The sequence below is a fragment of the Pleurodeles waltl genome, chromosome 11, assembly GCF_031143425.1.
Source record: "Pleurodeles waltl isolate 20211129_DDA chromosome 11, aPleWal1.hap1.20221129, whole genome shotgun sequence".
Taxonomy (NCBI): Eukaryota; Metazoa; Chordata; class Amphibia; order Caudata; family Salamandridae; genus Pleurodeles; species Pleurodeles waltl.
The window spans coordinates 686,824,243-686,968,421 of NC_090450.1; the positions used below are offsets into that span (position 1 = coordinate 686,824,243).

Sequence of the window (144,179 nt, forward strand, 5' to 3'; positions counted from 1 at the left end):
ACAGTTTCCTCACATTTTGGTGACAGAAAGTTCTGGAATCAGAGAGGAGCCACAAATTTCCTTCCACCCAGCGTTTCCCCAAGTCTCATGATAAAAATGATACATCACTTGTGTGGGTAGGCCTAGCGCCCGCGACAGGAAATGCCCCAAAACGCTATGTGGATACATCACATTTTTTTAAAGAAAACAGAGGTGTTTTTTGCAAAGTGCCTACCTGTAGATTTTGTCTAGTTCAGCCGGCACCTAGGGAAACCTACCAATCCTGTGCATTTTTGAAAACTAGAGACCTAGGGGTATCCAATATGGGGTTACTTGTGGGGCTCTGACCAGGTTCTGTTACCCAGAATCCTTTGCAAACCTCAAAATGTGGCTAAAAAAACACGTTTTCCACTCATTTCGGTGACAGAAAGTTGTGGAATTTGAGAGGAGCCACAAATTTCCTTCTACCCAGCATTCCCCCAAGTCTCCCGATAAAAATGGTACCTCACTTGTGTGAGTAGGCCTAGCGCCCACGAAAGGAAATGGCCCAAAACATAACGTGGACACATCACATTTTTTCACAGAAAACAGAGGTGTTTTTTGCAAAGTGCCTACCTGTGGATTTTGGCCTCTAGCTCAGCCGGCCCCAGGGGGGGGCAGAAATGGCCTAAAATAAATTTGCCCCCCCCCAACCCTTCCCCTGGAGCGACCCTTGCCTACGGGATCGCTCCCCCGCGTGACATTGGCGCCAAAAAAAAAATCCCCGGTGCCTAGTGGTTTCTGCCCCCTTGGGGGCAGATTGACCTAAAATCTGCCAATCTGCCAATCTGCCCCCAAGGGGGACAGAAATGGTCTAAATGCAATTTGCCCCCCAGGGGAGCGACCCTTGCCTAATGGGTCGCTCCCCATCTCTAAAACAACAAACAAACAAAAAAAAACACAAAAAAAGAAAATTGCCCTGGCGCCTAGAGGTTTCTGCCCCCCCCGGGGGCAGATCGGCCTAATAACAATAGGCCGATCTGCCAAAATGGCCTAAAATAAATTTGCCCCCCTAACCCCCCAAACCCCCCCCCCCCCGGTGCGACCCTTGCCTACGGGGTCGCTCCCCCTGCGTGACATTGGTGCCATAAAAAAAAAACTCCCTGGTGTCTACTGGTTTCTGACCCCCTTGGGGGCAGATTGGCCTCATCAAAATAGGCCAATCTGCCCCCAAGGGGGGCAGAAATGGCCTAAATATAATTTGCCCGCTAGGGCAGCGACCCTTGCCTAAGGGGTCGCTCCCCACCTAAAAAAAAAAAAAAAAAAAAAAAAAAAGAAACTAAAAAAGTGATCACTGGTGCCTAGAGGTCCTTCACAGCAAAGCAGTCCATTGGTCATCCAGGCAGTTCCTCTTGATAGGTTGCAGGTTCAGGTCCAGAAGTGTCTGATTTGATGGGGTCAGAAACCCAGTTTATATACCCAAAAATGCCTCGAAAGTGGAGGAGACTTCAAAGAGTGGTTTTGAAGTGCACAAGGTCCCCTTTCAGTACAGGTCTGTCTGTCAGGGTCCCAGTAGGAGGTTTGGCCATCCATTGTGTGAGGGCAGGCCACTAACCTTTGAAATGTAAGTGTCAGACCTTACACTCTTCCAGCCCAGGAAGACCCATTCAGTATGCAGATGAGTGCAGGTGTGACTGAGTGTCCTGTGTTTGTGGTAGTCAGGGTGAAATGCACAAGGAAGCTGTCAACCAGCCCAGCCCATATGTTGATTGGAGACAGGCTGTAGGGGCACAGATGGATTTGAGTGTAGAGAACTGCTCACTTTCTAAAAGTGGCATTTCTAAAATAGTAATATAAAATCCAACCTCACCAGAAGCAGGATCTTCTATTACTATTCTGGCCATACTAAATATGACCTGATTACCCCTTTCTGATCAGGACCTACCACTAAAAGTATATGAGGGTAGCCCTAGTGCTATCCTATGAAAGAAGCAGGCTTCACATTAGTGGAAAAGGAATTTAGGAGTTTTCCACTACCAGGACATGTAAAACACACATGTGCATGTCCTGCCCTTTACCTATATAGCACCCTGCCCTATGGGTTACCTAGGAGCTAACTTAGGGGTGACATATATGTAGAAGAAGGGGAGTTTAGGTCTTGGCAAGTACTTTTAAATGCCAAGTCACAGTGGCAGTGAAACTGCCCGCACAGGACTTGCACTGGGAGGCCTGAGACAGGGTTAAGGGGCTACTTATATGGGTGGCACAATCAGTGTTTCAGGCCCACTAGTAGCATTTAATTTACACACCCTGGGTACATGTAGTGCACTTTACTGGGGACTTACAAGTAAATTAAAATGCCAATTGGGTATGAGCCCATATGGTCATGTTTTTAGGGAGAGAGCACTGCACGTTGGCACTGGTTAGCAGTGGTAAAGTGTCCAGAGTCCTAAAGCCAGCAAAAATTAGGTCAGAAAAAAAGGAGGAGGAAGGAAAAAGGTTTGAGGGTGACCCTGCTGAGAGGCCATGTCCAACAGTGTACATTAAACTACATACTGACAAGTGCTCCTTCAAAATCCAGCAGTGGAACACAAAACATCTTGCCTCCTCCGGTGCTTAGTCATCCATCTCTGTAAAACTGAGGTGCTAACTTTACTGCAATCTGCTGGGACAGATGGTAAAAATCTGGAACTGCCCCAGAAAATAAGCGAGGCCTGATGATCCTCATCATGGGACAAGGCAACCAACCCTGCATCTCTCTCAGACCTAAATGCTTTTCACTGTAATCACCATAATCAAAACTGTAAGATGAAAACAACACACATTTCATCCCCATGTTACTGAGACAGATACAGTGTTTGCTCCCTAATGAGCCTATTCAGATGCCTATGTTAGGTGTACAAGAGATGACTTGCTATTCCTCTTCACGTGTTTAATAGGTTTGGGGGGCAGATATCTTCATCTGTTTGGCCACCCTTCTTCCTCTTTCTTCAACTAGAGGCCAATTTCCTTAAGTTTTGGCAAGGCCTGAACAACAGCCAGAATATTTCTAAAATACCAGTGACTACTTTGACCCTAGCCCTCAAGCCCCATTATTACTCTCACCGACTGCAAGTGCTTCTCCTGCTGGTAAGACATGCAGCATTGTCCGTCAGATTATACTTGTAATAGGGCAACCATCTGAATATTGTGGTTTTCTCAAACTAAGGCACCCATCAAGCCATCAAACACAAGAATGATGGCTCATTGAAGTGGAAGACAACATACAACACCTGCCAGGCCTAATACTGGATCACTACTGACAACAGACAACACTGGCCAGGCCTAACACTCTATATTTATTGCCAGCAAACTATACCTGCCAGTCTTAACACTGGATCTCTACTGCCAACAGACTTCACCTGCCAGGCCTCACGCTCAATGTCTATTGAAAACAAACAACACCTGATAGGCTTCACACTGGATGTCAGTTTCTTACAGATTACACTGGCCAGGCATAACACTGGATCTGTGTTGCCGAGAGAGCACACCTGCCCTGCCTAATACTGAATCTCTCTTGAAAACACACACCTGTCAGGATTAACACTGGATCTCTTTTACGAACATATTGCAGCGGACAGGCCTAACACTGGATCTCTGTTGCTGTAGACCAGACCTCCCAGGTGTAAACACTGAATCTCTATTGAAAACAGACAACTGCCAGGCCTTACACTGAATCTCTCTTGCTGAGAGATTACACTGGGCATGACTAACACTAAGGGCCCGATTCACAAAGAGGCATATGTGTATTAAAGATACAAATATGGACTGTCCACACTTGTGGTGACGTCTATGCACTCGTGTTGGAACCTCCACACCTGGGGCAGAATTTCCGCACGGCACACTTCAGAGAGTGTGCTGTGTGGATGTCCCGCCCCAAGTGCGGAGATTCCGCCATTAGTGCATAGACTCCACCACGGGAACGAAGACTCCACACTCGTAACTTTAGCATGCGTAAGTCTCTTTGTGAATCGGGCCCTAGATCTCCATTGAAAATAGACAGCACCTGTCTGACATAACACTGGATCTCTTGCCAGCACAACACACCTACTCAATTTACTGCTGCTAAAACTGGATCTTTTCTTAAACAGGACCAAGCAGTTCTGTGTACCATAACCCTGGCCTATACCTCCAACACAAAAATGTTTTGAGAGAGTGTGAGGGTTATATATAGCACTTTAAAATAATCCATAATAAACATATTTTCCATTACTTCACTTGGCCTTTATATAGAGTTATGTTTGTCACCTCTTTTGCCCCATAACCAACAATATTTTAGTTTAATGGAATTCAATGTTTTTGCCTTTCCTTTCACAGAGATCTCCATCTGAGTACTTGAAAGTAGGAGGTAATGACTTCCCGCAAAGGTGTGGGCCAGTCTGAGGGTAATACAAAATTACATAACCTATTTGGAAGGTAATAAATATATTGATAATACATAGTACAGATAGCAGCACCTTTGCTTGCTGCAGCACAATAGAGTATACCTAATCTACAACTCTATCTTTGCTTTCTCGTAAAGTCACTCATGTGTGTCTGTCTCTTCTGAACTGTAATATTTTTGGCCTAGAGTCAGCACCCACATCAGGCACTTCAACAAGCTGCTGCTTCCTCACAGCAGACTGTAAAGAATATCACATCCCTCCAGTGTTCATCCCCTTGCAAAAGTCAAAGTCAACTTCATCTACTCAATGTGATCCCAAGAAATTCAGAAGATCATAAGCATCCAGACACCCGACATGGTCGTTTGTAGGTCAACAACGCTACCATATTCCCCCAGATCAATGTCTGTGTCTCAGTGACAGACACAGCTCCAGTAAGTAACTCAATTTCATTTTAGACAAGCCAAATGACTTTGATTGGTGCAAACTGAAGAAGTAGCTAGCACTCTTGATTTGGTATGCGGTATGTCTGGCATTGCCCTTTCAAACTCTGGTGTTGGGGTAATAAATTGTAACAAAACGTAGACAGAACAGTAAGAGCCATGTTTGCTTCTGTAGTTTCTGCTCCTTCTACACCTGCCACCCGGGGTCATTTTATGGGTTTCTGGTACCCAGGCCACACGTAATTTGGGGCCGCCTGTTTGGAACAGCCTTGAATTTATGATCCGGTTTCAGCTCTTTCATGCCCTCTTTGGCCAGGTCACTGAGAGTGACACACACGCCCAAATTCTAAATGTGTTTAAATCTAATTTTAGGGGATAGTGATGGGTGTTTTCAATGTTGTAGCACAGCTGCAGTGAACTAATCTGTGCTTAATTTGTAAATAAAAATGTGCCGGTGCTCAAAGCTCTCCTCTGAAACATGCAGCTGCCTCAATTAAATGTATGAGTACTGAGGCAGCATAATCCTAAAGCCATCTTGGGCCGCCTTAATACATTTACAGCCACTCCCTGCCCCTTCAGCTCACTCTTGCAGCTTTCTCCTCTCCCCCTTTGTGAATTTGCCATCTTTCTCTTCCTCCGTCTTTTCCATTTATGTCTTTTGCTCATAGGAAATGATGTAGAAAAATAAATGCCCCCAAAAATAAGTGCCTGTGCTCCCCACCGGCAACCACCAGCTCAAATTAAGATCTGTAACTAATATTACTCTAAATAATCTCTGTGACACCCTACCATTTCTCTTATGTGAGGTCCCGTTTTGATCCAAAAGAAACTTATTTTTCTAGATGTTGCATGAAATAAGCATAACCTTTCTCTTCAAAAGGCTGAAATAGACTTTCACACATCACCCACATTGTTAAAAGTAGATTAAAGGAAAACAGTATTTAAAACAATCTGGTTAAGAATTATTCAGGTTCACCAGGGCAACGCTCTGCAGAACAGAGCTGGCTCTTTCAAGGGACCCCTACAAAAGGCTGGGGCCTGGGGTGGAGCCCATTTTGCACATGCCTTAAAACGTCTCTGCTGCCACGCTCCTCATACCGGACCCGGGGTTGCGTTTGTGAATTGGGACCTGCAAACACGAGCCTGAAATTCTCACCTCTTGACCGATGGCATGAGTGAAACTTAAAAACCAAAACAGGACACTAGAAATGCGCCAGACCGCAGGAAGATCCAACATGGCACCGCTGCCAAAATATTGCCCTCTTTAGAACTGGACACCCACAGAGTCAGAAAACAGAAACTATGGCCTCGATGTTTGTGGACATTTAGGCGATACCTGCCTGACGTGTGGCTGGTTGCTTGTGTTTTTCTTGTGAGATATTGTGGTCCCACGTCTGGGAGTGTACCTCCATCACGCCACTAGGCTGATGGGGACGTTTCTCGCCTTTCGAGACATTTGGGAATCCCAGGATTACTTAATCCGCTTTGTGGGTTCGTCCAGGCCTTTAGGCTCGCACCTGCCAGCGAGTAGTTTCTGCGCTCGGGTTTTGGGTCTGAGCAGGAAGTTTATTCTCTGGATCCCAGGAATGTCTCCCTGGCTACTTTGCATGTGGTGATGTGACTGGACATGCCCGGCCAACGCTTAAAATTCCTGACTCGTCTCCCGCATTCTCGGAAACCCGTCAGCCCATCCCTGGGCCCGGCTCTCCCGAGAGGTGGCATGCAGGCCAGAGAAACCTGACATCTCCCACGCGGGGGTTCTTTTATTTCCGCCTCATAGCTTCTGGCCCAATGCTGTGAGTGGCAGAGGCGAGTCCCTTCACACGGTTCCCCCGCTGCATTGCACTGTACCACTTCTCACATCTGAAGAGTTTTACATAGTCTGCGTAAACGAGGGCTAGCCACCTTCAGTTCCCTCTTCAAACACGTAAAATAGCTTAGTGGGTTGAGTGTCTACTGCAGAGCAGAGAGTATTCCTAAGATCATTGGTTCGACTTCCTCCAGCCAGAGATGGTCTTTGCTCAGTTTGGCGCCCATCTCCCACTCGTCATCTCTCACTGTCATTGTGTTGGGAAAACGGGGTGGGGTATGTGGAAAGTGAGGGGAAAAAGAGACAGGAGAAAAACAGACTTCATAACAATGGTTAATACACTTTTCTTTAGAGCCAGGTGAGAGGGAGACTACTCACAGGCTACTTCGACGCGCAGGGGTGGCCCCTCTGCTATGGCGGAGGAGCGTCGCCTCGTTGCTGAAAGCAGAAAAATAAAGGGATATTGTATTATCCCTTTATTTTTCTGCTTTCGTAGGGTACTCTTTGCAAGAGATCTTTTATCTAAAATGCCATATGTGAAGTAAGGGTGTGGGGCTAATGGTGTAGATTGGAGATACAAAGTTGTGAGTGTTAAGGAATGTGCAAGATACAATAGACTAAGTGGTCTTCAGAGGAATTTTTATAGCCGCGTCCAACTGTCTAATAAAAAGAATGTTCTTTATAGAGGAAATGATCTTCCATAGCTCAGTGGATAAACATTTTTCTTGCCATTCAGTAAATACAGATCTTATGGCAATTCTTCAATACCAATTGTTGTAATCTACACATTGGTTGGCATCTAAACTTATGTTTCCAATATTTAACAATCACAAATCAACACAACTTGATGGAAGGTTATTATCTTGTTATTATTACGGAACAGGCCGATGATGGAGAGACCAAACACCATCAATATAACAGTTTGCATGTATCACAGTTCAGAGTCAAGAAAAAAACAAGGAGAGTAAAAATCCCATTGTTGTTGCACTCACATATAACCATAAGTGTACATGCATCAAACAAAATGAAACCTTAAACGTATAGTAGCACCCACGTCAAAAAGCACACATGACATTACAATGGGAAATCATATTGCACAGATTGCACACACTGTATTGAGAAGGGTATACTCACCCCATTTGGTACCAATGGTGTCCCCTCAAGTGAAGGTAATGCAAACACTACTCAGGCTGCTATGAAAGACAAGTAAATAGCCATTAGTGATAGAAATGGGGGCTTTTTACAGCCAGAGTGCCCAAGGCGGCTCTTACCAGTTCTGAAAACAGTAATACTCACAGGAATGCAGAGTGGTGTCCAGTGGTCAACCTACCAACGCTCTGCTTCCTCTGAAACGAAGAAACAGGCTGGGAGGCTGCCATTCAGGTGTAGAGCTGAGGGCGGCCAATTGACCGCAACTGCGGCAGCCACCGTGTGTCAGGCTGGCGCGTGTCTGAGATCAGAAGCTCAAAAAATCACGGATGGCATGTTGGAAGTACAAAGTGGCCCGAAACAAGGGTGGGGGGGACAGAGTGGGCCACTCAACGTATTGCTGGGGAGAGTCCCACAAGTAAAATGGGCAAGGAAGCTTGAACACTTCCAAAAAAGGAGGAGAAGAGGGAATAAAATGGGGAATGGCTGCCATTTTGGAACTGAAAATCTGTTCACATACAATAGATAAAAGGTGCTAAGTGTAAGAATACCGGTTCACACACCGGAAAGGTTAATGTGATAGACATTCACCAAGTGTCATGTGATGGAAGCCATGATGGATCAGAATACGATTCTTTGTTATGGTAATGTCATAAATTCAGAGAAGATACGAAATACAAAATGAATACATCCCCCTGTCAGTGCCATCACATAGTTAAATCAAAAATGTAGGGAGCCCTAGACCTGCTGTGGGAATTGTTAAGGGTCCAATTCACTCCAGGGAATGTCATCATTCAGGCCATCCATCTGTGTGGACAGACAGAAAACCAATTTTTGTTCCCTTCTGAATAAATTGTTCTTACTGAGATGTTGGTGAGCCTCTAGTATTGTGCAGCATAAATCATCATTTCAATGACCTTCAGTAAGATAGTGTGTGCACATTCTCGTGCTGGCTTTTTTACAATATATGCTACTGTGGTGTTAACATATTCATACTTTGACTGGGCTAGTAGTCATACCTATGTATGTTTTATAGCATAGCCATATGATCACGTGGATGCAATTTTTGGCATTGCATCGCACTAGAGGCACACAGAAGGGAACAAATATGGACTTTTCGGCTATACACACACAGATGGCCTAAATGATGACATTTCCTTCAGTGAACTGGACAATTCCCACAGCAGCTCAAGGGCCTCCTACATTGCCGACTTAACTATGTGATGGCCCAGACCGAGGGATGTATTCTTATGTATTTTGTGTCTTCTCTGAATGTTTGATTTACCATGACATATGATTATAAATGACCAGAGCTTCCATTACTTGACATTCAGTGAATGTCTTTCGCATTAACCTTTCTAGTGTGTGAATGTAGGAGGCAGGCCTGGCTTGTAGTGGGTACCAGAGGTACTTACACCTTGTGCCAGGTCCAGTTATCCCTTATTAGTGTAGAAGAGGTGTTTCTAGCAGCTTAGGCTGATAGAAGGTAGCTATGGCAAAGCAGCTTAGGGTGAACTAGGAGACATGTAAAGCTCCTACTATACCACTGGTGTCATATGCACAATATCATAAGAAAACACAATACATAGAAGTACTAAAAATAAAGGTACTTTATTTTTATGACAATATGCCAAAAGTATCTCAGTGAGTACCCTCAGTATGAGGATAAGATATATACACAAGATATATGGACACAAACCAAAATTATGCAGATAATAGCAAAAGGAAGTAATGCAAGCAATGTAAAGTTACAGTAGATTGCAATAGGAGCACATAGGTATAGGTGCAACACAAACCATATACTACAAAAGTGGAATGCAAACCACGAATGGACCCCAAACCTATGTGAGCTTGTAGAGGGTTGCTGGGACTGCAAGAAAACAGTGAGGGTTAGAAAAATAGCCCACTCCAAGACCCTGAAAGGTAGGTGTAAAGTGCACCTACTACCTCCAGAGAGCACAGAAGTCGTGATAGGGGGATTCTGCAGGAAGAACAAACACCAGCAATGCAACAACAGTGGATTTACGGACCTGAGTACCGGTAAGACAAGGGGACCAAGTCCAATAGTCACGACAGTGTCGAGAGTGGGCAGGAGCCCAGAAAATGCCAGCTGAGGGTGCAAGGAAGCTACCACCTGTTGGAAGAAGCTTGGAGTTCTGCAAGGACGAAGAGGACTAGGAACTTCCCCTTTGGAGGATGGATGTCCCATGTTGTGCAGAAGCTTGCAGAGGTGTTCCCACGCAGAAAGACCGCAAACAAGCCTTGCTAGCTGCAAGGGTCACAGTTAGGGTTTTTGGGTGCTGCTGTGGCCCAGGAGGGACCAGGATGTCGCCACTTGGATGAGGAGACAGAGGGGGCACCCAGCACAGTAGGGAGGCTAGAAGAGGCTACTTTCTCAAAGTGAACTGGTTATTCTTACACTTAGCTCCTTTTATCTAGTGTTTGTAAGCGTGTTTGCAGTTTCAAGATGGTGACCATTACCTGTTTTATTCTCTCTTCTCCTCCTTCTTTGGAAGGGTTCGAGCTTCCTTGCCTGGTTTACTTGTGGGGCTCTCCCCAACAAGTCATTACCTATGATAAATTTTGCCAGCAATATGCTGTGTGGCTCACTGTATACCCCCGTCTTAGATCTTTTTTCAGGCTGCCTTGTGCTTCCAACATTGTTAGAAATGGGGTCTTTGGTTGACAGTCAGGTTACCCCCTGTTGAAGCAAGGACCCTCACTCTTGTCAGGGTAAAATAGAATCACCCTCAGATAACCCCTGTTTACCCCCTTGGTAGCTTGGCAGAGCAGTAGGCTTAACTTCAGAGTGCTAGGTGTAAAGTATTTGTACCAACACACACAGTAAATGAAAACACTACAAAATGACACAACACCAGTTTAAAATAATAGGAAAAATGTATCTAAACAAAACAAGACCAAAATGACAAAAGTCCAACATACACAAGTCAAGTTATGAGTTTCTAAAGATTAAACTCAAAAAAGAGCTTAGAAACAAAAAATGCTTCAATGAGGTGTTAACACGGCATCGTAACGGAGTCGTTCCCAACAATCTGACACCAGCGGCGCTGGACACGGAGTCGCGGGGACCCTCAGGTACAGTACCTTGGTAAAGAAAACGAGCTGATGCGTGAAGTTGGGGATCGTGGCGTCTGTGCAAAATGTCGAATCCACGCACTTCGAGCGGCGTCGGTTACGACGTGGTGCAGTGACTTCTACGGAGTCGCGGACTTCAGCGGGGCTGCAGCGATGTCGGGCCTGCGAAGGTCGTCGTGTTCCAGCAAAGATCACGGAGTTGGATGCAGGTGGTGTCACCGGATTCAGCAGCGGCATCGGTCCGAAGTTGTCCGAAGTCGATTTCCTTGAATTTCCACCAGCTTTCCTCTCAAGGGCCCAGGGACTGGATAGGGCACCACTTGTCAGAGTAGGAGTCTCTCCAGAGACTCCAGGTGCTGGCAGAGAGAAGTCTTTGCTGTCCCTGAGATTCTAAACAACAGGAGGCAAGCCCTAAATCAAGCCCTTGGAGATTTATTCCAAGATGGAAGGCACAGAAAGTCCAGTCTTTGCCCTCTTACTCTGGCAGAAGCAGCAACTGCAGGATAGCTCCACAAAGCACAGTCACAGGCAGGGGCAGCACTTCTCCTCAGCTCTTCAGCTCATCTCCTTGGCAGAGGTTCCTCTTGAATCCTTGAAGAAATCTAAAAATGTTGGGTTTTGGGTCCACTACTTATAATCCTTTCTGCCTCTGAAGTTGGCAAACTTCAAAGGAAAGTCTCTGTTTTTCACAAGATCCTGCCTTTCCCAGGCCAGGCTCCACGCTCACACCAGGGGGTTGGAGACTGCATTTTGTGAGGGCAGGCACAGTTCATTCAGGTGTAAGTGCCTACTCCTCCCTCCACTCTTGGTCATTTGGCTCATCAGGATATGCAGGCTACTCCCCAGCTCCCTTTGTCTAACTGTCTAGAGGGAATTCACACCAGCCCCACTGCCATCTGACCTAGACAGGGAATCCACAAACAGGCAGAGTCACAGAATGGTTTACGCATGAATAGGCCCACTTTCTAAAGGTGGTATTTTCACACTGACAATTTAAAAAACAACATTACAAATAGATGTATTTTTAAATTGGGAGTTCATAGACTCTAAACTCCATATTTTTAACTACTCCCAAAGGGAATCAGCACTTGAATATTATTTAAAGGCAGCCCCTATGTTAGCCTATGAGAGAGATACGCCTTGCAACAGTGAAAGCTGAGTTTAGCAGTATTTCACTGTTACGACATGTAAAACACACCAGTACATGTCCTACCTTAAACATACACTGCACCCTGCCCATGGTGCTACCAAGGGCCTACTTTAGAGGTGCCTTACATGTAGAAAAAGGGAAGGTTTAGGCCTGGCAAGTGGGTACACAGGCCAGGTCAAATTGGCAGGTTAAAACTGCACACACAAACACTGCAGTGGCAGGTCTGAGCTATGCTTACAGGGCTACTCGTGTGTGGCACAACCAGTGCTTCAGGCCTTCTAGTAGCATTTGATTTACAGGCCCTGGGCACCTCTTGTGCACTTTATTAGGGACTGACCAGTAACTCAAGCATGCCAATCAGGGACAAGCTAATTACACAGATAATTTACACAGGAACACTTGCACTTTAGCACTGTTCAGCAGTGATTAGGTGCTCAGAGTACAAAAAACAGCAAAAGCAGAGTCCAGCACACAGTCAAAACATGGGAAGCAGAGGCAAAAAACACAGGGGAGACCATACCAATGATGCAAGGTCTAACATATGGGGATTCACTTTCACTAAACATTAGCCCCAAAGTAATGCAAAGTGGGTCTAAGCACTACCTTTGCTACTTTGCATCAAGGAGGCATACCATGGATGATATCTGGGTGATACAATGCATTCACCCAGGAGTCTTAATGCAAATCTCTATCTACTAATATTGGTAGACAGGGAATAGCACAATAAATGTATGGTTCCTTGAGACTGGTGTAACCTAAGTTAAACGTTTATTTTCTCAATTTTGCAGGTGTCCTGCACTGTACAACACACATACAAAGTTATAAGTGTTAAACTATATTAAAGCATAGCATCTTGTACAGAAGTACAAAACCTATGTTTGACATCACACAACGACCCTTGCATTATGGTGCAAGAGTGTGTGTGTTGGCACAAGGTAGCCTAAAGTGTTCTAGGTCAAGGAGAGAGACTAAAACATCACCATAACTTAATAGATATGATGTTGTTCTGCTCTTCCCTTTAACACAACTGTGTCACGGTTTACACGCTTATTACCGCTGCAGTCTGCCAGTCTCGGGGCACCACCTGGTTTCCTGCTTGTCCTGGACTGACCAAGGTAAGGGCAACCCTTTCCAGTAGCCACGGTGCTGCTGACAATACAATGCCTAGCAGGCCGTAACCTCCAGAAGGAGTCCCAGAGGAAAAACCCAAAATTGGGGAAAAAAACTCAGATTACAGGAACTTTTGAAAAGAGGCAAAACAAAAAGCTGACAAGAATAAAGAATCAGGAACAATAAAACTGCAGGCAAAAAATAGGATAGGTCCAAAAACACAGGAAGCAGGAGCGAGGAGCACCACCAGGACGGAAGTGTTTGCAACGCAAGGAAAAGAAGACCTTCTGAGCTTAAATACCGACAAACAGAAAGTGACATGCAGGAAGAACTCAAGGTACCATCTTGGATTGGGAAAGCCATATACAGGTGAATGGAAAAAATGCCATTGTAGAAAAGGTAGTGCAATGCATGCAGGGAAGGAAACACAGACACCTGGGAAGAAGAAAATATGGCCACAAGTAGAAAAAGAAAAAAGAAGACGAGAAAAAAGGAGTCCAGCAAGCAGGTAAGAAAAATGATAGGGACCGCATGCGAATGCGGCATGACCCAGAGCCCAAGAGAGGACTCCCAAGCCACACCGCGGTTGGGAAAACAAGTTGTGGCCCAAAAAGTGGCCCGCAGCAGGACCAGCCACACGAAACGCGGACCGCCGATCCGACCGTGGCCCACGAGGAGGATGCCGCGGGTACCCACGGAGTCACAAACTGTGGTGACTGTGCTGCACTTTCTGGGTTCTTTGTAAACTGTCCCCTTGTTTTTTCTTCTCTTTCATGGCAATTTGGAAGCATGTGGGATTTGTAAAACAGGGGTTTGTATGAGACAAATAAAATATGCCAGTAGAGCTTTAATATTACAGTTATACTTGTCAATTCATTTTGGAGCAGAGTTTATAGTAACAATACATATGTTATATTGGCTGCCATTGACTGCACCACTTCTGACACTGCCATGCCTGATTCCGCCACCTTGATGCCCTGCGCTGCCCCCGACCTTCACTTTTAATCCTGCCAGCACAGTCTCCCTGTCAGGGCTGGCTTATTGGAGGTGCTACAGGTGCAGTCCCACCTGGCGCTGACTCCAGGGAGTGGGGAGAACTGTGTTTAGAAATAACTTATAAGTTGAAAAGCACCAGCTACAGACTTGTTGTGTGTCCACAGTTTTCAGGCAACAATAAACATCAAGATAAACTGAGATTGGAGTTTTCTCTAGTGACAGCTTTGAGTCGTCAAAGTAGTGCAAAGTGTTAATGTGCTTGCTACAAAGAACAAGTATCATGCAGATCAAAGAACTGTTTTTTATGTGGATAGCTCAGTGGGTTACTGCGTCTGTCACAGAGATCCTTTTGTTACTTGCAGTTCATAAATTGCAATCTGAATATATCACATTGACCTATGAACTGTCATCAAATAACTGCATTCAAACTGCGTTGTATAAGTTAGAACATTATGTTTTTTACTCCAGTCTTTCATTATCCTAATGCTTCTAAAAAGTGTTTGGGGTAGAAATACATTTTTATTAGTAAAGCCAAGCCCAACCAATGTGATGTGCTTTAAATACTAAGTTTGTGCTTCTCTGGAGCAGACACAACCTAAAATATGCTGCCCACTAGTATGGATGATACATAGGGCCAGATGTAGAAAAAGTCTGGATGGCGACTCACAAATTGCGAGTCGCAATCCAGAATGTAGGATGGTGTCCCTGACACCATCTGTGACTCACAAGGGGGTTGCAAAGGCCCACCTCATTAATATTAATGAGGTGGGTCGCAATTTGCGACCCCCTTACGAATGGCGGCACTCACAGGGATGGTGGCCTGCTGGAGACATCAGACCACCATGTCTGTGACTGCTTTTAAATAAAGCAGTTTTTTTTTTTTGTAATGCAGACCATTCTCCATAAAGGAAAAGGAGATGCATTACAAAACAAAAAAAATGAAACGTTTTCGTTTAATTTTTTCAGAGCAGGCAATGGTCCTTAGGACCACTGCCTGCTCTGAAAAAATGTTTTTCATGCCATTCACAAAGGGAAAGGGGTCCCATTGGGACCCCTTCCCTTTTGCGAAATGGTTACCACCAGTGTGACACTGGTGGTAACTGCGATTGCTTTGCGACCATGTTCGCAGTCACAAAACAACACAGCATCACGCTGTAACTCGCAATTAGGAAGGGGAACACCCCTTCCTAATTGCGGCTCACAGTCCCGTTTTGCGAGTCGGTAACCAGGTTACTGACTCGCAAAACGGGGATTGGGAATCGCAATGTGCTTTTTGCACATCGCAAACAGCAAAATTAGCTGTTTGCGACGTGCAAAAAGGTTTGTACATCTGGCCCATAATTCCTACACTTTGTAATCTTTATTGTTTTATGTAACATTTCCTACAGACTGATTTACGCATGTATGATTTTTTCGTCTCTGTATAATGCGTGTGTGATTTAAAGTGCTTTGACACGCTACATTGGACGGAGTAGCTAGCGCTATGAAGCAAATGAAATGCATGTGAGAGGGCTATGGAGTGATAAGGGGCACTGTTGGAAGATGGTAGTGAGGAAATCTATGGAGAAGGAGATCAGAAAGGGAAGGCGCCAAAAGAAATTATCGTACCAGCGGGCGGTCCTGGTCCCTGTTAGAGGATGGGTTACTTTTCCAATTCCAGCACTGGTCCCCTCACATATACTTTGGAATTAACCTTACGCTCTTCCAACGGACTAAAGATCAAGCAACCGACTTCAGACCTCAGCCATTTCCTTCACTCCCACACAAAATGTAAGGAAAGACGGCGGGATAACTGATGAATGATTAGAAAGATGAATGTGACCGCAGTGCAGCGAAAGTAATAGATGAAACAAGACGAAATTATAGATTCCTGCCACAAGATGGCGGTCACTGCCCTGCTAATTTGTTTTTTCGGTTGCAAAGCAAATTTGAATCAACTCTAGAAACAGAAATAGTGGAAAGAAGATACTAGGTCCATTGTGATTAAATGTGGCCACTTACCATGTGAAGTTTAACAAGAAAGCAGTCCTGCCCCGCACATGGGTTTTACAGCTTCAATGGCCATTTGCGTGGTTAGAGATAAAATAAAAGTGTCGCATGCCATGGCTTTAAAAAAGGCAATACAGGCAAGAGTTGCTGTTTTTCAAGACAGGCTGAAATGCCCTTGGAAGAACTGGAGCCTTTAAAAGCAAGTATGAGAATAAATAATTAATTTCATCTGGTCTAAGCAGCTATATTAGCTCTGTCGCAGTACCTTATTCATTACTTTCATGCTGTACACTTCGTTCATTTTTGTTATTGCTGTAGGGTTTTTTACACTTTTTTCAGTGCTTAGGTGCGAGCCTGACACTGAGATGGTCATCTGGCTAGAGGTTGTCGAACCAGCAAACAAACAGGGCGAGGTGAGCCAAAGCCGAGCCAAGGGTCTGCGTGGCTCTTAGAGCCCTCGTGCGAGCAGAGCACTGAAAATACCACGTAAATCAAACAACAAACATCACGTAAAATATAAAAAAATCTTTTCAAAATTCAAACAGGCATTTGAAATGCAATGGGTCTCACATTTGCTCAAGGTAGAGCTATTAGCAACGTAAATTCGTAACTGGACTTTTCTTGCCACACAAACTGAAAATAAAAAGTAAAACAGTTGACATAAGTAAGCCGATTCAAAGTGCCGCCATAAGCACGAAGAGAGAGACAAAAGGAAAAAATAAGTTTACTTGCAGTCATAGTTATCAGCAAAAGTGCAATTATCCATGTAACAGGGTCAATGGCCAATGCGGTAACAAAACTGCCCTAAGGAGGGACAAATGTAAAGCAGTTACCAACGAAAACAAAGGATTTTTGAAAGGTAAGCCCATGAATGAGTGATAGAGATGGTCGTGCAGTGGGCGTGGTTAAAAGCCCAGATACATACCAACACGTCAGAAAAGCAGCACGCAACTCGACCTAAAAAGTGTATTTCTTTAACATGTGGAAGCTTTGACACTAAATATGTTACCTTATAACACTGCACTTAGAAGTACAAAGTAAAAGTAATAGTTTGTGAACATAAACTTAAAACAATTCCTGCCACTCCCCCCACCCTGAGAACAGTGCCATTGGTGAACTAGGGGCAAAACAGCTGTCATTTAAACCCAGTATGTGGTCCATGTTCTTATAGATGGTGCAATATTATAGCCTATTAAATCAAACACAAGAAGTTTTTGTATAGCTGGTATTCGGAAGTCAGATTTTTGAAAGTGCTTCATATGCAATAAAGAAGAAACAAAGGAGGGTCATGAAAAAAATATTTGCCCAAGATCACACAGTTTAAGTGAGGAAGCATCAATTAATCTAGGTTTTCTGGTTTCACTTTGTCACTAAATGGGTATCTATTTGTCTCTCCTTTCACCTCAAATGTTAATGCTTTGCTTTTGCAGGGTGGCAGGCATTGCCCAGATAAAAGCTCAGTTTGTTATGGACTTAAGGATCCAGCAGGACCTTGATCTGAGCCGGGCTTTAACTCGAGCCTTGTTTGAGCTTTTGGGGTTGAGGGGGAATGTCTGCTGCTGCCTCTCATACTCTCATATACCTGTACTCTGCTGCAAACTATGCTGTATTTTTGAGTTGTTAAATGCATGTGAGTAGATATTTAAGAGTGGGGGAATCTTTCTCTGTGGCTACCTTTGCTGTATCTTTTCTGTGGGTGTGGTGAAAGTGTAAACTGCAACTCCTCATGATGTACCTGTGTGCTTGCAATCAGAACTCAAACTGCTGTTACCATTTTGTATTCCTCCTAAATATATTCTCAAAAATGTAATCAGCCCATAATACTGTGGTCAAAATATTGTGAAGAGCAAAATGTAGTGGGCTGAAATATCGAAGGTAAGTATTTTTTAACTGCTTAAATGTAATATTGAAATTAAAGCTATTGTTCAGTTTAATGTCAGTATTTATTATGGTGTGGTATGATTATATATTTTGCTGTAAAACATATTTTTTAAATTATGATATACTAATGTTTATGTTTTTTCAGGTTAATGTGTTTATTGGGGGAATTGACAGCCCTCAGTATATAGCTCTCAACTACAATATGCCTCACAAGAAATATTGAATACCTTCTGGATCTATAACATCCCACTTGTACCACAACTGCAGTGCATATATATTACATATATCATCTCATGATTGTATGCTATGCCTTACTAGGTGACCATACGAAAGAAGTGTCATCTTATAGATCACCAAATAGATTAAAACTACAGTGTTGTGTTGCACACCTTTGAAAGTGTTTGGCTGTGTTGTGTTATTTTCCCCCTTCTAAAAAAAGCAAAGTGAAAACCTGCCTGATTTAAATCACGACACATCAAGCAGGGAGAAGTACTCTTCAAGTTGCCCCTACAAGTTGGGTTTAGTACGGAACTGTAAGGAATGTACAATGGAACAACGAATGCTGGAACCATGCATGCCTGAACAACGAGGTTGGAACAACAACTGTGTTGTTATCACGCATGCCTTTACCATGCATGCCTTTACAAGATTTTTTCATTGTAAAAGCATGCCTGGTAAAGGCATGTGTGGGAACAGCATTTGAGGTTCTAGCACGCAACCCCCACCTGCAGTAAGGATCAGAAGTACCCCACCCCTAATACTAAAACTACTCCGACCCCCCAGCCCCTAAAACAAAACTACCCCGGATACCTCCAACCCAGAGCCCTAAACCCTTTCCCGACCTCCCCCACCAGCCCTAAAAACAACCGACCCCCCACCCTGCCCCTAAAAGCATAACTACTCCGAACCTTCCACTCCCACCTTCAAAAACCAAACTACCCTGATCCCCCACCCCCAAAACCAAACTACTCCGCCCCAACCCCAAAAACCAAACTACCCTGATCCCCCACCCCCAAAACCCAAATTACCCTGACCCCCACCCCAAAAACCAAACTACTCTGCCCCCATCCCTAAAAACAAAACTATCCCGACCACTCACCCCCCAAAAACCTAACCACCTCGATCCCCTCACTCCCCACCCCCAAAAACCAAACTACCTCGATCCCTCACTCCCCACCTCCCAAAAACCAAACTACCTCGACCTCCCACTCCCTACCCCCAAAAACCAAACAACCTCAATTCCCCATTCCTGTCCCCCAAAAACAAAACTACCCCGATCCCCCGCCCCACCCGTAAAAACGAAACTACCCCAATTGCCCCACCCACAATAACCATACAACCCCGATCCTCCCACCCCAAAAAACAAACCCCCCCAACTCCCCACCCCGAAAATACCCAAACTACCCCACCCCCAAAGACAAAAGTACCTCAACCCAAAACAAAACTACCCCGCCCCTGAAAACAGAACTACCCAGATTCCCCCACCCTCAGCCCCTAAAAACCAGAACTGCCTCAATCCTTCCACCCCCGCCCTAAAAATCCAAACTACCTGGACCACTCTACCCCCCACCCCAAGCCCTTAACCCACCCCACCCCTAAAACTACCCCCAACTCTGCCCCAGCCGACTTACCTGACCGCATTCTCTCCCGATGCACTCTGCATTTTCCTCTGCCTTAACCACACGTGTGTTGTTCAGCACATGCGTGGTTAAGGCAGAGAAAAAGGGACTTGTTAACGCAACCGTGGTTCCACTTGCATTAACAACGTAATTGTTGTTCTGCAGTCGTTGTTCCAGCCGTTGTTCAGGATGTTTCCCACTGTATGGACTGCTATTGCATTCATATACTGCTTACTACCCCTGAGAAGGCGCTTAAGTGCTTTATGGCGCTTAGCACCCGCCTCCATAAACTAAAATAACTAATTAAGCCATTGCTTATTAGTTATTGATGTAAATGTGTTGGTTATTGGGGTGCTTTGAGGAAACTGGAGAATTTCATCCAGTTTCTAGCAGTGGATTAAGTTAATAGATGTTAGGTGTAATTGTAAGGGCGAGTTCATACTAAGGGAAAATGATTAAGTGAATAGGATGGACAAGTTTAGATATTGGAAGATTGCAAATAGAAGTTACACAAATGGAGAAAAAGTAGTTTATGGGAGTGGGATGCATAAATAGGTTACAAGTGATTAGGTATTGCAGTAAATGTTATTCAGATGGATACTTTATGATTTGTAAAGAGGTGTACCAGAAGTTTACTTAGATATAGTAGAGAATAAGGCAGCAGGTGTGTGAAAGAGCAGGGTACACTCAGAGGCACTAAGGCTGGCAGAGAATAGAGTATAAGGAGAGTATCAATCAAATAGAAAGGTAGAGGAGAGAATAATCCCTGCCTAGAGAGCTGGCTAATTTGCATGCAGGGGCTTGTTTTGTTGCAAGATTACAATAGGATGCAATCCAGGAACTAGAAAGAGTGGAAAGAAAGGTTGAAAGTTGATTACATGAGGGAATGTAATATAAATTGTCACATTGTCTTACGTTGTTTTGTTTGGCTGTAGTTGGTGGTGATACAGTCTGTCCATATTTTATATTGATACTGAACATTAATGAAATTGTTTGACTTTGTACTATTTACACATGGGTTACTGAGTGACGTGATATGTCTGGATAACAGACTGTTTAGGATATGCCAAACTATAATACTTTAGACTATATTATGCTGTTCCATGTTGAATTGTGTTGTGTTGTGCTGGGAAGCTCTGAATTATTTCACCCTGCATTGTGCTACTGTACAATGTGTTGTACAGTGTTATGTTAGGTTACCATGTTTGGTTAGAGTATGTCATGATGTGTTGTATTTTACTTTCTTTACTGTGTCACCGTATCTTGTGCTGTACTTTGTTAAACAGCATTATCCCATTCTTTGAAGGCAAGCCCTGACCAGGATGATTGGATGATGGCAACTGTAGCACGCAAACTTCCGTAAAAAAAGGTCAGGGCAAGTTGTTGAATGCTGGTGGTAAAATGAATTTGTGCCACTGACTGGAGGTGGTGGGCAGCAGCAGTCATTTTGGGGCACCAGAACTTATTTATCACACTTTGACGAACAGAATGGTACAAAAGGAAGAAAGGAAGAGGAAGGGAACGATGGATAACAGCGGTAAAGAGAGGATGCAGTCATCATAAAGAACTCACAAGAGTGACCTAAAAACAAGAAATGTAGGGTGGTTGAAAGAAGAGGAATGAGGAAGAATAAAACTAGGCAGCCTTGGTATTCGGCAACCCCAGCATTTGGCAATACCAACAGCCACCACCTATAAGAACAATTAATATTTTTTATGAATGAAGACGTGGCTAAGACCATGATCACTGTTACCTTGGGCAGCTCGTGCAGCACACGGCAAATGCTTGACGCAGTGGTTAGATTTGTGTAGGGTAGGACACTGCAGCCATCGTAATATTGTGGTCTGGGTGGCGTTGGGGGTCTAGCTTGTTCTACTCAGGCCTACATTTCAAAAACCCCTCTAAGGTAGAGTTGCCATTTTGCTTCATGTCATCAAGAAAACGTGTACCCTATCCAGAACGTGCACTGAACTAACTGATGTTTCTGGAACTTGTGGTCTTCGTTTGCCCTTTTTAAACGGTTCCGCTGATAAATATGACACCGATTTGTAACAGGAAAACCCTGCAACTAAACTTGTGGTGTCCTTGTGATATGGCGAATGAGGCAATTATACAAAGATGCAGAGAACTGGCTGATTCATAATAACCTAAAACCGGGAAGGTGTCTTTTTAGGGGCAAGCGCAAAGCGCTCCGTCACGTCATTCTCTTTCATTGGTTCGTGAGCTTGCCTTTTACAATCTGCTTGCTTTTATTAGTGAAAGGAATGCATAAGTCATGCCTTTTCCGGGGTTTAGCCCTCCTCGAGAGCAGTGACCAAGTACTGAAAACATACGAGGCTCCACGTTTTCCGTCCGGTTTCTGGACTACTTCTCGCTGGGCTTAAGTCGAACACTTTGCATGACATCGACCCTGTTACATAGTTAATTGCACTTTGCCAGTTATGTAGATAGTTGCGCTTTTGCCGGTTACATGGATAATTGCACTTTTGCCAACAGGTTTCACTATGAGTGAACTTTTATTTCCCTGTGTGTGTCTGCTTTGCACTGATGGCGGCCGTCAGCTTGCTTATGTGAAACTTTTACTTTTGAGTTAATATGGCAACAAAAGTCCAGTTAGTTATGTGAAATTGTTTTATTTTCATTTTCAATTTATGTGGCAAGAAAAATCCGGTTAGAAGTTCACAATGCTAACTGCCCTAGCTCAAGCAAACGGGAGACCCATTGCATTGCAAATGTTTGTTTTCTATATGGCCCACTGCCAAAGGGAAGGCGTGCTCCTGTCACATTCTTATATAAGGTATCACATACTTAGAAAGCTTCAGCTGCTGTTAGACACGTTTGAACACTTGTCTGCTCTGGCTGCGCCGTGGCACGAGCTGTCAAACAGGACAATCAAGTTAGAATATTTTTAAAGGAGAAAAAAAAAACGTATTAAGCAGCTGATTTTGGATTGTGATTTCTTTGCTCTTGGAACTGTAAGCTACATCCTCAAACATTGGCCAAGTGCGACGATGACCCCAGACTTAAACATGGCAGACGATTGACGGAGTCCGCCAATTGCAACACTGTGTTTTGAGGTGATGTCCGAAGCCCAGGGCGTTTCTGCTTTGTTCCTGCTCAGTGGCTTCAAAACATCTCTTGGAAAATTCCAGACCTCCTGCCTCTGGGCCCCCAGGAAAGCAAAATGCCGGTAAATTCTAGAAGGCCCCACTTAGGGTCACTGTCCTTGCAGGGAGGCACGCCCTCTGCTTACCAACCCCCCAGGTTACATTTCTCAGCTTACTTAATGAGAGAATGTAAATTGTGGACTGGTGAGCACGGGGGCCCGAAGCGTTCTACAGTTCAGACTTTCCGCTACAGGGACCTGGTACAGGACAGGCTGCTGTACTGCAAGCGCCCTTCTTGTAAACGGGACAGGCTGCAGCAGTGCAAGCGCCCTTCTTGTAAACGGGACAGGCTGCAGCAGTGCAAGCGCCCTTCTTGTAAACGGGACAGGCTGCAGCAGTTCACGCGCCCTTCTTATAGACAGGACATGCTGCAGCAGTGCAAGCATCCTTCTGGTAAACAGGACATGCTGCAGCCGTGCATACTCAGTACAACCGCCCTTCTTGTAAACGGAACAGGCTGCAGCAGTGCACGCGCCCTTCTTGTAAACAAGACAGGCTGCAGCAGTGCAGGTTCAGTGCAAGCGTCCTTCTCGTAAACGGAACAGGCTGCAGCAGTGCAAGCGCCTTCTTGTAAACTGGACAGGCTGCAGCCGTGCAAGCGCCCGTCTTGTTAACAGGACAGGCTAAAGCAGTGCAAGCTTCCTTCTTTTCTTCTAAACAGGACCGGCTGCAGCAGTGCAGGTTCAGTGCAAGCGTCCTTCTCGTAAACTGAACAGGCTGCAGCAGTGCAAGCGCCCTTCTTGTAAACAGGAGATGCTGCAGCCGTGCATTCCAGTACAAGCGTCCTTCTTGTAAACTGAACAGGCTGCAGCAGTGCACGCGCCCTTCTTGTAAACGGGACAGGCTGCAGCAGTGCACGCGCCCATCTTGTAAACAGGACAGGCTGCAGCAGTGCACGTGCCCATCTTGTAAACAGGACAGGCTGCAGCAGTGCAGGTTCAGTGCAAGCGTCGTTCTCGTAAACCGAACAGGCTGCAGCAGTGCAAGCGCCCTTCTTGTAAACGGGACAGGCTGCAGCAGTGCAAGCGTCCTTCTTGTAATGCAAGTGTCCTTCTTGTAAACAGGACATGCTGCAGCAGTGCAGGCTTCCTTCTTGTAAACAGGACAGGCTGTAGCAGTGCACACTTCCTGCCTGTAAACAACAGGCACAGCATAGTGGCAGCAGTCCAAAACTCACGCACATTCCAAAATTGGAAGTAGCTATCACTCACACATATAAACTGTGCTGTTCTGGCATCAGCAGTGCAAGCTTCCCTCATACACACACACCTGGTAAAACACAACGCAGCTATAGGTAAAAGTACGGCAAGACAGCAGCAGTGAACGCTTCCACCACGTACACAATACAGATCCAGGACACTTCTAGCTTCCTACACCGACAGCCATCAAACAACGAATAAGTGCAGCTTACATATGTCAATAGTCCGCACATCTCCCACGCCCAGAACAGGCACGCAGGAGACAGAAGCAGGTGCACGCGTCACTAACAAACTCATAGGACAGGTAGGCACCACTGGCAGTGGATTACGTTTCTGTCATTAGAGTGCGCACGAGCGCAGTGCAGTGCAAGATTTTCTTTCACAAAACGGTGCTGGCAGCTGAACAAGCACAGCACAATTCCACGCTTCTCTTTCCACCCCGCCCCCCATCACACACACACTGATTCATGCATACAAGTGCACGCGACTCTCAAAAAATAGATACAGCACTCACTTCGTACCGTAACTGCTCAAAGCCCTGTTGTGAATAATGAAAACTATTGAAAGCGCAGGGCTACTCTGTTCTCCAGGCCGCACGGGGACTTGTGATGCGCGATGGTTGACCTACTTCCGGGCTTTTTTTGTTGATGGAGAAACCGCGTCCATTGATACCGACTGACTGGTGAGTAAAGGCGCATTATGGGTAGTTCACTGCATCTGAATGCAAGGAGAACTGAAGTTCAGTCATCGGGGGAGTGTGGTATCTTTAGGGACAATGACTGCCTGATCTGTCAGAGGCTGCGGCTCAGGCCAGGCCAAAACGCGTGTTTCTAAAGATCAAAGGCGTGCGGCCAGGGACAGAATACTCTGGGCTGCAAAATGGCTGTCATCAGAACAACCAGCTTCATAAAACAGAAGACCCCAGTATACTACCTTTGAGGGTCTCACAGTAGTGACACACACACTCTGACAAACCTAAAACCAGGCAACTAAGCGCTCTCAAAATGTGCAATATGGTGGCAGACCTGTAGATCATTCATCTTGGAAACCACACAAACAAGCATTGGCAAAGCCATTAGCTCTTGTAGGCATGACTTTTAGCTATGTTGTATAGAATGGGTACTCGCAAACATTTTCCCAGGGGCCAAAAAGTTTGGTCTGTGACGTGCCTGGGGGCCGCATTGATGACAGGGCGGTGGCGGTTGGGTGGGGTGACTAGGGGGATTGGTGGCAAGGTAGGTGTAGGGAGAGCAAAGGATATACATCTAGTGGCTGAAATAAACAATGGGAAACCAGAAAACCTGGAATTAATCCCGGCTTACCCACTTTTCAAATTGTGTGATCCTAGGCAATTGTTTAGTGTCACTTTCCCTCCTTTGTCTGCATTATCACATTTAAGATGACCTTGAAATACATGATTCATGGTGTGCGCTGCACAAAACTTGCTTCTATGCTTGATTTAATAAACCATAATGTTGTTTATGTATGATAGGAACCCAGGCCACCCATAAAGTGCACATACCAAGTGACTTGCCTCTTTAATTTACTATTAGTGGTGTTCTCAGGGTAAGGGAAATAATTAATGTTTCCAAATTTATGTTTGAAAACTATCACTTTACAATGAATACATCTCAATGCACTGATAAAATAAATTGTACTAAGGCAAAAAGGTTCTGCATGTTAACTAAATACACTTAATTAATTTTGAAGAGTTTGTCTTAGTTTTACACTTATACTGCAAGATGTCTTTAAAAATGAAGGCGTTTTTAAAGTGCAGGAGTCCCTAGTTACTTCCTTTCTTTAATACCAATTAAGTTTGAAATAAATGATTGTGTGTGTATTTAATATTTTTGTTAGTGTGGAGTCGAGCAAACAGCTGCCCAGTGCTCCTGTTGCCCCAGGGGCCGCATGTAAAGGTCAGAGGGGCCGCATGAGGCCCGCGGGCCGTACTTTGAGTATCCCTGTTGTATAGTGAGACTGAAAATTAGGGAAAAAACACTGAGATGTGGCCAGGGTTGGCTGTGTCATAGTGCTTCTTTTTTGGCCGGTGGGACGTGAAGGAGAGTGGATGGTGCAAACAACAAAACAATGCAGGTTGAGGTGGCAAGCAACAAACAATGCGATATAGGGGACAAAACAACAAATAATGTGGGAAAGGGCAGGCAAAAAGCAACATGGGATGGGGCAAGAAACAAATAACGTGACTGGGCAAGCAACAATCTTCGCAGAATGGGGGGCAAGCCACAAACAAAGCGGAATCGGGGAAAGAAACAAAAAATGTGAGACAGCGGCAAGGAGCAAACCAAGTGGGATGAGGCAGGCAACAAATAACTCAATACAGGAGTACAAGCAACAATGTGAGATAGGAGGATAAGTAACAGCATGGAGCACAGCGGAGGGTGGGGGCAATCAGCAAGATGGAACACAACAGAGGGTGGGTGGAGGCAAGCAAAAATACAGAGGGCCAGTAGCAGGTGAGCTTGATCCCCACTGGCTGTAGGGCAAAAGGGGGCAAGCAACAAAACAGAGTAGGAAGGAAGAGTGCATGGGTGCGAGCAACAACGTGGAGCACAACGAAGGGTAGGTGGGTATGGGACAAGCAACATCCAAAAGGGGAAACAGACAAGAAAGAGAGTACAGCACGGAAGGGGGGAGAAGCATATGAGGGAGGCATCTCCTTGTACTTTTATAGAGTGCCTTTGAATAAAAGGAGAACGTAGCTCTGAAAGCGCAAGAAGTAAAAGGATACAAGTACTTGGACCATTCACCAGGTGAGGGACAAATACATGAAGAGGAAGTGAAGCCAGTACATAACGACCAAAGAGAAACAAGGAAATGAGAATGACATTGAAGCCAACCAATGGTAGCAGTGGCGGGCTCTAAGCCAGCTGTAAGCTAACAAAATTTCTCACAAGCGAAGCCCATGCACTGTCTTAGGCCACACCTAAAAACAAATTGTGTGTTAGCCTACATATGTCTTACTGTTCTTGGTTGCATTAGTTTAGTCTGCTTTTGACAGATAAAAACCTGAGTCTGTCCTGTCAAGATTCAGACTGTGAGTTGCATGTTTAACACAATAGGGCAGCATATTCATGAACTCAATGAGCTCTATCATGGTGTAGCCCTCCAACAGGTAGTTAGACAACTACGTGAGCAAAGAATGGGGAATCTATTGGTCCTAAAGTGATCCCTTACAGAACAGCCACTGACCACAAATATGGCATGCCTATCTAGCAGGAGTTCCTTTTAGCTTACCCTTAGCCACCATTGTGTTTGAGAGGCAGATTGTAGGCCTCTGTGACTATTAGTATTCACAAAATTGATGGGTGGAAATCATTGAATTAATCAGGAAATTAGTATTACCTAAGGCAGATTCCATTGCATGATTTTTTGTTTCTCTGTATTATTACAGACAGGGTCTATGCATATGCAAATCAGCTTGTATCTGTATTGTCCAATCCAAACTTCCAGGACAGGTTTCCACTTAACAGAAACTTTAGCAGGTCTGGCCATATCGTGCCCTTGGTGGACATCAGTGAGGTTTAGCTGGATTCCTATTCTATTGCAAGTTTGGGATAAACATCTGGGCATACCAGTGCTATTAATGAGCTACTGATTTCCTTATGGTGGTTATTGCCCTTAGTGCAAGAATCAAGCTGAAAAAGGCTATGACATATAAAGTGACCAGAGTGATAACCCGCAACTCAGAGAGATGCCAGGATTTCTATCCATCACTTTTATCCTATTCAAGAATATCATAATTGACATAGGTATGTCCAGGTTTGGCTTCTGAACTTTGCTATGTAACAGAGACTCAAACTAAAAAATGAGACCAGTGTAGTAAAAGATGCTATGGGCCCTGATGATAGCAAGGGTAATGGGTGCCCCTGCCCACAAGTTTGGTAGTAAAATACTCTCCTAGGGTGCAGTGTGGCCCTCAAGCAATGGAGTCTGATGTCACTGTACATACTGCACCATTAATATATACACCCTATAACTAAGGCCCAACAGGGCCAAAAGATGTCTACCCGAGGAAGCTCAAGTTTCTATCCAGGAGACACATCATAGAATTTTAAACTGGGCTGTCACTTTTAGGTAAGGTCCAAGACTGATTTGCATGTGGTTGGTTGATGGCTGTAATGTCATAGACAATCTCAAAATAATGCAGTATAATGTGTCCTTGATAAAGTGGTTCAGATTAATTCAACCGTTTCAGTCCATAGGTTTTGTACTAAAGTCTGTAAGAGTCTGGGTTGCTGGTGGAGTGTTTGTGTTGAGGAAATGGCTTTGAAGTTTGGGCTAGACTTTATCTCTTTTGCTGGCTCTTCTGGGTTGTCAGTCAACTCACACCTCAGAAAAACTTACTTACACATTTTTGTAGGAAGGTGGCTTTCTTCTAGCATTGTTACCCCCATTTTTGGCCTATTTGTCAGTGTGTTTTTACTGTTTCACTGGGATCCTGCTAGTCAGGACCCCAGTGCTCATAGTTTGTGGCCTATATGTCAGTATGTTTTACTATTTTGTCATTACGCTTGACTGTTCCTGCTAACCGGAACTCCAGTGCTTATGCTCCCTCTGATTCCAAATTTGTACTTACATACTGGTAACCCAGTATTCCACTCCAAATTAGCATACTGGACCCCCATTATAAGTCCCTAGCATTCAGCACATAGGTACCCAGGGCAATGGGGTTCCAGGAGATCGTTATGGACTGCAGCATTTCTTTTGCCACCCATAAGGAGCTCATACAAATACTTCTTCAGGACTGCCATTACAGCCTGAGTGAAATAGTCTAAACACTATTTCACAGCCATTTTCACTGCACCAGGTCACTTATAAGTCACCTACATATCTAATCTTCAGACCCTGAAGGCTAGGTGCGTAGTACTTGTGTATGAGAGCACCCCTGCACTAGCAGACGTGCCCCCACATCATCCAGGCCCATTTTCCTGGACTTCGTGAGTGCGGGGACGCCATTATAAGTGTGCACTACATATAGGTCAATACATATATGTAGCTTCACAGTGGTAACTCCGGATATGGCCATGGGAGGTGTCTAGGAATCGGAAATTGTACCCCCAATCTGATTCTGGTATTGGGGGGGGCAATTCCATGCACCCTGGGGCTCCAACATGGACCCCCAGTACTGCCATACCAGTCTTCTGAAGTTTTCACTGCAGGCCCAGCTGCTGCCACCTCACAGACAGGCTTCTGCCCTCCTTGGGCTTGGGCAGCCCAATCCCAGGAAGGCAGAACAATGCATTGCCTTTGAGACAGGGGTGTTACACCCTCTCCCTCTGGAAATAGGTGTTACAGGCATGGGAGGGGTTTCCTCCCAGAGCCTCTGAAAGTGCTTTGAAGGGCACAGATGGTGCCCTCTTTGCATAATCCAGTCTACACTGGTCCAGGGACCCTCAGCCCCTGCTCTGGCACGAAACTGGACAAAGGAAAGGGGAGTGACCACTCCCCTGCCCATCACCACCCCAGGGGTGGTGAACAGAGCTCATGCAGAGTGTCCCTGGGTTTTGCCATCTCGGATTCCAAGGTGTTGGGATACTCTGGAAGCATCTGATTGGCTAGTGCCAGCAGGTGACACCAGAGACCCCTCCTGAAAGGTCCATACCTGGTTAGGTGAACAATCCCCCTCCAAGGGCTATTAATGGTCTCTTCTGCAGGTGTTTCCTCAGATTCAGATTGCAAGACTTCAGCAGGACTCCTCTGCATCCTTTGCTTCACCTTGTGCTGCAGAACTGCTCCAGGAACTCTACAACTGCAACAAAGTACCCAAGAAGTCTACGGCAACTCTGTAACTTCAGCTCATGCCAGCAACTGCAACAGTTTCCAGGTTGTACACTATCTGAGGACTGCCTGTCTTCATCCTGCATCAGAAGAATTGAAGGAATCTTCAGTGGAGTGACAGAGTCCCTTCCCTGCTTTAGCAGGCACCTCTCTGCAGTGACGACTGGTACTCTGGGTTCCCTCTCCCGACGAAGAGCATGGATCCTGGAACACAGGTAGTGGACTAAAGTGACCCTGACTGTCTGAAGGTCCAGTTGTCCAAATTCGGTAGAGGTAAGAGCTTGCCCCTCTGTGCCAGATAGTACTCCTGTGCAACAAGTGTTTTCCAGCTCCTAGGGCTCCTGTGTGCTTCGCCAAGAAATCTTTTGTGCACAGTGTAGCCCAGGTCCCAAGCACTCTATCCTGCAATGCTCAGTTCCGTGAGTTGTTCCCCGGCAGCGTGGGATCCCTTTGTGTAGCGCTGCAACAACCGCCATTTGCAACTACTTTGTCCCTGTGCTGTGGGACTCTTGTGCATGCTGCCTGATCTTCTGAGGGCTCTCTGCGTTGCTGAGAGACCCCTGTATGTTCCCCTCCTGGGTAGAGTCGACCTGGTCCTTCCTGGGCCTGGGTAGCGCCATTTTTTGCAAAACACAAGTTTTGTGTTTACCAAGTCTTGTTGGCAGAAACCCAGGACGCAAACCAGACTGCATTCATCCATCCAGCGTGGGGCATCTTCTGCATCAACCTGGAACCCGCATCTATCTTCTTTGGTGCAATACTGACTGTGTCTTCTCACTGGTGGTTCTCCTTTTGCACCCTCGTCAGGGTTAGCAGGGGCTCATGTTCTCTTTGGACTCCTCAGTGCTTCTTGGACTTAGTCCCCTTTTTCCACAGGTCTTCAGGTCCAGGAATCCATTGTTGGTGTCTTGCAGTCTCTTCTGGCTCTTGCTCTGTCTTCTACCACAACTTCTAGTGTGTGTTATGAAACTTGCTGTACATTACTCCTGCTTTCCTGGGCTCTGGGTTGGGGTACTTTACTTACCTTTGGTGTTTTCTTACACTTCCAGCACCCCTCTACACACTACACTTGCCTAGGTGGGAAAACGACATTCACATTCCACTATTTTAGTATATGGTTTGTGGTGCCCCTAGGCCCATTGCAACCTATTGTGATTTTCACTGTTTGCACTATTTTATGACTGCTTACTTACCTGATTTTGGTTACTAGTGTATATTTTGTGTATAATACTTACCTCCTAAGGGAGTATAGCCTCTAACATATTTTTGGCCTTGTGTCACTAAAATAAAGTACCTTTATTTTTGGTAACACTGAGTATTGTCTTTCTTGTGTGTAAGTACTGTGTGACTACAGTGCTATCGCAAGAGCTTTGCATGTCTCCTGGTTAAGCCTTGGCTGCTCTGCCTACAGCTACCTCTAGACAGCCTGGCTTCTAGACACTGCCTACATTTCACTAGTAAGGGATAAAGTGGACCTGGGATAAGGCGTAAGTTCCATAGGTACCCACTACAAACCAGGCCAGCCTCCCACAAGTTTGGACTGTGATGCCCTCAATAAAAAAATAAATTAAAAAAAACATGTCTGCGCCCTTTATACAATGTCATAGTGATACTAGCCATTTGGTGTGATTGGTGTATCCCTTTCTCCAGAATCTGAGCCACCTCCACCACACAGCTTTAGCCAAACCCACTGTGAGGCTGACCACGGGACGCCAATGCTGCAGAAGGGCCTATTTTCCTCCTTCAGAACTTCCATAATGTGGCTGGCCACTGGGAGTCACTGCTGAATTGGTATGCCTGTTTCCCTTGAGAGCTTACACAATGCTTGGCCACTCGGTGGCGCTGCTGCACAAGTGTCTGGTTGCTCTCCCAAGGACTACCGCCAGTACAATACTACTGAAGCCAGACATTGCAAAAGCCTGGGTGGCCGCTTGATGTCACTGGTCCACCAGTGTCTGTCACCCCACTTTCCAGAGGCAGAATCTTGTTTTTTGGTGGCAGAATATGTCCAGAGGGCGAACTCTGTGAGACGCCGTGTGTCACAGAGAGGGAACCTCCCTTGCTCATTCATACATGTAAAAATAGCGCACTGCCATCTTAGTAGCAGTATCATTTGAATAGCTCGGTGGGTTTATGCATGTACTACCGACATATAGGTGGAACCTACTCATCACAGGTTTTCATCTCGCAGGAAAGGACTTTATCTCTCATCCTTCCCAGATCAGTAGAATGCGGGCCTTTGAAGTACTCCTAGCCCATCCTTCTGAATTGAATGACACTTAGGCGCTCTAATGTTGAGAATCAAAGGGATGGTGATTAAAGCATGCATCCATAGCCGCTCGCAGCGGAGTATCACGCCTGTTCATAAAACACTGATTAGATTTATAAGAAAGGGACTGTGAGTAAAATGCGACGAGCAGTGAGTAGTATATACAACACAGCCTCATTTCGTGGGGCGGGAACACTGAGGCCCGCCTGGATTCACGAATATGCCTTCTTTTCGTAGGCCCGAAGGCCTTCCCTCTATTACCGAGAATGGCTGGTTGATAAAACTGGAGCCTTGCCATCCCCACCCCCTCCAGCCCGTAAGGCTGGCCTAGGGGCGGGACAAGGGAGGGGCGGGGCTCAGCTAAGTAACCCTTGGGCAGGTACATCCGAGTAGTCTCACATCTCCAGGATAGACGTGATCACTGGAGACGCAGCGAGCAGCAGAGGTGGCGGAACAGAGCGAGCCCCCTTCCGTCATCTACAAGAAAGCTTTGAGTCTGAAAAAGGAGCCACCTGCGGGTTTTAAAAATTACCTCCAGGGAAAGGAACAGCAGAGAACTGCACTTCGCTTCGTTGGAATTCGAGTTTGTGTGTTTTGAAGGCTGTCTCTAAGGAAGACCGGGAGACGTAGGTGGGGGGGGGCGGTTCTTTCAGGAGCCCGCTTGAAGCGCTTTACGCTCTCCGACGCGGAATATAGCACCAGGATTGACAAAAAGCGCGGTGCTCCTGAAAACGCTGGTACTTTTTAATGGCTGATTTCTATATGGATTCTTTAAAATCTTTTCCACGACTTTGATCTCCTGCGATCGCAGCGGAGGGTGGAAACTCTTCTAAGACTTGGTCAGCACCGGTGCGCGTGGGCCACCCGCCCCGGGCAAGCAGGTGAAGCGGTTGCCACTTGGGTCCGCTCGCACCCATCAATATCCATCTGAATCAGGAGGGAGCCCCGGTGGCCTCTGTTCTGCAACAATGCGCTTCTCGGCGAGGGACGTAGCGCTGCTTCTTTTGGGTAAGTTTTAGGATGATAAATCTAGATTTGTCATATACGTATGTATGTGTATTTGTGCAGGGTCTGACCCCATATGTCGTGCTAGTGCAGCGCACTTAAGGCCCTGACCCCCTCCCTGGTGGGGCGGCTCGTATTAACAACAGTGGCCATTCTATCCAGCTGTATAGGGGTCATCAGTAGGGTTGCCAGTGTGTCGTGGGCCCTAGTGCAAGGAAGGAAATACCCTCCCCACCCCCAACCTGCTGTTTGAATTATAAAATTCAGCAATATTTAGGGTCAGTGGCCCCCCGGGTCTTTGGCCCGGTGCCAGTGCACCTGCTGCACCATTGGAAGTTGCGCCCCTGTATGTCACTGATATCCGGACTATGAAATACAGAGATGTACACCGTTGACCTATTAAACAAGGAGCGCTGAAACTCGCCACAACCCACCGTGTCAGAGTGGGCTTTTCTGTGCATTCTTGAGGCATTCTAGGCGCCACCTAACTATTCAGGATCTGGCATTTGGTTTCGATGAGGTGTATTCCTATTCTTTCTTGAACCGCTAAGAAATCATGTTGGTCACTTTAGATCGCACATTGCAGTGCAGTCACTGCTTCCGACTTTAAATGTATACACCCAAGGGTGCACACCATACGAATATCTGCCTTTCTGTTTATGCAGAGATCTCAGAGGCACCATGTGAGGTGTCAGTAGGTATTATTATTATTATCATATTTGTGGATTTGCCTCTCCCACAGTAAACACAGGGCCACAAGTACCAGAATACACGTGTAAAACAACAGTAAGGATAAGATATGCACACGTACCATGAAGGTGAAAGCGCTCTGTATTTGGTGACCTATTTACGTCTGGCATGAAATGACTTGATGGCTCTTCTCTGAACTGGTGAAATTATGTTGGTTTGAGATCCCCCTTCTCGGTGAAAACCTAGCATAACATATTACAGTATTTCTTCTAGGTAAGGTAAGCCAATCGCACCTTACATCAAACACCCTTTACGTTTCTGAACTAGCTGAGTACTTAGACCACATCCCATCAGCTGCAGCGCCGGAACTGGACTTGCAACTCGCACCTGACAAGGGTTGCTCGAGATATCAATTTCTAAGTCTCCTGACATTTTATTCCTTGAATCCACAATATTTGGAGGGTAAATCAACGTCCCAGGACGTTCTGATGACTTCTCCGAGCCTGCCACTTCTATGAGCACAGCATTACACATGATGGAAGTTTCAGAATATCCTAGCTTACAAACGGTGTGATCTTGGGCATATCACTTACGTTCCTGCACCTTTCCTGGGCAGATGGACCCGAATCCTGCTGTCTAGGTAAACAATTGCACTCACGGGTGTTCAGCTTGTACTTCAACGCATCGGTACAGGATCTGGGTCTAACAATGGCTGTAATTTTTAATTCAACCATTGGAATGTTGAGAGCTCCATTGAAGACAATGAAGAGGCTCTGGCTCTATAATGGCTTTTGTAGACCTGCTCCAACATTCGTAGGCTTTCCTTTCATTTTCTCCTTCTTTACTCTATAACAGTGGTTCCCAACCTGTGGTCATGGGACCCCTGGGGGTCCGCAAGGCCTTCTCATTGGTGTCCGCAACTGCTTAGAAATTGAAATAATATTAACAGGTTAGGACACCTAGCTTTCAGTAACGACTCAGTGGGGGGTCCCCAGATTCCAATAATGATTCAGTGGGGGTCCCCATGTTCCAGTAATGATAAAGAGGGGGTCCACAGAAGGCAAAAGGTTGGGAACCACTACTCTATAACATTATGCCTACAGTGGAGTGAGTGTTTTAATAGCACTATAGCCCATCTGTGACTGGCAGAAAGGATGGAGGCTGTGGTGTAAGTAGAACACTCCAGGTTGTTAAATGCTTGTGCCATGATCAGAAACATTGGTGAAGGGCTATCACTCAGGGAGACATTTTTAAAATCCATTATAGCCCTCAGCAGCGGGCATTAATGCTTCATTATTATAATTCTTGGGTTAATTCATTTAGGGTGATGTGGTGGGCTTGGGGTGATAGCTGGAAGAGGAAACATCTACTCACCCGTCACTCATACCGAACCACCTGAACAACATGGACAGCAGAGCCAGGTTTTAAAGGCCTGCAGCCTTTAAACTGTGGCTTCTGGTTTATTTTTAATAGTCTGAAAATTGAACACCTGGCTTTTGGAACTGCCCAGAACCAGGAGAACATGTTTTTCACTTAGTATGGGATGGGAATGCTCTCAAGTTACGCAATGATGGCAGGCAGTCTTCACCACCTTATCTACAGCACTGGGTGTGCTGAGAGACCCAACCACAGAGGTAGCTCTGTTGGGAGTCCCAGGTAGGGTGAGTGCAGTGGGAAACAGCATCTTGGTGGGAATGGGAACCGTGCTGGCCAAGAGAAATAGCGAAAACGTGATCTCTGCCTCCTCCCCTCCCCTCCCCTGGTCCGCTGGAAACAAGCGATGGACTCGTTGGCTAAACGGGAAGAGGCGCTTTATGTATCTAGCGGCTGCCCCAAGAAACATGGGGAAACAATACCAAGGATTGCTGTAGAACAATGCTACTGCGAGGAGTTTCTTGTGATTCATGTCTACATGTTCTATCACAATTAAACACTTACAGGTGACGCCTGATGTGGCGTGCCTGTCACAGTGCATAGCACTCCAAGCCCCTTTAGCTTCTGATCTTTTCGGATTTTCTACACCGATAACCATCAAATACTGTGGGAGCTTCGAAAAGTAACGCGTTGGTGATTCTGTTTTTCTGCACCTCTGTTTTGACTCGTGTACATTCCACAGCTATGCATCAGCCTTGTTTCTGGGGGTACCCCCCTAAACCGCTAGCAACCGCGGGGTGTCTGACGTACACTTGATCAAGAGGAGCGCTTCCTGGTGCTCTTGACAAGTCCCCGGATGCACCCCAGCCCTGTAATAATAATGTTGTGATCTCCCCAGGAAGGAATGCCTAGTGCATACCTGTAATGGCTACGTTAGGGCCTGAGATGGTGAGGTCATGTAATAGTTGTTTTGTTTATCTCTTGAGCCCTTGGATCCCTTCACATTTCCTTTCCCGAACAGACCTCGACTCCCCCGTTGTGTCTATGGTTAAGGAAGAATTAAAAGGTGCGCTCCTTTAATTGTCCAGTTCACCCCAACATTTCAGAATCTCTTTGGGTAAAGGCGGGCAGGCCTGTAACGGGATTTCCTCAGAAAGCCTGAGTGGGCTGAGGCCGGAGACCAGAAGGCTGGGATGGAGTGCGCCTCATGCCGGGAATCATATATTGTCCCTCACATGATGTAACTAACTGCCCCATCTTCCGGCCGGGAGGAAACCTATCAGTAACTGCTGCTTGTCATGAAGTCGACCACTACAAACCACTGTCTGTTGTAGATGTTATTTTGACCCATTTCAGTGGTTTTCTGATTGTTTTCCATAACAAATCAGGTCAGCTGGTTACACACAGACCTCTGCAGCAAGACCGCTATTCCTCTGGGCTGTCTTAGCAACTGTCTTTCTCATCGTTTCTCACAAGGTCAGACTGAAATTCTGTTATATATGCTCTGTCAGGGTGACATGTTGTCCTATAATAACTCGAGAATTTAATATTGACTCTTTGGTCCTGACATACTGACTGATGCATTCTGTCAGACTGACATATCTCTCATACTGACACTTTTGTACTTTCAGAGTGTCAAACCACCTCTCTCAGACTGCGAGTCACAAACTGACTAATATTCTGTAAGACTGACATACTTCATCTCACATGCTATCTGATTGATATATTGACTAGCCCGTACTGTGAAAATAACAAGCTATCTATTCCACACTGTGTGACTGATATACCTACTCTCCCATTACTATCAGACTGGCTGTCACATGGTTAGAATGACATTCTGACTCAGAGGCTGTCAGCCCCCTTGGAAAAAGTATTCCATGTACCTAGCCGAATCTTGGTACCTTCGCAGGTAACTGCTATTATGTACAGTGCTGTGAAATGTCAAGAATTGTGTATTAAGCACTATTAAAAAAGATCTACTAACGGCCCAGTCTGTCCACACTCTCTTGCCCATCTTCCCTCCCACAGGTCATCTTTGTCTCCCCCGCCTTGTGATTCAGATTGTTGGCACTACAACATGTCACCCTCAACCGGAGCAGCCCACCCACTTTACGTACGATTTGCTCCCAAGCCCTGAGCACCTTGATGCACCAGCTTTTCATCTGGAGTAGCCCCGCGCCTCCTCTGACAGGACATCTCAGTGTATGGCATATGTCATGGTCCCTCCCCGGCAGTGTTAACTCTCCAATCGTCTTGTAATATCTGCCGGCTCCTGATCCACCTTATTCCCTATTTCCGTTCACAGGAATCCTTAAGAGAAAACTAACTCTGGACGAGTAGTCCTGCACTATGCTGCCCACCTCATTTCATGAACTTCGAAAGATGAACATTTTGCCACTTAACTGGCTGCCCGTAGAGAAGGGCCACTGGAATCCTGTGGCAAGGAAAAACATAAATCACGCGGCAGCATTTACTAAAGTATGGAGCAAGAAAAGGCAAATAATGTAACACATTTTGTGATAGTATTACTTTCATTATTTTTACACTTGCCAACACTGGCAAAAAAAATCACCTCTTTAGTACTAGATTTCAGTGGGACTGTCCTAAAGGCACTAGGCACTGACCAGACTGCCCTTGTCGCCTGTAAGGCAATGAATGCACAGGGACATCCTAAAATACATGACCCATAAAGTGACCCAAGCTCGGAGGGCAAAGACTTTAGGGCGAAGGCCTCGCTCAGCATCAATCTTTCCCCAGCAAAAGGGAAACTGGGATTACAGTGACCTCTTCATCAAAACCCCAAAAAGTGAATACTCCAACGAACTAGGACTCGCACAGCTTCCGCTTTGTCGGTATTTAAGGCCAATCTAGAAGACTGCCAACTTCGTGGCTGAATACTGTGGGGAAACTGCTTCTGCTGAACATGTCCCTACCTATAAGGCTGGTGGAATGCTGATCCGCAGCCTCTGCATGTTTTATAGCATGTTGTATTTTTTGTTTAAGCATGTGTATCCAGTATGGGCGGTGCACTCAATAAATATATTGATAGAAGTAGGGCATGGTGTTGTAGTAGGTGGTTACGTGAGGTAAAAGTAACGTGGGAATTATTGTGGAGTGCTGTGATTGGTGGGGAGACGTCAGAGCTTGTGCGGGATGCTGTGATAGAAGGAAAGATTATGTAAGAACTTGAGCAACCTGTGGAGGGTGGTGGAGTGGGATGCAGTACAGGTGTGATGGTCGATGTTAGAGGTAGCACAGGGTGCTGTCATTGGTAGACGGGTGATGTAGAGGTACCACAGGATGCTGTGATTGGTGGAGGGGTGGCACTGGAACCAGTGCAGTGTGCATAGATAGTTGTAAGGGGCGATGAAAGAGCTAGCACAGGGCGCTGAAGCCATTAGATGTGGATGCTGGAGCTGTTGTAGTGATAGCTGTACTGGGATGATGTCAGAGGCGATGCAGCGGTGATGGAAATTAATTATGGAGCTATTGCAGTGCACTGTGACGGCTGGGAGAAGGGGCAATACGAGAGGTGGTGCATTCTGTATCTGAGGCAGCGCATGATACTGTGACAAGTTGATGGGTTCTGTAAGAAGCATTGCAGTTTACTGTGGTTGGTGGAGGTGTTGTTATCTGGGACAGCTCAGGGTACTGTGACAGGTTATACTAAAGGCAGTTCAGTTTGCTGTGATTGGTCGATTTCTGAGGCAGCGCAGGTTAGGTACTAAGATAGGCTGAGGGTCAAAGTCAGCGGCAGTGCAGGGTGTTGCGGTGGTCGTCGCGTGAATGACATGTATTGCAAGACTCTTTGTTTGGAGGCGGGTGGTAGAAGCAATGCACTGTGATCTCCAGACGATAGTGCTAGAAGTGGCGCCAGGTGCTGAGGCGATAGGATGGTAGTTCCATGATTACAGCCAGCCTCTTCAGCTCCCTCGCCATCTTTCCTGATAAAGCCCCCCCCCCCTGCTTTGTCCCAGTCGTTGAGTGAGGCAAAAGAAGAGAGACCCTGTCAAGCATCCCTTATTTAGGTCCTGGTTCTTCGGAGAGAGAGAGCATGTGGAACTGCAGGGGCACCCCTACGTCCAACCGTAAGACACCCCCCCCTCCTCACCCCACCCGTCTTGCTGCTGGATGTGTCTTCTGTGATAGTGGTGCTTCTCTGCAGAAGACTATTTCATCCCTTCCAGGGTTAGTATACGAACTCTGGGCTTACTCTAATCTCCCCAAGCATCCCAGAGACCAGGCCTCCAGGCTAGGGTATACTAGCCAAGGTTAAGCCATTACATACACTACTAGTAGGAGGTGAATAACAGGAAATGAGAGGAAACCTTCAGGTGCTGCATCCGTGCATTACAACGGCCTTGTCTACAGAAAAATTCTCAACCCATGCAATTTCCACAGAGTATTTATTCAGCAAGTAGTGTTTTTCTGGGCTGACCTTGAACACTGAGAAGAAGGGTGTCCTAGTTGAGAGGGAGCTCCGGTGATACTGATTAAAACAAGCATTTGCAATGCAATGGGTCTTGCGTTTGCTCGAGTTAGAGCTCTTAACATTGTAAATTCATAACTGGACTTTTCTTGCCACATAAATTGAAAAGGGAAAGTAAACCAGTTGACATAAGCAAGTCAATTCAAAGTCTTGAGCGCGAAGCAGAGACACAAAAGATCAAAAGACGTTCGCTTGCGGTCAAATCTATTGGCAAACATGCAATTATCCTTGTAATGGGGTTGGTCCCCAAGGAGGAAACAAAACTGCCACAAGGAGGGACAAATGTAAAGCATTTACCAATGTCATCAAAGTATTTTTGAAAGGCAAGCCCATGAACGAGTGAAAGTGATGGGCGTGAGGTGGCCGTGGTTAAAAACCCAAATATATACCAACACGTCAGAAAAGAAGCACTTGCACACTGCTATGCTTGACCTAAAAAAAGGCTTATGTTGTGGTTGAGTCTTTCTTGAACTTGGGAAGATTAAAGTTTAGGCCTGAGGTGGAAGGGGCCTAGTGAGGTACAAGTACTCGGGCTAGGGTGCTGTCAGGGTTCCAGTTGAGAGAGTGCCCAGCTTGCAAAAGTTGAGCCTTACCTGGAAGAAAAAACATAACTTGTTCCAGGTCCTTTGCTCAACTGTGCCAACACCAGTTCTACCGCCCAAACACACACAAACATACATTGAATATAGGGAATGCCCCTTTCAGGCCATTTTCTCAATCAAAAAAATGGGCCAGGTGTCTCCTCCATTAAGTGATCTGTCCTAGTTCACTCCATATTACATAATCTGCAAAACATTACGCACGTGAAATCGAGATTAGCTTGAAAACTGGAAGTCTCTGCGGGCCAGAGAGCAGCTGCAGCCATTTTACCCCTGACTTGATCGAGAAAATTATGTATTCTCATGTTATGGGCCAACGTAACCTTGCATATATGAGACTATATTCCCCTCATCATCAATTCCAGAAGGAAGAGAAAAGCATCCCTGTTCCCACAATCCCCCTCCCCTCCACCAGAATGTACAGTTTATACCTACGAGTCTCTGCATCCCTTTTTTTGATCTTTACAATGCTCAACTGCTTATTGGGTCTAGGTTCGCCTTATGTGAATTCTCTTAATACAATACAATAAACTGTCCTGTGTGTTCAGGTGTCACAATGGACAGGACCGTCAGGATTATTCTGAAGACGGTCCAGCATTTTGTGAGGGGTGGTTAATATCACTATGGAGAAGGCCTAGAGCCTTGCCAGAGGAGGCTGACTCTTGTTATTATGCGGCAGAAGACCTCAGGACCTGTGAGAGTAGATGGGTTACTTAACTATGTGATGCACATTAAAGGGTCGTGTCACATAGATCATACTATTTTGAGGAGAACGTTCAAGGGTGCTGTCATTGAGATTTTTGTATTATGAAATTGAGGGACCAGGAAGCTCTCTAATGCGATTGATCTTGTTATATGAGATGGGGAGGTACATTTATGGCCGAGTGGTTTGCGTTGATAAGGAGGAGGGTGGCTTAGGGAGCTGTTTACTTTGGCACTTTGTACTGTTTTGAGCAAGAAATGGCGGTACTCTGTGTTATTTTGAGGATGAAGCCTCAGGGTTCTGTCAAAATAGATGGTTGGTGTTCTTTGAGGAGGATGACACAAGGTGCTTCCACACAATATGGTTGGTGGTGTCACAAAGAGACAGCTCCAGTGTCCTCTCAGAGGAGGTGGTACGAGCTTTTAGAGAGTGGTGCTGTCAGGTGAACGTAAGTGTGTTTATATGGAGGAGGAATGTCTAGTATGCTGTTTGTGAAGAATGTTGTAATTTCGAGAAGGAAGGCAAGGTTTGCTGACTGTAGAGGTACCTGGTGTAATTTTGAGGAGGGAATTCCGGGGTGCTGGCTGTAGAGATGGTTAGTGTTAGTTTGAGGTATTAGACCCAGGGGCCTGTCTGATGAGATGCCACGTGACTTTAATAGGAGAACTGTGCAGAGTGCTGTCAGGGGAGACAGGTGATGTTATTAGAGTTCCATGCATTATTATTCTGGCATTAGGATGACGCAGGCCGGTTGGTGTTATTATGATGAGCTAAAACATTCTTTCAGATGACATGCACATTCCTCGCAGAGGAGGGACAGCTTGTCAGGGACATGGGTGGGGAAAGTAGGGCCTGGCCCTGATCTTTTGTTTTTTTTCTCACACCCATGATGTGCCATCGTTCCCACGGTATACGTCTTGGAGTGCAGCTATTTACCCAGGTATTGCTCTACCCAACAATTACCTCCCTTTATGTCCCCGCCAGCTCAGTGATGACATTGTGGCCTGGATCCAGGAGTGCTGTCAGGTGAGGGAGATCTCTTTAAGACCTAGGAGCGTGAGGATCACTTCAAACAACCAAAGATTTTGAGTGGGACAATCGAGGAACCCCATTAAAGTCAACGGGGCGATTATCGAGGGATCCCATTAAAGTTTATAGAGATGATTGTCAAGGAATCCCACAGACATCTGAGTGTGATCGTCAAGGAACCCTGTTAAAGTATGTGGGATCACTCGTCGAGAGATCCCCCTTGAACTCTGTTGGACTGATCCCCAAGTGCTCATGTTAAATTCTCTGGGAGTGAAGGATGGGTTTGATCTTAGGGAAGTGTGTATTGATATAGGGTCTATTGAAGTGTTTGTGAGTGTTCAATGAGTGGTCCAATTGAAGGCAATAGAGGCACTCAATAATTTCTATCCATTGAACAGCATAGACACAATCATTGTGTGACATCACTAAGGGGAAAAGAAGCATCCATTGACTAGGATGCACTGAGGTATATTTAAGAGTCCAATGAGTGTGACTTCACTTATTTCTTGTAGTTCCTGGAACTCTAAAGTTAGCTGATGTCAAGTGTAAATGTCCGACCAGCTCAGCCTTTTAAAGTCAGTTGCTTTGGATTCTGGTACTTGCCATTTTGCTTTTCCTGTTTTATGTGGAAAACTACAGGTCTACATGGCAAACTAATTGAGCTCAGCTAAAAAGCCAGGCCTAGACAAATGTCTCTCATCTTACATGGATATATTCGAGGTTTGTCAGTTCCTGGTGGTTAGGGCCCAATAAAAGTTAGCAGTTTCAATGCTTTCCTTCTAACCAGGGAACGCAAAAACAAGGGTGCAGCTGTGGCCGCAATAATAAGGAGGAGCAGGCTCCGAATCGGAACACTTCACCGGGTGGGCCCTGTGGTGAGTCTGGGGTCATTCTTACATTTCAATATTTCAGTTTCTAGGTTGAAGCTGAAGTCTCCTCCTTCCCCACCCCCCTTTCCCCAATAGGTTTCCATTTCTCTCTCTCACTGAGCCACTAACTCTTTCTGTAGTCCTGAAGTAAACAAAGTCCCACATACTGGCCTGTCAGTGCCATATAAAGAAATCTCAATTTCTATATAGGTTTACATTTTCTTTACAAAATTATTTTACCAAAAAACAAGTGGGGGGAAATCGTTAATTGCAAACATTATACGGTCACCCGCAGGTTCCATAGGTGTACTGGGCCCTTAAAAATGATGCAAATAAATTGCAAGGCAAAAAGAGAGACTGCTCAAAGTAATGGAAGACTGGGTGTCTGAGTCAACACACAAGGCCTTTGAACTAGGCCCCCGGGTCAGAGAGGGGCCTTCAAGTAGAATAGCTGGAAATTTTGTCACAGGCCAGTCAGTACCTCTAAGGCTAGAATGGCTGGGACAAGTAATTTCATTAATGCCCACCGCTCTCTCCACGCTGGCTAGGACAGGTACTCCTAAGTGTCCACAGACGTAAACAAACGCCATTTTTGGCCTTGTCTGTCAGCGGGCTGGAGGGGCACGGCTCAAAAGAGTGCTTAACTCTGGGCCTCAACAGGTTTTAGTGGCCAGCAATGCGTCAGAAACCAAACTCCATTAAGAGTACAACAGTGGGAGGAACCGACCCTGAGTCCCGGAACTAGTGGGCTATCTAAGAAGCTGAAGATTTAGTATGCATCATTAAAAATAACTATATGAAGTGTGCACTAGAAACAGAATGTCACAAGATGGGCGTTCATACTACCCAACTGATTGGCTCCCATTGCTTCAGCGTCGCCTACCTTACTGGCACACAGTATCTAATTCAGAAACATGACTGGCTTGGTTCCCCTCTCTGGACTCCAGCCAGCGACAAACAGACTTTGCCACAGGTGCCTAACCCACTGAGCTAGGTGAAAGGATTATGAATAAAGGTCACTGTCGTTTGTTTTTGTGTGAGTTATGGGTCAGCTGGCCTCGTCCATAGGTTTAGAAGTCCCAGGTCACCCCTTTACTTGTCGGTTAGTTGCAGTTTCGGAATCCTGGGAGAGGGTGCTTTGCAGGTCCATTCCAAAGAAATGGACGTGTAGGTCACTGCCATTGGTCTGGGGAAGGCCTCTGAATTTTTGCAACTGTGCCGTAGACCTCGGGTCCTAGAGATGACCATGGCAAACCCTTCACAGGGGTTCCCTAAATAAAAACGTAAGGGGGGTTCTTGTAGTGAAGCGCCTGGCTGTCTTTGGGTGGAGTGGGGTCATTATTTTGTGGTTTGATGAATTGTTTGAGTGTTTCATACAATGTTATCAGTCGCTCTAATGTGGCTGTGGCCATTTATGGGGCCCAACGAAGTGTGTCCAGTGCTCAAAACTCAATTGACCAAAAAGGCAGGGGTAGTGGAAGTGACATCAGGATGCACCTTTAATGTACTTGATGATATCAGGTAAACCAGCTTTTCTCCTCACTCTTTGACTGCTAAGGGGCTAGGAGAAGGGCTAGAATTAGAAATGCAGAAAGCAATATGAAGCCTGTTCACTGTTTGCCCTTCCACCTGCCTTTATGACTCATGAACCCAGCATTAGTACGTGAAGTGCCACGGGCTCAAACGGGAAAGTCATGGGTGAAACCTACTACCCGCATATACTGCTAATCTACGTCCTGGCTCAGTTTTGGAATGGCGCAGGTCTTTGGTTCATTCACATTACTCTTCTCGGTGGTGTGCTTTTTGTAGTATGTTTTTTCGTGTGTAAAAGAAATAGCTTCTTCCGCTCTCTTAACCTCATCATCACATTTGTGCGGCACTACGCCAGCAGCAGACCACGTGCATCGCGTGGAGAGTGCTCAGTGGAGAGTGAGCTGGGGTAACGATGTTCGGATTTCTCTTGGGGGCAAATGGGAAGCCTGCCGTCAGGACCTATGCACGCATGATCTCTCTTACCTGCGGCCACGCCGGCACGTTTTGGCCTACACGTGCCCCGGAAGTCAAGCAGTGATTCCGAAGACACGCCCTACTCCTGAATGAAACCCGTCTCTGAGTGCCTGACTCAGCATTGGTTTGGATTCCAGAAAGCACCTGGGGATTAGGCGCATTCTGTGCCACTGCCCCGCCCAGGCTGCCGACATGCCTTGCCGAGGGATAACTTATGACTCCACATTTTTGGGAACACCATGTTTTCAGTCCTAAGCATCCATCAACGGCCTTTTGCCTTCGGGCGGAGGGGAGGTGTGGTTCACTTCATTTCAACCTTTTGAACTAACATACCAGTCATCCTCTTGACCCAAAAATTCGGGTGAAGACAGGTGTCTAAGTGGGTGAGCCCATAAAGGTGAATGGAGGTTAAACATTTTTTGCAGGGTGATATAGGTTCGAAAAGCAGTTGACCCCCTTTAAACTCTCTGTGGTATTTTCTTTGTCACGTGGGCGAATAAAAGCAAAATGAGGGTGACACCATGAGTTGGCCTGCAAGAAGTACCAGATTAGAACGATTAACACAAGTAAGATGGTACCTACCTCACATTATGTAGCTGGTGAAATCGGAGCATTCAGGCAAACGTAAGGGCCACACTATATATTGCCATATCGGACTTGATATTGAATATACTCAAATACTAAATGCCATAGCGAGGGATGTAATTTACAATGTACAAATCTGGCAGAAAAACCTGCGGAATTTCTCCCACCCCCTGTAAAATATGGAATTGTAATTTGCATTGCCTAAAGGAGAATAATAAAGTATTTATAGTCATTTCCTTAAATATGGCTTTGCATGCCAGAAACCAAAATAACATCAGGAACCTAACCAGTACAATTAACCAAGCTCTGTATAATAAAGGCTTTTTAAAATGTTTTACCAATTGATTTTCATACGTGGACTTTAATAATTGTACAGCTTGTCACATAAAAATAGTAAATTACTTGTAGTCTCATCATATATGAAAATTAAGCATTACTAAGTCATATATGCTATCAGATAACATCCAAAATGCATCCACCATAAATTGGAAGCAGGTGTTCAGATCAATGAATATTATGCACATTGAAATTAAAGACAGCCAAGGACATCATGCAGTAATATTGCCAGTAATACCTGCTGCCCCGGTGTTGTTGCTTCTCACTGCTGCAAATTACTTGGCAATCCCTGTGATTTCATTAATCTGACCACAGAAGTAGGTAGAATCAAGACACAAGGTCAAATCATCAAGTACTTTCAAATAAAACACGTTTTTTTTGTGAATGGAAAGCAAAGCTGATAGCCTAAACGTGAAAACAACATATTTTAAATAAATACAAATTTCAATGTGTTTACCTTTTGGCTAGGTTTAGCAGCTGGTTGCCTGTGCTCCTTAACAGCAGAGGATTATTAACATGTTGCAGCATCCGGGTGTAAACTAAATTGGGTCTGATGTTTTGTAATGATACTTCCTGTGACACCATGGGAGGTCAAATGTTTCGTAAAATTACTTCCATTACAGCTTTCATTTTGGTGTAATGAAGTGACTGGGCTGAGATGTCTGTAACTCTGACTTTGGCACTGTAGCTTATAGATTTTTAGCAGCGTTGGGGTCCATCACCATAACTCATTCCTGTAGCCCGCAAAATGACCTCACAGAAAGTTAGAGTGGGACTGGGCTACAATAGCTAGGGATACCAATCTTACCAGGAACTGTATCACTGAGAGCCTAACCATGGCTCCTGTGGGGGATGTTTGCACGGATACAATCGAGGGCTAGTCCTTTAGGCACTTTCTATGAACCCATAAGGAAATTAGTTTTTTAATACAATTGAGGGCCTAGCAGTTAGACCGATGCCCTATGGGGAAGCCTTCACTGACGCGATATATACCCTACCCATGCAGAACTGTGAATAAAAGTTGTACAGAGCGATCTGTGATTGCAGTGCACAAGGGAGCCTGGAGGAACCCAAGTCAGTGGATAGACTAGGCTGAATGAACCCTGGGATCTGGATCTAGTGAATAAGGAAGCCTGGACAAAGCCAATTCCGTGGATACAGCATTCTGGACCTACATGGATCTGTTGATACAGAAGGCTGGACCTACCCAGGTTTGAGGATACAGTGGGAAAAGGAACCTGGACCGACCCATGGGTGTGGATACTGTAGGCCTGGAAGTCTGGACGGACCAGGAATGACAATACATCAAGAAAGGAATCCTGGATGGAGTACTATATATTGATACAGTGGGTGAGTGCTTTTGAGACCAGTCACCATGTCTTAGAAAACACACCTAGAATCCCAACTGGCTCCTGTCTCTGTTAGTCAGAAATCAACTTGAGGCAGTTCAGTTGGTATCCACTAAATTCATCTCGAAGAACTTTGGGATTTTTTTCCATAAACCTGTCTCATTTAAAAAAAATGCATATCCCTTTCCCCATTGGCTTCTATCTCCTTCCAACTTTTCCCCCACTTATCAACAAAACCAAGAACATCGCAGGAAATAATGTCACATAATGCAGAAGTGATGTCACATAGTGGAAATGACAGCTTTAAGTAGCTGAAGAAGTAAAACTGTTATCTCTAGGAAGTGAGTTCTGACGTAGCCTGCAACATGACCTGAATCGAATCGCCTCTCTAAGCCCCCTGTCAACTTCTCACATCCAAATCCCGGTGCCAGCCCTGGATTGCCAAACATTACTCGCATCTCCCGCTGCCCGTCAGTGCGAGCGCCTCACATGGCCAGGCCCACCAGCCCTTATTTTCATACTGCCCACAATCACACATAAAATCCAGCGAGTTGGAAGTTAAACTCCACATACAGTAAACTCATACAATATTTGGTCTTTCGGCTGAGAGCCAGCAACGCAACCAATGATACAGCTGTGAAGTCGGTTGGCACTCGGGCACGATACTGAGCACATTAGGCTTGCAGCGTCAATGGAAGATTATACTGTGTTAATTAAATAATCAAAGTTGTAGAAGGGACAAAATATTGAGTAGCGAAAACACTTTTACCCTGATGAAGCCAGGAGAATCCAATAAGTGATATTTGAGGCCTTGAAGTGCCTTCCTTTCATAGATGTCGGGATAGTGGAAGCGCCCCATATGGCAGAGTCATTTGCCTATATTTCCGCTTACGATGGAGTCGGCGGGGACACAGCCCTTCCTGTGCAGTTAGCCCCTATCCCATTGTGGGCCGAGTGCCAGTGGGAATTCCGGATCGGGCCTTTCAAACGCTGGCCCCCGGGGAATGCTTTGAACATCCCGCCTGTGGAAGCCTCACGCTTCCCCCTTTGTAGACTTAATCACCCTCTATCAGCACGATTCAAAGTGCCACCTGGAGGCAGTTTTGTGCCTGCACAGTTTGTCATCCGTCGGTTTACCACAGGTGTACAATTATCCAGTTCGTCCACCCCCTTTCAGTTATATGTGTTAGACAGCCCGGTCCGCTAATGCGCCTGTTGCAGAAATCTGCAACTGGTTTTAATCCGCGTTGCTTTCCGTCTGAGATCTTTAAACACGTTCCATAACGCTGTGTACATAAAACAGCACCTATTGTTGTGTTGTAGGCTGTGCATATAGCCTATAGTATCTTACTTTATTTTAGGTGAGTGTACATGTTGGGCAGAACCTACTCGAGTTCAATGGTAGAGGGAGGGCTGTGACAACCTCTAGTAGAGGACCAGTGAGGTCTCTTCTATTCCCATCCCCGGACAGTTGTTCTGACGCGAATTCATCTATTCGAAATACTGGGGCAAATATAACGCTAGTCCCCCGTTTCTCGGCCTAATCGCTTGAAAAAAGTACCCCCACAATGTCAGTGTAGCTCTTATGTACTCAATTTCGAAGGTAAGAAAAATTATTTTTATTGTTCAGTCTTCCAATCTCGAGGTCCAAATAGTATGAATACTTTGGATAAACAAAAATATAACATTAAAGTTATGGTTCAATAGTTATTATAGGAGTTACAGCTGACTTGTAAAAACAAGTTTTAACAAAGCACTGACCTACGCAACTATGATAAGATAACAGCAATGTAGGTTTGGAGCTCCATAAACTGTGAAAGCCACATATTATGTCCGGTTCACTTTGGAAGAAAATGTGCTTCTAGCAAATGTAACCCTAAATTAGGACCAGTTCGAGGGACCTTCAGAACTCCTTTTAAAACAACCAGGCAAATATGATCGAGCCTTGCAGCGGGATATGTAGCCATCTCTGCTGTTGTAAGGAGATGGAGCTCACCTTTAATAGAATGACCTGCTGCGGCAATATTGACTGCCATCATGCCCTCGATCAGTGCAATCTCTGTGATGATTACTGCCACAAGTATGCCTTCCCATGGAAATGCCAGGGGTTGGGATGTGAGGCCTTTTGTAATTGAGAAATCTACACAAATCCTGCATCCATCATGTTCCATCCTATTGGCATGCCCTGAAACCTCTTTGGCATCTACAATTTTGTTGAAATACGCAAATGAAAATCATCTCGAATTCCATGATTGTTGGTCATGAACAATAAACATGTTAGAAAGTGGAAGAACCTCCCTGAGGTCTCTCTTAGTGTAGAGACGTTCTCTCTCGCTACAGAAAATTATGCCAACCCCCCCTCCCACCAGCAACAGTTAGGGTCCGGATTTGCCCAGTCTACATAGGAATCACCACTTCTTCTTTCACCCCTAGAAGAAGATTTTGATGTCCTTAGTGTCCGACTTCCAGCATGACGCCTGCTGCTGGACATTTGGAAATGGCTCTGATGGATGCAACACCCTCTTTAGACCCTGCTTTAAGATCTGCTAATGGATCTTTAGTGAGCGTCCAAATAAGTGAGTGATCTAGGGTGGTGTCAATGCAAGCTCGTCCTTGACTCAAATCTCGTAACTGATCTTGATCTGGACTTGCGTTTGGAGCTGTCTGATCCATATTTGGATCCAGAATGAGTGGGTGGAGTCGCTTGCAGATTTACCCTGCGCTTGCACTCCTAAAAGTGGAACCAGACACCTGTTCACGCTTGGATTGGTTGAGCCTGTTGCTCATCTTCCTAAACAGAGCACAAATTGATCACATCCTTGCTCATTCGCTGCAGCACATGCGCTGTTGGGGTGGGCTATCACACCTGCACATGTTTCAATAAATAAATAAGGACAGTGCTCACTTTCTTCAACCTCATTCCCATTGCACATGATCATGAGTTGGTATTTGCATTTGTATTACTCACAAACAGCTATTAATACAGCATTGACGTTTTTTTCAAAGTCTGAAGATTGTGTCCTGAATTGTCTCTCTTAACTTTCCCCTTAGTGTACACTACTACACATTGCTCCTCAGCCTGAATTTTGTGGCTTGCTAATCTTTGATATATAGACATATTTGATATCTTTAGTTAGAAATTGCACCTTTATACCTCATTGGTAGTCATGGATCGCTCTTGGCAAAACTCTCCAGGTGCCTCAGATGTTTCCATGCTCCTACAACTGGGTGACAAACAAAGCCAATAGTCTGAGGTCTGTTTCAGAAAAAAAACACAAACTTAAATAAATCCTGAGTGTCCCTGTGGGGTTAAGGATTGGGCCAGAGATTGTGAAAGTGTCAAGGGTTAGTTAGAGGTGTCCAACGTTGGTCAGCTGGGCTAGATCCATGACACACTGTTAGGGTAACCATTGACTACGAGATTGAGGTTAATTATATGTAAATGTATCTCTTGCACATACCTTGAAAGTCTATCATGGATTTGGCCATTGCTGGCACCCAATCAGTTTTATAATCAGTAGGGCCTATGCTCTACCCCAATTCACCTTCTTAATGGATACAGGCTTCGGTAATCTTAATGGATACAGGCTCCAGTAATGTGCTGGAACATTTGCAGCTCACACTGTATCTCTACAGTAATTCAGATAGAGATGAATTTACAGTTTGAAAATATGAGGATCTTGCATTAATCTGCACTACCAGCCATAACTAGATGTCTACTATTTTTATTATTTTGAAATACAATGCTGAGTTTCGTTTATTAAACTTAAAAAGTTCAGCAGTGGAAACCCAGCTTCAAACACCAAGCAACACAAACCAACAGCACAGGAACAAAAAGGAAGAAAAACAAACACAAAACCTTTACTATAAATCACTCATCAGTAAATAAAACTGACAATAATCAAAAAATGTCCAAGAGAATCAACTAAGAAATTCAGGCGTTTGGGATGTGGTCCAGTATCTACCAGTTGTTGTTTGAGGCTTTTTGCACCAACAGGGCACCTGTCAACCTTTTATCACAAAACGTATTGCCACAATTCAGCAACACTCGGTGTACTTCTCAAATACACCTGGCTAATATCACATGTAACTTCCCCTATTTGTTATTCACTTGTACAAACATGTAGCACTTTAATAGAAAATCATACATTTCATTCACACAATTCATGTCATCAATCGATTGCAAAACTCCCTTTCTTTAATAATAAGACCTAAACTGCAAATTTACTCCCATCAACCCCGATTGTAACAGCAACGCTACAGACAAGGCCAGGGTGCAACATCTGACATCAAGCACACAAACCCTTGTTTGCTGTCCACCACCTCCCGAAGCACAGGGTATAACAACTAGCATGTGTTAAGATTAAGCCCAGTGCCAATTATGTTTGTACCTGGGGGGATTTCCAGGCAGGCTGGCCACTCCTGCTGCCAAACCTTAAAAATATATTTTAAACATGTACAGACCCCACCATATCTTGTATGTTTTCTTATTTTAATCGCTGCACCTTGTGTAAGGGAAGGATTACAAGGTTAAAATAACGCACTTGGAATAGGAAACTGATGAATAACTAGGCACTCACTTTCGCTTGATATGTGTGCAAGCACTCGTGAGATGTTGTATGAAGGAGTGGGGCGCCGGACATAGGTCAAATGTAGACCAGTAACAAGCAAATTGCGAATTTTCTCTGAAATGTAAAGGCTCACATCCCAAACACTTGATTGTATTTGGAACCTTTTAGTGATGGGGCCATGTAGGTGACCTCTGGCCCCTCCTGGAGACATTGGTGTCCAACAGCATCTCTGAGAACCGTATGATTTATCGCCATAATTCTGCTTCCACTTTAAACTTCAGTTCACCATATCCGTACATTATAAAAGGGTTCAAGAGCCAGCTCTGCCAATGAGACTCACTCCACGGACCTAGGGTGCAAGGGTAAATTCCATGAGTTCCCCTAGGGTGGAGCACAGGGTGACTCAGGATTCCTCAAAGCCGGGATTAAAAGAGTTGTGCAGGCTCACCACCAGAGCTCTGTGCTCTGGTCGAGCAACAAAAACATGGAGCATCCTTAGGGACAGTTCTGTGAGACGAAATACGGGGAAAGTCGGAGATAACAGAACAGGAGAAGCGTGACCCAGCTTTTCATACTGTACTACGACCTTAATCCGTACAGTTGTAGAAAAACACACTGGTGTGTGCTGTCCAGTCCTGTCCCATTAGTATGTTTCTGTAATCTGCACCCCATACATTACATTGTTCCCCTCCAGCATCTGGAGGTACTTCTCTTACAATTAAAAAGTGTTCTCATTACAGCATGCCACTGCTCCTAGATGTACACTTTACTGAAGTTAAAATGTGTGTTATATTAGTAAATTGAACATAACAGGAAGGACTTGGATGCATTCTATTGTGGGAAGGAGACCACTTCACTTTATAGTCTCTTTCAAGAATAAGGAGTGATAAAGCCAACAGGTCTCACCTTTCCGCCCTATCGTCTTTTCCATTGTAGTTTGCCAATGTTCTGTAGCATTGATGAAGAGCATGGTGCTTTTAGTCAATGATGCACAGCATCAGGGCGTAGGAGGGCGTTCTGGGGGAAGAAAAAAGGTGCCCTGACAGAACTGCTGTTGCAGATTGCATCATTCTTTAGGCAGTCAAATGCGTCACAGTGCATTCTTGTGTGTGCAGATTGACGTGGGCACCATTTTCTTTTTTATTTACCAATCCAAGATAGCAGACACTACTTCAATCTGTGAGTAAAACGAAAATATAGTTTTTAGTCCAAATCACAAATTGAAAATAAGAAAGGATGGTATTGAGGGGCAAAATAGGAGCAGGTGGGGAAGAAGAGGAAAAGAAGCACACAAGCAAGAAAGCAACATGGAGGATGGGGAGAAACACATAATCCAGAGAGCAATATAGGGGTACAGCGGATTGTGGGGAGAGCACACAAAAGGGAGTTAAGCACACAAGGGAGAGAGCAATGAGACGGTGGAAGAGAAACACAACAAGGAAAAGAGCAAAACAGAGCATGGGGCAGGGTTTGATCAGAGAAGCGCACAAGATAGAGAGCAATCAGCACATGAGGGAGAGTACCACACAGGGATGTGGAATTCCCATCATTCTACGCCTGGGACATATTATTTGGGGTCAAAAGCAAGACATTTTTATGTTTATTTTGTCCTTGGGACAAGTAGGCCCAAAACCCTAACGCACAAACCGTTTGGTTGTCAGTTTACAGAGAAAGGACTGCCTGCAGTTGAGGTAATATATGTGTCCATAATTAATGGTGTTCAAACTAGTATTTATGGTTCATTTTTTTTAAAGCCTTTATTATTAGGGTGAGTGCTGTAAAAAACGTTTTAAGGTTACACTGCACTACTGACAGTGGCTCCAGTAAAACAAAAACAAAAAGAAAGTGTACACACATTTGAAAAGTATGACAATGTGAGGCTAAGTTTAATGCTCCCAGAACGATCTCTGATTATATGCAAATGTTTGCAGAAGCTTGTAAGCAAGAGTGATGATTCTTTACTTTCAAAATAAAATGTTCAGAAAAAATGCAGGTAGTAAACGAAAACCTATTGGTACTATGATATTTTGGGTGCTATTTCTTTGAAGTGTCATTTAGTAAAAGGTGTTGATGCATGCTAGTATTTCCCAAAAATATTCCTAGTGGAAAATCAGTGTGACATTTTCAACAAGATTATGGGAAGCATGAAAATAAACAAGCACTGGCGAAGCTACCCGATCCAACATTTGTTGTGAGTCTTTTGGTTTCGTCAATACATGTCTTGTTTTGATGTGGCTTTTGTAACTCTTTATAGTTGTGGGAGCTGCTAGGCCCACCCCATTGTAACGAACATTGGCAAAAAAATATATTTTGGTCTCAAAAAGCACACGTTGCCACTAGTGGTGTAACAAAGTTCTGGCAGTCCCTGCGGTGCAGGGAGCCCCCTCCAGGGGACCCTCTCAGAACAGCACCTGCCTTGTGAGGGTCTGGAAGTGGGGGGGGGGGCCTCCATGTTCTTTGCAGAGGGGCCCCCTCCAGTTTTGTTACACCACTGATTGCCACAGTAGTTCCTGGCACTAAATACAACTGCACTTTTTTTCCCAATCCTGGAAGAACTTCTACTTCTGCCATTGTCCGGAGTAAATTTCCAGCCTTTCTCAGCATGGAGAAAGATTAGAAAACAGGTAATGAACATCCTTAAAACATGCAAGTTAGTAGCTTTGCAGACTCAAAGGCATTCCAGCCCTGGAACTATTGCTTACTGCTTCCTCCAGCAATGGTACGTAGATCTGCAGAAAGGTAGCAGAATAAAGAAATTGCTACAGTATGGATTGAAATTGCAAGTATTCAAGCCCTACTATAGTATTTGCCCTGGCATGATCAGAGAGGCTATTATCAGAGCTCTTACAGAATGAGATTGCTGCCATAATTTGTTGCCACACTACATGGCACCAGAGGGAAAAGTAGATTTAAGAAGCAACCAGTCCCCTGAACAAGTAGATACTTTATTAAAATCCACACCCCTGAACACAGGTGCAGGAGATGGTACTTGGCGGAAGAGAAGCTCACGGGGTAGAGAGCTGGAAAAAGCATGTCTTCTCATAGAATGCATAACCAAAAAGTAAAAAAGTTTTCTGAAATTGAGCAGTGAAAAGATACAAGTCAGCTAATCAAAAGGATGGTAAAGAGGCTATACTCCAAGGGAGGGATAAACAGCAGAAGAAAAGGGCAAGTCATCAAATGAGAACCATGCAAATGGTGTCAATAAAGCCAACCAGTGATAAGCAATGAGTGTCCTTTAAGCCCATTGTAAGTTCAGAATATGTATTTTCTAACCAAGTAGATGAGACCTAAAGAATTGCAATAGACAATGCTCTTGAAAAAAATTGTTGAATTTCAACCGTTCACTTGATTATTTCTCCCTCTGGATAAACTGCATCCTACACCATCACTTTAATTTACGTCTAAACACTTACTTGACAGTTTTCTAATTGGTTAATTTGTTTTGAATCTTGCTTTGTGTGCTTATTTTATTGTATATTCACTGATCAGAATTAATACAATCTGTCTGTCTTCCAGGGTTTGTAGCAGCTTTGACACATGCGTTGGACAACACAACTAACACAAACACAACGTCGGAGCTCAGTGGTGAGTTTCTACTTTCATTCTCAGTGGCTACTACTGAATTTTATAATTATTTAATTATTTCTCTGGGCCCATATGCCACGTAAAGCTTGCAGGATGGCTCGTTGGCTTGCAGCGAAGAAATGCAGTGATCTGCTTTTCACGCTCAATACAGTGAGTAATAGATGCATCAGATATTTATAGAGCTTAGAAATGGCAGAAGTGTGGCATAAAGCACTGTATAAAAATATAATTGAATGTAAGATGTCAAGGTTGCAGAAACATACTGGAATTTAAAATCAGGATCTTGGGCCAGATGTAGGAAAATTGCAAATTGCGACTCCTTCCGACTCGCAAATTGCAAGTCGCAATTTGCAATGCAGAACGGTGTCTCAGACACCGTCTGCGAGTCGGTATGGGGTCGCAGAGACCCACCTCATTAATATTAATGAGGTGGGTCGCAAATTGCGGCCCCATACCGACTATAGGCACTCGCAAACATGGAGGCCTGCTGTAGTCAGCAGACCTCCATGTTCGTGACTGCTTTTAAATAAAGCAGTTTTTTTTTTTTAAGTGTAGCCTGTTTTCCTTAAAGGAAAACGAGCTGCACTTTAAAAAAAAACGAAACCTTTAGTTTCGGTATTTTTTCAGGGCAGGTAGTGGTCCCTTGGACCACTACCTGCCCTGAGAAAATAGTTTTGGGTCCATTCACAAAGGGGAAGGGGTCCCATGGGGACCCCTTCCAATTTGCGAGTGGGTTACCATCCACTTCAAGTGGATGGTAACTGCGACACCATTTGCGACCGCATATGCGGTCGCAAATGGTATTGCATACCACTACGAATCGCAAATAGGAAGGGAACACCCCTTCCTATTTGCGATTCTGAAATGCATTTTGCGAGTCGGTCCCGACTCGCAAAATGCATTTCTGCATTGGAAACACACATTTGCGAGTCGCAATCGGCAGATTTTGCCATTTGCGACTCGCAAAGTGTTTCCTGCATCTGGCCCCTTGTCCCACAGACTGGTGCGTTTGAAAGCCGAATAGAGGTGGGAAGTGTGTGTCACATTGTCTGGGTACCAATGACATGCATAACTGGTGGAAAGGGGTTTCACTGGAGGCACAATTTGCTTGTGGGTACTAGAAGGAAAAGACATATTTTTTCTACCACTGACTTTCCAGAATAGGCTTTTAATCATGTCCAGCACCTTTGCTGATAAAGTGTCAACTGTCTTGTTAATGCAGCTCATGGGTTAATGTATTTGCTGTGGAAAAGATGTGGAATTTGATGGCCACTTGATTACGCCCTAACTAGGTAGACCTCTTCAGTGCTACTGTGTGTTAAGATGGCAACACCTTTTAGCACAGCTCGAAGAATGACAAAGGAGCTTTCACTCTGTGTACGCATAAGTCACATAAATGGGCCCTGTGCCTTAAAGAAGTATCCTTATAACACTTAAAACAATTGTTTTTAATACTAGTCATCTAAATTATACTAATTTTTTATCTGACCTGGAATTAATTAAATTCCGACTGAAAACACAAATATTTAAACTTGTTTCCTGCAAGTTAGGCACAGATCCTTCGTTTGAATAAGCCGTACTCTTTCCAGTCACTCAGAGTTCTTTAAACTGAGGCCAAGACAGGTGCCTGGATTTTTCTCGATGTCACTAATGTGTCTGACATGGTCAAACGGTTTATCATCTGCAGGGATTTTGCCTTAACGGGAAGGTGTGAGGCGGATGTTGTGCCAACCAGTTAAAACTAGCCTGGACTAATAGTTATGCCTTTGCCAAGTGTTGTGGTAAATGGTCACTGGCAAAGGAGGCGTAGAGTCGCTTTTCCTATTGACTGTGTAAATAATTTATCCTCTAGAAGGATGGGTGTTGATAGAATGCTATGCAAAGCACAAGTTCTGTTAATAAGGAAAGATTTTATATAGCGCTAGATACCACAATTCTGTTTCTAAGCACCCTATAGTAACTGATGCTACTCTTACCCAACTCAGCCTGATAACTCGTGACTTTCAGATGACTGCAGAAGGGAGGGTTAACCCGCTATGCTACCTTGGCAGCATTAATCCCAGTATAGGGCTGCTCCCACACCGTGGGACACAGTGCAGCTTTTGCCGATGGAGTTCGGCCCATGCCAACTCGTGAGCCATCAAATGAATAATGGCAGACACTTCAAAGTCGGAAAGTAATGTTGTGCTGTTCTTGCCTTTGTTTGTTTTGTGCCCTCTCACGGAGGCTAGGAGGATTTCTGTTATTTGCAATTTTACCTAGCCGCAGCAATGTCCCACCTGGACGTTTGTAATACCATCTACAGGGCAGGCTATAAATTACCTATTAAAATTGTCAGGAGCCCAAACCACTCAGCCAGCAGCAGTGTGACAGCAAGATAGCTCAGTGAGTTAATACACGCCTTTGATGTCTACAGAGACCTGAAAGTTTCGAGTTAATCCTGGCAGGGTAGACTCAGTCTTGCATCTTTGGAGGTCTGCATAATGAGCACCTTTGACATTTGCTAATAGCTCTATCCATCTTCTACAGTGCTTATAAACAACAGAAGTATAATATCAAGCGCGATACTTAAAAACGTGTAACTAACTATTGGCTATTAAAATTTACCAACACATTACCCATGCTTGAAAGGGGTGTTTGCTTTCTGTCTGAGGATGAAGACAATTTAAGACTCCCTGTACTGCTTACATTGTGCTGTGGGGTCACAACACCGATCTTTGGAGAATGTCCATACCATGCTACCCGACCACCCACCCAATGCCAGATACCTACACCACATAAGCAGACCAGGCGTGGCAGTAGCAATGCGAGCCCCTGTGGAATCTCCTCCTCTGCCATCTCGGAAAGTGCTGAATATTCTCATCAGCATCCCTGTCCCGTAGAACCTCTAGGGAACAAGGCTTCTTTGGGCCTAGTGACCTGTGATAACTTGAACAGACTTTTCATCTCCCCCTCGGCGAGCACTCCAAGTGACTTGAAGACAGTGCTTCATTTCTGCTAATGGTTGAGGTGGTGAGTAATGGTGCCGCCAAAATTCAGAGTGTTTGAATACCGAGGCTGCCTAGTGTGCATACCACCTGATGTCTCCTTGTACCACTCTGCACTTCCTGTCTCTTTATCTCAGTCATGCAGGTTCTACTGCTACTTTCTCCCTTTCCCGATGTTTTCTTAAATTTTTCTTCATCCTTATTTCTCCTTTTTCTTCTCTCTTTTGCTTTGGTCACAGACTGTAGAAGGAAAGTAAGTCACACTCTCGAAAATAGGGTGCTGGGCCGCACCACTTACATAAATTAAGCATTGCCAGTACTACTTGTTTAAAATGCTTATAAATGAACCATTTCCAGATTATTTTGGACTAGTTCTAGAAAAGAGTTCCCTACTCCACCGTAGTCATTAAAACCTATGGGGTTGTGACCACTCTTTTTGGCCTGGCGTGGTCTGCCAGGAAGAGTAAGAGCTCTGAAAAACAAGCATATGCAATTTAGTGGGTCTCACATATGCTCAAGTTAGAGCTATTAACGTTGTAAATTCATAACTGTACTTTTCTTGCCACATAAATTGAAAATAAAAAGTAAAACAGTTGACATAAGCAAACTGATTCAAAGTGCCACGGCCACCATGAGCAAGAGCGCAAAGGAGAGACACAAAAGGGAAAAGAAGTTTGCTCGCAGTCAAACGTATCTGCATTCATACAATTATCCATGTAACAGGGCTGATGGCCAAGGCGGTAACAAAACTGCCCCAAGGAGGGACAAACGTAAAACATTTACCAATGATAAAAAAAGATTTTTGAAAGACAAGCCCATGAACGAGTGATAGTGATGGGCGTGCATGTTTTAAAGCCCACAGATAGATTACAATAGTCCAGAGCGCTTGCCCGCTCGACCTAAAAATAATTAAGATGCAAATAAAAAATACAAAAGCATAATTTGCTGTTGCATGGCCTTTTAACTCCTCCTGGTGGTACCAGATGCACCCCCTCCCAAATAAACGCATTATGTTTTTTGATTAGGTTTCCCTTTCCCTCTCACCTCTGAGCCTTACACTTCTACCATACCTCTAGGTGCCTTCAAGCATTTTGCAGGCCAGATAAATCATGGCATATTCGATATTGGGCAAGTTAAGGTGGGGGCGCGAGAAGTGCAGGACGGCATGCTTAGTAGTGCAGCAGGTGCAGTGCCACTGGGGCCCAGGGAGTGTTAGGGGCCTACTGCACCCAAATTGAGGAGTGTCTTACTGTCCAGCCAGAGAACAGGGCCTGTGTCCATCGCCTTACACCAGGGACCACAGCACTTTTGCTACGCCATCGGAGAAGTGGGCATGATGCCAATGCTGCATTAAACTCTGTTGCATAACACGGATGTAGAGTTAAATGCTTGACGAGATTCTGGGATTAGCATCCCTGCAGTGTGGGCTCTCCTTGGCAGCAAGTCTCAGAATCACCCAAGATTGCGAGGGACAGATACTTGGATCAACGCGAAAGCAATTGCGTAACATTTCCGCCAAGGTACAAAATTGGCACACTATGTGAGAAGGCAAGGGTAGAGCAGAAGAGCGCACGCAGGGAAGATGAGCAGTGAATTATGTTGGTGCTCCTATGCACAGGACCCATATGTCCCCCAAAGGCCCAGTTGGCTAGGGACAGGCTGAGTGCTATAGTAATCGGGTTGCTGCAAATAGAAGTAAGTTGAGTGACTGGTTAAGGAGGCTCATCAAGTGTAGCACCTCCAATCGAAGTATCCAGAGCAGACGTGTCCAACGCATGTCCAGGAAAGCCAAATCATTACCAAATATTCAGGATAACCAATGATCATATAAATAAAATCCATTTAGTTTAATTATATATACATTCATATTGTATGTGTATTCTTGTCTACAGCAGAGGTGTCCAATGTAAGTCTAGGAAGGCCAAATCCGTTACCAATTATTTTTGTAAATTAGTTTATTTGGAAATCAGTTCAGTTTATATTAAATGCACGTATATTCCTAGTTTGATGTGTATTTTTGTATTTATATAGTACTTTTGATGCCCCTTGAAAGGCCTAAAGTGTTTTCTGGTTGTTCCTAGCATAATTTTTAGGTTTGGCACTAGCCAACAGTGCTAGATTACCAAATAGGCAAAGTAGGCTCTGGCCTATGGGCCCCACTCCTTTTAGGGGCACGGCGACAACGGATCAAAATAATAGTGATTTGATCTTGAAAGAAAATGACAATCAATCTTTCTTAAATTGTTTACAAAAGATAGAAAAAATGAATCAACTCAAAGAAACTGAAAACTTTACATTAAAGAATCTATAGAGAAAATACTGTATTAATGTAATGTACCCATTAACAACTTAAAGTACAAAAACCATAGACATCAACTTCACACAACAGTTTGTCTCTTAAAGGCTCACCTTTTATCAAACTTGTAAAAAAAAATAGTTCAAACTAGTATGTGTTATGTTTAGTATTGTGTAATAAAATTGTTTTATTAAAATTGTTGGTTGGTGAAATTAAAAACGTATTAGGAAATAATTTGTGAGAGGGGCAAAATGTTGTCTACTTAGGGGCCTCCACAGGTTTTAATCTGGCACTGCCAGCCAACCTCTTTTGACTTTACTAAAATCTTAGCTATAATATACTTATAGTAACTTTCAGCCAACCTTCTTCACCCAATGGTCTGTTGTTGCCATTCACATTTTTTTCCACCCACTGGTAAATGTAGCTTGGGGCAGTGGGTGACCCTGTGTTTGCCACTGGCTGGTTTCACTGTGAGTGACACCATTCTACTCTTCCACAAGGAGCTCATACTCCCTTAAAGTATTTTCCTGCAGTACAAGTGGCTACTGTGACAATGTGTGCTTTTTGAGACCAAAACATATTTTTGATTTTAGACATATATATGTTTTAATATTTGCAAAAGTTCAACAACTCTACCAACAATGATGTTTTACAAATATCATGACGAAATAAAAAAGCATTGGCAAAGCCAATGCTGGCAGCCAATGCTAAATGTTAAACTGTTAATGGATAACGCAGGCTGTACCCAAGCATGGGTTTAATCTAGAGTTCGTTGGAAAACACCCCATCGGCTGTTTACCGATTGATCCTCATGGGACACCTGGGCCCCCTAGAATGGCCAAAGTGTTAGGGTTCGGAAACGGGAAATTAGCATGTGCCCAACGTGTGTCAGGCACTGTAAAGACTCTAGACGCTCTCTTGGGTCGTGTGGGTGTAGTTTTACTGTAAAAACAAAATAATCGCTGAAGTGTTTACAGCTGGCGGCTGCGGGGGTTGGAGGGTTAAGGAAATAGCTGCAGGAGATCATACTCCACTCTTATTTTGAGTCACTCTGTAGTTGGACGGCAGAGAGACCAGCCCATTGGGAATGCAGGAGGTTTCCCGACAGGGCGGTGGCTTCTGACGGCCAGCAGGTTTGGGACAACGCTGATCACATGTCTAGTTGAGACACAGGGCTGATATAAAATCGGTAAAATAAACAGAGGTTGAAGGGGAGATCCATATCTGTTGTTACTAAAGATAGGGGATGCCTGTGTGAGGTGTCCATCTTTTCCACCTATCTATGTGCAGGGCCCAGTTTTGCAGGTGGGGCCCATACCGTTCCGGCACACGAGACAAATCAAATGCGTGACTTAGAAGGCTGGGCATCCACTGCGCTCCGCGGAACGCCATGTACGCGGTTGGTAGGCATGGTCTGCGTAGCTGAATGGCCTAAATCATCGCAGCATCCCCATGGTGTGGCAGTAGGCCAAATACCACCCCTCTGTAGGAAGCCAGTCAGCCGCCAAGCGTTGATAACTAATTTGATTTAAGCAGTGGTTTTACTTCTAAGCCCCTAAAACTCCAGAAGCAAGATGGCGTCACTGTTACTCAATACCTGCACAACGCCCGGGATTAGGCAACGGCCACCTACACACGCTCGTGACCTCAACGTAGCAGCCTTGCGCCTGGAGTGCGACGGCAGAGGGTGAGGGCAACCCTCCACGGGCAGAAACCAGTGAGGAGAGAGGATGTGACGTCACGGCTAGAGCTGCCGACTTTGGAACTGACTGAGCATCCTGTGAGTAAATCATTTAATCTCCCGGGGCCTAATAAATAAATGTGACCGTGTTTAATGTAACTGGTGTTCATGTATAGTGCTCCAATACCTTCGCGTCGAACTCACGCTGTATTTAAAAAAAATGCAAAAAGAATAATGCAAGGTCAGCTCACCGCTCAGATGAGACGTTCCACATTGGGATCGCAGGTTCTGCTGTGACCCTACGCACTCGGTTTACTTGTCCTGAAGGCTGCCGAAAAATCCCTGAGGCTATAACATCACCTGAGTGAAAAAGTGTGGACATATAACAAAGCCACAGTCTTTGGAGGTTGGAATTTCCCCTAAGCCCTTCTTGTTCATTCGGTATTGCAATTCGGTTAGTCTTCCTCAAAATCTGTCCTTCTCTTTACAGGCCGGGTCACCACGAAACCTTCGTGTATTCGCCTCTATCCTCTTGTATGTCTCCCCATCACCTCCTATGAATCTGTAATTGCCACGTCCACTCTCTCTCTCTTACTTGGCCCTGCCCACAAGCCAGAATAGATGGGGTCCCTGGTAGCCTTTTGAGTCTTTCTTCCAAGCTTTGTGGTGGCAAAACACGTGTGCAGTGTGGAAGTGTGCCATAGAATGTGCTTCATCGGTGCGGCGGGGCAGATGAAACTGGTGCGATAGTTCAGTGGTCAATCATCAACTGTAGTTGTATTACTGCTGTAGTAGTAGGAGCACATCTTTCTTCCTTGCCTTCCTCCTGTGTGCTAGAGACTTTGGTTGCAGTTCCGAAGCTCTAACACTAAACACCAGTCCTCTGCTCTGTGGTGACAGGCAGTTCAACAAACGAGAACAGCTCAATGGAGGCCAAGGAACAAAACTATTCTACATTGAAAACATATAAGATTGGTCTAGAAGTGATGCTGTGACCCAGGGGCTTTTAATAGGCACGGGAAGGTAAAATAGGTAAATGATTCGGGAATCTTCCGCCTAAACAGAGTGCTGGCATAAGTGAGACCTCATCCTGAAATTTCACTCCGAGCCAAGCTGCTTAAAAAGCTTGCAAGGCATGCCAAGGTTAGGAGGCAGTCTTTTCGTCTGTGGCACAACCCGACCCCCCTCAAACATTTAAGCATTAGGTTAAGCACTGCAACTTTCCTTCTCGCGGTCCTTCTCTTTTTTTTGTTACGTGGAGAGCCACATCGTCGTTGTTAGGTTTTAGTGGTGAGTATAATGTAACCAAGTCCTTGTTACTACTACACTACAATGCCAGTCAATGTACGAATTCCCAGTTGTGGTCATGAAGGGGGTGCGCCAAGTTTATGTGTATATATGTGTGTGTATGTACATATATATATATATATATATCATTAACTCTGGATGTCCTTAAGTGTGGAGGCCTACGTTCGGGACAAAGTATCCATGCTTTTATAGTTGTAAATCTTCCAGAAGTGAGTTTCATGTATGCTCGAGATTTAATGGTTACTCGAAATCATCTTTGAAAAAAATGAGATGCTTGCGCTGGAAAGCCTATTAGCACGATTTTTTTAATAGGACATGAACATTGACGTACCAACGGAGCTTTTCACACTAATCCAGGCAATGGTCTGCTCTGTTACCTGTTTGAGAAAGTCCTCTTTGGAGTTGGTATCACTGCTTGGCTGTGACAGCTGTGCCCTCGTCACCAAGTCGTGAATTATAAAATACCCCATGCAGAGCTCTGTTTATTCACGCTGACTCTGCAGCACCTTAGGCTTCCAAGGGGCCAATTCAGTGTTTCACTTCCGGTTCGAGCGGAAGCCGAAGCACACATAGATAGACGCCTGCCTTTCATGCACACCTGGCCCTTGAAGTCCTAACGTCTCAGGGGGCGCAGGCAGCTGGCGGGGTCGAGCAAGGAAGGCGGGTCACTGTCCGGGTTTTATGGACATCTGTGTAAAGAACAGGTTGTGTCCCCGCAATATGGCGTCGCGCTTTGATGTTAGCGGTTGCCCTTTGATCCGCAGGCATACAGGTAAATATATCCTCCCTTCCTCACTCCCGTCACGCAATCTGTTTGCTTTGGAGTTTGCTGCTCCTCGAAAGTGAACTCCCAGGAGAGGCTTCCAAGTAATTAACTGGTAGGCAGCCAAGTTTAACGTGACACGAAGGGCTTTTGAGGCGAAAGCTGTATTCGTCACTTGTAACATTGCTTAAGATACATGGGTCTAGGGAGTGAGAATCCTCCGCACAATGAGCGTAATTCACAAACGTCTGTGCATAATACAATTTTATTGGAGGGGGTTTCAGATCTAAGCAACCACGAGTCGCACGTCTAGTCCTCCTGGCTTCTTCATCCTTTTTGACATACCTTATCACAATTAGCACAAAATATATGGAAATCTTTGGCTGAAGCAGTTACAAATGGCACTGCTTCCTCGACGCAGACTTTCCTTAAGGATAATTGGGAGATTTGAGCAGCCCAAGGTCCGACCCGAACCTCTCCAGGGCCTGTAGGCCTGGGCAGAGTCAGTTATACATATATAAGGCTACACCCGGAGAAGTGCTTAGTGAGAAGGGTGCCGTACTTACATCGAGGCCTATTAAGTGTTTTGGTGTTGCATGTGTGAACAGAGAAGTGCTTTAAAGGTGTGCTCAGTGCTTCACAGTATGACAGAGAAAATAATAGTTAAAAGTGCACGGAATTTACATTAGTTGGCTTCTACTTTTTTCATATCCCATCTATGACTTTTGGGGTCTACTATCCCTTCAAACCACGCCCTGAATGAAACTGGACAGTCTACCTAACAGTCGTCACTGTTGCAACTTGTTGCTGTATCCAAATATTCTGTGCTGCTTTGTAGTGGACGAAGGTGGTGTGAAGCAAAAATATGCCCCTCCCCCCCCCCACCCCTGCAGAATGCGGCTAGGGCTTCCTGGTTCCCCTATAGTTCATAAATATTAATTGCCCTTGGGCTGCATAGGATCCCACTCAAGAGTAGGGGTCCCCCTGAAGGGTTGTGGCTCCCCACCCACCTGCGCTGCAGGGGCCTGAGTTACGCCCCTGGTGGACGAGAGTGGGACCTGCAGGGGTGAATATAATTTAAATAATCTGGGTTCCTTCCCCTTTGGCCATGCACTTCTTTCTAGTGACACCACACACTGTTTTCATAAAGGCTCGTTTTTTGTTTTTAATCTAGCGCCTCCTTTCACAGTTTTTCCGTTTCAGGAATGACAACATCCCACAAAGCGGTTGCCCACTTCTCCAGCTAAAATGACGTTTAGGGACCGGTTAAGGCCGAGAGGCCATGGAATATGAAGCTCACTGCCAAGATGCCCTCATAGAATCTGTTGAATTGAGGTTTATTTATGAATGGGGGTGGGGGACTTTAAATCGAAGCCAAAAGGAGCAGCACCAAATAAGTCAACACTCAGCTGGCGCCGGCGCCGCGTGTCGAAGCTGGGTCGCCACGAATGTCCATGTGTAAGGGCCTGTCCTTTCAGGTGATGCATGGTCTGGCAGGCTGGCCTGCGAACAAGGACCAGATTTGTCCGCGGGTCCACGGCCTGCCGCCTCAAAGCCCATGGAAGGGGCACCTCTCACTCGACCTTGTTTGCCCAACGGCGGCGTCGAAGAGGGTGGTTGTACCGCTTGGAAGAGCCAAGTCTGTCAATACGGTTCCTGGCATGGGACATAAGACCTCCATTCTGGGCCGCAGGCTTCTGAAGTTCCAGCCGCTGCGGATGAAAGAGGGGGAAGTAATGAGTGTGTGTTCAGAGAGTGTACTGCACACTTGTGATCTCACTGCCAACATAGAGCCAACCAGTCCGCACAGTTCACCCTGAGGTTGGGCGGTCTGCTAGAATTGCAGAGAATCATAGTCCACACGGTGGCAGCAAGTGGCCACCAGGGCCTCTGCAGGCTGCTTAAGTCATGTCCGTTGCAGCTGGTGCTCCCAGGTCTCCAGATTTACCCATGTTACTCTGTGATCACTTCTCCTTGTCTTCAGAATTGACATCGTTTTTGGCTCCACCGGGCCCGATGCACGTTTTTACCAGGAGGCTTGGAAAACAGGCCCGCGCAGCGCAGCTCCCCCCTCCTCCACCCCCCCCCCCCCCACCCCAATCCTCCAAGGGTAGGGTGACCAGACGTCCCGGATTTCCCCGGACAGACCCGGTTTTGCGAGGACTGTCCCGGTGACCCGACGCTTTTGTTCATTTTACCTAAATGTCCCGGTTTTTGCGACAAAGGTCAGGTCAACCTGCGTATCACAAGTGAAAGGTATGCTCTCCTTTCACATGCACCTCTAGAGTCTTAAATACTCCTGCTGCCTGCGCTCGCGCGTGCGTGCTTGTGTATGTGTACATATATATATATATATATACACACACACATACATGCGCGCGGCAGGCCAGATAGAAAAGTGAGACTAAAGGCTTTAGTCCTACTTTTATGTCTAACCTGTCCCGGTTTTTTCTTTAAAAAATCTGGTCACCCTATCCTAGCAGCCCCTACTCCACCTAAATTATATGAGTACTCACGAGATAGGGGGATCTTAGGCGGCCCTCATCACATTCTGAAGGAAGACTCCTATAATTCTGCATTATGCCTTCGTTTGGAATAAGGAAGTTGGGTGGTGCCATAAGGGGTAGCCCAAAAAAAAATGTGGCCTGGTATTTTGTGCCAACATATGTATGTCTTGTAGTAGCCAAGGTGGGCTACGTTTGTCAGTGTTATAGCAAGCTCCCTCCGTGTCTGCAAGCGAAATTTCCACCTTGCCCATTGGTCACTTATTTTCAAAGCCAGCCAGCCAGGTACTTCCAAAACAATGTTCTGCGAAACGTGTCACATCACGATTACACAAGGAGTTCTAGCCTGCTTTTGTCTTAGTCTGGCTCTTAGTGCTTGTTAGTTAACTGACTTAACCCCACCCCTGAAGGCCTTTCAGCAACACCAGCACGTTAAATATTCTGTAAATTTCCTTTTGAGTCTAGTCGGCTTGTGGTTAGCAGAGTTGGACTGTGCTCTCTGCTCTCACTTTCATCTAATATTAACTAGGAGTGAACAAGTCTCCCACTGGAAGGCCCTTCAAAACATGTTATCCCTGAATCCCCATCCCGCTAAACCGCTTGGGCCATCGTGCAGAAAAGTCACGTGTACCGTTACGCCCCCTCCCAGCTCTTGTATTTTGTCCCCTTCCAGTCAATGCCACCGGCTACCACTTAGTCTTTCTTAATTTTAGAGTTAACCCTGCTTTGGGAACTCTGTCAAGTCTTAATAAAATAACTATTTTTTTTTTTCTTGCACGCACATTTAAACAATGGTGCAGAAAATAGACACAAATGCCTGTTGCGCCCTCAATAGGGCGCATATTCTCCTGGTTAACACCTACAAGTAAATACATGACAATAACGCGTAAGCAGCTTTTGCTCCAGCATTGAGCATGCTATAACCGCTTGCACATTTATTAGCAGGGGCAGTTGCTGCAAGTGCAAGTTGATGTAAGTGTTAACTCAGACCAGGCATGCGTCCCTCAAACTCTCCTACCCCCCAAGAGGAGCAAATAACAAGCATCACACCCATTGGTCGGTTAACAAGAGACGTGTTTTATTCCAAACAAAAAACTTTGTTACATAAACAGTCCTTTTGATGGAGAAATCTTCCACAAACCAGACTTTGTATTGCCTGCCCCCTCCACCCTCAGGTCATTCTTCCGCCACGCAAACATGTCAGAAGCTTAAGACCCCACCTGCCTCGATCCTTCAACTCCACTCGCAAGGGAAAAACACAGAATGAAAATAAGCAAACAATGTTATTGAGATGGTGGCTACTCTTTAAATCATTTGCAATTGTTCGTCAGCAAGATCCTAGAGCCATATCCGAATATTGCCAAAATGGCGCCCACACAAAAAAAAAAATGGCGCACTAGGCTTGCAAATCCTTCATTCTGTGATGCGGTCTAGCACCGACATCACTGAGCTCGGGCACAACTTCCGTTCCCAGGCCTCGCATCTCTTGAACCAGGAGTGACCTATAGACAGAGCCACGGCCCCACACAACTTATTGAAGATACGCAGGTATAGTTCTTCCCCCTTCCTCCACTTAAGGGCATCAAGTCAGTGAGATGGCAAGTAGTCGCCATCTACCGCTGCCCTGGCTTTCAGTAAAAAAATTTGCTAAGCTTCTAATACAGTCTGGTGCTATAACAGCCCCAACTTGTGCCTATATTAGCAGTAAGTCATGGGTCCACACTGCCTACCTTAGGAATGCCAATTGGCTACTGAGTCCCTTTCCACGCCTCGTGCAGTCCATCCAATCAGAGAACCACAACACTGTCACCCTTACGGGTTTCTGGGCGACGGGGAAGCCATGTCTCAGTCAAAGAGCCATGTATTGAGTTGTTTCCTGAACACACCCAGGGAGGAGGCCATCCTGAGGTGTAGGGGTAGGTTGTTCCAGGATTTGACAGCAAAGTAGAAGAAGGAGCAGCTGCCACAATGAAAGCAATGGATGCGAGGGACGTGTGCGAGGTGGAGTGAAGCTGTCTTGCTGAGGTGTGAATATTTAGTATGTGGTTGAGGTACTACCGGCCTTGACTGTGTTGTGCTTTGAAGGCCAGCGTGAGGATCTTGAATTGTAACCTCTTTTGGACCAGGAGGCAGTGAAGGGCTCTGAGGTGAGGATTGGTGCTGGCGCATCTGGGGAGATCCAAGATGAGTCTGGCCGCGGCATTGTGCATGGACTGCAGTCTCATGAGTAGCTGGGAGGGGAGACCAGCATTGCTGTAGTTGATGTGGCTAGTGATGAGTGCGTGCATGATTGTTTTTCTTTCACTAGTCTGGATCCACTTGAAAATGCTTTAGAGCATCCGGAGTATGCGGAAGCAGGAGGAGGCCACCGAGTCAACTTGACGTTTCAGCTAGAGTTGACTGTCTGTGATGATGGTGAGGTTGCAAGTGTGGTCCAACGGGGCTGGTGGGGGTCCGAGTTGCTCTGGCCACCAGCTGTGGTCCCATATGTTGGGGTTTTTATCCTAAGATCAGGACTTTTGTCTTGTTGATGTTGAGCTTGAGGCAGTTACCCTTCACCCATGCAGCTATGTCATTCATGGCGTTGTGGAAGTTGGTTTTGACCTTGTTAGGGTCCTTGGTGAGGAAGACTATTAGCTGGGTGTCGTCAGCGTAGGAGAGTATAGTGATGTTGTGGGATCTGATGATGTTGGCAAGAGGGTCATGCAGATGTTGAAGAGGGTGGGGCTGAGGGAGGATCCCTGGGGTACGCTGCAGGAGATGGTTTTGGGTGCAGAGGTGAAGGGTGGGATGCAGATGCTTTGCATGCATCCTGTGAGGAAGGAGGCAACCCACTTCAGGGCGTTATGTTGAATGCTGATGTGGTGAAGACTCCTGAGAGGTGTGTGGTGGGAGACAGTGTCAAAAGCAGCGGAAAGGTCTAGCAGGATAAGTGCCACTTTTTGTTCCTGGTCGAGGGGGGTTCTGATGTCGTCCATGGCTGTGACCTGCACGGTCTCTGTGCTGTGGTTGGCCTGAAACTCCAATTGTGAGTAGTCCAGTAGTTGGTTTCTTTCTAGGTGTTCCATGAGCTGTTGGTTGATGACTTTTTCAATGACCTTGTCAGGGTATGGTAGCAGGGAGATGGGTCTCCAGTTTTTGAGGTTGTTAGGTTTTGCTGAGGGCGTCTTAAGGAGTGGGGTGTTCTGTGCATGTTTCCAGATGTCTGGGAAGGAGGCCCTGGATATGGAGGTGTTGAGGATGTTGGCTAGAACTGGGCTGATTGCCCCGGCCTCAGCGTTTTAGAGGCAGTGGGGTTAGGGGTCGATCGGTGTCCCTGATTGAGTGGAAGCCATGATGCTGGCAGTGGCTTGTGTGGTGGCTGGGGTCCAAGAGGTCAATGTGGATTGAGGCTGCTGCTTGCAGCAGGCAATTCAGATCGGTGGTGTTGAGTTGGGGGGTCGAAGTTGTTGTAGATGGGGGGCAATTTTGCTGTGAAAGCAGTTGGATAGGGAGTCACAGAGTTCCTGTAAGGGGTGAATGGTGGTTTCTATGACTGTTAGGTTGGCAAATTTGTTGCTGATTTTGAAGAGTTCCTGGGAGTGTTTGGCTGTGGTGTTGATGCGGGTGACAGTTGCTGCTTTCTTGGTTGCTTTGAAGTGATTGTGGTAGTTGAAAGCCATTCTGTCGGATGGATCTTTGGTTGATCAGCACTTTTTCTTGAATTGCTGGCAGCTGCGTTTGTTTTTTATTTTTATTTTTAGCTCCAAGGTGTACCAGCTGGCTCGCTTGGGGACGTTGTTGGATTTGGCCAATTTTAGAGGAGCGATTTTGTTGGCTCAGTTGGTGATCCAGTTGGCAAAGTTCTTTACTGCCTGGCTGAGGTCAGTTGTGGATGCTGGCTGTGAAGCATGTAGGGTTTGTATCCAAAGGTCTTCGGTTATGTTGCTCCAGCTGCGGCGGGCGCTTCAGTATTTGGCAGTGGGGTGACGAACATCGTGGATGATGTGGTGGTCTGACCATGTGGGGTCTGAAACATGAGTGAATGAGATCCGGTTGCTGGATGTAAAGATTGCATTGAGCGTGTGTCCTGCTTTGTGGGTGGGTTTGTTGACCAGTTGGGTGAGACCGATATTGTACAGGTACTCCAGGAGGGTGGTGGAGTTGGTGTTGTTGGTATAGACGAGGTGGAAGTTGAGGTCGCTAAGTAGGAGGTAATGTTCGGAGTCAATGGCGAGAGGAGCGATAAGGTTGGTGATGGCTTTGCTGAAGGCTGGTCGAGGGCCCCAGGGTCTGTATAGTAGGGTGCCTCTTCTTGTGGCATTGGCATCAGTCTAGATTTGGAAGTTGCGGTGTTCTATGAGGGGCGTTTGGTCGTCGCCAGTGCAGAGGATGGATTCTTTGAAGATGGTGGCAATGTCCCTGCTGTGCTTGGTGATGCAGTTTCAGTGAAGCATCTTGTATCCGGCCGGGGTGGTTATAGCAATGTCAAGGACCAAGGAGGGGGTCATCCATGTTTCGGTCATGAACGCGATGTCTGGGTCTAAAGGGGTGATGGTATCCCAGATTTCCATTGCTTGTTTGCATAGTGGGCGAGTGTTGAGCAGGAAGCACTGGAGAGGTTGGGGGTTTGTTGTGGTCTTCGGTGTGGATGCTCTGTGGGAATAGGTGACCGATGTCTGGTGTAAGTCTCAGGAGAAACGACACTGAATGCAGCTGAAAGGTCGCTTCATTGAGCATGGGGAGGTCCAAAAACAGCAGTTGTTATTCGATCTGGTGTTGAGGTCCAGGAGTTCCTTGAGGAGTAGCTGTGAATGGTACGAGGACCAGAGATACTGGCACAGATGGGCTTGCATTTGGTGCGCCTTCAGCACTGCGACTGGCATTAAATTTGCTGGCAAGTGGGCAGGGCCTGCTGGGGAGGCGGGAAGGCTGGGTAGCGGGAAACCTTCTGTGGACGTAGGCAGGGCACAGCTGAGAGTACGGGAGCGTGGGAGGCTGGACAGCACTGTGAGTGCTTGCGGAAGGCTCAGGAGAGGCTGGGGAAAAGTGACCTCAAAGGTCAGGGAGCTTCTCAGATGGGATCATGTGTTACTGTAAAAGTCTGAAAGTAACCTGCAGATCTTTAGGTTGGTTTACCCTATGAGCTCAGCCTTCAGCTGCTCTTGGGTTATAAGAGTACTACTCCAGCACCTTACCGGTCACAGGAATCTGACGGTCTAGTTCCAGGCCCATTATCTGGTTGTGGGAAGTCATTTCCAGTCTTCACCCCTTATGAGGTTGTTAGAAAAGGCGAGTCCAGTAATTAGCTCCTCTTTGTATTGTTGAAAGCTATGAATTAAGTCATAAGCCTTTCAGCGATTTGTAGGTGGCTGTTGTGAGTCCAGTGTCACAGGAAGCAGGGAGTTCAGTTCCCAGGCCATGGTCGGGCTGTAGGAAGCGTCAGGTTCAGTCTTCACTCCTTCATGAGGTTCTTAGAAGCTGAGTCCAATCTTCAGCCTCTTGTCAAGTTGTAAAGGGCTGTGAGTTCAGTCTTCGGTAGCTGCGGGTCCGGTTCCTAGCCCCTCACTTCCTAATGTTGGAACCTGGTCGCAAACCACTACACCTGGCTAAATGCCGAGTTAAAAAAGCTCCCTTCTTGAGAGGCCTCATTGTGCCTCAGTCAAGCTGCGGAGCTTCTCTGGTGGAAAGGAAACCCCACGGTGGACGGAAAACTCATTACAGGGCATGAGGCCAACCGCGCTGCACGTGAGTCGGTCGTACCTTCTCTAATTTTCGTTAGGGGAGCAGTATTCCTGGAAAATCCAGATCAGATGTTTCACATAAAAAGCGAGGTTTGAGAGCTAGTGACTAGGCCACGCACTTTAAGACCTCGGCTGTTTCCCAGAGCGGTAAGCCTGTTGTGACTCTGCGGGCGCAGTGACATTGTGCACTTCTGTCACTGAGTGACCATTAACAGAAAAACCTTGCAGCTGAGAGCTCGCACAAAAGGTGCTGTGTCCGCTGTATCGCAGCTTGCTGTGCTCCAATGGTAAGGCTCGCTCTCGAATGCTCGTTCTCTACCTCAAGAAGCCCTTGTCCCTGGAAGGTCATTTGGTCTAACTTGGCCAAGGAAAGGTCACAGCTTGCAGTGATCCAGTGGAAAAGGCTCGCTCTAGAAATCTCGTTCCCTACCCCAGGAAGCACTTGACCCTAGAAGGTAATTTGGTCTAACATGGCCGGGGAAATCGCATTTCAAGCCGAACACATAATACTGAGAATGTTCCTGGTCTGGGGCCCCAAATCCTGGCTGTTGTTAAAGGTCCAGCCCCCATTCTTACAATGTGGCTGAGGATTGGAGCATACTGAGAGGTGGAAATTTGCAGTAGGAAAATTGACCCTGGGACAGTGAGATGCACATTGGGCCATAGAATACGCAGACATTTCGACAGGAGGCAAACACTGTTTCAGGGAAACACACCCTAAGACAGGTAACACACGGACACTTGTGTAGCCAAATCACGTGCAAAATTTTACTTGCATGTGCTGTTGCTCCAACTCCTAAGCAGGCAATAACTACAGCCACACTGCTTACTGACTGTTACTTAGGCATCCAGAGAGATTGTAGAAACAGCACAAGAAGGTGACAGGTTATTATTTCTCACCTTTCAAGGGAGGTGGTATCTGCAGCTACACAAGGGTGACCGGCTGTATTACTACCTAAACTCTAGGGATTCGTGTAGCTACAGCAGACAGGCAGACTTTGTTATTACCCACACACCCAAGCAAGATCTACCTTCATCCACGAAAGGGCGACAGACTGTACATGCAGCCTGCTTGGAGGTACAGGAACGCAGTCACAGAAGGGTGGCAGACTTTATTTCCCACACATTCAGACAGGCTGCACCTCTAGGCACAGAACGGTGACATACTCCATTACCTCCCGGTCCAGGCGACCGGAAGATCCAGGCATCAGAAGGGTGACAGACTTAGCTCCACACCCTGCACGCTACATGTGTTGACACAAAAAGGGGACAAACTCTGTTATTACTCACACAGCCGTGGATGTCCAACCTAGGACTTCACGCCAGGGCCTGTCTTCTTCCGCATACCTGGTGGGGTTGCAGACCACCTTTCCAAGTATTCTTGAAAGGGAAGAGTGTTTGGGGTCTTAAATACCTGGTCACACAAATCTCTCAGGCTGATCCCCTGGATAGTCATAGAAGTTCATATGTTGGTTCTTGATATGTTATGGCGTTTGGGCTCATTAAACGTCAGTTTCATCTTATCAGTCGCAGTGTCTGATGTACTGTTGCATTCAGTCATGTTTTGCTGTGCCCGGTCATGCTGCGTGATGTTGGATTTATAACATGCCACTGTGGTACCGCAGCAGGCTCATTAGTGATTGCAGCACGGGGGAGACAGCCAATCCTAATCTTTTTGGTTTTCTTTCTTTAAGCTCCAGTGGTGGCTGCAGTCCGGTCTCACTTCGATGACTGCCCGGGGTCGCACACAGGCTTCTGCTTGCATGGCACGTGCAGGTTCATCGTACAGGAGAATGTGGCATCTTGTGTGTGAGTACCCCTGACCTGGGAACTGCTGGTGGCAGGGCAGTGAGAACCATGGTGGCACACCAGTGAGGGATGTGTGTACTCATTCTGTGCCTCTATCTCCCTCCTACCCCTTGACACACACATCACCCTTTACTCTCCCCCTCGCTGTCTCTCTCTCCTCCATCCGCACACTATCCTTTTGCCTCCTTTCACAGATCACTCCTTTCTTGCCTAACTCTGCCCTACTTTGACTTGGCAGCCACAGTTATCCCCTTCTGTCCAGTCTCTTTCCCCATCACACACACAAGAGATTTTTTTCCTTTCTCTCTCCCTCGCACCTTCCTTATCATACCGACATCAGGCCTTTTCCTCTTGTATCGTCCATATTCCTTTTCGTCACACGAATCAACCCTTACTCTCCTGTCTCTCTCTCTCTCTAACTTCATCACATACATCTACTCTTCCGCTTCTCCATCAGACAAATGAGTGTCTTATCTCTCTCACCTCGGTCACACACCAGTCTGACCCTTCTCTATTTCCCTCCCTCTTTCCCCAAAGCATACATCAGCCTTCCTCTCTTACCTCTCTTATTCTTTTCCGAACACATAAACACATATCCCCTTTTTCTGTCCTCCATCGTACACAGCAGCCCTTTCTCTCCCTATCACATATTTTTCTCTTCCTCACCACCCACTGTGTCCTTTTCCCACCATGGACCCCGGGCCTCCTCTCTATCTTCTCTGCACAAATTGACCACTGTCATTTTGGGGGCGGGCGAGTTGACTTGGACTTTTCCACCCCCTCACATCCTAGGACCGTGTGTGTGTGTGTGTGGAGGAGGGGGTGGGGGCGAGTCACGAGGGTAGGGGAGAAGCACATGAGGAAGTTAGAGAAGCACACGAGGAAGGGGGAAAGGAATACGTTGGAGAGAGCGCCATGGAGCACAGCGGAATTCCTCGAGGGAAAGAAGCACACATGACAGAGTTTTTGACACACAAGAGAAGCAGTGTGGTGGCCTGGTAGTTGAAGGGCAGAAGGACAAGAGGGAGAGAACAGGAAAAAACGTGCTCTTTCTTGCAGTGCTGAGAGAAAAAGTAGTTCCCTAAAAGTGAACAATAGAAGGTTAGAAGTCAGCCAGTCAGAGAGCTGGGAAAGAGGCGTCGCTGCAGGGGAGGGACAAACACAAGATGGACAAGCTGAGGTAAGAAAATCCATTAAATAGCAAGCAACAGTAAAACCAACTAGTGGTAAGCAATGGGTGAGTTGTAAGCCCTTATAAGCTTTGGTAAGCCTACAGTAGTTCTTTTGCAATCGGATAGCAGCACTCTCTAGTAGACTAGACCTATATGCTGTCCATTAGCTTTCGTTCCAAAGTGGAATAAAAACCTATGTTTTTAAGCCAAAAAAGTAGGAAAATCTTTGTGTCAAATACCCAGATTTTCCCATTAGTTGTAGCCCCTCCTCCTATCACAACTATAGCTGATTGTAACACTTGCCCCTACTCCAGTGCTTAAAATGAAAGTTGTTATTTCACATTCCTACACATTTTAACAAGATGACTGTACTCACAGACATACACATTTTTACAAGATGACTGTACACACACATATACTGACCTACTCAGCAGAAGATCTTTGACTGTCTGAGCTACTGAAGTCTAGCTTCTAGAAGGGGGAGGGTGTGGGCAGGGAGTGGTGGTAACCTTCTGGGAATGCATTAGAAGGCGTGGTGTCGGATGTTGCCTCCATGACGAGTTACTGGGAATCAAGCTGGACAACTCTTTTCACATTCAGCCGCCTCCTCCCTATATATAGCCGTTGTTTGATCCTGCGGTGCCTCAGATGTTGTGGGGTGTGTGTGCACAATCCAGTTTACCTGCAGATTAGCCTCTAACGCTGCTGACACACGTCCCTATAGAAGAGTCTTGCTTCTACTTTTCAGGAAAATTAGTGCACGATTATGGTGGAAGGGAAAGGTGAGACCATACGACATGGCATAGATTCTGACTGGTTATACCCTGATAGGCTGCCACAAACCAGGCTGTCTTCCCCAACAGGTCGTGGGAGGTTGATCACTTGGGGGGAAACAGAAGGGGTCCTTGTTGGTCGCACTAGCCAGCAGCACCAAAGGGCATGGGTGTTGCTGGGTACCAGGCAGGAGAAAGCCACAAACAGCTTTGAGCTTTTGCTATACAGTTTCTATAATTTATCTTCCCCCCCTCTTCATTACTTCCTTCACTCTATCATCTTTCCCCAACTCTTCTTTCCCCGTTTTCCCTAATTCCTCCTTTTCTTCTTTCTCATTCATATCCCCTTATTATGCCTCCCTTTTCTATCTTCCTACTTGTGACTCCTTCGTCTCTCCCGCAGTCTCTCTCCTACCCTCCGTGCTCGCTCTCATCTGCCTCCTTCCCTTGCCTCCTCTCACTCCCTGTCAGACCCTCCATCTGGCACACCCTCCCACCTCGATCTTTTCCTCCACCCGCTTGTCTCTCAACTGCTCTCTCCACCTTCTTTACTCTCTCTTCCACATCGTAACTCACCTCTCTCACACAGCCATTTTGTCTTTGTTGTCACGCACGCCAATTTGGTGGTAGCCCTTTTGTTATGTCTTGCATCAGAGCCAGTCCTGTCTATGCAGTCTATATTAATGCCAACCTGTGAACATATGTATGGAGAGCTACAAACCGTGAGGGTGGTGGCACATGCACTTTCGCTACTCACCTACTTGTTCTCACATCTCTACAGGTGCAGGCCTGGGTTTATTGGCTCACGCTGCGAGCACTACGACCTCCTGGCTGTTGTGGCAGCCAATCAGAAGAAGACAACTATTACCGTGTTGGTGGTGGTGTCAGTGGTAGCTTGCGTGCTGCTCATCGTGGCCTGCGTGCTAATACAGTAAGTGGTTAAATAAATTTAGTGAAATTAAGCAACAAAAATAAACAATCAATTAATGTTTTTTCAAACTTCTACAACACCTTCCACAAATCCAAGTATTTGGCATGAAAGCCAATCTCCATTACTCACCAGTGTGACCTGGTCAGGAAAGTGCCAGAGATCGCAATGCAATAGTGTGAAGAATAGAAAATTGAACCGGACCTCTATGTCCCTTCTTTCACACTAGAGATAGAGGTGATTCTCCTTTAAACTGAGAACCAGTACAATGACCTAATGATCCTTCACCCTTGTCACATCACTGAGGGCCAAACATAATGCAGCTGCAGTATTTTGAAGTAGTTGTATTTAGCTGGTGTACAGTGCATTTATGGAAGTCGTATATGCAATATTGACATAGTCCGTTTGCTAATAGGACCAGTGTTATGATGGTGGTCTTGACTCCTCCGGAGGGTATTCTTTTGATTACAGAATCAGAGTCCCAACACTTTGGATACCCGAGCTTGACAGCTCAGAGTACATTAGGACTCACATGTTTCACTTGATCGACCAGCACTGAGGAGGTGCATAGGTTAGAGTGCAGATGTCCATCAGCCAGGTCGATGCTGCAGCTCTAATTAGGATAATTTCTGTGGTAGAGATTTTTTTTTGTTAAGGCAATCCATACTGCAAAGCAGAGGTCACGACGATTGCTCATTCTTTGACTACTGTTGGGGATGTGTTACAGACAATTGTTTATGTACTTTGCTGGGAAAGCACCTTTTAAACATTTTGAGAGTCTACTGCTCCTTAGTAGTTGGAAAAATTGTTATTGAGTTGAAGGTCAAAAAAGGCTCACAATAGGCATAGCGGGCACTTACATGGGTGAAGCCTCCATCGCTTGGGTGCTAATGTGCACCTGTTCATTAAAAGTGAGTGTTCCTCTGTTGCATCGAGATGGAGCCTTTGCATATGAAGGAATGCATTTGGTCATCTGATTGCCCACAAATTTGCACCCAAGCAACAGAGGCAGTGTGATCCGGAAATAAAATTCTGTTTTACCCAGGTCCTCGAAAATCCTCACACCATTCCTGCTATGGACACCACCAAGCCGCAGACTTTACCCAACTGTTGAGAAATCTTGTCTCCCCTTAAAGGGGTTCTAAATTGTTTGATTCATAGTGCTTTAAATAGGCAGGTACCAGTGACGGCTCCTCCTCCGTTTGGGCAGAGGAGTGTTGCCCCCCGCCAGCAGCGGCAGCTGCACAACCTTTACCAGGTTTGTTTGTTTACAATTGTTTTCTGGTAAAGGGGGTGGGGTCACAGGAGTGGCGTGCACTTGTGCACTGCCCCTCAAAGCGCAGGTGTGTTTGTCCTGCCGTCTCGTTCCGGCCTAACACACATGCGCACAGAGCTTTCTCCAGCCCAGCAACAGGCTCCCAGTCTGCCTCGGAGCATCCACACTGCGTGCTCCAAGCCAATCCTGACGCTGCTCCGAGCAGAGTCAAGCTTCGCGCAAGGCAGGCTGGGAGCCTGTGCCTGCAGAGCCAGCGAGGAAGCAGCAGAGCATATCGGAGCGCGAAGTCGGAGAAGGTACATTTAAAAAATATATATATATATATATATATATATATATTTATTTCTCCCTTATTTTTTCCCCCAACCACCCCTCCCCTTATAATCTCCCCCCCCCCCACGCCGTCCCACCCCTTCCGAGCATGCAAGCCGCTATTGGCAGGTACTGTCTAGTACTGGGTATCTGTGCTCCTTTAATTTAAAATCGAAAGTGTCTTCACTTCCTAGCACTGCTACAATATATTTAATGTGAGAATAGCAGCTATTTTTAAGAAGCAAATAGGTACTCTGGATAGGGAGGCTAGCACTTTTATATTTTAATTTAAAGCACTGTTCATTCCTGAGATGTCCATGGGCTTTCATTTTTCGCTGAGTTGCTTTTTTCTGTATATGTCTTTGTTTATTCAGTATTTTTACGAATTGGGTGAATGGGCACCGTCTATAGGAGGCACACTTAATATGGCCGCAAGCTGGCACAACCAAGATCATGCTTCTACTTTCTAACCCAGCCCAGAAATCATTGCTTACTACCTTTTTCACAAATTGCATTATTTTTTGTGGTATACATTGCTTAATCTCTGTTTTCAAGGAGAACACTTTAATTAGCAGTGGTCCTTGAGCCCTGATCTCTAACTTAATCAGTGCTCCCTGATCAGGCACTGGACATGCCGTGCACATTATCCATTATTGCCCTTGAACTCACACGTGCGTACTGCCGCTCAGCATGTTGACATGGTCTTGAAAAAGGGAGGTTTTCTAACTGTTCATTACTCTGAAAAGCTGGTAGGGTTGTACCAGAGTCTGGAAATTCTTATGTAAAAGAAGAGCACCATTCTGTTGTGGCTTCTGTGAACACGGCATGTGGCATCATCTCTGCAGTGGCATCACTGCTAGTCCCATTTTGGATGCGAGGGAGCATTTTTGCACTAAGAAATACAGAAGTACTCTTTTCACATAATTATACGGGATCTTGCAGAATTATTGAGTATTTCCTCATGATTACGCTACACTGAATTGCACAAGTTACGCCCACCTCTAATCATTACAGGTCTTTAGCTCGCAGTCGATCCTCGGCAATGTGCTATGTTTCAATCATGGATGTTTTTCGCTTCCTGATCTCTAAACCATAATCCTTTAAAACTGGTATAGAGATTGTCTCTGGAAAAAAAACAAAGTTACTGACTTCCGCACGCAACTTACTGACCCTATATGGAATCGAAGTTCAGTGAGAATTTCTGAAAAAATGGGGTCACCATCATCGTCATCCCCGGTCCTGTCTCTGTGGCTATCCCTCCCCCAACCCATGCATCTCTAGAGGGGAGAGTCCATATGGGGCCTGGTCTCGAGCTCAGTCTATCCTGCTCCACTTCCACCACCGTTGTTGACTGTGCCAGGGGGCGACACAGAAAAACAGACTGCACTTTTCCGCACACAATAATTTGTCCACTACCTTTCACTGCAAAGCAGCGTTGTTTGTTTAAAATGTTTTAATTTGACACCGAGTTTATGTGTGGTTATATGTAAAGAGATAAAAAGAATTAAACATGTTACGTAACATTTCTCTCTTTCTCTCTGGCGCCCACGCCCCATCACCCCCACACCAAATTGATCTGTGTAGGTCGCCACATCAGTTTTGCCTTGGTGTAATGTGTGAACCCCCTCCCCTGCTCTAAAATTCAGTTCTAGAGGTGCCTTTGCTGCACAGCAGGCTTTGATAGTCTCTCCTGGAAAAGAGTTATTGAGTCCGAAATAGCTGACCCATCAGGAGTCTTGTAGCATGCCTTGGGCAGTTAAGGTGCAGGCATCAATGTACATACTGCTATTTGCTTAAAATAGGAATATGAGTGAATAAATGAGCAGGGCAGTGAAGTTTGACTAGTTCCATTCGATTTGTTGGACGAGAGAATGTTTTATGGGCAACTTTCGTAAACGTGTGTAAACAAGCCTTTGTTTTGTTTTCAGCTGCTGCAGTCTCAGAAAAAATTGCAACTGGTGCCGTGCCCTCCTCTGCCGGCAGGAAAAGCCATCAGGCCTTTTGAAAGGCGGGACTTCCTGCTGCCAGTCAGAAACAGGTAGGTCTCCTAGACGACTAATCACTTGCTAAAAGTTTTCTGAGCTATTCCTACCACGAGGACATTCCCGTTGATTATGGGGTCCTTGATGGCTTTTCCAGTGGGGTTTAGGGGCTTCCGGGGTGTTGGATAGCGTACGAGGACTGGTCTACAGAGAAATCAGATTTCCCAACAGGTCAGTGTCTCTGAAAAGGTCATAGTCTGGGGCAGAGGCAGTCACGACGTCCTCCTCAACTTCATGCAGTTCTCTTCCCTTTCAATGGAAGTGGTAGGTTTCGGAAAAGTTATCAGCATTTAGTTGGTAAATAATGTAGTAAACATCCTTGACAGGATGTGTAATTTATGTATTTATTTATATATTATAAAGCTTATTTGTGAGCTTTATCCATTTAAAAATATTTTTGTTGTAATTACACAGGGTTTTCCCCCCTCGAAAGTTATTCTTCTCCCTCCCCCCCCCTTTTTCCGTAAAGTCTTTGTATCGGTCCTCCTGCTAAGTGCGCAGAAGGGTGTTGTGGAAAAAGTTAATGACCAAAATAATTCTGATGATAAGATTGCAACAGCTATTTTGTCCGTGAAGTTTCCAATTTATCAACGGATTATGGATTATGTAAAAAAAAAACTATACTTCGTAGTATGTGTTTTGGAATTAAGTATTTACGTTTGCGTCATGCGCAACCAACCCACCTTTTGAGGCTGGTCTAAACCAGTGGTTCTTAACTTTAGGCTTTGAAGGACCTCCACAGAATAACTTCTGGAAGCCGGTGACCCCCACCTGAGCTATTTAAATGATTTGACCCACAAATACGAAAAAATAAAAAATACAGAAACACGTGTACAACAAATAAGCAAATTCACAAACAAAGACACATGCAAAAATCGAAATTTTTGCATATTTAAATTTTAATTGAAAGGAGCGTTTCAAAATGTAGTTTTATTTCTAAAAGACAAAGTGATATGCTGGTCTCCAGAATACCATTTTGTCTTTTTTGCTCCAAATTCATGTTTTCTTTTTGTCAATGTTTACCAGTGCTTCAAGTGGAGGCCATCTATCGTCCTAGCCAGAATACTTTTACTGAAGTTACACCACTCCCTCAAATCAAGACAAGGATACCTGCTTCAGTTTTAGCCTCCAATATTAAACTCTTTCTTACTTACAGAGCGTTTTAAAGTTTTACATTTTGCTTTTTTTCATGTACACTTAGGTAATCTGCTAATATTATTCAGTTTGCTAAATAGTCGCCGACCCCCTTAATAGCGTCACTGACTCCAGGGGACTACAGGTTAAGAATCAGTGTTTTAGACCAGTGGTTCTTAACTGTTTGACATTTGTAGACCACCACTTAATCGTTACTAGAATCCAGGGACCACCCCCAAAGCACTGAGTTCTTATTGGAATCGGGGGACCCCCGGGTTAAGCAGTTTCAATTATATGAACCACTAACAACTACACAAAAATAAACAAACAAGCATTTATCGAACAAATACGCGAATACGTTTTTATTTTTATTTAATTCAACAAAATAAAACAATACAAAAAATTAATTTCAGTGGTAAGGTTGGAGGTTTTAGAGTTTCAGTTGAGGTCACTCATCGTCCATGCCAAATTCTTTTTGTTTGATGCACTTGTACTGCTCCCACGAATAAAGGGGATAGCAATTTAGTTCTTAGCTTCCAATTTCTATTTCTTTCGCATTTAATGTTTTAAAATGTTTAGTTTTACAATTTACCTATTTACATACTCTCACTGTTAGTATTATTTAATTCTCTAAGTAGTCCTGTCTCGGAGCCCTGTGGGTCCCCAGACCGCAGGTTAGGAATCACAGGCACAGGTCAGAGGGGGTACCAAGTGATAGGGAGGGACAGTGAGCTTCCTAATGAACGTAGAGACTCTGTTACTTCCGAGTTGTGATTTTGTGCTTCATTGTGCTATGCCAACAGTCATGACGTTCTAATTTGAATTAACTGCAATAAAAATGTATATATTTTTAAACGAATCACTGGCATAGACTGTAGGTTTCTATTAATTTAAAGGCCACTGTCGACTCTCCGACGAATACTCTAAGGAATTGATTGCAAGCCTGAACTGGTGAAAGATGGACGCTAATATATTTTTTCTTCTTTTTTCCACAGTAGTCTGAAGGAGAATGGATCCAAATCCATGTATCTCTTTAGCATGAACGAAGGACCAGCTCTTCTAGAGCAGGAACTCTCCAGCCATTCACAGAATCACTGCAACACACTCCTATGGAGGAATGCTGCCAGGCGGACGCTGTATGGATGCTTCAGTGTGCTTGTCCACATTCTCTGAACTTGCCGTTTGATTTTTTTCCTCGCCTCAGAACACTTTGCCTGTAAAAGAGCAGAGGATGTGAATGCAGTGTTGGGCCAACACCTGCTGCCAGCTCTTGAGACTTTTCTTGACTTGTGATGCGGCTGGTCCCGCATTCGTGCCGGTGTTGGATATAGGAGGCTTTCGGTGGGATGACTTCATCGTTCCACCGAATGTGGCTGAAGCAGAGACTACTCAGGCCAACAAATCAACATATTGGCATGAACAGCAGCAGACTGAGATAGCAAGGACTGCTCTCGTAAGACAGTGTTGACTGGTTCTGGATTTGTTACATAAGTGTCTCATTTATTTATTATTAATTTTATAAGGCATGAATATATGCCCTCATCCTGCCCTCTTCTAGACTGCTTTTGGGGCATTTTACAGTGATGAACAGTCAGCAGGAGCTGAAAACATGACGTTCAGTGAGAACATTAGGTTTCATTGTGAATATATTTTAATAATAATGATTTATTTAAGAGTTAATGGTGGACGTGTCGTCTCTTGGAGGGGTTGCTAAAGAGTAATACCTTGGCCATGCATAGAGGTGTTACAGGGATTCCTTGTCAGTCACCAAAGGGTTGCTGCGAGCCCCTTGTGTTACTGCTTATCTGCACACTTCATGTATGGAGGGTGGGTTTTGTGGGAACACTGAAACCGCTAGGTTGTGTTGAGTCAGAAAATGTATACTGGTGTTCAAGAAAGAAACGATTTCTGATAGAAATTTCTGGGAAAGGTGATTTCCTTCACTGTCCAACGTTTCAGAGAGACTAATGATAAGTGCAGGTTATGCTAGTTGATAAAGTGCTTCCTTGGTGAGGCATGACATTTCACCAGAATGGGCTACAGTTAACACTCTATGTACGCTCTCACTTTACTCTTTCCTTAACATCTCTCATCCAAAAATGCATCTTAGACAATGCCATACAACTGCCATCATGCCAGTCACTTGTATGTTCAAGCCATCTTGGCTCTCCAGTTGGCGGTGTAAAAAGAAACCACAGTGTAGACTGCCAGCCACATCGGGCAAGAGATGCCTGACCAAAGCCTGTGGTCTCTGCCCATGGTGGAGCTGCCTAAATGCTGTAGCTTTTGGAAAACAGCTCTACTGATCAGTTTGCTCTTGTTGAAATCCGAAATAATGCATACTTGGTGCCTCTTGTCGATGTTTGTGACCAGCTTACTCAATAGATGACACCCATCTTCTAGGCCTAAAATTCAAAACCGTATTTTCATGGCAGTTGTGGCACAGACCACGTTATAGCATATAACAAATCATTGATGTCCATATAGAGTCTGGCTGTGGGCGACTTGTGGAATATTTTGGTTGAATGATAGAAGCCCATGGATACAATTCACTAGGCATCTTCGACATTGGTCTTCGTCAGCAGAAGCCCCAATATGGTCTGGGCTGTTCCATATTAAATGTGGAATCGATCTCAAGCAGGGTGACCTGTTCTTTCATGAAAGATATGTTGTTTCATTTGGGAACTCATAGTGACTAATGGATACAAAGCAAAAGCATGTGCTGTACTTGCAGATAAAAGCTAGTCTGTGCATTTGTAGTGTAGCTTTGGAGGACTCGGCCGCCATGTGGTAAGAAGTGATTTCTGTGTCGCCGGTGGTATGTAGGTGGTTTGACTGCTTCAGTGTGCTTGTCCACTTAATTGGGATTAGTGTGTGGGCACTGATGCTTGTTTTTTCAGAATATTGCATCCAGTTTTTGATCCCAGTATGGTCAGACATGTTGGTGGATAATCACACAGGTTTCATGTTAATGCCCCAAGCATTGATAGTAGGAGCCTAGGTTTAGGAAGGTGCTCCTGTGTTACTGATTGGCAGACCGAGCCATCTGGATTCAAGGAAGCAAAGGACTTAAAAAAAAAAAAAAAAAGGGCTAGAGTAGGGATGTGTGAGTAAAAATATGATCTACTCAGTTGCACACTAATGACCTGAGAAACAGACACTAGTGGAAAGTTGCTGGAATGAGTGGATATTGGTCTCCAAGGCGTGGCTCTGATTGAACATGCCAACATGGTTTAAGTAAAGAGACTTCAAGATCATGGAACAATGCAAGTCCCTTCCATAAAGTGTGATTTGCAGAGCACATCTAGCATCTTGGGGTGTTGGCTTTGCATTGGACTTAATGACGCTTCTGTTGTGAGAATTTATGCTGAAAACTTTCATGATAAATGAAGACGGGTTAAATGGAGGGGGTTAGTGGCGTGAATGTCACCAGAGTTCACCTCTTTCTTTCCTTGGAGAACTGGAACGACCCCCGAAGCTTACAACTCACTATTCAGCCTGATTTCTCTGCTGATACCACGAGAAATGCATATCGTTTTCCATAATCTGCTTTATGTCTGTACAGAGCGTCGAGTCCCTCTGATTTTAGGTTGTGGGTCTACACCATAATCCGAAAGCCAGGAACCCCAGGGTTTTTTTATGCCACCTAAATGGACCCAACTCCTGAGTAGAGAGAGAGCAGGAAAGCACCTGGAAGTGTTATTGTTTTAGTCTGAAGTGTAGCAGTTTCTGGAACGGAGCAGACAGATATGTTTAATGTTGGCTTTGGATGTGCATCAACACTTAAGAGTCCAGGGGGAATTTTACAGACCTGCGGGTGCAGCCTTCTAAAGAATTAGTACTCACACAACAATGTGCCCGAGTCTAAGATCTTGAAGTTAACTTTGAGGGTTCAGCTGATAATTTTTCTGACAAGTGAAAAATTATTTATTTTTAAGGATGAAAACACTCACCCACCATAATACGGCATGCTTCATCTTAGGGTTCCGCCTCACACTACAAAAATACTAGTGGTGTGGGTACATCTCCAAAACTAGAAGAAGCTCATGGATGTTTTATATTGTATCCTGTGTGAAAGGAACGTGTGGGTGGAGATAAACCGAGTGTAGCAGCGTGAAGAGAGTTCTGGGACTTTGACAGCTACGGCTACGCTGATGAAGACGGGCTTGAACTCTGAATTTTTTCCTAGGGTGAACCTCGAGAGAAGTCAATAAAGCCAGATTACTGACGGTCGGGTTTTGCAGCATTCCCCCTTATGGTAAATGAGGGTTTTCGTCCTCAAAAAGAAATCTTTTTTCACTTGCCAGAAACATTGATTAGCAGCTCAACCCTCAAAGCTGACTTCACAATATTAAACTCGGGTACATTGCTGTGTTTGAAGGTGCATCAACACCTTCAAGTATGATATTTCACGGTGGAATGTGATCCCATGAACCAGTGTCTGCATGCAGGATTATCCTGGTTTACGATATCTGCTACTGGTCAGTGACATCTCTGTGCCAGGCACTGGTAAGGGAAATGTGTGAGACTAGGCTCCTGTGTCTGTACTTAGGACATCAGAAAGAGGAACGAGGCAGACTAAGTATATGTGTCTTCATGCAGGATACCGAAAGGTGGATTGTGGCAGACTGGGCAGCCATGCCTGCATGTTGCATACAGAAAAGTGGAATGTGTCAGATCGGCCAGCTGTGTCTGCATGCAGCATTCTGAAAAGTGGAATGTAGTAGAACGTGCATCCGTGTCTGAATGCCAGATATTGACAAGCTGAATGTGCTGGATTAGATAACTACAGATGCAAGCAGGTTGGTGTAAGTTAGATTGTGTTGGAGATGCGTGCAGAATGCTGTAAGACGTGAAGAAAGAGCCTTCACGGCATTGTCTACATGCTGAATGCAGTAAGGTGACAATAGGCTGGTCACGGACATATCCATCCAAATGTTGGAATGGAGGAGATGATGACAGGAGTACCTGCAGGCTTTATTTGTTCATATGTGATATGAGCTATAGGGTAGAGATATTGATCATGAAAATTTAAGGGCTATGGAAAGTGACATTTGCTTAGGAATTAATTCACTGGATTGACAATTTCACCTACATCTAGCCTTGTAACTGTATTTTATTTGATGCTGAGTGACTAAAAGCATGGCTTTAAGTGCAATCTACTTTATTTATCTGCACTGCCCCAGTGGCACATGAGACTAGTGGCAGTAAAGAGGCAAACCAGAGGTAGAAACTCCTATCCATACCTGCTGCTAAATAACGTCAGTGGACGGGGTATCAGAATTGGAATGAACTAAATGAACTATGTTTTCAGAAAGTGTATGATAGACTGACCTGGGTAGGAATTGCCGCATGAACCATGCTTTCAGACCAGCTTGAGTAGTAATAGCTGCATGCACAGTGTTTTAGGTGGGATATGTTAGACTGGGCTGGAATATATGTAGACAGAATATTTCACTAAGAGAAATCCTAGACTGGACAGGAACATCCTCATGCTCTATGGTTTCAGGTGGGATGTGATGGACTGAACTGTCTTGGCTGCAGGATGGAGCCACAATGTGTAAAGTGAGAGATTGGCCAGAAATGTGTGCATACAGAATGCTGTAAGTTGGAATGTGATGACGACATGGACACTTTGGAATATGAAGGACCTTCTGGTCCTGTTGCTGAAATGCTGGGGAATTCCATTGCATTTCCAATAGGAATGAAACAAAATCAAGTTGAGGGCACACACCGACTGTAACATGAAGGTCTGCCACCATTATTCATGGATATTTACAACCAACATGATGCACTTGTCTTTGTTTACTGTGCAGCAAACACTTCATTGCAATGAAGATCCAAATGTGCACTTTAGGAAAGCCAAATTATTGGTGAGTTGCAGTAATTGAAGACCTTGTTGAGAAGAAAAGTAGTATAAACATAGAACTTTTATTTATTATCATCCAGTACCTTCCCCAGCGATCACAAAGGGAACCAAATGACGAAAAAGTGCACCACTAAGGTGCAGTTCTAGCTCCTAAAGCACATGGCTATGATTGGAGTAAACTGATGTTGAATCATTATGTGCCAGGATGATAGCTCAGTAGCGTAAAGACCTGCTCTATAGCCGTGCGTAGTTTGCCTGCCCTGTTTCACATCTCTGCAGGGCTCCAAATCCTTTTCAGGTCAATTATATGCGTACCATTGATGTGTTTTGTGATAAATAGACCTACTATTAAATCGCCAGGAGGCAATTTAATTTGTAGTGTGTGTTTTGTTTAACAGTAAATATTATTCTAATTATTATTATTACATGACCAAGACAACAAAGTTTAACCTCTTTATTTGTTGTACTAAATAAGATATTACATTAATTGTCAAGGTGCTTGATTTTTCTTATTTTCAGCTGAAGGATGAAAAATGCAAGGTAGATAAACAGGAAGGTATTTCTGCAAATCTTTCTGTGGAAAAACATACCTTTATTTATAGATTAGCGGTGTACTACAGCGTCCACTACTATATCTCATCTCCTTTGCTCATGTGTATGTTAAGTGAATCAACTGACGATCACCACAAGAAAGTGTGATTAACTTAATTTATGGTTAATGCAGAAGGCCCTAGACTTCCTAATCATTAGAGCATAGGAATGTTGAGCACTCCATTGAAGAAAATGGAGTGCTCCGGCCTTCTAATAGCTTGGTAGAAGCCTGGAGTATCCACATTCCAATGTTTGCCTTTCACAACTGTTGATGTCAACAAAGGCATCACAGAGCCCGAGGGGATTTCAACTTCTGTTTTACTAATAGAACATTTTGCCCTCTAGGGGTGGAATGTTCTAATAGCCTTATAACCCGCTGTAGCTGAGCTATACTGGTCATTAAAGGCCTGCCTCCTGGTTAAAGGCCCTTGCCTTTGGCCTTTAATGCTGGAGCTGATCTTTAATGGCTGGTATAGCCCGCTACAGCTGGCTATTAGGCTATAGTAGCTTTCAGTATGAAAAACAGTGGGTCAGTAGATAGCTGAATATGTGGGATACTGTTGGTTTTTAATAAGATTATTTTCCCAAACATACATTTGTGAAAATGAAGAGGATTTTGGTAATTCACTCAAAATATTTTGCACTCAAAATAGATATGTTGTTATACACTTGAATGAGTCACTGGCAAGTTAGTTTAAAATAGTACAAAAAATGAAGTTTCTTGTGCTTCTTTGAATACCTACAAATAAACCATCTGGATAACCCCATCTTTCTAGATCAGTTTGCTTTTCCCAGACTATTTTTCATGGGAACACTTTATCTCTATATCTGAAAATTAGGCAAAACATAACAGCTACAAGTTAGGTGTGCAACTGATTGTCTTTAATCAGCCCTTCAGATTCACTCAGCTTTCCCTATTCTCACCCTGTCGTCCCCTTGACCAGACCCAGGCCACAACCAATGTCTTAGGTGTAAATATGGAATCATTAGTTCTTCACCTACATGGTATCTTGGATATTCCTAAATAAATTGCCGATAATTGGGAGCATACATATGTATTAAAGAATCTTCGCATAAAAGCAGAAGTGTTATTGTATCAAATGTATTTCTTACATGTGTTTATGAATTCCAAACATCAATGATCATTAAATGATCTATAATAATGATCCCAAATAACATTGACTCTTTGCCACTGCCAAATCGCCTGTATTCACTATGTCTAGCAGTGGATCATCTGCAAACTTTAATTTTCTGCATGTGTTTTTCTACTATAGCCAAACTATATATTTATATATTGTTTCACTTTGCATAATCCGCCCCTGTCCATTTAAAAGAATCAGTCTTTTTACAATGATTGGGGCAAATACAGAGTATTAGTGCATGGTGTATGAAGTCATTTCTTTCTCTAGTTTTGCTTTTGTCAAATTTTGTTGTTCCCTCTGCCTAAGGCCACTGTAGGCAACATGGCTGTATGAACATGGCTTTGTTCTATTGAGGATGAGCTTATTTAGTTTATGAGAATTCGATTTTTATCCAGTTCTTTCACAATATTCATTTTGATTCCCTGGAGTAGGACTTCTTTGATTACTTTACAACTAGTGTTCTTTTTCCTACATTTGTTCTCACGGTCTTCATGATTTTCATTTTAATTTCTGTATATGTTTATTTATGTTTATACGGATGGCTAGACATTTAGGACTCTTGGACACGGAGTTGTTCAAAAAGTATTTTGAGAAAGATATTGATCATGTACAAAAGTCTTTTTCTCCAGTGTTTACAGAAATATATGTAATTTCCTGAATAGTTCAGGCGAAATGTATAAACATAATTGTGAGTAAGTTAGATATATATTTGGAGTAAGAGTCCATGTTGTCCCTGCATATAAAAAGCAGAAGTAAAAGGAAGGGCACACTAAAAAAAAACTGATAAAGGAGAAGAGAAAGACAGTGTAGGAGGGGCTAGAGGGAGTGGCTGGGCCAGATATATGGCTAACCAGTTTTGCTCATACTTCTTATTGTGTGGTGTTAGCGATGTACAGGTTCTTCAACAATCCCATTACCAATTTGTTTTTTGTTTATGGGGGCTTGGGTGAGTCAATACATTTGAATAGTTTGTCCTGTAAATTTCTTTTGGGCTTGCTTTTGTTTAGATATGACCTGAAGGAATTGTCAGCACATCTTGTAAATTGAATCAAGGCCCCATCACGGGTTGATAGGGTTGTTTGCACAGTTTCCATTCTGACAAAAGGGACTTGATCCCCAAGGTGGTCATGATATCTAACATAGCAATGGCATTTTTGCAGAGAATTGTGTCAGTGGTTATGGGGAGCTTACATCCAGTGACAATGCTATATTTAATATCGAGGTTATACATTTACTAATTGTGTCCCAGAAGCCTTCAGTAAACCAGATTCATGTAACATACACTAAGGTTTCCTTATATTTCCTTGCAACTCCAGTAGATGTTTGTTTCCATTAAGCATAATTTAAGTATACTTATGAGGGTTCAGTGTTAACTGTGAGCTTCCCAGTACCTACAGCCAGCCAATGAGGGGGCACATTTGTCAGCTATTAATCTTCATCTAACCTTATCTCAGAGTTTGGGTTTTTACCTTGTATACATTTTCTCTTTAAGTACATCTTCCCAATTAGATTGTATGTTTTTGGACATTCTTGAGATGTCGTGGGGGAAAAATGTTAAAAGATATTTGGAAGTACCACATCCCCCCTTGTTTGATTTTCTTTATTAATGTTGGTTTCTGGCTTAAGAGCAAATAAAGGTCAAATTGATCTCAGTTGTACTTTGTGTCAACTGAGGTAAATGGTAATGGATCATTCTTTGTGCCAAAGTGTTTTATCAGTTTTGATTCCTTTTCTCTTCAATGCTTCAGCATCAAGGTTTTGCCTTGAATCGTTATTTTTCGATTTTGCCAGAGAGATGCTAGTGTTGAGTGCTTAATTTTGTTTTGATGTTCATTATTTAAAAATCATAGGGGAACACTATTTGTAGCAATGATGGCAGAGTGTTCTGATGGTTTTCATTTTTATTAGTGGCATTAGGTCGAGAGGGTGAACTAAACTTTATTCCATTTTTATTCTAAGTAGGGACAGGTATAGTTATGTTCTGCAGGAGAAAGTTGACCACCCAGTCTTGTTGAAAAAAGCTGTTTAGTATCTAAGGTTCTTTGGAAATCTCCAAGATTTCTTTCACCAGTCTTTCTGCAAGTCTTAGTTTGAGAAGAACTCTTCTTGGATTTTTAGTTTGCCAGATAAATGTCGATATAGGAGTGTCAAAGTTATTAAAAAAGTATTTTAAAAGAAAAATTTAAGACGTTCAAAGTAATTGTTTTTTAACATTTTGCTACTTTCAAGAACTCCTAATCTGTCAGTTAACTTTGGTGCGGGCGCACTGCATGACCCTCCTAATTAATCCCCAAATTGATGCCTCTGCTTCAGGTAATCTTTTCAAGATCTTACCCATTTCACAAAGTAGTTTTTTTTTTTTTTTAGATTTGACACAACAGTGCTGCTATTGACTAGAATAAATAAAAAAAAAAGTGAATTTTACTTGAGGGCTTTTTTTTTTTTACTTTAGAAAAATCTATGGCTGGCTACTAAAAAAATAGTGAAAGGCTTATAAAATATTAAATATTTTTCTTTTATATTAAAACCAGACAAACCCGTTTTAGTAATGGTTGCCCTAACGTCTTCCTACTATGTTGCACTGAGCAAAAACGTTGGTATTTAAAGATATTTATAATTTATTACATGCAGTAAATTAATTTTTTGATTTGTTACATGTTTGTGATTGTTCTTAGTCCTAGAACTCTGCTAATAGTTATTTAAAGATGAGTGCTCTTAAATAAAGCTTTTTTCGAAAATGTTTACTGAATCTGGATTTTATTTAACGTCTCCTATGAAAAAAAAGTGGTCGTTTTTTTCATTCCTTTTAAGGTCTTGCCTACTAGACAGAGCAAGCTATCTAGTTGCAAAAAGACGTACTGTCAGCTTACAGTGGCCTTAAAGACTGCCCTTGCTTTTACCGTTGGTTGGCTTTATTGTTGCTCTCATTTGATTGTCTTTTATTCGTTAGCTTGTGTGGGCTTCCTTCCTCTTCCTATGTTTGTCCCTCCAGTGGAGCATACCTTGATTACTTGTGTCCTTCCGCTGCTCACTTTTCAGGGATCCCTTTTTTAGCTTTTGTACTTACCTTCCTTAGCATTGGCTTACTCCCACGTGGCTCCTACATCACTTTCATTTCCTTGCTTACTATTGGTCAGCACCTCCTCCTCTCTCCGTCTTCCTCTTGGGTCTTAAGTCTTCATCCTGCTGTAGAGCCTGAACCAAGTACTGCTTCCGGTGGCCAGTGTCCTTCCACTGCAAGCTCCTACAATATAACACTCTTTTTTTGTTTTGTTTTGTTTCGTCATGCACTCTTTGAGTGCATGTTTCTGCAGTCCCTCTCCTTCAACCCCAATTAAAGTAAAAAAAAAATAAAAAATCATGCAGCTGGCATTGATTATGCCATAGCGCTTTTTTTTTTTACTCTAAGCCATATTTCTAAGTACACGGTGGTATCACTTCTGAGGGCATTTTATTTTGCAGCCCAGAAATGTTGATGGGCTGTTAACTGGCATATAGAAAGGGATGAGGGTCAGATCTTGATGCCTTTTTTTCTGTCATAGGATTTCCTCTGCATGTTTTCCAGCAAGGCATACTGTATCATAAAGGCTTTGCTGCTTCTGTGCCACAAACGTATGTCGGCTGTGCATCCATGGTGAAACCCGCCCCACTCTACCCCATCCTGCACCATACAAGTGTCATGCAAAGGGGTTTTTACCATCTCTATGATTGCTCTCACAGTCCAAAGTGTGGATGCTATTAAAAATATTTTCCAAGGTTGAGTTTATTCGGCAGTACACTTCTGCCCTAACAGCCTTTTTACAGCCACTCCTCAATCTCAAAATCGTTTTCCTTTACCCACTCTGCTATTCATGCGTTTGCTGACTCCTGCTTCCTTAGCTTTCTCTTCTCTGCCAGGGGTTACAGTTGGGGCTACCGCATTTAACGCCTCCCCAAATTGCTGCTTGCATAGGCCACGTGTGCTTTGTGCCTGGTGAACCCGATCAACAACTGAATGACCATGGGCAAATGGAGGTTTTGCACAGTCTAAAGCCCAAGTTTACTGTATGCACAAAAAACAGATTTTCGCTGCAAAATCTTGGCATGGATATGGGCGAGTAAATACATCCATATACATTGGATAAGCAATGCAAGGCCCCTCCTGGACCCAGAACCCTGGCACCTGATGGCATTTGGTACGTAAAAAGACATTGGCAGGCATCCCTCCCACCACTGTAATAAAAGGAGCCCCTGCTTCTCCACCCTCTCTTGCCCACTCTCCCTTTGGCGAACAATGCACATACTTTAACAAGCATTGGCAAAGCCAATAGGTTTTACGTATGCGAAATCTATTGGCTTTGTCAATGTTTTTTTTTACACATTGCACAGCAGTTGAGATGATGTGCAACATGACAGAAAGAAAAAAACGCTTTGACGCGGCCAGCATTGTCCATGACATAATGCTTTTTCTTTTAACTTCAAACCCTGTTGCACAGCAGTTCAACTGCTGAGCAACATGTAAAAAACATTGACAAAGCTAGTAGATTTTGCACAGGCGAAACCTATTGGCTTCATCTGTGTTTTTATTTCTTTTTTGGTTCACCACTCCCATGAGGGTGCATATGTTGCCACCTGTCTCCCTCATGTACTACTCTTTCCACTCCCCTCCTCTGTGCTCTGTGTTGATGTTTCTCTCTCTCTCCCTCTCTCTCTTTCTCTCCCCCCTCTGTGATTGTCACCTGACACCCTCTGTTTTCTGCTGTTTTCTGCTTGCCCTCATGTGGTTCAGCCCACCCACCGCATTGCTATCTCTTTTGGTGCATCTCCTTTGAGATCTACCTCCCCATCCCACCTGCCTGCTCTTCTCCCTCAAGTGCTGTTTCCTCTGCTCTTCATTGCTGCCCTCTTCTCTTCATTGCTGCCCTCTTCCTACCCTTCTGCTTCTGGTGCTTCTTCCTCCCATTCTCTTACTGCAGACCACTCTCATTCGCCCCATGAATGCTCCCCACCCGCAGCTTTTAAAAAAAATTTATATTACTTTTTGGTTAGTGGCAGAGGAGCAGGAAGCAATTGCTGCCAGTTCAACTGCCTAAAAATCGCCTTTGCACTACCTCTTTCATTTGTTCCATTTCGGATCGGTAAATTAAAAGAAAATGCTCCTGTGTTATTTTGTAATCATGCATGCATAACAGTGCATGCTCTTAACATGACGTTAATTAAATCTATGTGATGGCTTTTCAGAGTCTGTCTCTCTTGAATCTCAAGGAGCATTGGCTTTCATACAAGTGGCCGCTTATGTCACGTACGGGACTTCTACTCTTCCCAGACTGTCCTCCATGAGCCTTATCTGCTGCATTGCACCTGAACCTCTACTCCTACCTCTGAGCTACCCCTGTACCGCTGTTCCCCTAGACCAGTGGTCTCCAAACTTTTTAATGTTGTGCCCCCCCAGTTGAAAAATATAAATCATTGTCGCCCTCAGAACTTTTCACATTGCAGTTAAGTACTGTTACCTTTTTAAAAATGCAATAACATGATTCTGATTAAAACTAAGCCCTGTTATCTGTATAAAGCTTCATTTTACCAGAGCCTGGCGCCCCCCCCTGGGATCACGTGAGGGCCCCTAGGGGGGCCCGCCCCCCAGTTGAAGACCTCTCCCCTAGACCAATATTCTGACTGCTCAGCTCTTTCCTCCAAGAATGACTATGCTTTTGGTTTGGGCTGCTCTACCTTTCCTTCTGGATGTTCTCCTCTCTGAGCTTGGCTTATCTCAATCCTCCTTTGATGCTATTCCTTCCTTTGACCATTGCCTACTCCATCTTTGCTTCTGGCCTTCCATTTCTTTGAGCTTGGACTGTCCTAGTACTCCTTTGGGCCTAATGACCTCCCCATGCCCAGTCGACTCCATTTTTCCTTGGGGTCTACTTTTCTCACCGAGTTTGCCCTCATCTGCTCCTTCTGCTGTACCATTTATTTTACTACACCTGGTCTGCTCTTTTTATTGACCATTCCCCTTAAGAGTGCTTCTGTCCAAGCTCAGGATTCTTCGATCTCCTTATTGGCTGCCCATGGGCACAAGGCCTGGGGTGCACCTTTCCCTTTTCAGATGCACTCACTACTCAGAACCTAGGCCAGATTGACTGTCCTTTTTGGCCTGCTCTCTCCGAAACCAAGATTTATCTCACTGTAGTGCATGCGCACTAGCCCTTTTTTAAGGGTTCTCCTCCACAGTTCATCGCAGGATTTCTCCTTTCTCAGACCAGCATTCATTGTTCCTCCTCATCCCTTCTGGTGACCAGTTTTGCTTCACTCCTTTTCCAGGCCCACAGGTGTGCTTAGTCTCCGGGGCAGGCTCGCATACTGTTCCTCCCCTAGGTGTTAAAAAACCATCAATCTGGAGGCATAGATTTCGAAAGAGTGGCTTCTAGAAACAAGTTCTACAGGGAATTAGTCCTATGAAAGAGACATAGCACCAAGAATAAAACACTTTTTAGCATACTAACCTTAAGGCTTGTATCGGGAAATTTTTAACTGTATTTTTGCGAAATGCTTGGTACACTTACAAGTTTCTGGCTCTGCAATAGGCAGGAGTAAGTGTGTTTTCAAGGACGAAAATACTTTCCCTGTGTTAAAATAAAATTCCTTCACAGACTTGCTGAACTATCCGCCAATACTATCTGGGGGCTGCAGACAGCCACAGGAGTATTTTTACTGTTGATTTTCATGCGTACTCATATTGAGTTTTCAAATCCTCAGAAATTGGAAAATCTACCCAAGTCATTGTCTTAGTAAAAAGTTATAGGTTTCGACGCAAATCATAGTTTAGTTTTTCAACTTATAAACCTTTTAAATCTGTGTGAATCGTGGCTTTAGAGCCCAGCCTCATCCTGTTCTTACTTCCTCTAGGCTATGGCTAGATTTGCTCTTTTTGGCAAAGCATAGATTAAAACATCCCTCCTCCAGTGGCCATCCTACATCAGGAACACACGATAACTCTGATAAACAATATAATTGATCTCAAGACAAGATACCAAAAGCTTGACCTTCGAAGCGGCCACAGCCTCATTTTATACACTTTTTTGGGGAGAACAAAATAAATGAAGTAAAGCCCCCCCAGACTATACGTGAAGCTGTCCACCTTGGTCTTCAGGTCAAAGTCAGCGCTAATTCATGAGATTTAATTTGTTGATCAGAGAGTAAGTTCTTTTCTTCCAGGACATCAGCCCTGAATGAAAGACAATGTTTCAATCACATCTTCTAAGAAACAGGTCATTCTGGAAGATGCTTGATGACCAAGAGTTGTTGACGTTGGTCATAGGTAGGGTTATGGTAGCCAGTGGGAGTAAAATGTTCTTTAAGTTTTGTGGGTGGTGTTCTGGAATCTGTTATTGAGCCTGCTAGCCCACTGACGGTAATGAAAGCATACACTTTGGAGATGAAATATTTTGGAAGGAGGACATGCTTCAGTGTCTTTTGGTCAGCATTATCTTCTTTGTCTTGGCCTCGGAGCGCTGGGTGTCGGGGTTGAACTCCAGCTTTTTGTTTTGCCCACATTTTATTACAATGGAGTTAAAGAAAGTTTGAGAATGGGCTGGTGGTGCACTCGGGATGGTGAAATTTGGTGAGCATCCTATGGAATCCCTTGAAATGACTTTACATATTGGAGATTTGACTGCAATAATGTAATCTTTTTCTCTTTGTGATATATGGTTTTGTGATGCAGGTTGCTGGATTTCTTCCATTGGTGTTGGATGTGCAGCGATTTCTGATATCATAACAATTTTAATGTTTTATTGTTATATTGCTGTCACTTCAGTGGAGAATACCTGCTCCATAATGAAAATATGTAAATGTCCCAGCATGTCCCCACTCATTGTTCAAAGTGCATATTGCCTGCCTGCTGATGCCAAGGTTAACCCTTAGGGTACATGTAAACCCTATGGACCAAAAACGAGCAGGAGCATGAACCACTAGTACTTGCTATTACTAGCTACATTCTCCCAAGGAGGCACTACCTAGCTGTATTATACATTATAAATCAGCACGAATTCAGCCTTTGTGCTTATGACAATATCATGGTTAATGAATAGGCTCCCCAACCTCTCTGTACCAGTGTAGCTTAATGCCCCTGAAATCAAGATCTTCGTATACAGCAGGCCCAGCCAAATTCACTCCAGAACGTTTTTAATGTCTACTATCTAAAAACAAAAAAAATCTAGCTCTCATGTTGTGACACCCATTTCTGAAATCAGATGTGTTTGTTCACCCTACAGCTGACTCATCCTGACGAATTGTTTTGAAATCTAACCATTTCCGCCTGCTTTGGTTGCGAGGTCTGGGCTCATTTCAAGGCAAACCACAAACCGGAAATATTTTTAGTAACTTTCATGCAATTATGTTTGAAAGGTTATCTAGTGTTTCCGTTCAACATTCACTAGGGTCGAGCCTGCGATGGCATGCCCTAGCAAGACACTACTGATTAGAAAAATGGCTTGCAGCCCACCTGTTGCTTACCATTTTTTGGCTTGCGTTGCACTCTTTATAGCCTCGCAATTGGTCACTGCAGGCCATGTATCATTTCTGTTCCTTTCTGCAGAGCAGGGACTAAACACTGATTGATTCAACTTAACCAGTGCCTGTCCACTGCTCCGGATGTGATAGAGGTACTATTTTGTTCTTTTTAACTTTTAGTGCCATGAAAACAGAAAGTGTGTGACTGGCAAAAACATGACTAGCAGCACAAAAAAAAGTAAAGTTTTATTTTCAATAGTTAACTTTCTTTCATTTTGCCAAGGCTTCTTTTCTCACTTTGAACTCATGTTTTGTTTTTGCTTGTTCACACTGTTCTCAATATCTTGTTTTAAATATTGCAAAGGGACATTGTTTCTTTCTTGTGTGTAATTTCTGAAATTATGCTTCAACACATAATCATGCAGTACACCCCTATCCACACCGCTTTAATCCACCCCAGCCCACTCAATCCATTCCTCCCAATCAATCCCACTCAAATCCAATCCTTCCCAGGCCAATCCAATCCACCTCGGGTCAATTCAATCCACCACACTGCCATCCAACCCACTACAACCTATTCCAATCCACTGCACTCAATCCAATCCACCCCACACCAATCTAATCCACCCCAGACCAATCTAATCCACCCCACTCCAATCTAATCCATTTTATCCAATCCAACCCACTCAATCCAATACACCTCACTCCAATTCAATCTAATCCACCACACTTCAGTCCAGTCCACCCCATTCTAATCTAACCCACTCCAATCCAACCCACTCCAATCCTATTCACCCCACCCGATCCAAATCATTACAATCCACACCTCTCCAGATAAATTCATGCTGCCATGCCACTTAGTCCAATCCATCCCACTCCAGTCCAATCCATCCCACTCCAGTCCAATCTACCCCACACCAGTCCAATCCATTCCACCACAATCTACCCCACCCCACTTAAGTCCAATCCACCCCACTCCACACTTTTTTATTTTGCCAAGGCTACTTTTCTCACTTTGCACTCATGTTTTGTTGTTGCTTGTGGGCACTGTTCTAAAAAGATGATGATTATCTTGTTCTAGATATTGCAAAGCAACATTGTTTCTTTGTTTTGTCCGAAATTATGCTTTAGCACCAAATCATGCAGTACACCCCCATCCACCCCACTCCAGTCCATCCCACACCAATCCACCCTAGGCCAATCCAATGTACCCCATTCAATCCAATCCATTCCACCCCAGGCCAATCCATTCCAGGCCAGACCAATCCAATCCACCCCATATCAATCCACCCCACTCCCATCCAACCCACTCCCATCCAACGCACTCCAGCCCACTCCAATCCCATCCAAACCACTTACCCTAAACCACCCTGCCACAATCCATCCCACCCCAATCAACCCCACCCCAATCAACCCCACCCCAATCCACTCCACACCAATCCACTCCACACCAATCTGCCCCAATCCACTCCAAACCCACACAATCAAGCCCAATCCAATCCACTCCACTCAATCCAATTCACTCCACTCAATCCAATCCACCCCACACCAATCCAATCCTCCCCCCACCAATCCAGTCCACCCACACCAATCCCATTCACCCCACAGCAATCCCTTTCACACTACTCCAGTCCAATCCACCCACTCTCCAATCCAGCCCAATCCAATCCAGCTCAATCCAATCCAATCTACCTCACGGTAATCCAATCCAATCTACCTCACCCCAGTCCAATCCAGTTTAATCCAACCCAATCCACACCACTCCAATCCAATCGACAGTAATCCACTACACTCCAATCCACCCCACTCCAATCCAGTCCACTGCAACCCAAACAACACTGCTCCATTCCAATCTAGCCACTTCACTCCAATCCATCCCACTGCAGTCCACACCAATCCAATCTACCACCCCAGTCCACCCCTTTCCAATCCGATTCACCCACTCCATTTCAATCCAACCCACTGCACCCCACGCAGTCTAACCCAACCTACTCCAATCCACCTTAATCCACTCCCCCAAGCCAATCGACCCTCTCCAGTCCAATCTACCCCATTCCACCCCATCCCAATCTAATATAACCCAGCATTACCTTACTGAAGGTGGAAAATCAACTTTGGAGCACTGGACTACATCATCCACTCAGTATAAAGAGCTCAACTCCCACAAAAACAACAAACGTATATTCATTCTTTTGTGTCAAGTGGTTTGAAGAATTTTGCACATACTGTGAAACCTCTGTTTTAGTATGAGAAATGTGTGCCTGACTTTATGAGACAGGCAGCTAATTGATCATTATAAAATGCTCTGATGCCAAGTGGCTAGGCAACTGGTTGCAAGTCCCCCCATACTTAATTGGTGACCACTACACTTCAATGGTCTGTTGAAATGTAAGCTATCACCAGCACCTTGTTAGCATTACCTCACAACTCATGGAGGGTAAAGGAAATGTTGAGAAAGGATCAAAGGTTGGACCACGCGGGAGAAGGCATGAAATGATAGGGAGAAACCAATGCGACAAGTAACAGGACTGAAGAGGAAAAGGAACAGCATCAGAAACTAATATGACTTGGGAGAAATACACATATACTAATAATATCATAAGCACAATGAATAAACAGATGACAATGCATCTCTATCCTTCTGGATAACAATGGACTCACTATGCCACATAAATTTTGCTCCTCCTGTGGAGTTTCTGTTCTTCTTGGGTCTTTGTCAGTCACAAGGTCCAGGTCGATGTGCACGTTTGTCCCTTGGAAATCTATTTCTTCATGGGCAAGGTAATCTTCACTACCTGCCCACGCTCCAGGTTCACCCATTTTTAAACTCAACCACTTTGCATCTTACTCTGAAAAAGTGTAAGGACTTTGAAAATAGAGATAGCAGCCCCCCCCCCCCCCCCTCCACCCAGTTCCATGATCTGTTCATTAGCTCCAACCCTTTTTTTTTTTACCTTATCATAAAATCCTCTGTAAATCTGTTTGTAGAGATCAAACCCCCTACACTCTGCTACATTTAACCTCCTCCAGCCAACTAAGAGCCATCGAGGTACAAGGTTGGCTACCTTTCAGGGATACAAATGGCAAGACCCTGCTGTTCAGAGTAGTGCGATATGACCATAACAGGTTCTGAATCTATTTCTCTCTTTGCAGATACACTTGAAACACTGGCCCTCAATATTCTGAATTGTATCTTGCAATTCACGTTCCCCTACAGGTCATTTTCTCTTGGGCAGTGTAGAGCAGCCCTAAAGTGAGCAATCAAGCACTTACATGGAAACTGATGCATCCAATCCAAAGTGAACTCCACAATCTCTGTCAGTGACTATGGTTTCTAACCTATTTGCCATGGTAAAGACATCTCTGAGAAAACCTTCTAGCTTGTTTAGTAGCAATATTCTACAACAGTGGTTCCTAACCTGTGGTCTGGGGACCCCTGGGGGTCCGCAAAGCCTCCTCAGGGGGTCTGCGACTGCTTAGAAAATTAAATAATCTTAACAGATTAGGTCCCAAGGTTTAAGTAATGGCTCAGATGCGGAGTCCCCGGATTCCAATTATGATTCAGTGGGGGTCCCTGGGTTCCAGGAACAATAAAATAGGGGTCCATAGAAGGCAAAAAGTTGAGAACCACTGTTCTACACTACCTTAGCCACAATCCTGCATACATGATAATCAATCAGACCTGTTACATACTTTCCATAAAGCCTAGCCTGGAGCGTACAATGTCTAACACCAACCTGTTCCTCGGTTTGTGAGGGACTTCCTCCAGTAACAGGGAAACCCTTGGATGAACCCTGGCCTTCTCCCTTGTGATGCAAATGATAAGCTTTACTTATGCTCCACCAAAGCCTTTGCCACCCACCATCAGTAGTCTGCTCGGATTTTGCTCTTGGTGAAACTCCTTCCTAGATGTCTTCATGGGCAAGATTTGTAATTCTGTCAGACAGGGGAACCAATTTATTGTCTCTTAAGATTTTGCCATACATGGTGCTTAATTTATCTCTCACATCCCAAAAAGTTATTCACTTCTTGGGTAACTTGTTGCACTTCTTGGGTCTTGGTCCATGCCCTCCTGTGTGTCTCTACCAGAGCTTTCAATACCTCATCCACTTCTCTACTCCTTTCCTATCCACCATTATCAATACCCTCCTCCTACACAGACATCACAAACTCATCTCTAGGATGAATCTCTACTTTTAACTTTTCTGAGGACATCCTGTATAGGCGGTCTGCTACTAAGTTGCAGATTCCCAGTGTATTCTGCCTTGAAGTTGTACTCTTCCAGGTCCACCATCCAGCGCAAAATTCTGTGTATGGTGTTTTCTGCCCACTTTAAGGTGAGGGCAAAGTCAAAGGTTTGTGATCGACATGTAAAGCAAACAGAATGTCCCACAGGAAAATGTCGAACTATCTTGTCACCCACAAACATGCCAAGGTCTCCCTTTCAAATTTTGGACTAAATTCATTCTGATCTTCTCAGTATCCTGAAGGTAAACTCAACTTTGCGTTCCCTACTACCAACAATTTGACTTAAGGTCTCACTTAGATCTTTAGTACTAGCACCCAGCGTAGACATAGTGCACCTACAAGCATTAAAAATTCCTAAAAAGGTGTTCATACAACATCGTTCATGATCACTCTGAAAACGTTGTCATACTACGACCCCTGCACATAAGGCATTACTTTCTTTATTTATAAACACATAAGGTTTACATGTATGAATGTTTTTAAAACAAATTTTACGAAAATATCTGTTGAGCTAAAAAATGAAATGAGCTCATCCTTGTCCAGGAAGGGTGGAAGGGAGCAACAGGAGTTTCCTTCACTACTTCCACTAAGTCATTCCTAGGTTTGATGCTATCTTTGGATACTGTGTGTATCATGCAAGTGTCTTACTCAACTCCAATCTGACAGGAGTCACTTTTGATATTGAGACCAGCCTCTTTACGTCTTTTCGGTACCTTCCTTAGCATGAATCATGAGTTTCCTCCATTTTGCCACATACCAAAATGTTGTCTTAAAAACAGAGCATATTCGGAAGCCATCTGATATGCTCCACATAGTATGTTAAACTGAAACAGCAGCACAGGCCAAACCAAATTACATTCTGCTAAAATGGTAGGCTCCAAAAGGTGTGATGAAGGAGGTGAGTAATCTGGAACTGGTTACAGTTCTACCTGGTGGTAGGCAAATGAAAGATAGGACAGAGAAACAGCTATCATCTCCTATCACACTAAGCATTTTATGAATGCGAGGGAAAGGAAAGTCTGTCTACCCATACCTTGTGTTTAAGATCCATCCGATTGACATAGAAAACATGCCCTTGCTGTTAGCCGTGGAAGGCATTACGATAGTGGCTACCCATACACAACTTTCAATTTGTTCTATGACTTCAAGCTTCAGCGATCAGCATACTTCTGAATTCAACGTTACTTCATTTGGTGAGGAATGGCACATGCTTTGTGCTTTATGGAAATTACTGCCTCCTGCACCTTGATTTGATGTTGGAAGTCTGCAGAAGACCTAACTTTCCTGTTAAAGTTTTAGGGAATTTTGTGCCTGCACTTTCTCCACACAAGGCGCTGTCTACTAACAAGAGTGGCTCAGTAACAATCGGATCTAATGTAATACCTAGCGCCGTTTGGTGTCTCCACCACAGCAAATATGATGCTAATGTAAATCTTCCTTACTGTGGTCTATTCCTAAAAGAAGGTCCTCGTCTTGACCATACCTTTCAGGGGATTAGGATTTTTATTGTACCCTGCGGCTGTTATGTTAGTCTCTGTTAATGCACAGTAAGGGGGTATGCCGCTATCTTGGGGATCTTGCACACTGAAAATAAAGACAGCTTGGCTCCCGCTGAAACCTAGCAGCACTGTCGGGACTTGTAAGCCTGACGAGGAAGCAACATCTGAATGGTGGCGATGCAGCAACAGTCGTAAGCAGAGCATAATGGCACCTACTCTTCAGAGTAGAGTGGTATCTGTACAAGCAAGAGTTCCCAAAAGTCTGGGATCCGGGTGGTGGGTGTGAGTTAGTAGATGCCCCTTAATACCAGGTCAGACATTGCAGCGTGATCCAGCTCATGGCTAATGGGTGTATGGCAAATACAGGTAACCTAGCTTGTTAGCATTCCATGTAATTCAGGGCTTTGTGGGTACCAGGAGGGGTGTAGTTGGTTGACACTGCAAGATAAAAGAGTTGGGATGACTGTTGCTGTCCCCTGCACAGCAAAGTCCTCAGTCTTTGGGGCAAGGACATGCAGGTTACAGGGAGAAACCATTGAGACACGTATCAGGGCTGAAGAGGAAAGGGAAATGTATCAGAAGGGAATACAACTTGATATACCTAGACTAATAATCAAAGATGTACATAGAATTAACAAGATAAAGCAGTATTGCTCTTTGGAAACTCTACAGGTACTTAAAGCCTATGCCGTCACACTGCATAACAAGTCGAACAGTGGTGTTTCAATGTTTTTTTCGCAATCAGGACTTAAAACACCTTTCAGTCATGTAGTAGGAATGGCTCATAAAGGGCAAATGATACAGACAACAATTCAGCAGTGTATGTGTTTGTCCAGACAAAAAGCACACGTCTGTACCAGCTAGATGGCTGCCACTCTGTTCTTTAGCTGCTCTGTCCATATCAAACTTTCTGAAATGGTTGTGATGGCAAGGGCAAGTTCAGCTGACTGCACATTGTTGTACTTAGATTGAAGCAAATTGGAGAGCATTAAACAGCCATTGGTGTCCAAGTTACACGCTCACTAAGCTCCTTTTCTGTTTAGCTCAACACTCATCACTGCCTAAATTGCATAGCCAACAAGGTTGAAAGGCTAGGGGTGACAAACACCAGAAGATTGAAAATTGAAATGAATATTGGACAATTCTCCGGCTGAATCACATAGAGAATTTATGTCAGATTTAAGCTTTAAGCCAGCAACAATAGATGGCCTGAAGTAGCTCAGGGCTGAAGACAAGGCAGTGACCCTTGTCAGTGCAGATCTTTGACCCATATTCAAAGTCATACTGAAAAGAACACCAAAAATGGAACTGACAACTGAGCTTTCATTTTCCTGATTACTCTATGTAGTTGGAATGGCATGTATGCAATACTCTTGGAGTGTCCTATACAGACCCCCACTCATTTATACACGGAAGGGCACACTATTGCACACATACTAGCACGCACAGACACAAACAAGACCTGCCTAGCTACGTCAGGGACTGTTGTAGTGCAAGTGCCCACCTGGAGCTCTTTTTAGGGGCTGGATTGGAACTTGTAGACGCTAGTTTCCTAGACTTCCCCTCCTGGAGATCGGCCATGACTCCAAGATGACTGACAGCCTCCACCTTTTCTCTATGCATGGTTTCGGAGTTCACACCACTTTCTAGCTCAAAAATGTAAACCACTATGTTCAGAGAGTGTGTTACTGTTGGTGCAATTCCAGGTACACACTGCTTTCCGAGTAGACTTTCTCACCACGCCCCTCAGTGCCCTGATGCTGCCAATACCTCTCCTCAGCGTCTAAGAAGCAAACACTGGTAAACACTGTGAACATATGGGATTGCCAATTTTTTGGATTAAATTCACATTTTCATTTGTATGTATATGATATATTTATTTATTGAACTTGCAAAGCCCGCCATGCAGCTGGGAGCTACTGGGCTGCTTTGAGTCGTGCAAGTTGGGAGACAGTGGTAGCCGGTGGAAAGCTCTAGGAGTGTCAGGGAAACATTCTGCATTCCCGGAATGCTGCGATAGGACAGAAGGGTACAGAAGGGTACACCAGACATGATTGAAAAGCTTCTTTCAGGATCAGTAGTGTCAAGCACCAATTTGAAATTTGCGCCGTTTATTGGGGATCCAATTTCAACATGATTATGTCACGACTCACGTGCTGCTTATGCCTGGAATCCACAGATCGAGTGGCGTGGGTCTTGAAGGTTCGGCTTTGGCCCAGATAGGGGCGACTCTTTCTGGTAGCCACGGTGCTGTAGGCAATGGAGACGCCAAGAACAGACCGTGCCCTTCAGAAATAGTGCCAGAGGGGAAAAAAACCTAAAAAGGGGAAAAACATCCAAACAGAAGGTTCCTGAAACAGGAACAAAAGAACAGGAATCAACAGAGGCAACTACAGGAATACACTGAATCCATGAGAATCAGCACAGGAAGGCGGAGAAACAAGAGCGAAGACACCATCCAAACAGAAAGTGTTGCAGCGCAAGGAGAGAAAGAAACACAGCCCTTAAACACCACTAAACAGGAAACGACCAACAGGAAGTAAAAGGACACCATCTTAGATGGGGAAAAGTACATAGAACAGAATAGACTAGGAACCATAGAGAATAGGGAACAAGGAATGCTGGGAAGAAAAAGGTAACATGGGAAGGGGGAAAAAACATAAAGGAAGGAACAACCAGATGTCCCAGAAAAAGAAGAAAAGAAAAGAACAGGTAAGAGGGGTCAGAATGCCCGAAATACACGGTGGACAGAAACAGAGCGAGGCCCCATTCCCAATTTGGGGCCTCGCAAAGCACACAGCAGACTGGGGGCGCGCCGCGTCTTGCAGACGCGTGGTGCGGCCCGAGCCGAATGTTCGGCTCGTGCCGCACCACGCGGCGCAACAGTAGGTCCCCCCCCGAAGGCCCAGGTTTGTGTGGAAATAAGTGGTGAAAATGACGAATCAGAAGAAGTGCGTGAACAGAAGAGGCATTTTCCCAAGAGCAGTCACAGAGAGGGTAACCCTTCCAATGAATCAAGTACTGAAGACGTTTGTGAAAGATACGAGAATCACAAATCTCCTGTACCTCAAATTCAGGTACATCATCCACTAACACAGGAGGAGGACAGGGAAACTGACGAGAGTTAGGATCAGGTACATACTGTAGAGTTTGAGCTGAGAAACAAGAAAGACCGGATGAATCCTCCAGGTACGAGGCAAGTGAAGACGGACAGTGACAGACTTTATCCTGAAGGTGATAATCTGGAGCAGTCCTCCGTTTCTTGTCTGCTATTTTCTTCATGTATCTCTTGGTGTTCAACAAGTTAGAGCAAATCAATCTATGAATCTGTAAAAGTCGTCTGGAGAATGAAGTAACAGCAGGAAGAGAAGAGGTAGACTGAGGAGTCGTAGGAAGAGAAGTAGGATGATAGCCATAAGAACAGAAAAAAGGAGTGACCTTGGAGGCACTATGGACAGAGTTATTATAGGAGAATTCAGCAAGAGGGAGATAAGTGTTCCAGTTGTTCTGAGTAGAATTACAAAAGCAGAGAAGGTACTGCTCCAATCCTTGGTTGAGACGTCCAGTCTGTCCATTGGTTTGAGGATGGAAACCCGAAGAGAGTGCGATGTTGATATTCAGTGTCTTACAAAAATGTTTCCAGAATCGGGAGATGTACTAAGGTCCCCTGTCAGATACAATGCTGTGTGGCAGTCCATGGAGACGGAAAATATGTTGGATAAATGTCTGACTTAGTTCTTGGGAATTAGGTAGTTTTTTCAGAGCAGTGAAATTAGCCATCTTAGTAAAAGAGTCTATGGTGACCATGATAACCCGGTTTCCTGCTGATGGAGGTAATGAACACATAAAATCAGTAGAAATGGTATGCCAGGGAGCCGGTGGAACAGGTAATGGTTGTAGTAATGGTACGAGGAATCTTTACTTGAGCACATATGGGACAAGCCTGAACGTATCTTTCGACATCTGATTTCCAGGTAGGCCACCAGAAAGAGCGTGAGAGTAGTTCTTGTGTGGCCTTAATGCCACTATGACCAGCAACCGGTGAATCATGACACATTTGTAGTGCTTTTTCTCTGACTCCATTAGAAGGGAGAAACAACAAGTTCTTATAATAATAATATCCTTGCCTCTTACATATGGTCAATTTCTTTATTTCTTGATCAGTCAGATTGGAGTATTCTAGTTGTATCTCGTCCAGGAAAGACTGAGCTACCCCGATGATTTTACTGGGCTCAAGAAGATACTGTGATGGGGTAGAAGTACAATCTGGATAACGGCGAGATAGGGCATCAGCCAGAATGTTTTGGGATCCAGGAATATAAGTGACATAAAAGTCATACTGACTGAAGAAAAGGCCCAACGAGCCTGACGACTGTTCTGGCATAAGAAGTTACGCAAACATTGTAGATTGCGATGATCTGTTCGTACCTCGAAGGGCTCTTTGGAACCCATAAGAAACTGTCTCCACTCTAGGCAGGCTGTTTTCAGGGCTAACAACTCCCTTTCAAGAACTGAGTAATGTTGCTCTGACGTCGACAGTACATGGGACAAATAGAACACAGGATGTTCAAGACCGTCATCTTCTTGCTGTTGGAGTAAGGCAGCTCCGATGGCTCTTTCGGAAGCATCTGTAACAACAATGAATTGTTTGTTGGTATCTGGGTGTCTCAATATCGGTGCCTGAGTGAAAGCTTTTTTTAGACTCTGAAAAGCTTGTTCAGCCGCCTTGGTCCAGACGAAGCCTTTCTTTAGATTTTCCTTCTTTAATGTTTGTGTTATGTGGCTGGTCTGTTCTGCAAAGTCCAAAATAAACTGCTGATAAAAGTTGGCCAATCCTTAAAAAACATTGTGTTTCCTTAATAGAGGAAGGAGAAGGCCAATCTAGAATGGCATGTACCTTTTCTTGGTCCATAGCTATGCCAGTGGGACTAAGGTGATCTCCCAAATATTTGACTTCTGTCTTGTCAAACTCAAATTTTTCGGGTTTACAGGACATTTGATGTTCCCAGAGTCTTTGGAGGACCTGTTTAACGTGAGAGGAATGAAGTGCAGGATGTTTAGAATAAATAAGGATATCGTCTAAATAGATGACGACTGTATGGTTCAAGAGATCAGAAAATACTGAATCCATGAATCTTTGAAAAATGGAGGGGGCATTAGTAAGACCAAAAGGCATAACTCGGTACTCATAGTGACCAAATGGGGTCCTGAAAGCAGTCTTCCACTCGTCTCCTTCTTTAATACGTAAAAGATGGTAGGCTCCCCGTAGATCCAGTTTGGTAAATCGTTGAGCCCCTCTGACTGCCTCTAGTATATCCTTGATGAGGGGCAAAGGATAACAGTCCTTTATAGTTATCTTGTTCAGGCCTCGAAAATCCAGGCAAGGACGAAGATCCTTCGTCTTCTTGGGTACAAAAAAGAGGGGAGCCCCTGCCGGAGAAGATGATGGTACAATAGGACCACTCTGTAAGTTTTCCTCCAGATACTCCTTTAAGACTTCCCTTTCGGGTTCCGTGAGTGAATACATCCTTCCAAAGGGAACGACGGTTCCAGGTTCCAAGGGAATAGCACAATCGTAATCTCGATGTGGGGGTAACACAGGTCTGGATGGTTTTTGGAACACATCTTGAAATTCTAAATAGTGTTCAGGGACTCCTTGGACTGTATTGATGGAACATCCGGTGGTACTTTCTGTAGGTATAAACCTCTTAGGTGACCAATACGTATCTGAAGCTAAGCAGTTCTCATGACAAAATTGTGAAGACAAGGAAATGGTCCGGGTTTCCCAATTCACGTACGGATTATGCCTTATGAACCAAGGAATTTCTTAAATGATGGTATGGTTGGGGGATGACATGAGATCAAAAGAGATGTGTTCTTGATGATTACCAAATTGTAAACTTAATTTTAGGGTGGTAGTATCGACTGGACCGGAGGATATTAAGGATCCATCCACTGTGTGCACTTGTTCTGGAATATCTTTGGGTCGTGTTGGTATTTGTTGAGTAGTGGCCCAATTCTTATCCATGTAGATACCACTAGCACCACAATGAAGTAAAGCCATTGTTCTTTCCTGACGGCCGTCAGGTAGCTGTAACATGACCGGTAACATGAACAAGGTCATGGCATTGTCCTTAAATGAACTGATGGAAGGTATAGCCACTAATCCTGTCCCCTCCCTTCTTACAGAGGACGGGAAGTGGCGTTTCCCGATGGCCTTTGAGGACGCACGGGGCAGGTACGAAGCATGTGGCCAGTAGCACCACAGTACAGGCACAATCCCTTCTTACGTCTGTCTTCCCGCTCACTAACGGAAAGTGGGCCTCGAGTGGTATCTACTTGCATAGGTTCTCCCTCTATGTCTCTAGCAGGAGGGCGAGGTTCTTCGGAATGATGCAAATAAACCCGTGAAGTGCTTGGCTGGGTAGATCCTCTACTCTTTCTCTTCTCCGATCGTCGTTCTTGGAGACGGTATTCGATGGAAAGTGCTTGATCCATCAGACCACGAAGATCTTCAACTCGGGTGGAATGTACTAACTCATCTTTTATTTCTTCTTTAAGTCCTCTACGGAATAAAGTCACCAGAGTTTGTTCCACCCAGGTGGTCTCCGCCGCTAGCTGTCGAAAGCGAGTAATATATTGAAGGACATCTTGTGAGCCTTGTTGAATGTCACATAAGGCCTCTTCCGCAGAGGCCTCCAATCCTGGGCGACTAAACATTTGTTTAAACTGATTCACGAAGGTGGAATAGTCCGACAATACCGGGTCATTGGATGATACCATCGTGGTTGCCCAGGCCAAGGCAGAACCGGATAATGCACTGATAAGATATCCCACCTTTGTCCTGTCATGAGAGAATTGGGTAGGTCGGAAGGCGAAATACACAGTTAAGGCATCGAGGAATTCACGCAGTTTAGTTGGTTCACCGGAGAAACGAGGAGTAGAGGTAGAGACAGTCGGAACATCGCCACTGCGGAAAGCCAAAGCCTGTCGTAACGCAGCATTCTCATTACGTAATTGTTGCAGTTCCTGGGCCTGTTGCTGAATAGTTGTCAGAAGAGTTTGATCAGGATCTGCAGCAGCCGCCACTGTATCATCCATGGTGTTAGATGACGTCGGAAGTATTTGGCGCTGCAATCTGTTGCGACTCACGTGCTGCTTACGCCTGGAATCCACAGATCGAGTGGCGTGGGTCTTGAAGGTTCGGCTTTGGCCCAGATAGGGGTGACTCTTTCTGGCAGCCACGGTGCTGTAGGCAATGAAGACGCCAAGAACAGACCGTGCCCTTCAGAAATAGCGCCAGAGGGAAAAAAAAACTAAAAAGGGGAAAAATCTCCAAACAGAAGATTCCTGAAACAGGAACAAAAGAACAGGAATCAACAGAGGCAAATACAGGAATACACTGAATCCACGAGAATCAGCACAGGAAGGCGGAGAAACAGGAGCGAAGACACTATCCAAACAGAAAGTGTTGCAGCGCAAGGAGAGAAAGAAACACAGCCCTTAAATACCACTAAACAGGAAACGACCAACAGGATGTAAAAGGACACCATCTTAGATAGGGAAAAGTACATAGAACAGAATAGACTAGGAACCATAGAGAATAGGGAACAAGGAATGCTGGGAAGAAAAAGGTAACATGGGAAGGGGGAAAAAACATAAAGGAAGGAACAACCAGATGTCCCAGAAAAAGAAGAAAAGAAAAGAACAGGTAAGAGGGGTCGGAATGCCCGAAAAACGCGGTGCACAGAAACAGAGCGAGCCCCTCGCAAAGCAAACAGCAGACTGGGGGTGCGCCGCGTCTTGCAGACGCGTGGTGCAGCCCGAGCCGAATGTTCGGCTCGTGCCGCAGCACGCGGCGCGACAGATTAGTTTAGTCACTCACATCAGAAAAGGGCAGCCTACTTTTTTTTTTTACCCATTGCTATCCGGCCTAACCATCGATGCTCACAAACATATATTACTGCCAGTGACTAAGTTTGGTTCCACCCATCACTTCTTGTGTTCTCTTTCTGAACTTATTAATGCCTTTGTTTTCATTGCCTCAACCACGTCCACTCCAAAAAATGTAATAAGATAATGAAATATGACAGTGGTAAATGGAGGGGAAATCCCTTCAACGTGCACGAAGGCATAATGCCCACAAATCAATCCCATGGCAACTGCTTGGTATTAAACCTGTGGGCACTCATTCCTTACCCTTTCCGATCTTATCCATTGGTCTCCTCTGATAAACATGTAACACCAAGAACAGGTGGACCACCATGCTGGAAAAGACCAAGCGGACAAAAACAGGATGATGAAACCTAAGTTGAGATGATCCTTGCTCAACCCAAAATACGAAAAAAAATTACCCAGGAGGCAAAGGAGTAGGATATGATGCATCAGAATGCTGATGATACTAGCTATACTCCCACAAGCCACGCAATGCAAGACTGGCAATCCCTAAAAATAGATACTCTGCATTGTGCATCCACAAAGCCAGTTGTGAGCAGCCGAAAGGGGGCAAGGCTAAGGGTGTAGATCTGACAGTGGCCAGGTATTCCCATCATGTCCCCCTAAGCTAGAAGAAGTGGATCTGGTGCAGAAAAGTAAAAGGTCAACAGACCTGTTCACCTCAAATCATGAAAGAGAATCAATGCTGTTCTAGATAATCTCCCCATGGCGGTCAAGCCACCTGCTTTTCTGATCGATTGCCCACATTTATACAGAACCTGCCTTTCTAACGGGTCTCTTGTTGCTGAGCTTAAGTACTACCTAACCAAACAACATGTTCCTAGTTACCTTAAGTAATGTTAAAGTTAAGAAAAACACTTTCCATCAGAAGTGAGGATATGCCTCAAACTGTATTGCACCACACAATTTAAGATTAGTATTAAACCTGGACATGTTTAGTTGATTTTGTTACTGCTCCATATATCCCTGGTAGGGGAATATGGAGCGTTCTTGGAGCAGAGATACAGAGGAGGCTGTTGATGAAGGTGTCTGCAGATGAGGCAAAGTGGATGCTAAATTTGGTTCAGTCGCTCACTGTCCACCAATGAAGGGATCTGCAGGCTGAATTCACATAGGCCCTCATTCTGACCTTGGCGGTCTTTTCGCAAGACCGCCGAGTTACCGCCGCGGTGAAGACCGCCGACCGCGGCGGTATGCCGCTGTGCGCATTCTGACTGCTGGGAGCGTTCCGCCGGAAAACCGCCAGCAGCCACACTGGCGGTCGGCGGGAAAGTGGAGACTGGTCAACCTCCACCGCCACGCCAGCAGAACACCGCCCACAGAATTACGACCCACATTTCTGTGTGGCGGTCTTCTGTTGGCGGTCTTCTGTTGGCGGTCTTCTGTTGGCGGTCACCTCCCCATGGCTCCTGTCACCTCCCGGAGGACCAACGCACAAGGTAAGTTGATCGTCCGTGAGGGGAGGGGGTGGGGGGGTGTTGTGTGATGTGTGCGTGCATGGGGGTGTGCGTGGGAGTGTGTAGAGGGGGTGTGTGAGTGCGTGCATGCGGGCGGGGAGTGCTGCTGTGCCTATGGGCAATGTGTGTAGTTCGGCGGGTGCGCATGTCTGCATGTATGTGTGCGGGTATGTGTCCCCGTTGTGTATGTGTGTGTGTAGGGGGTGTGTATATGTGCATGTAGGGGGTGTGTGCATGTCGGGGTGCGTGTATGTGCATGTCGGGGTGGGGGTGGGGAGGGGGTTCGTACCACCTCTGGGGGGTGGCAGGGGGGTGGAGGGTGTGGGGGGAGGACTCGGGGGGGCAGTGGGGGGGTGGGGGAGACCCCTATCAGTGCCAGGGAAGGAATTCCCTGGCCCCGATAGTGCCTACCGCCATGGTTCGCATGGCGGTTCCCGACCGCCAGAAACCGCGGCGGTAAGCAGGGTCATGATACCGTTGGCGGTCTTGGGTCGACCGCCGGACCGGAGTGCGCAGACTCCAGCCCGTCGGTCATGACCGCCGTGGCTGTCGGAGTGGGGAAGTGGCGGTCGGTCGCGGCGGTGACCGCCGCGGTCAGAATGCCATTTTTAATACCGCCGGTCTGTTCGCGGTCCGACCGCCGTCTCTCCGCCGACCGCCAAGGTCAGAATGAGGGCCATAGTCTCTTATACTAAATACAAAAACTGTATGAACAAGAACTTGCTGAACTCTTTCAAATTTGTTCAGAAGATTTATGTAGGAGAGCTGCATACAGAGAATGGAAAACATGTAGGTCAGCAGCCTCATCAATTACCAGAGCACGGTTCTTAGTAGGATGGTGAGGAAGCAAAGAATATTTTGAATTTGCTGAAAACAACCACCGCCACAAGTTTACATGAAGACAGACGACCCTTGGTATTCCAGGAAACCAGGTTTCTACTGCATCAGTGGGACTGATAGACTAAAAACAGTGATGATGATATTGGAGGTTGCAGGGAAGGTGGATGAATTTCGGTCCCTTCATGAGACCCTTTACAGAGGCACAGTCCACCCACCTGAAGAAAGGGAGACTTTAAAAAAAGAAACACATCTTTCTAAACTCACACTCAAAGGGACTCCTTGGAGCACCCAATCCTCTCAGAAGAGGTTAAATTAGCTAATAAAACAGCAGATCCAAAAACGGAAGGGCCCAAGAACCACTAGACTCCTGTATGGATGCCTATTTTATAGAATGGGGGACTTAACCAGAGGACAGGGACCCACGTCCTCTAAGGCAAGACAGTAAACAAAAAGGGGTGAAGTCCCACTCAGAAAGTTCTTGATTTTATTGTTGTGCAAACATTAAAGTCCCAGTTTTACAGTCAGTCACTGGTTAATAGGACAGAGAGCAAAATCCAAAATCCAAATATGATAAACAAAGGATGAATAGAAGATCAGCCAACACGTGTTTCGCCCCCTCTGGCTATATATAGGCCGGGGCTTTCTCAAGGCTCGCAAAATGAGGCAGACATGTATTAGTTACAAATTTGTGCAAAATGTGCAAATTTGTGTCAAAATGAGGCAGACATGTATTAGTTACAAATTTGTAACTAAAACATGTCTGCCTCATTTTGCGAGCCTTGAGAAAGCCCCAGCCTATATATAGCCAGAGGGGGCGAAACACGTGTTGGCTGATCTTCTATTCATCCTTTGTTTATCATATTTGTATTTTGGATTTTGCTCTCTGTCCTATTAACCAGTGACTGACTGTAAAACTGGGACTTTAATGTTTGCACAACAATAAAATCAAGAACTTTCTGAGTGGGACTTCACCCCTTTTTGTTTACTAAATTAGCTAATAAAACTATTAAGCAGATCAAAACCCATAGGCTGGATGGCCCAACGGCCATATTTAACAAAATTCTGCACCCCGGCTTAGATCCCAAAACATACTACTTTTTTTTTTAACCACTGTGCCGCATTGGGCATAGTGGTTCCGAAGATAGGAGAGGCTGTGGTCACGGTGATACCAAAACCAAATAACAACACTAAACACTCCCCAACCTATAGCTCTTCTGAGCATTGACATGAAACTATGTACGAAGATACTGGTGGTGACCCACCTTGTTGGACCTGGCTTTTTTTGCAGGTTTATCCCCAAACGTTTGCCTTCATCCTCCTATTTTTCTGACCTTTTTATGTTGGCGTTAGGACTCTGGGCACTTTACCACTGCTAACCAGTGCTGAAGTGCACATGCTCTCTGTCTAAATTGTATTGGTAATTGGTGTATCCATGATTGGAAAATTTGATTTACTAGTAAGTCCCTAGTATGCTCTCTGTCTAAATTGTATTGGTAATTGGTGTATCCATGATTGGAAAATTAGATTTACTAGTAAGTCCCTAGTATAGTGCACCAGGTGTGCCCAGGGCCTGAAACTCAAATGGTGCTGGTGTGCCTGCAGCACCGATTGTGCCACCCACATGCGTAGCCCTGCAAACATGTCTCAGGGCTGCCATTGCAGTGTCTTTGTGTACAGCTGTAAACTGCCATTTTGACCTGGAAAGTGTACCAACTTGCCAGGCCTAAACCTTCCCTTTTACTAAATGTAAGTCACCCCTTAAGTAGGCTAAAGGCAGCCCCGTGGGCAGGGTGCAGTGTATTTAAAAGGTAGGGCATGCACTGGTGTGTTTTACATGTCCTGATAGTGAAAAACTGCTAAATTGGGTTGTCACTATTGCAAGGTTTATCTCTGCCATAGGCTAACATGGGATAGCCTTGAAGTATCTTTTAAGCACAATTTCTCACTGGAAGCATATAGAGAAATGGAGTTTGGGGTCTCTGAACTTACAATGTAAAGATACATCTTTTGTTGAAGTTGGTATTTGAATTGCGCGTTTGAAAATGCCACTTTTAGAAAGTGGACTTTGCTTAACCAATCTGTGCCTCTGCCTGTCAGCCAAATACACATCTGGGTCAGGGTGAAAGTTAGGCTGTTTGTATATTCACCTTAGGCAGTCACACAAAGGGAGCTGAGGTGTGACCTGCATATCCTGATGGCCAATCATTAGGTTGATGGGTCTTCCTGGGCTACAGTGGTGTGAAGAGCTGACACACCTGAATAGGGCTATGTCTTTCCTTACACAGAACAGTCTCCAACCCCCTGGAGTGTGTCTGGGGTCATGGTAGGGAAAGACTTCTCTTTGAGATTCGCTTACTTCAAAGACATAAATGGGTATAAGTACAGGACCTCTGACACCCCATAGTTAGAATCATTCCGGACTGAGGATATGTTGCCAGGAAGAAGAGCTGGATGCTGTAGGAGGGACTGCCACGCTACCTGTTGCTATGCAGTGCAGGCCTGCTACTTGACGCTTCTGTTCTGGGAGTGAAAGGACTAGATTTTGCTTTCTACATCTTGCTTCCAAAGGTTCTCCAAGAGCTTGGACTGAGCTTGCCTCCTGTTAAGAAGTCTCAGAGACATCAAAGACTTCACCTACCAGCACTCCATGCTGAAAGTCCTGACTATCCAAGTGGTGCCAAGTCCAGTTCCTGGGCCCTTGGGAGTGAGTTCTGGTGTTACAAGGAAGAAACTAGTGCATTGACCTCCAGTATGACTTCAGAACTGGCGCCGCTCTCTGACCCTCTGTTGGTACTTGCACCGGAGTTGTGGTCCCTGCTGAGTGCAACGATCATGACCGACACTGCAGGCCCAGTGCTGCACCTCCAAAGTCCTGCCACAGAGTTGGTCCGGCGTGCCGTGTCCCTGATGTCTGTGGCACTCGACTCCGACTCCACCGCAGCACTTGTGGCCCCATGGTGTGATCCTGACACCTAGGAGTCGACACCTCACATCTTGACCTGCTGGATCCATCGACCATGCCTTATCATAAAGAACCAAAGCCTCTTCACCAACACCGCATCACCTCCCTTGCAAACGTAAGGAAGTGAGGCCTCACCTCCTCTGCCCAGCAGTAAGGAACCGAGGCCTTACCTCCCTGGTGGCAGTAAGGAATTGACACTGCACCGGCTCCAGCGATGCCTCACCGCCCGACTCATTGCAATGCCTTTGTTTCCTCATCATTTTCTAAGGTACTGTACCTAGGGTCCATGCTACTCCGTGACCGAGCCGCACTCCCTCACGAATGGAGTCACACAGTTGGGAACAACTCCGTCAAGATTCCGTTATAGCCCCAGTTGGAGCTATTGTGTTTCTAAGCGCTTTACTAAGATTTAGTCTTTGAAAATTAGTATCTTTTCTTGTGTATGTGGATTTTTGTCGTTTTACTCTTGTTTTACTCAGATAAATGTTGACTATTTTTCTAAACTGGTGTGGAGTACTTTTGTGTTTTTTTCACTGTGTTACTGCATGTGTGTACAAATACTTTACATATTGCCTCTGAGACTTGCCTGACTGCTCATGCCAAGCCACCAAGGAGATGAGCAGGGTTTATCTTAGCTGTGTGACTCCCTTATTGTGACTAGAGTGAGGGTACCTACTTGGACAGGGTGCAAACCACTGACAACTAGAGACCTAATTTCTAACATGCCTCAATGAAGTGCTCTCCACACTGGTACACCCAGACCAAAGCAATTTCGTCGAAGACCCATGATAATGTGCAGCCAGGAGGGGAGGAGAGAGGAAAGGGTTGAGTGAATATGTGGTCATCACATGGAGAGGAGATGGCAAGCACGCCTCTTGTAGAAAGATAACTGTGAGTTCTGTGCCCAATGATACATGATTGTACAAGTTTCACCTAAAAATGCTAATAAAATATTCTGAATTAAGAAATCACTATAAAAATCTGGTGATGATGCCAGATTTAAGTGTTACCTTCTCATCTTATTCATGAGTACAAATTCAGTCTTAAATTGATTGAATTAGTTGTGGAAAGTTAACACTCGTCCAGTCAAGGCAAGCAACGAAGTGTGATGGTCCTGCCAAGCCTGCTTAGTTTTCTAGGGAGAGCCTGATATGAAGTGTAAGACTGTAAAAAAACATGATTTGTTAGAATGTTAAGGCTTTCAACCAGTGCAAAGTCTAAGTCGACGTCTAATGGTCAGTTATAAAGCACTTGTTATACAGCTCTGCAGAAGTCTCTTGGCACACAAAGGACTAGATGCCAGTTAAAAGATTAAGACCAACATTGGTTAAAAGTGTTAACAACAAGATGCTGATTGGACTCCAAAGTTTTTTTTTGCTTTTGTCTTTCACCAAGGTTGGAGTAGGGTAATCTCCTATATTTGGGGGGCATTTTATAGCCTCCATCAGATTTGATGGTGTTTGACTTAGTAATAACTCTATTTTAGATGGGTTTAACTTCAGGTTGTTTTGGCCCATTCAGTTTTTAATAATACTAAATGTCTGAGGCAGTAACAGAGTACATTGAGAGCTTCCTTGACAGATATTGCATGGAAACTGTGTACTCTCTGCACACATCCAGCTTCCTCGGCATAACCACCAGGAGTGCATATGTACATAAAACAGAGGGGTGAAAAAGCTGAGCCTTTTGGGATACCCCGGGATCCCAGTTTCTGTTCTGAACAAAAAGCACCTAGTTGCAATGTCATGGTACAATATATAAGATGGATATGATCCATCTCTAGGCTAACTGTAGGAAAGTAGCCTCTTTCTAGCTTGGTTACCCCCACTTTTGGCCTGTTTGTCAGTGAGTTTGACTGTGTCTACTGGGATCCTTCTAACTAGGACCCCAGTTGTTCCGCTTTCTCCCTTAACTTTGGTTGTAGGATACAGTTAACACAGAAATTTACACCCACAATTGGCAATCTGGTGCCCCCTTATAAGTCCCTAGTTTATGGTACCTAGGTACCCAGGGCATTGGGTTTCCAGGGGATCCCTATGGGCTGCAGCATATATTTTGCTACCCATAGGGAGCCCATGCAAAGACTTCTGTAGGACTGCCACTGCAGCCTGCGTGAAAGAGTGCAAACACCCTTTCACTGCCATTTACACTGCACCAAGTAACTTAGACGTCACCCCTATAGCAAGCACTCCAGCCCTCCGTGAGTGTGGGGATGCCATTTTACACATGTACTGGACAAGGGTCACTACATATGTCCAGCTACATAATGGTAACTCCGAACATAGGCATGTTTGGTATCAAACATTTAGGAATCATACCCCCATGCTTTTGCAAGCATTGATTGTATCATCCCATACACTCTGGGAGCTCTTTAGAGGACCCCCAGTACTGCCATTACAGCCTTCTGAGGTTTTACAGGAAGCCCCAGCTGCTGCCACCTCACCGACAGATTTCTGCCCTCCTGTTGCTTGAAAAGCTCGAGCCCAGGAAGGCAGAACAAAGGATTTTCTTTGGGAGAGGGGTTTTACACCCTCTCCCTTTGTAAATAGGTGTAGCCTCCTCAAGCCACTGGAAATGTTTTGAAGGGCACATTTGGTGCCCTCCTTGCATAATCCAGTCTACACCAGTTCAGGGACCCACAGTCCCTGCTCTGGAGGGAAATTGGACAAAGGAAAGGGAAGTGACTACTCCCCTGTCCATCACCACCCCAGGGGTGGTGCTCAGAGCTCCTCCAGAGGGTCCCTGGATTTTGCCATCTTGGATTCAAGGTTGGTAGGGAACTCTGGGAGCATCTGAGTGGCCAGTGCCAGCAGGTGACGTCACAGCCTTCCCCTGATAGGTGCTTACCTGGTTAGCTGACCAATCTCTCTTTCAGGGCTATCTAGGGTCTCTCTTTTCGGTGGTTCCTCAGATTTGGATTGCAAGACTCCAGCAGGAATCCTCTGCATCCTCCACTTTGACTTCTCACTGAAAAAACTGCATCTGGACCCTCCAGGAACTCTACAGACTGCAACAAAGAAGCAAGACGCCTTCTGTAACATTGTATCTTTAGTTCCTGCCATCAACTGCAACTGTTTCCCGGTCATGCATCCTCTGAGGACAGCCCTTCTTCAGCCTGCACCAGAAGAACGAAGGAATCTCCCTTGGGGTGAAGGAGTCACTCCCCTGCTTCTGCAGGCACTTACGGCAACGACAACCGGTGGCATGGATCCCCTCTCCTGCTGAGCTGCATGGATCCTGCATCACAAGTGGTGGACTGAAGTGGTCCTGATGGTCCTCACATCCAACTATCCAACTTTGGTGGAGGTAAGAGCTTGCCTTCCCACGCAAGACAGCAACCCCGTGCACAGCGTGTTTTGCAGTTGCCAAGGTTTGTTGGCATCCTTCCATGCAGTTCTTCGTGCATCTTGGAAGTCCAGCCCCCAGCACTCTATCCTGTGATGCACAAGCTTCATGAGTGGTTCTTCGATGATATGGGAGCCTTTGTCGTAGTGCTGCGTGGGCCTCTTTTGCACCTTCCTTGTCCCCATGCTGTGGGGCTCCTGTGCGCACTACCTGGTCTTCTGTGGGCTCTCTGAGTTGCTGAAAGCCCCCTTCGACTCCTCCTCCTGGGTAGAGTCCACCTGGTCCTTCCTGGTCCCGGGCAGCGCCACTTTCCACCACTGTGAGCTTTGCATGTGTCAGGGCTTGTTGGCAGACTTCAGTGATGCAAACCAGACTGCAATCTTCCATCCAGCGTTGGGCATAGTTTCTGTGTGTGTTCTGGGACAGTTACTGTCTTCTACTCCTGTTTTCCCGGGCACTGGGGTGGGTTCTAGTACTTACCTTTGGGGTTTTCTAGTGCTCCCAGCTCCCTTCTACACACTACACTTGCCTAGGTGGGAAACTGACATTCGCATTCCACTTTCTTAGTATATGGTTTGTGTTCCCCATAGGCCTATTTCTAACTATTGAGATTTTCACTAATTGCACTGTTTTCTAACTGTTTGTATGCCTATTTCTGCATACTAGTGTACATAATTTGTGTAATACTTACCTCCAAAGGGAGTTTAGTCTCTGTGGTATTTTTGGTATCTGTGTCACCAAAATTAAGTACCTTTATTTTTGTAACACTGAGTATTTTCTTTCATGTGTGTGAGTACTGTGTGACTACAGTGGTACTGCATGAGCTTTGCAACTCTCCTAGATAAGCCTTGGCTGCTCATCCACAGCTACCTCTAGAGAACCTGGCTTCTAGACACTGCCTACATTTCACTAATAAGGGATAACTGGACCTGGTATAAGGTGTAAGTACCATAGGTACCCACTCCAAACCAGTCCAGCCTCCTACACTAACCTTAAAATATTGAGGTCAAACAGCAAGATACCATAATTAGCTATATCAAAGGCTACAGGTAGATCCAGAAGGATTATGACCCCACCACTGAGCTGTCCACATTCAGTCAAATGCCATCCAAGTTTGATTCAATAGCACGTTGTGTGTTCAGAACAAAAGCTGAATTGAGAGAAATATAAAAGATAGTCGCTCTCAATTAAATTCTGCAATTGCCACCAGCACGTGAGACCTCTAAAGCCCTGGCAAGGTGGGGTCCGTCCCAATGTTGCCCTGACTCCATAGACAACAATGTTACTCTGAAGGTGATCCAGGCCTCAAGGACGGTAATGGAGAACAAAATTGGCGAGGTGAGGGGTTGATGTTGCCCTACTCCATCAGGAACTCTGAAATGTGGTGGACCGGGTCCCTGGTTCGGAATGCTGTATCTCAGATCTAAAAGATACTGTGCATGGGTGTGCAGCCACGGTAACATGCCTGTTGACTGCATCCTGCCGCTGGAGGAGTGTTTGTTGGACACTGAAAATTGCTCCAAGGTGGAGCAACCTATGATTCATAGGCTTTTTAGCGGAAGTTGATGGCCCCTTCCCCAAGTAATTTCTGGAGCAATGGCTTACAACATGGGTGTCACCAACGACATGGTCTGCTTGCTTTATTATATAACGCACCCATAGTTCACTGGTGGTGCATCTGCCCGCTGGCGTCCCTTCTCGCCCCGACCGAGATTGCATACTTCAAACTGCCAGAGTCTTGGATTCACTTATGTACAACTCAACCAGAATTATGATTTTCCCAGATTACACCAAACATGTGCAGTCACAATGCAAATCATTTGAGGCTGTAAAACATCAACTGTGAGCCATGAATCTTCAGTAAATGCTGCTGTTCCCAGTGAACTGCAATGTGCTGCACGGCTTGAAATCCTTCATCTTTGAAACCCCTAAGGCTGCCTGGGAATGGCGCACAGAACAACAACCTCTTAGGGGTAAACTGAGTCAACCACAGGGTTTGGCAGCAGATGGGGAATGGGGCTCCCTACAGGACCGAACTCAGAGGTAGAACAAATGTAAAGGAACCCAAAAACAGCAGGTCACACCATGATAACATCTAATCATCAGGCTCGAATGTGGACACTGGAGCACCTCTGAACAGGAGTGTCCGACAATTCCGTCCCACCCCTCTATTCCAGGGACACAGCTGAAACTGCTGCTCTCTGGATGAATTGATGGCTGGGCTGTCTTCTCACAGAACAAGTCCTTCCATCACTGGTGACACTTTGGCCCTCATCATGACTTTGGTGGTCTTTCTACAAGACCACCAATGCTGTGGGTGCTGAAGGACTGCCATTGCTAGTGGTCGTAAGACCGCCGCATTATGACTGCCGTCAGATTTCCACCGGAAATCCGACAGCAGTCGTGCTGGAGGTTGGTGCGGAAGAGGCGGTTCCACTGCCGGCACCGCCATGCCAAAAAGATGCTGCACGCCATATTATGACCCATAATATGGCGTGGCAGTGTCCTGATGGCAGGGTGCTGCTGGCGGTGGCAGTGCCGGGACCCATCCCCTTCCAGATGACCTCCTTGATGGACGAGGTAAGTGATTGTCTGACAGGGGAGGGGTGTCGAGGTAATGTATGTGTGTGTGAGTGTCATGTATGTTGGTGAATGCGGATGGATGGGGTGAGTGCATGTGTGTGGTGCGGAAGGTGGGAGTGAATGGGTCTGTGCGGTGCGGAGGGGGTGTGAATGGATGCATGTGAGTGAGGGGAGAGGGAGATGTGAATGTGGGTATGCGCCGAGGAGGGAAAGGTAAGTGAATGCGTGCGTGTCAGCGGTGTTTGTGTATGTATGTCAGTGTGAATGGGTATGTATGTCGCGTTTGCGTGTGTGAGTGGGGGTGTGTTTGTGTGTGAGTGAATGCGTGAAGGTATGTGGAAGTGTGTGTGAGTGTATCCTGGTGACTTCTTATTCCTGTCGCCATGATGCAAGACCACCAGATTTTTCTGAAGGTGAGACCGCCATAAAAAATGCTGGCGGTCTCCCGCGTCCTAATACCATTAGCCTCGAGCCCGGCAGTCTGATGCCGCTGACTACCACGGCGTCTCTCTTTCGGACCACGATCGGGACGATAGCCGGCATTTCAGGACACCGGAACCACTGCAGCCCGTTTTTCTGCGCTTGTTTTGCTGTGGTGTGGCCCAGGAGGCACATTTCATGTTCTGGGTCACGCTGTAGCCCCTGACAGCCTCACTGATTTTCCTTCTAGTCACCTCCTTGGGTCTTTCCTATTCTTTCCTCCTTTTTATTTTTCTTCTGTCTTCGTTTCTTCTTTCTTCTTGGTCTCCATATTGTCTTCTTCCCTGGTGTTCTTCTTCCCAGCATGCCTTTCTCCTTTTCCTTTTCTACTTGGTCTTTTTTCTTATTCATTTCTATATGGTATTTTCCAATCCAAGATGGTGTCGTACTTTCTTCCTGTTGGGTCACTTCCTGTTTCCTGGTATATAAGCACTGCAGTTCGTTTCTTCCTTGCGTTGCAAACACTTCCTTGTTGGTGGTGATCCTCGCTCCTTTTTCCCATTTTTTCTATGCTCCTGCTTCTTCCTGCAAGATTATATTCTATTTGTTTCCTTTTTTCATTGTTTTTTCCTCTTTTTCAGGAGTTCCTGTGATAGAGGTTTTTGCCCAGTTTTGGGGTTTTTCATTTGGGACTCCTTCTGGAGGGTATGGTCTGTCTTGGCGTCTTTTCCAGTCAGCAGCACCGTGGCTACTAGAAGGGGTCTCCCCTATCTTGTCCAGTCCAGAACCAGTAAACAACCAGGTGTTCCTCCAAGTTCTTCAGCCTACTGTGGTAAGAGACATGCAGGCTGTGACAGGTAGACTTTGGAAAAGTGACGGGATGGGCAGAGTATCAGCGGTTTGGCTTCGGCCAAACCGCAGAACTCGTAATTTGGCAGTCTTTACTGCCGACCCATCGGCCATGAGACCGCCACCACAGCCCTGGCAGTCTTCAGACTGCCAGGGTTGTAATGAGGGCCATTATGTTGCATCTACACTAGTCAGCAACACTATGGGGTCATCACGACCCTGACGGACGGCGGTAATTTGGGGAAATGTACTGCCAACAGGCTGGTGGTACCTTTCCGCAAATTATGACATTGGCAGTTTGGCTCAAGCCAAACCGCCAATGTGCCACTCCATCCGCCAAGGTGGTAACAGCCGTCGGGCTGGAGACTTCGGTCTCCAGCCAGGTGGCCGTCACAATCCCACCCTCGGGATTATAACCCCGCCTACTGCCCTGGTTTTTGTGGCAATCTTACCGCCATGAAAACCATGGTGGTAGGCACTATCAGTGCCAGGGAATTCCTCCCCTGGCACTGATAGAGGTCTCCCCGCCCCCCCCTACCCCTCCCCAGAGTCCTTCCCCACCCTCCCCCTGCCCCTCCTCAACCCCCAACAACAACACACCCACACGCGCACACATACACACACGCATACCCACATACACCCATGCATACACACATACCCACACACCGCAACACACACTAACATACATTGTCGCACACATGCATTCACAACACACAACATACACGTACACTCACATTCAGCCATTCACGCACGCATTCCACGCAACTCACACCTGCATGCCCGCATACAAAAACATACACAAACAACCCCACACATACAACACCCCCAAACACGCACACAACACCCCCCGCCCCCCCTCTCCTGTTGGAGAACCTGACTTATCTGCTTGCAGTGGGTCTTCCGGCAGGGGATTGGACGCGGTGCTGCTGCCAGCAGCAGCGTCCACCAGCAAAACACCACCAGGCCGTATCATGGAACATGATACTGTAGGCGGTGTCTTGCTGGCGTGGCGCTGCTGCTGCCAGCAGCGCCACCTTACCGCCATCCGCCTCCATGACCGTCGACGGCATTCCGCCAGCCTTCTGGCAGAATTCTGCCTACGGTCATAATGCAGTTGTTGGCTGGTAGCCACGGCGACGGTATGTTGGCGGCCGTTTCCGTGGTGGTGGCGGTAGGCGGCATTTGCCGCCAATGTTATTATGAGGGCTTATATCCTTTACACAAATTACTCCTGCTGGAGGTTGGGGTACAGTGGGCCTTGATCCGGTGCCACTTTCTAATGTTGGGACTGTTCAAGGAGGAGAGGACTCTTTCCTTTGTTGTTCCTCCTGTCTGATTTGCTTCCTTTTCTTGGGTAGGCAGATGCTTCTGAGGTAGAAGTGTAGGGTGGAGGAAATGAGGGATACTACTTTTGGGCCAGTTGGTCTCAGTTATTATCACTTTGCAAGTGTTTCTATACAGCACAGTCTGTCTAGACCATACATGACTACCCTACATCACAGGGAGACCAGGTTCCACATACAGGGGACACTCCTTTAAGTCGATTTCTTCTCACTACATGCTCTGTCATGCACAAGTTTAAAATAGTGACATGGAATATCAATGGGTTGTATGAACGCATTAAAAAAGGGGTGGTACTTGGGTTTGCTAAACGACACACTACGGTGGTTCTGCTACTACAGGAAACACATCTCCTGCATACTAAAGACCCGTGCTTGGCCCAATATGGGTATGACATGGTATATCCTGCTGGTTACACAAGGCAAACCAGGGAAGTGGTAATCATCCTTCACAAAACCTTCCCCATTGTGACTTCCCGGGTGGTTACAGATTCTAAGGGCAGATATGTGGCAATAGAGGAAGGTCAAGCATACAACCTCGTCAGTGCATATGTTTCCCCACAGATTCCTAGCCCCACCTTGGTGGACCTCAAGACCTGTCTACTAGATCTCCAGCTGGCAGCACACTTACAGTGGGAGGCTTTAATGGAGAGATGACTTCCCAGTTGGATTTCTCAGTCCCGGGGAGGAGATCAGGTGAAAGGGAAACATGACTCGCCAAGTGGGCCTCAAGTCGGGGTCTCTTCGATGTTTGACATGTATGGCACCCCTCCACAGAGAATACACACACACACACACCAGTCCATAAATCTAGATTGTTTTTCTACCTGCCACAGATTTACTCCTTATTACAGGGACACAAATTCTTCCATGGGCATTTTAGACCTAGTGATGCTCTGCCTGAGATGATTAAGGGGAGGGAATAGTTGGATCTGGCGACTTAATGTCTGACATCTAGTTAACAGAACATGCTTGCGCTTCCTGCCGCAAGAGATGCAATCCTACTTTGAATTAATGGATTCCCTAAGTGTGTAGTGGGCAGCAGGGAAGGCCGATATGAGAGGGGTGGTGAGATAATTCCTCAGGAGTCCGGCAGGGGGAGAAGATGCAAGCAATTACCAAAGTGAAGGCCAGGTCCTTCTTTTCTAATGTAAGGCAGACTTGGCCCCCAGGCCATGAATGCCATCAACTGGCTATTCACAGGGTGATGCTAAAGCAACTCTGCATGGACGGGCCAAAAAATGCTGGGTGGCCTCTACCAAGTGAGTTTACAACTGGGGGGGATAAATCTGGCAAATCGTTATGCTGGTTGGCGACCCACAACTAATTTTCTTGTGTGGTCCTGAGGGTGGTTGTGCCAGATGGCAGAGTCACCACAGAAGCTACATCAATTGCCTCCACGACTTACTATGATCCTTATATACTAGGTGTCCGAGGCCTGAGAGGGAATCCATCTGATTCCTTATCAAAGACATCTGACTGCTGACTCTATACAGGTCTGAAACATGAAACCTAGATCACCGGTTGGAGCTTGAAGAGTTGGAGGATGCCTTCAGAGATATGAAGACTCCAGGTCCCGAGAGCTTCCCCTTGGAGCATTGCCAAAAGCTATGGAAACACATATTGGGCCTCTTGCTCTCAATGTTTGGGGATGACGTTCACAAACAGAATTTCAACCAAGAATTAGACTTTACCACGATTGTACTCCATCACAAAGAGGGGAAGCTGCCCGAAAATTGCAGGGCTGGAGGGCTTTGAGGTTTGGGACCATACAGACATCTCTACACTGGGGGATATTTGGAAGGGGTCTACCATGAGCTCCTTCGTCGAAATACAGGCAGAATTTCAGCTTCATAAATCCCAATACCAACCTTTTGGCTCTCGCAGCTATGCTATGACCTACATTCACACGGGGTTGTTCTGGGATAGGTGCCAGAGTTAAGCTGATGGAGGCAAAGATCCTAATGGGTTCACTAGGAAAAGGAGGCATTCCCCATATTTACAAGTCCTCAATCCTTAATGAACTCAACCTCTTTCTGTCCCTGGGGGAGAAGTGGAGGGATGGGTGGAACCCTTAGATGCAAGTGACTGGTCGGATGCCAAAATGGAACAGCGTGTGCTGGCCATATCATTCCGTCTCTGGGTCATACAACTAAAATATTTCCACACTACGTATATGTCACCACTAAGGTGGTGTAGGGCACTGAAATGTCTGTCCCATAGATGGTGCAGATGTTCTGAACCTCGGGGAGATTTCTTCCACGTGGTCTGGTCCTCCCCCAAAATTGAGAAATATTAGGCGGCCATCTTTACAACACTGTCCTGTGTACTGAGTTCACAGATCACACCCTCAACTCGCTTTTCACTTTCGGGAATGCTAGAGGACATGGGACATGCGTCTGTGTACTTTGATTGACAAACGTGTCATGGCATGCCGATGGAACTCCCAGGAACCCCCATAATGACAGAGTGGCGAGCAGCCACCGACTGGTGTCTAAGATTGGAGCAGTCCATATAGGAAGCAAGTGGCTGGCGCCAAAAGCATAACAAGATCTGGGGCAAATGGTGGAACTACTGTAGACTGGTGTGCTAGAGGGCTGGTTTGGACAACTTGGCTGTCGGCACGCTGTTTATGCACTATATTTATTTATATCCGAAGCTTGCAAGGGACTCTCTGTCATAAAAGCAGTAAAACTAATAACTTTGTTTTATTTAAAAAAAAATCTGCAGTTGCGTATTGACTGTGATGTCAATATATTTCTAGATGTATAGCAGCATGGAAATAGTCTCTATGGTGTGTTTTCAGGAGGGGTTTGACTAAAACTGATTTAAACTCACCAGGCAGGCCGTCCGAATCCAAGCATACATTTATAACGGTGAACGGTTATAACGGTGTTTTTATTTGACACCCATCCATCACATATTCATCTGTTTAGCTCAGTGGTCAAACTCTGGCATTTGAATGCAGGTGATGGTAGTTACTGCGCCTGCGTCATTACGCCTGAATTATGCTAATCACCTCCCAGTATTTCCTTAAGATCACCCACAATTCTGCAGTGCAGCTTCCATTAAAAGTCTAACTCAGTTGTTTAAAAGCCCTTGACTGACTTTTGGCGAGGGAGTGCAGGAATGAAAGATTTCTGTACAATAGCACAACATCATTACATCAACACCAGAAGTGACATCATAGCCTTCTGATGAAATCGATGAAGTGACAAGCCATGACCTTTGGCTTACGTACCTGGAGCGGAGCAGTTGTGGTAGCGACCACAACACCACCCCTAACTGCCTGTTTCTAAGTTGCTCTGTTGTTCCTGTGATAAAAGAGTTGGTTCTAAAAAGGACCTCTAGATCTACTTGCTCGAGTTCAAGAGACACAGGTGATGGCTTATCTGATGGCCGAGAACCTTTAGAGCTTAATGGTTGTCATAGAGCTATGCAGGTCGAAGTTGTAACCACTAGTAACATCTTAACTTGGCTCATATCAATCAAACATTCAATGGGCAGTGGGTACGGTCAAGCATTGCATATCCTTTGCTCTTCTAACATCCTGCTTTTACAGATCCCCGACTCCTAGTTCTCCTTCCAGATCTGATGATCCACAATGGCTCCCAAGGCCTAATGTTTTCTTTTCTAAAGTGCAGTCGACTGGATAGGCATCTGCCTGTGTTGAGTTGTCTGGTTGTTTCTGCTTCGAAAGACCATGTACACAGAATAAAAAGCCATTAGAGATTACATATTTACATAAAATTTATATTACTTTAAGTATGGAGTCTCAAAGGCAACATAAGCAGCAGGAATCGTTGGATCACTGGGACAGGACTACCCTAAACTTACAAACAAGAGGGGCCTATTCATAAAACAATTTCTGAGTAAGGGAACTGGTACTACATTATTACCCTTTTACATTTTCATTATCAGTAAAAGCGCAAAGACAGATCAGTACTTTCAATTCACACTAATTGTATGTGAACATTGCTATTGTATTTCCATTTTGATATTATTTTGGAAGTTTTGGGCCCAATTTACAAAGACATATAAGAGTACATAAAAGAGTAGCACAGGAGCAATATGCTATGGTTCCTTACGTGCCTTTTCCATTTGGCCCCTTAATCTGCAGGAAAAAAACACAATTAGTGCTATTTGGAAGGCCCCACCAGGCCCACCACACTATAGCCGATCTCGTTTAGCCAGAGGCTCACAATTATGGCTGTTTTATTGCGACCGTAGCCCAGTCACAGAACTACCCTGCAGAGATAACACACATCAGATACCTACAATCGCACAAGTCAGGTTGGAGTGCCCCAGGCACCACCGCCACTAATGGAGCCGCACCGTGGGGGATAACACATCTCCTCTAAACTGCATCAGCTCTATCCACTGGAATCATAGATAGCTGCGGACCTTACTGCCCTCCTCAAAGGGCCTATGCTGAGAAAATCCATAACTTCGGAACAAAGGGCCAGATGTAGGTAGGTAAAAAATTGCGAATCGGAAATAGTGACTCCATGCGAATCGCTATTTCCGACTGGCAAAACCAAATGCCATAAAGACTCGCCATACCAAATTACGAGTCGCAGAGGTGTGGCACCGCAACTTGCGACCTCCATTTTTAGCGAGGTCGCAATTTGCAACCTTGCTAAAAGCGAGGTTGCAATTTGCGCGAAGGGTGTGGTCCGGTGTCGCAAATTGCGACTGACTCGCAAATTGCCTGCAGGTGGAACATAACAGTTGGGAAACCCACTTCCTGGCTCTCGGTGATGACATCAGAACCAGGAAGTCACCAAATAGAACTGGGAGGAGGGAGGAGCATACCCAGCCCAAACTGCAGAGCCACACCCAGGTGAGAGGAGCTGCAGCAACAATGGAGAAGGAGACAGCCAGTGCTGGCAGGAAGAGAAAATTAAAGTTCTCTGACAAGGAGTTGGAGATACTGACGGAGGAGTGCTGCCTGCACCATGACCAACTCTTTGGCAAGGCAGCAATGAGTGTCCCTGACACTCAAGAGAAAACAATTTGGCAAGACATCCAGGAAAAAATAAATGCCATTGGGGAAAGCCACAGCACCCTAGATGACATCAGGAAAAGGTGGTATGACCTTTGCTCCAGGACGAAGGAGAGGGTTGCGGAGCGCATGAGGGAGATGAAGGGCACTGGAGGAGGCCAATCCACAGTCCCACCACCTACAGCCCTGGAAACCATGGTGGAGACAACACTGGAGCCGGAGGATGTACTGGGCATAGGAGATGTGGACAGTTCCGCGCCTGGAACATCAAAAAGTGAGTACCATGATATATGCTTTGACACCCACAAATGCACTATACACACAATCCCAGTACACAGCAGCAGACACCACCAGAGTAGTGCCATTCCAGTCTAACAACCTCTAAAATAGTGCATTATGGGCAATGTAATACAGTAGTCCAAATATTGGCAAATGATTATTATGAGTCAATAAACAGATGTGTGAGACTGACAGTGTATCCCCTATGTCCCACAGGTCTCCCACAAGGCCCCCCCATCAGTGAACACATGCAGGGAGAGGAACATGGGCCAGACCCACAGGAGGCGGCTGCCACTGACACAGCAGGGCACAGCAGGACACCACCACCCATGGAAATGCCGCCAGAGTCCATGGAAGATCCTGCGCAGGATATGGATGCAGCAATGGTAGCGCCATGGCCTACAGAGAGGCACACACAGCCAGCAGCAGGAGGAGTGCACAGACACCGCTGCAGAGTGCAGTCTGTGCACAGGGAGGATGTCGCGGACGTTGAGTTTGCGGGACTTGAAGCATCACTAGTACAGGGTCAGACCCTGCAAAACAGACAGTTGTGGTCAATTAACAGGAACCTTACAAGACTGCAGACCACTATGACCCATGGGCTGGCTAATGTGGACAATCAGTTCCAAACTATGAACACGCATCTGGGGAACCTGACACAGTCCATCGAATCATTGGTCAGGGAACTGGTGTCTGACAGGGCACAGGCACGGCGCAGGGAGCGCAACACTGCAGTCCGGTCCAACAGACTTGCAGCATCCATTGGGCGCCTGGCTACAAACACCACCTGCCTGTCAAGGCGCACTGTCAGCATGCAGGTCGAACTGGGTCATTTTGCTGGTGATGTGGCACGGGGACTTGGCCGCATCAGCCATGCGGTTGACATAATGGAGACCAGACAGGCTGCAAAGGGCACAGGGGATACCCCGCAGGACAGCGAGGAGGGTTCTACAATAAGCAGTGTGTCTGCCACTGATGCGCGTGTGCTACGGAGTAGCAGTGCACGGCAGGGCTCAGGGGACCCACCAGGAGTGAGCCACTGACATGTACTATTACTGAGGCACATGCAATTAATGTGTCTGATTTGACTGTTTACAATTCCAGACTGTGGCATACTGCACATTTCTAATGACATCATAGTTTAGCAATAAAAAGGTTTTGTTTGTTTCACTACATAACTGGGCTATGTGTGTCTGACATTAGTGAGTGTGGTCACGGTTGCCACGTACCTGCCAAAGTATTGGGTTGCAATGTGGTTCCGTCTCTGTCTGCCCTCATTTGCGATGCTTCTATCCCCAGGCTGTCGGTGTAGTAGCTCTTGTTCCTCATCCTCCGTGTCTGTGTCTTCAGGGGTGAGATGTTGCGTAGGATGGCACAGGTGGCAACTATCTTGCATGCTGTTTTTGGGGCATACTGGAGTGCACCTCCACTTTTGTGGAGGCATCGGAATCTTGCATTTAACAAGCCAAAAGGTCCACTCGACTACAGTTCTGGTCCGCCGATGTGCAATGTTATATCGCCTCTCGTTCTAATTGCCAGGTGTTAAGTATGGGGTGAGTATCCATGGTCTCAGGACATATGCACTGTCGCCTGTTTGACAAAAAAGGCAAAATTAGCAGGGCATCACAGGGTTTGCACAGTGACCTGTATGTATGGCTTCAGAGTGTAGTCACCAATACCTAATGGATATCCTTCTCCAAACTCCCCACGTTCTAAGCGTTGGTGTATCCCACTGTGCCTGAATATGTATGAGTCATGTGTACTCCCTGGATATTTAGCTACAATGTCAGTAATGACATTATGGGCGTCACATACCACCTAGATGTTTAGTGAGTGGGTACATTTCCTATTGCGGAACACATATTCCAGATTTGCAGGTGGGCAAATTTGTACGTGTGTCCCGTCCACACACCCTATTACATGGGGGAAGTTGGCAATTCTATAGAAGTCCAACTTGGTGCTGTTGATTTCTGCCTCATTCCTGGGAAGGGATATATATCTGGACATGTGTGCGAGTATGGCATCTAGGAAACGTCTGAAGACTCATGAGAGGGCACTTTGGGATACCCCACCTGCCACTGCAATCACCCCCTGATAGCTACCCGAGGCCAAGAGGTGCAGTGAGCATAGTATTTGCACATATGTGGGGATGACGCTGCCGCAAATTGCCTGTTGTTCAAGCTGAGGTTTCAACTGTGCAATTATTTCTATGATCACAGCACTGCTCAGTCTATATTTGTCATAAATCTCCTCCTCAGTTTGTTGGAATAGTGTCTGCCTGGTTCTGTATATCCTCTCCTGTTTCTGCCTCCTCCTCCTCTGCTGGGCAGCCTGGACTCTCCTCCTCCATGCAATCACGTACGGTTCAGCCATTTTGAGTCATCCAGATGCCTTCTGGGTCTCCTTTAATACTTTGGTTCTGGTTACCACCTGCTCTGAATCAGTGGTAATCTGGGAGTGCAAAACAGGCTTTTTGCGACTAGTCGCAATTTGTGACTGGCTTTGGCATATGGTTTGCGACTCGCAATTTGCGACTTCCTGATTGCGGGTCGCAAAATCAGGTCGCAATTTTTGCGAGTCGGCGCTGGGTCGCATTGCTATTTGGTAATCGGAAATGGGATTTTTGCATCCCATTTTGGATTTTGCGGGGTCGCAAATAGCGATTCGGGCCATTTGCAACTTGCAAAACTTTGCTACATCTGGCCCAAAGTCCGTCTGATAAAGCACCGAGTGGCCATGTGATTGGCAGTCACAGTCAAATACACATGCACCTTAACATAATATATCACCAGTAATTAAACTTGAAATATAGAAGTGCAGGTACTCCTTGTCACAGAGTACCTGTTTTCTGCTGAGAAATACCGGTTCTTTTCTATTAAAACCACTTGAGAAGTGCAGAGAAGTGTCAGTACTACCCCTTCCAAATGAAAGAAGTGCTGGTACTGAGCACCTGACAGTACCTGCGCATTTAAAGCACCGCAATAGCACAACATGGGGAAAGCAACGCCTCAATTGTGGGCCAGGACAGAAATTGTTTGATTTAATGCATCATCGGATGGAACATCATTGTGGAGCCAGGCAGCCGTGGATAGAAACACAGGGTATATCGTGCTCAGACAAAAGGGATTCTGTAGACAGGCTGCAGCACTTAGCCACTGGCGGGCATTTCTTGTGCGGCTCATCCCCAAGGCTGCCCTACTTTCGTGCCAGTCATGTCGCATTAAAGAGGCCGACCTCACCAGGGCCCAGTAGGCATCGTGCTGGGGGTGCAGTGGGAAGACCAGAGCTTATTAGCATTGATATGAGCTGAAGGGCAACTCAGGCGGGAAAAAACACTGCCGTCTGCGTCCTCCCATGGGCTCCTGCATGACCCACTAAGGCTCCCCCCTCCACCTCAAGCATTCTTTGTGCCTCCCAGCCCCACAGTGTGTTGTCAAAGTGGGCCAACAGTTTACTGTTATGTTATCACGTTTGAATAGCGCCGTTCTGCAACTTGTAGAGCCTTTTTTTGGCAATTCCAAACGGGTACGGTTGCACACCAGAGCCTAATTCACCTTGCGATGGCGTGTTATGGGCACCGTGCCATGTTCATTGTCTTTGTTCGGTGGCTATGCCTTATTCATTAAAAGCACTGGCTGTCGGTGCATCATCTTGGTGTTCTATTGTTAAGGCCTGTTCACCTAGAGGTACCGCTCAGAGCAGAGCTCGGTAATCCACTGGGGGATACCAGAGATTTCTGTAGGTACATAAAAGCCTGTTGGATGGACCGAAGATCCTTCTTCTTTATCTAATTGAGTGTATTAACCGGATCCCCATAATTCCTTCAGGGTGCCTTGCCCCTCGGGACTTCATACTTTCTTGTGTGATTATGAACAGTATTGCCTGTAATTGATCATAAGTATCATAAGTGTCAGTAAGCTTAAGGACTTGGTTGTGCAAAATTAAAAAACCTAAGTAGAAGCGTACTATTGACAAGGAAAACATATCAATTCGACTTTGGTGAATGCTGTAATCAGACTAAGAATGGAAAAGTAAAAAATAAGTTAATGCTAACCCAGTTTGCAATTTTATATTTCTGGAACAATTCCCAAAACAACGTATTAGGTGGCAGCAGTCTGGCATATTACATTTTGGCTGCCACAGAGACCACTGTCGCTGACCTATTGCATATCTTTGTCTTACACAGGCCCGGTTCCAGGATTCAGGCTCTGGGAGGGCCATGAAGAAGCATGGATGTGCCAGGAAGATGATTAGGGTTAGATAGCATTTTATAGGTGTTTGATTGCTCACTGTGGACATGCAAGGTAATTTTGTAGGGAGATGAGGAACATACTGTATCTACTGTACCTACTGTACTGAATGTGCCAACTAGTTTTATTCTGTATTACTGGGGCTTTGTACCTATGTGATCTTCTGCCCTCTTTGCCTCACACTCCACGCTTTCTAGCCCACCTCATCTTCCGATTCTACCCATCACGTCCTCCTCTCTCTGCACCTCACCCTCCTCTTTCTCTGCCTCACCCTTTCTCCCCACCTCCTCCTCCTTTCTCCTTGCCATTCTCTCCTTTCTGTTTGCCTTACCCTCCCTCCTCACTCTCTCCACCTCACCCTTCTGTCTCCACCTAACCATTCTCTCTCCAGTTTACCTTTCTCGCTTGGCCTCCCCTCCTCCCAATCTCTGCCCCATCCTCCTCTATCTTACCAACGCATCATCTTCCCTCTCTTCCTCAGTGCTTAATTTGTGCTTGTTGTTTCCGGTGCTGAGCACCGGCACTTATTTTTGAGGGCCAGGGCTTAGTCTTCTGCCTCAAGCATTTGCTGCGAGCAAACGACACATATGGGGAAGACGGAGGAAGGGAAAAACGAAAAAGCGTCACAAAGGAAGGAAGTAGAAAGCTGCAAGAGTCAGCTGAATGGGTAGGGAGTAGCTTTATATGGATTGAAGAGGCCCGAGATGGCTTCAGGGTTACGGCGCCTCAGTAATCCGTGTCACACATTTAATTGCAGCAGCCGCGTGTTTAAAAGGAGGGCTTTGGGCACCAGCACCTCTTTATTTACAAATTAAGCACTGCTCTTCCTCAATATCCTCCCACTGACTCACACACCTCTCTGTCCCCCTAACTCCTACCCATCAGCCTCTCCTTGCTTTGCTTCACCTTTTCATCTCTCCACCTCACAGTCCTCTTCCTGCACTTCCCTGACTTCTTTCAGCATCACCTTCCCTGTTGTTGCATATGGGGTAAAAACTGGAAGGAAGGTAGCTTGATCAACTGTACACTGTACACGCGTGTGTGGCAATACTTATGTTGATGTGCAGGTGTGCGTACTCAGACCTTACACTCCTGTTTCCCTGTATGTGTTTTCCACTGGTAGCTGTCAACATTTGAACAGTAGCAGCAGCGAGGCCTGTATTGTATCAGTCATTCTCAGGAGCATGCACAAGATCTACAGAGATCTGGGTGCTATTTGCTGTTCAAAGAGATATTAAGGAGAAGAACAACTTCATGGATAGTGGCTCCTGCTGCACATTTACTTCAAAAAAGTGTGAAAAAATTGGAAGACCAGACAAAGTTAGCAACTTGAGGAGAACCAACTAAACATCAAATGTGTGCCTGTTTCTACCCTTAGCTACCTACTGATTAGAGCTTCTGAGGTTGAGGACTGGACTTATCATTTAGTGGCTATTTTCTGAAAGAATATTTGTCTGTCAGTTTTTTTAGCAGAATGTATATTAAGGGGAACTAGAGGGAAATTACAGTTAATGTGATTAACCTCAAGTCTGAACTGTTTCTCCTAAATTGTGACCTGCATGTTGCTGCCTCTTTCATGTTCTCTTTCTCTTTCCCACTAGTCTCTCCTAGTCTCACCATACCCCCGTTCTTTATCACTCTCCCCGCTTGTCCCTTTTGTTCTATCAATCTCCTCCATTCTCTTAATCCTACTTCTCTGGTCCCTCCACCACCACTGCTCATTTACTCTTCTCCCTTCTTTCTCACCACATTTGTTTCTCATTATACTCATCCTTCAACAGCGTCATCCTTTGCCTTTACTCTTCCCTACTGCTCTCCCTCTATTCACTTCTCATTGCTCCCCTCTGGCTAAATGCCTACCCATTGCCAAATTCACATCACTTTGCTTATCATTCTCCTGCTCCGTATTGCCCCACTCCATCACCCTACTTCATCCGACACCTCTTTCAACCTCCTTCCACCACCTCTCACAGCATCTTTATAGCCTTCTCTAATCAAACCTGTTGGTGCTTAATTCATCAAAAGATAAGTGCCACATCCCAAAATTATTCCTCAAGAGGCCACTGCAGCTTGCACCACATACAGGCACTTCCAAAGCTGCCAGATATCAAAACTAATTCCACCCACTTACCATCACACTCCTACAAATGTGACAATTTGGGCTTTACCAGGTGACCTTAAGGTATAAGAATGTGCGCACAAGTGGTAATAATACAGATATCGGATTGTTAAACAGTTGGCTCCTGTGCTCTTTTAAAAAAACAGACTGACAGCGCCACCATGCGGTGGGCTACAGAAATAAGTGCCAATGCCGAGCACTTGCAAACACTAGTACAAATTAAGCACTCTTCTCTGTCATGATATATTTTTTTCTTTTCCCTTCTACTTACTCTTTTTCTTTTATTTCACCCAGCTCTTTCCTTGTCATTCTTTTGTCTTATATACTGTCTTGCCCTAGCCTCATCTTTTCTATATTCTGGCTTTCCTCTAATCACCCCTCCCGTCTCTCAGCTCCTTGCCCCTTCACCTTTTCTTTTTGATCAGATTCTATAATATTTGATCATGCTCTAAACCCTTTAGTATCACAACTGTGAAAACTGTGGCCCTGTGTCTTCCAAAACTTCTTATGAAAGGACACTGCCACGCCCAGAGCTGCTAGTTGCTCAAAAGCGAATAATATTTAGAGATCTAAGTGAGATATGTACTCTACTTTTCAAAATGTCCCAAAACATCACTATTATGTGAAGCACAAATAATTGTGTTTATTGAGTTCAGGGACACCTGACGGCTCAGATTTCTTTTGTCGTTGACTGGATATAAGTATTTACTGTGCTTACTTTTCGGCATTTGGGTTGCAAGATTTTAACTTTTGAAGCCACAGATTGTAGGAGCATCTCAGTAGCAAGTGCATTAGCCAACTATATTATCTGATCAGTTTAGGAACTGTTACAGCAGTGCTATGATCCATTTCTAGCCACTGATATAGACAAAAAAGAATGAGTTGGGAGTGAATAAATGCACAGTCACTGGGGCTCCAAAATGAGTTATCTGTGTCTTAAGTTTCTTTTGATAATATTAACACCTGCAGGACAACAGCAGCACATATTTCCAGTCCTGCCACAAGAGAGTCACCTCTTCTGTTCAATGTCAGAGAAGCCTGGGTAAAGTCTTTTCACAACAAGAAAATCAAAACGTGTGACATTGGCAGCTTTTTTTGTTAATAAACGTTGAAAGTTAAGCATGTAATGTCAATCGCGACGGTGGCTGTGATCATGCATATGTGAATAGCAGGGGTCACAGTTTACCCTGCTGATTAAGTATCCCAGGGCATTGGTGCTATTTATGAAAGCTAAGCAATTACATTGAAAAAGTGAGGCTCCAGGCTCCCTAGGTGACCCATTGAGAAAAAGCAAAAAAGCTGGTTTTCTATTTTAAATAGGTATTGGGTGGGCCCACCTGCCCCCCACCCGAGAACCGGGCCTGCTCTTATAACTATAAAGACACCTGAAAAATATTAAAGACACATTTCACAACAAAACAAGTTCCATGCCAGACGTCACTGGCAAACTGGTGTCTGGCATGGAACTGGTTGTGTTGTGAAATGTAAGCCTAGCATCCCTACAGTGGTAGGATTTAGTATCCTTACGAGGAGTAAATCTCCGAGTGTGTCCTGGGTGGAATGTTCAGGGAAAGAGCTTGTGACTACCTTCAGCCTCACAATTGTGTGAATTTTGTATCAACTTTGAGTAACATTTGCGTATTTTGCATCTGGATACCTATGTGAAGTTTTAGAATCAGTACGTGAAATTATAGGTTATTACACTAAACGCAAAACTAGCATTTAGCACTACATTTCAGCACAAAATATATCTTATTAGAAAGGTGAAAACAATACAAGCAGCTTGTAGCAGCAGCCCCTCGCGTTCTGCTTATTTGCGTTATTTCTGTGCGTTCCTCTTACATTTTTTGCAAGAATAGTGCGTAATTACGCAACCTGTTTTAATAGCATAATTGTAGGAATTCTGCTTAACACATGTGATGTGACATTACCGAAATTATATGAGGTTACACCAGTATAACTGATATTTCGTCTGGGACCATTGTTCATCTGCTTCAGAATGTATGCATAGCTTGAGGCACCCACCACTCATCCGTGAGAGTAGAGTTGGTCACATGCAATATGACAACATTTAGGTGTCATGTTAAATGTCAACAAATAAATTTACCCGCGTGAGCTCAGGTTCATGAATAAGCATGAGTTTACATCGTATAATGAAAAAGTGTTTACTTACGTTCAATTTATGTGAGCAAACACCTTTGAGAAGCGTGTCCAATGTTCCTTTGCACATTTGGTTTACTACGTGCAGCATCTCTTTTGGCAGTGCTATCTCGCCTCGATAGCTGCAAATACGAAAATACTAACTCAGTTGTAGTATTCCCCAGATATGGAACTATAAGAATATGGAAATGCTGTATCAATAAAAAAAGGAACCATAGGTACTGATAATTCTTGATGTGGTATATCAATATAAATATACTACAGAAAGAATGAATATCGTAGAAGCTATTAAAAACAAGCATTTGCAATGCAATTAGTCTTGCGTTTGCTCGAGGTAGAGCTGTTCACGTAAATTCCTAACTGGACTTTTCTTGCAAATTAAATTGAAAATGAAAAGTAAAACAGTTGCCATAAGCGAGCTGATTCAAAACGCCACGGCTGCCATGAGAATGAGCCCGAAGGAGAGACACAAAAGGAAAAAGAAGTTCACTGGCAGTCAAACGTATCAGCAATAACACAATTATCCATGTAACATGGTCGATATCCAAGGAGGTCACCAAACCGCCCCAAGGAGGGACAAACGTAAAGCATTTACCCATGATAACAAAGGATTTTTGAAAGTCAAGCCCAGGAACTAGTGATAGTGATGGGCGTGTGGTGGGCGTGGTTAAAAGCCCACAGATAGATTACAACACATCAGAGCGCTTGTGCGCTCGACCTAAAAATAAACAGTTCCTTTGATAAAGCACAATTGCTGAAGTTGCCGTTAAGGCGGACATCTATTTTAGAAAAAAACCTGTGCTTTACTCATTCCTGCATACCAAACACTCACTAACATTAGGAAGTTCGGAATGTTGCTTTCCCTGGTGACATTTTCTTGGGTTTTGATACCAAATATGACATAATCTACCGGATCGATCAAGTAAAGAAAAAACATACCCAGAATAAGTAATGTGTCCAATGGCGTTTAACAACGAAATCACCCGAAGTTTGTAATTTTATAACATACACCAAGGAGCACTTTTGGAGTATTTTTTTTTATATAAAACGCTCAAATACGAATAACAGTGCTCATAACAGCCCTAAAAGATTCTCATAAATGGATAAATATATTACACTTATATCATGCATGTAACTCATTGAAACCCAGCCAAATGTCACCATACCTATCCTTAGGCACTTCCTAGTAAATACAACTGTTTTACCGCTCTATCTCGGTATGGATTTTGGCGTCCACCAGATCATATGACGTTCTTTATCTTCGATAATAGAAATAGTGTTATTGCTGTATAGGTCAGGCCATAGGCTACCGTTCTTAAATCTCCAATAATTCACTCATTTGGTATTCTCTATTAACATTTGCAATCTAGTCAATAAAATCATGTCAGGGGTTGGATCACCGTTCCTCCTCTCCAGCAATTCCTTACAAGTTACCCACCAGGTCAGTTTCGCAAGGAACAGCCATAACTGGGATATAGCTGCTCAAAGATCGCCATTGGGTGCTTGAAACCAGATTCTAGTCCTGGTGCCTCAATGTGTGTGCTAGGGCGCACAGTGAGAAAAACAAAAAAGTGATAGTGGACTTCTTGATTTAATCACAGCCACTTGTAATTATATGCAGCCGCATGACAGTCCATTGTTCTTTTGTCAAGTATGCTACTCTAGTCAAGGACCAGCTATATGAAAATCGGACGTGAGAAATAGTCTAGCCTGAACTGTCAGAATACGCCCTGCCAGACGGGGCATACACAAGTCTATACCAGTCTCGGCCTCATCAGTAAGGTGCAGCTTGAGCCCCACAGCACAAAGACCACAGGACCCACATCTCGGCAAACCTGGCCACTCAGGGGCTTCCCCATAGATAAACAAACAAGCTAAGAGTGGAATTCTTGAATAGCCACTGGTAATTACAGTGCATCACTATTGCAGACTCCTTGTTGCTGTAGACTTTTTCTTTATCTCAGAGTACACAATGAGGCGGACTAGACAATAGGGTAATGAGGAAATTTCCAGTCAGGCCACTACTCCTGAAACATCCAGAAGTGCTGACATGACACCCAACTCTGCCACAGCCACCAACCAGCAATTCTTCGAAAAGTCCGAACTGTGAGTACATCTCCTTACTGTCCAGTCAGCTAAATGCTCTTCTTCGTTGTGTCTTAATGCAAGAAACTCTTCTGGGTAAGATGAGTTCCCAATGGGGGCACCCTAAGATAACATGACAAAGATCTAAGGACTGAATGCCTACAGCAACAGGACACATATGAGCTCCACATATTGGCTATTGAAACTATGCAGCATTCTTGTTGTTTTGTCATCTTTGGTAACTAATCTCCGCCAAATAGCAATACATTCGATTAAGCCTGTTAACCTACGTCAGGTTGGGCACTAGAACCATGAAGCAAATCGTTGCTTTGGACACTAGTCAACACTTCCGAAGACTACTAGAGAAAGGAAGGAAGAAAAGGACAAAAGAGACAGATTAAAGCAGGGAGACATAGCGGGCTTAGTAATAAAGAGCAACTATTTCTGTAAGATAGAATATCGTTAAGTCTCTCTCCTGTATACAGTGTTCTCTGATGTTTATCATGTGTCATGATTTGACAACAATGATATGGGTTTCTTCGTCGTGACGCCAAGTGCAGAGAGCTGTGCTGCTGAGATTTCTATGGGTCTAATTCAAGACGTCTATATTGTCTGCATACAAGAATGTAAAATTGGAGAAGGAATGACTTTGAAATGTGAAAAACAAATGAACAAGTGGATGAATAGTGATTCTTGTCTACAGCGATGTCCAGAACCTCCATCTAAAGATTTTTGAACAGAAGGGCCACTAGGAATAGGTCAAATAAAAAGGTCCCTAATTTTCCTCCCTTCACGTGTGACTGCTATAGGTCATATATGAAGACCCATCAGTTTTTTTTTATAAACCCCATCTCATTTGTAACCTGAATCTACACCCAGTTCAAGGAATCAGTCCTGGGATGAGATCAAGGCTTGGTAGTCTGGGTAGAGTAGTGATCAAGTTACCACCGAAAGTCAGTCAAAAAAGTCAACAAAGCACCCTTTAAATGTGTCTTCTAGCTTTCTGCTAGACCTGCAAGAGACATCCATAATTGTGAAGTAGAGTTGAAGGCCATTTCCAATGTTTGATTACCTCACCCAATCCATTATGGGAGATAGAATAACTCCATGAACATTTGACCATGGCATAGCCAGTGTGTCATGGGCCCTAGTGCAAACAACAAGATGGTACCCCCGGCTGCTGTTTGAGCTGTGAAATACAAAAATGTGCATTTTTGCTAGTAGAGACTCTTGTGCCTACCAACCTGTTATTTCTTTGTAAATAATTGCCTATTGGTACACTTTCTATAATAATGGTTTCCATACCCTAGTTCCTTGTGTGTACAGGGTTGGTTTCACCTTTTTCGTATTGAGCTGTGAAATACAGCAATAATCAGGGTTCCAGGCTTCTGGGTCCTGGTGCCTTGCACCTTCCGCAGGAATGAAAGTTACTTCCCACTTCTCAGCTCCTGGTAGCCTGCATCATTAGGAGGTGAAGGAACCCCTAAGTTTCCAATGCAAAGCCAATCTGCCTTGATGTCAGACATCTCTGACCTGTCAAACCATCCCTCACAGGAATACGTGGTCAGTACAACAGAAGGGTCACCCTTTTTAGAGCAGCTCTTCTGTTGTGTAGTTGTTCTATCCAGGCAGGAAAATGAAGAACGGCCCAACACGCAGGGAGGAATCTGTAGCTAATCATGGCCATTGCATCTTGTGCTGCAGAAATAAGCACCCACTTTGCCATTTTTGTTCCTGCAACAGAAAAGAAATGACCATGTCTTTCAAATTACATGCCAACAGATCCAATTCAGTCGGGAAACTCCCAATTTTTTAGGCCAAAAGTGGCTTTATTTTTGCTGTCTCCTGCCTAAAATTGCTTTGCTTCAATGTAGGTCAATGAGGAAAATTAAGTACGCCGATTATTTTTTCAAAATCTCCTTCTTGCTAGTGTCAGATTGGTGGTATGTATACTTTCAGTGTTGACAAAAGTGTGCCTGATGCGTCAGAGTCAAAACTATTCCCAGAAAACCAGAGACACATTTAAATATTGAGGGCTATCTTCAGCCAAGCGATAGAGGGGAGAGTTGAGACACAATGGAAGGCAGGTTTCCTGCGGCTGGAGCTTGAAATAGGCTCATTTGTATCAAAAGGCAAGGAGTGTATTAATTCTGTAAGATAAGGGAAATGTTTCACCAGCTTAGTTAAGTAGAAGGGTTACCAAGTCAGCCCACCAAGAGAGGAAAGGAAATAGAACTGAGGACAGAATCTTCACTAATAAATCAGTTTGAATGTGAATGTGTAGACTTGAGCCCTTGTTGTGTAGGTTCTCATTATCCTAATGAGACTACTGGATTCAGGCGAATCATCTGGACTGCTGGGGACTGAGTCTGATCCCGCACAATGTGACACCTGTCGTCCTAATCCGAGAGCTAACTAGCAGTGCCTCATCTCCACCCAAGAGCAGGGATGATTGGGGCAACCGGGCGCACTACATACATGACTCCTCAGGGGAATCGTGGTTACTCGGATCCCATCCGTTTCTCTCAGTTACATTAGTCTCACATATGCAAGGACAATCAGAGGCAAAGTATAGTTCAATAAGGTTTATTGAAGTAACTGCATCTTAGATAATAAAGCATGTATTGCAATAACTAGGACGATGAAGCACAATAAGATTAAAATTGTGACAAGGAGTGTAAAACACAAGAATAACGCTACTATACTGTCACTAAGGTTTATAGAGATAGTTC

The 144,179-nt window shown here is 45.1% G+C and overlaps 1 protein-coding gene and 1 pseudogene across 2 annotated transcripts; one reads left to right on the forward strand and one right to left on the reverse strand.

Annotated features, from left to right (window-relative positions):
* Positions 1–32,476: 32,476 nt before the first annotated feature.
* Positions 32,477–83,633, forward strand: TGFA (transforming growth factor alpha). 2 transcript variants are annotated; one of them, XM_069214204.1, is made up of 6 exons: positions 32,477–33,064; positions 55,182–55,250; positions 74,207–74,321; positions 77,048–77,197; positions 80,711–80,820; positions 82,954–83,633. In XM_069214204.1, exons 1-6 carry the CDS (start codon positions 33,025–33,027, stop codon positions 82,959–82,961), a joined length of 492 nt encoding a protein of 163 aa, XP_069070305.1. In that variant the 5' UTR covers positions 32,477–33,024; the 3' UTR covers positions 82,962–83,633. The 2 variants fall into 2 exon arrangements, with proteins under 2 accessions (XP_069070305.1, XP_069070306.1); XM_069214205.1 differs by lacking the exons at positions 32,477–33,064; positions 55,182–55,250 and adding an exon at positions 64,164–64,294 and having other exon boundaries at positions 82,954–83,095.
* On the reverse strand, positions 48,973–49,582 carry LOC138266520 (transformer-2 protein homolog beta-like; annotated as a pseudogene).
* Positions 83,634–144,179: the final 60,546 nt, after the last annotated feature.

What these genes read in the sequence shown, in the direction of transcription:
- TGFA (XM_069214204.1), top strand. Translation starts at nt 33,025, where the DNA reads ATGCGCTTCTCGGCGAGGGACGTAGCGCTGCTTCTTTTGG. An exon ending in GAGAATGTGGCATCTTGTGT is followed by an intron (nt 74,322 to 77,047) that starts GTGAGTACCCCT and finishes ACATCTCTACAG; the next exon opens with GTGCAGGCCTGGGTTTATTG. An exon ending in GTGGCCTGCGTGCTAATACA is followed by an intron (nt 77,198 to 80,710) that starts GTAAGTGGTTAA and finishes TTTTGTTTTCAG; the next exon opens with CTGCTGCAGTCTCAGAAAAA.